At 42.1% G+C, this 142,302-nt stretch overlaps 9 protein-coding genes, 1 non-coding gene and 2 pseudogenes across 17 annotated transcripts; 9 read left to right on the forward strand and 3 right to left on the reverse strand.

Moving 5' to 3' along the window:
- The first annotated feature begins 2,461 nt into the window (after positions 1–2,461).
- tdrd6a (tudor domain containing 6a) lies at positions 2,462–35,323 on the forward strand. 3 transcript variants are annotated; one of them, XM_085381970.1, is made up of 16 exons: positions 2,462–2,779; positions 20,916–26,587; positions 26,830–26,909; positions 27,746–27,808; positions 27,887–27,941; positions 28,374–28,453; positions 28,639–28,693; positions 29,412–29,467; positions 30,025–30,088; positions 30,213–30,274; positions 30,886–30,940; positions 31,024–31,079; positions 31,165–31,228; positions 31,711–31,793; positions 33,215–33,269; positions 34,872–35,323. In XM_085381970.1, the coding sequence occupies exons 2-15, from the start codon at positions 20,992–20,994 to the stop codon at positions 33,257–33,259; spliced, it is 6,414 nt and encodes a 2,137-aa protein (XP_085238096.1). In that variant the 5' UTR covers positions 2,462–2,779; positions 20,916–20,991; the 3' UTR covers positions 33,260–33,269; positions 34,872–35,323. The 3 variants fall into 3 exon arrangements, 2 of the variants coding, with proteins under 2 accessions (XP_085238096.1, XP_085238097.1); XM_085381971.1 differs by having other exon boundaries at positions 31,711–31,784; XR_014907565.1 differs by lacking the exons at positions 31,165–31,228; positions 34,872–35,323 and having other exon boundaries at positions 31,711–31,784; positions 33,215–33,255.
- An 816-nt stretch (positions 35,324–36,139) lies between these two features.
- pla2g7 (phospholipase A2, group VII (platelet-activating factor acetylhydrolase, plasma)) lies at positions 36,140–44,136 on the reverse strand. Of its 3 annotated transcripts, none has more exons than XM_085381976.1 (11): positions 43,997–44,136; positions 42,430–42,557; positions 42,072–42,222; positions 41,773–41,866; positions 41,605–41,673; positions 40,346–40,517; positions 39,623–39,736; positions 37,687–37,778; positions 37,339–37,509; positions 37,097–37,245; positions 36,140–36,905 (listed from the first exon to the last, which is right to left on the reverse strand). In XM_085381976.1, the coding sequence occupies exons 2-11, from the start codon at positions 42,523–42,525 to the stop codon at positions 36,805–36,807; spliced, it is 1,209 nt and encodes a 402-aa protein (XP_085238102.1). In that variant the 5' UTR covers positions 42,526–42,557; positions 43,997–44,136; the 3' UTR covers positions 36,140–36,804. The 3 variants fall into 3 exon arrangements, with proteins under 3 accessions (XP_085238102.1, XP_085238101.1, XP_085238100.1); XM_085381975.1 differs by lacking the exon at positions 43,997–44,136 and adding an exon at positions 43,038–43,188; XM_085381974.1 differs by lacking the exon at positions 43,997–44,136 and adding an exon at positions 42,890–43,031.
- ints9 (integrator complex subunit 9) lies at positions 43,376–52,137 on the forward strand. The gene is made up of 17 exons (XM_085381973.1): positions 43,376–43,733; positions 44,030–44,157; positions 44,239–44,299; positions 44,423–44,485; positions 44,804–44,943; positions 45,088–45,174; positions 45,374–45,494; positions 45,594–45,728; positions 46,205–46,316; positions 46,443–46,623; positions 46,890–46,950; positions 50,186–50,357; positions 50,451–50,575; positions 51,005–51,172; positions 51,377–51,475; positions 51,556–51,693; positions 51,778–52,137. Exons 1-17 carry the CDS (start codon positions 43,725–43,727, stop codon positions 51,949–51,951), a joined length of 1,974 nt encoding a protein of 657 aa, XP_085238099.1. The 5' UTR covers positions 43,376–43,724; the 3' UTR covers positions 51,952–52,137.
- Positions 52,138–54,126: 1,989 nt separating this feature from the next.
- glrx5 (glutaredoxin 5 homolog (S. cerevisiae)) lies at positions 54,127–56,760 on the reverse strand. The gene is made up of 2 exons (XM_085381979.1): positions 56,331–56,760; positions 54,127–55,350 (listed from the first exon to the last, which is right to left on the reverse strand). Exons 1-2 carry the CDS (start codon positions 56,626–56,628, stop codon positions 55,178–55,180), a joined length of 471 nt encoding a protein of 156 aa, XP_085238105.1. The 5' UTR covers positions 56,629–56,760; the 3' UTR covers positions 54,127–55,177.
- A 235-nt stretch (positions 56,761–56,995) lies between these two features.
- Positions 56,996–58,052, forward strand: prkrip1 (PRKR interacting protein 1). Its single transcript, XM_085381978.1, has one exon. It carries the CDS (start codon positions 57,054–57,056, stop codon positions 57,633–57,635), a length of 582 nt encoding a protein of 193 aa, XP_085238104.1. The 5' UTR covers positions 56,996–57,053; the 3' UTR covers positions 57,636–58,052.
- An 86-nt stretch (positions 58,053–58,138) lies between these two features.
- On the forward strand, positions 58,139–58,413 carry LOC146651762 (small Cajal body-specific RNA 13). The gene has a single exon (XR_014907740.1).
- A 1,250-nt stretch (positions 58,414–59,663) lies between these two features.
- Positions 59,664–60,604, reverse strand: LOC146651763 (high choriolytic enzyme 1-like). The gene has a single exon (XM_085381977.1). It carries the CDS (start codon positions 60,532–60,534, stop codon positions 59,737–59,739), a length of 798 nt encoding a protein of 265 aa, XP_085238103.1. The 5' UTR covers positions 60,535–60,604; the 3' UTR covers positions 59,664–59,736.
- A 12,981-nt stretch (positions 60,605–73,585) lies between these two features.
- On the forward strand, positions 73,586–83,288 carry clmnb (calmin b). 2 transcript variants are annotated; one of them, XM_085382805.1, is made up of 10 exons: positions 73,586–73,841; positions 74,676–74,737; positions 74,815–74,910; positions 75,305–75,388; positions 75,498–75,590; positions 75,691–75,917; positions 76,173–76,366; positions 79,828–79,910; positions 80,787–82,078; positions 82,813–83,288. In XM_085382805.1, the coding sequence occupies exons 1-10, from the start codon at positions 73,775–73,777 to the stop codon at positions 82,937–82,939; spliced, it is 2,325 nt and encodes a 774-aa protein (XP_085238931.1). In that variant the 5' UTR covers positions 73,586–73,774; the 3' UTR covers positions 82,940–83,288. The 2 variants fall into 2 exon arrangements, with proteins under 2 accessions (XP_085238931.1, XP_085238930.1); XM_085382804.1 differs by having other exon boundaries at positions 73,634–73,841; positions 82,810–83,288.
- A 448-nt stretch (positions 83,289–83,736) lies between these two features.
- Positions 83,737–98,899, forward strand: LOC146651765 (uncharacterized; annotated as a pseudogene). The gene is made up of 4 exons (XR_014907638.1): positions 83,737–84,794; positions 85,001–85,083; positions 98,269–98,416; positions 98,578–98,899. The product of XR_014907638.1 is annotated as an uncharacterized LOC146651765 (transcript).
- Positions 98,900–107,751: 8,852 nt separating this feature from the next.
- On the forward strand, positions 107,752–109,925 carry LOC146651766 (alpha-1-antitrypsin homolog). 2 transcript variants are annotated; one of them, XM_085382943.1, is made up of 5 exons: positions 107,752–107,799; positions 107,971–108,599; positions 108,766–109,036; positions 109,127–109,274; positions 109,363–109,925. In XM_085382943.1, the coding sequence occupies exons 2-5, from the start codon at positions 107,981–107,983 to the stop codon at positions 109,549–109,551; spliced, it is 1,227 nt and encodes a 408-aa protein (XP_085239069.1). In that variant the 5' UTR covers positions 107,752–107,799; positions 107,971–107,980; the 3' UTR covers positions 109,552–109,925. The 2 variants fall into 2 exon arrangements, with proteins under 2 accessions (XP_085239069.1, XP_085239068.1); XM_085382942.1 differs by lacking the exon at positions 107,752–107,799 and having other exon boundaries at positions 107,945–108,599.
- A 2,701-nt stretch (positions 109,926–112,626) lies between these two features.
- Positions 112,627–115,584, forward strand: LOC146651767 (alpha-1-antitrypsin homolog; annotated as a pseudogene).
- A 5,992-nt stretch (positions 115,585–121,576) lies between these two features.
- On the forward strand, positions 121,577–131,019 carry LOC146651768 (alpha-1-antitrypsin homolog). Its single transcript, XM_085383063.1, has 5 exons — positions 121,577–121,644; positions 125,136–125,748; positions 125,931–126,201; positions 129,990–130,137; positions 130,261–131,019. The coding sequence occupies exons 1-5, from the start codon at positions 121,636–121,638 to the stop codon at positions 130,450–130,452; spliced, it is 1,233 nt and encodes a 410-aa protein (XP_085239189.1). The 5' UTR covers positions 121,577–121,635; the 3' UTR covers positions 130,453–131,019.
- The last annotated feature ends 11,283 nt before the right edge of the window (positions 131,020–142,302 follow it).

Below are 142,302 nucleotides of genomic sequence, written 5' to 3' on the forward strand. Positions count from 1 at the left end.
TAGAACCACATGGGCCTATAACTGTGCTTACAGACTAACTCATTCATGCATGAGCACAGCCGCACACACTTATTTGGTTGTTGGATTAAATGTTCAAATGAAAATTACTTTCGTGTTTGCTAAAAAAAAAAAAAAGAGCTTTGGGACGAAGCCAGAGTTTTGACACTTTGCTTACAGCTTTGAGCATCCATGCATCCATGTGGCCATTACGCACTGGTTCTGATGACATCTCGCCCTTCTAAAGACAACACTGCTTGTAGCAACTATCACAGCCACAACAGGCGCAAGATATGATTTTTTTAGATATTAGATTTCGTGCCACAGACTTTCTTCGTCACATTTGCGTGACTTATTTAAATATTCTGCCCCTTGCAGGATGACTACTCAAATCACAAGAAAATGTACCTTTTGAATACAGCACTAAAAAAAAACAAATACTATGGCTGTGAGCAATAAAGCATAATTATCATATATCCTTATCTTTTATATAATTATAATAAAAACTTTGGTTAGGGAGGGGGTGTTCACTCTGATTTCCCAGATATCATAAGCACTTTTACTCTTTTGAGATGACAGTCTCTGCTACATGAAAAATGCAACATTAGCATCCTTGCTCTTCTTATTACATGACACAACTGTGTGGCAGGTTGCACACACATTATTAAAGGTCTGTGGTACCTTTATTACTGTTCTTACACTGGTTTTGTAAGATAAGAGAGCAGCTGTGTGATGTTAAATAAAAACACATGCTCACATTTAATGATGCTGAAGTTCTGTAATCATACCAGTGCTTAGCTCTGCAAATGTCTATGTCCGAATATGAGTACTCATACTGCTAGTAGCTTTTGAACTTTATCTGCATAGAGTGGCACATTTCCTTTTGTCCTGTTTGTGTGGAGGAAGGATTCTGGTGAAATAACTCCTGAGGCAACCTTTCCTCTTTCCTCCACCCACTTCTGCAAAAACAGGAGCTCTTAAACATAATTAAGCTTTCTTTCTTTTGGCATTTATTTACTTCAAGACAAATATGAGTCACAGCTAATTCATAGAAAATGCATTTCTCACCACCCTATTTTTGTCTTATTTTCTCATTGTGAGTTCTTGAAAATATTTTTTTCTTATGGAAAGTTCCAGCTCATATCAATTCTGAGGAAATAGCAGGATTTTGTTTTTACACATTATAGTTTCCTGAGCATGTGCAGTTTTCAAAAAGTACAAGGTATTTTGCGGTCTGCGCATTTCTTACTGTAAGGTCAGGTCAGCTGGCAAGATGATTCAAATGGTCTTTTTAATTGATAAACAGACAATAACTGCATACGTTAATATTTTTATATATAAAAGTTGCTAAAGCAAATATTTTACTTTCAAAATAAATATTTATTGCCATTAAAATTAAACTAAAGCTAAGTGGGTGTATTTCTGCTCTGTGTGTTTTGGCCAGTTTTACCCCTAACAAATACCTCATGTCTGTTCCTTATATATATATATATATATATATATATATATATATATATATATATATACACACCTCATATATATCTAACCTCACCCAAACTATTTATACTGTCAGAGTGCTTGGTTACAGCATTGGTACAACCTGTTTTATTTTTGCACCTGTTAACAACAACAATTGGCAAGTGAACAATATTAAGTAAGTAAAATTTTATTTGTATAGCACCTTTCAAGATAAAAATCACAAAGTGCTTCACAGAAAAGCTAAAACATAAAAACATAAATCAACCAAAGGCAAGTTTAAAAAGATGAGTTTTTAGCTGTTTTTTAAATATTGTATGGCAAAACCTTACAATAGCCTACAAAGAGAACCCTGTGATATGTTGATGCACTATGAACAAAAACTTGGTGACAGTAGCAAGGAAGAACAGCCTTTACAGGAAAGGAACCAAAACCAGTTCTATGGACGGAAACCAGCAGCATAACTAATAAATAGTTTAGGCTCTTTCTCTGATTCTACTTTTGGTAACTTAAAAAAAACCAAAACAACCCCCCCCCCCCCCCCCCAAACAAACAGGTAAACAGTAATCTGAGAGTAAAGTGCTCTTCTAACTCTTCTAAGAGAATATAATAGTTTGAATTCTTTAAGACAGGTTCAAGACAAATATGAGTCACAACTAATTCATAGAAAATTCATTTCTTGGTACGTTTTATAGTTTAGAAAGTATACATTAAAGTTGTATTTTAAATATTGTTATTTTTATTTATGGGAGAAGTGTGACCTCTCTAGTGAGTGTTCCTACTTTAACTGAATGCTTTTCAGATAACTTTTAAAAAAACGTGACAGATGGGTCATTAACAAATTAATTTTAAAAAATCTAATAAATCTAATTGTGGAATTTTATTTCATTTTATATTGCACCATATACTAATATGAGCACGGGACAAAAAAGGAAAAAGAAAAAAAAGCGCGAATAACAGTTCCGGGTGGGAGGTGGGGAGGAGGGAAACGACTTTGGGCACGCGCGTGGTTGGGAGTTGGACGTGTTAACGGTAATCGGTCGTCGAGTTCGATTATTTTGTTACCACGAAAATCAGTCTTTAAAAGTGGTAGACAAATTACACGAAACGATAAAAACACCGAGCCTGGACTAACATTTAGCTCACTGGGTTAAATCTGCAAAGTTTAGGTGAGGAGAAGTTTAGCGCCGCTGGGGCTACGGGCGGTTTTTTTTCTTTTTGGCTAGGCTAACGGTGGCAGGTCTTCAAGGAGCTAACGTCGACGGTACTTCCAGAACACTCGGCAGGATTTCAAGGTGTAAAAACGGTAAGTTATGTACTAAATCCTGCATGGTTCGCTACTATAATTCTGTGTGCTTTTAAACTGAGGGACAATCATCATAATGAGCCCTCGCCTATTAACTTAGTACCTGATATGATGCTAGCTTTTGCGTTATTGAAGTAACGTGTGATAATAGGTAATTAGTTAGCATTAAAATAAGTTCTTAACATGAAAGGTTTGGAATAATGTTGTTTTCTGACACTAGACTGGACTGTCAGAAAAGACAATAACTAAACGATAGGGTTGTGCTAATAGTGCTAATTTTCAAGATGATGTCAAACATTTCTGTGATAACATGTGTCCCGTTTTTCGCCTCGTTTAAAATATTTAAAATAATTGAAAAGTATATTTAAAATTTCGAAGTTAAATCTTGTCGTGGAAAAAAAAGAAGAAAAAGTTCCTGCTATTTAGACGGTTGAGGCTTTACTTGACCCCACTGTTAGACACATTTACTTATCATCACTGCAACCCAGTAATTTAATGTATGCCTGTGAAGTTCTCTGCAGAGCGGGTCTACGGGCTCAAAATGTAGTCATAAATATTTTGTACTTGTAAATCAGTTTCGTATGTGTAAAAAGAATTTGTGCGTGCGTAAAAAAGATTTGTGTGTGGACTTGTGTGTCCAAAAAAACCCTGCAAGTTACAAGTACGAATTTTGACCCTATTTTTCTTCCTTTCATCTGATTGGCCAATGTCATGTCAATCACAAATGTAACAATCCAATCAGAGAGCAGAGATGGGTTTGGCTGTCGGAGGGGCGCTTTTTTTTGAACTGCAGGTCCTTGAAGGGTAATACAGTTTGAAGCTGGAGGATCTCTATATAAATATCCAATAGCAGCTAGGTCCCCTAACTTTCAGTAGCTGTTGAAAGGAAAAAGTTGTGGTATATCAGTGGTTAGAAATACCGTTATTACTTTAGGATTAGTTTAACACAAAGTCAGGGCTGACCTGGGACCATTGCTGTGAGTCACAGTGCGCAGCATAAAAGTCCTTTCACATCAGAGCAGGATGTGCTGCTAATGCTAACTGCTAACTAAAAGCAAAGGATCCAGAATTTGTTGCGCTGGCTGCTGGGCTCTGTGGGTTTTTGCAGCAGCTCTACCTGTACTAGATGCACCTGCTCCTTGTCGTTTCTATCTCTGACTTTGTCCTCTACAAGAGTTTTTTTTTTTTGCTAGTTCTTCAAATGTAAAAACATGTATGCTAATTCATAACGAAGAAAGCTTTGTAATGAAGACTGTCATTTACAAAACACTGCCCGCCCCCACCCTGCGTTCCGCAGCACTGTTGAAAAGGCTGTGGTAGTCCCTATATTAAACACGTAGACCTGTGACACAAAAATCACCAAACTCGGACAACCACAGACTGTTTTCCTTTGTGGTGATGAAGGAAAACGCTGGGTTGGCATGTAAAAGGGCATTTATTTCCTTCAAAGACCTGCAGTTCAAAAAAAGCGGCCTTCCGACGGCCAAACCCATCTGTTCTCTTTCATTTCATTTAATTTCATTCATTTATTTATTCATTTTCAGGCACAACAAATACCTATATTGAACATAAAATACACAAAACAAAAAACAAAACTTGCCTGAAAAAGGAGTGGGACGAAGAAAACTTATTAAATCCCACCCCTATACTCACTCATCAACAAAAAAAAACAATAAACTTCCCGCAGCTACGCCCATCATTGCATACAGACCCATCAACAGCCCCGGGCAGATACAAGCATCTAAGCGGCAGCTCGCAACCAACAATTAGAGCCTTCATAACTGAATACAGAATATATAAATTATAAATTGCATTACCACAGGTAACAGGCAGTAATAACTACAAGTAACAAACACACATACATATACATACATATATATCTACACACACAAGTACATATATGTACATACATATGCACACTTTATTTTTTATTTTGGAATCCATACCAGCAATGGTAAGAGGACAGACATTACAGAGCACACTAAAACCCATCATTGAGTATACTGTGACCAGACCAACTGTTTGTAGAGAAATTTAAATCTATGAATATTTTTGCATTGTTTCAATTGTAAACTCAGACTGTTCCAGATTTTCACACCACATGCAGACACACAAAAGCCTTTACGGGTTGTTCGAGTTCTGGGTAATTTGAATTCTCCAAAGCCTCTCACATTATAAACCTTTTCTCGAATTTCAAATCTAGTTTGTAAATTTGCCGGTAAAAGTTTAGTAAAAGCTTTATACAAAATTATGGATGTATTGTAATTAACCAGATCCTGGAATTTAAGTAACTTTGCCTGAAGAAAGAATTTGTGAGTATGATCTAGATAACCAGCCTTGTGAATAATACGCAGTGCTCGTTTCTGTACTGTGACTAATGGATTAGTTGTATTTTTATATGTATTTCCCCACACTTCCACACAATATGTAAGATATGGAAGAACCAGGGTACAGTACAGAGTACGAAGTGCATCTTTATCAAGGAATTGTTTCACTTTGTTCAAAACTGCGAGGCTTCTAGAAATTTTGGTTTTTATGTGTCTGACGTGGGGTTTCCATGAAATTTTGTTATCAATTATAACTCCCAAAAATTTGTTTTCACTCACATTATCAATTGGTACACCTTCAATGATAATTGGTAATTCTATATTATATTTTAAATTACCAAAAAACATTGCTTTAGTTTTATTTATATTTAATGATAATTTATTTATGTCCATCCATTTTTTTATTAATTTTAGCTCCCTGTTTACAGTCATTACAAGATCAGTATAATCATCGCTACTGAAAAATATGTTGGTGTCATCTGCGAACAGTATGAGTTTAAGTACTTGAGAAACATCAAAAATATCATTTATGTATACATTGAAAAGTTTTGGTCCCAACACTGACCCTTGGGGAACACCACATGTAATACCAAGTTTCTCTGAATGGTAATGCCCTATGCTAACATATTGTTCCCGACCTGTTAGGTAACTTTTTAACCAGTTACCAGCTTTCCCTCGAATACCATATCTTTCCAATTTATCCAGTAAAATTGAGTGATTGATTGTGTCAAAGGCCTTTTTGAGGTCAACAAAAATACCAACTGCATATTTATTTTTATCCAGTGTATCAGTAATTTTTTCTACTGCCTCAATTATCGCCATTGAAGTGGTTCTTTGCGTTCTGAAACCATACTGACCAACATTTATTATTTGATGTTTTTCAAGGAATTTTTCTAATCTTGAATTAAAAAGTTTTTCTAGAATTTTTGAGAATTGAGGCAGTAGAGAAATAGGCCTATAATTGGTAAAACTGTGTTTGTCATTACTTTTATATAGTGGTATTACTTTCGCAATTTTCATTTTTTTTGGAAAACAACCGGACTGAAATGATAAATTACAGATATATGTTAAGGGACTAGCAATATTCAGAATAACCTGTTTAACTACAGACATATTTATGTCATGATAATCCATTGAAGACTTACTTTTACATTTTAATGTGATATTTATTACTTCTTGCTCATTTGTAGCTGAGAGGAACAGTGAAAAGGGATTTGATTTTATATTACTGATATTTTCATTTTTATGACACGGGATGTCCGCTGCTAGTTCAGGGCCAACATTTATGAAGAATTTATTGAACCCATCGACAATATTACTCATGTTGTGATTTTCACCATTTGCATCAGTAAAATATTCAGGATATGATGTTCCAGAAGATCCTTGTTTAATTAAGTTGTTTAACACATCCCAAGTTCCTTTTATATTGTTTTTATTTTCATATAATCTTCTTCTATAATAAAGTTGTTTGCTCGTTCTTATAATATCAGTCAATTTATTTCTATATGCTTTATATCTTTGTTCCACTTCTTTTGTTTTTACTTTGATAAACTGTTTATACAGATTGTTTTTCTTTTTGCAAGCATTAATAATTCCTTTTGTGAGCCAAGGACTTTTTATCTTTTTTTTCTTTGTCATGTGTTCGTTTACAGGACAATGTTTATTGTACCACATAGTAAAAATATCTAGAAAATTATCATAAGCCTTGTCCACATCTGACTCTTCATACACCGAACTCCAATCTTGTTGTGCTAAATCGAAATTGAAGGCATGAATTGCTTCTTCATTTATTGTTCGCTTTGCTATCATGATCTTGGTATCTATTTTTTTTAAATCACAGTCACACAAAGTAAAAACTGGTAAGTGGTCAGTTATATCACAGACAAGCAGACCACTATTAATTTGGAAATCCATGACATTAGTAAAAATGTTGTCAATAATAGTGGCGCTATGTGATGTTATTCTGCTTGGCTTTGTTATTGTTGGATATAGTGATAAGCTGTACATTGTGTCAGTAAAGTCATCAATGGCTTTTAACCTTGTTGGATTTAGCAAATCAATGTTAAAATCACCACAGATAAATAGTAATTTTTGGTTCACCGAAGCAACGTTTTTTCTATCCATTCATTAAAAGTGTCAATACTTGAACTGGGTGTCCGATATATACAACTTATTATAACATTTCTTTTTTTTTCATTCATAATCTCAATAGTCAAACATTCCAAAATTCCATCAATAGCCATAGACATAGTTGTTACAACATTATATTTTATAGAGTTATGAACATATATAGCAACCCCGCCGCCCGCCTTATTTAATCTATTCATGTATTTTAAATCATATCCATTCAAACAAAAATCTATTCCTTTATCGACATTGAACCAAGTTTCAGTGATGGCTATAACACTAAAGGGGCGAGAAAATTGTTGCAAATAGTCCTTAATGAAATCAAAATTAGAGTACATACTTCTGCTGTTAAAGTGAATTAATGAGAGCTTCCCGTCTAGGTTAATTTCTTTTTCATATTGTTCCTGAGTGAAATAATTACAATTTTTAACAAAAGAAGAGAGAAAGTTACTTTCAGAATCTATTTCTGGATCTATTATATTATGCTCCTTATATTCACAATCTAGATCAATTACTTTCTGTTGAAGAACTAATTTCAACGTGTCCATGTCATTTCCTGGTGTAATTGATACATTGGTGTCAGTTATACTTGTCCAGATCCTCCATGTTCCTCACTATCAGTACTTTTGCCTCTTCTGGTGTCCCGTTTAGCTTAATGAAAATCTTACAGTTTGTTACCCATGTATGTTGTATTTTACCGTTCTTCTTCAGTTGCCTTGCCTTCCTCGCGATGTCTGCGTTTTTTCGTGTCAGATGCTCATTAATGAAAACGTCCGTGCCTTTCAGTTTGCGTCCTTGTTTCAGCAGTGCGACCTTGTTCTTCCGATTGACAAATCTCATAATGATGGCCGGCAGTCTGTCACTCCTCCTGGGCAGTGAGTGACATGCTTCTATGTGCTCCAGGTCCATCTCTATCCCCTTGCTTTGGAGGAAGGACGCCACCTGTTGCTCTACCGAGCGGGTCTCCTCGTCGCTGGGCTCCCCGACGTTCCCGGCCACCACGCGCGCGTACGAGCGCGGCTTGATTTTAATACCGCTGATGACCACGATGGTGGAGCCTGGCTGTGGCCTGCTGGCTGATGGTGGAGCCTGGCTGGGTCTGCTGGATGTGGCCTGCTGGCTGATGGTGGAGCCTGGCTGTGGCCTACTGGCTGATGGTGGAGCCTGGCTGTGGCCTACTGGCTGATGGTGGAGCCTGGCTGTGGCCTGCTGGCTGATGGTGGAGCCTGGCTGTGGCCTGCTGGCTGATGGTGGAGCCTGGCTGTGGCCTGCTGGCTGATGGTGGAGCCTGGCTGTGGCCTGCTGGCTGATGGTGGAGCCTGGCTGTGGCCTGCTGGCTGATGGTGGAGCCTGGCTGTGGCCTGCTGGCTGATGGTGGAGCCTGGCTGTGGCCTGCTGGCTGATGGTGGAGCCTGGCTGTGGCCTGCTGGCTGATGGTGGAGCCTGGCTGTGGCCTGCTGGCTGATGGTGGAGCCTGGCTGTGGCCTGCTGGCTGATGGTGGAGCCTGGCTGTGGCCTGCTGGCTGTGGCCTGCTGGCTGTGCGCTATCCTCAACTAGAGATCTAGGGCCCCCTGGATTTTTTTCATAGGGGTGGCCATGGGAGCCACTAAAAATATTGGGGTGGCATACCAAAGCCGAACCGTGCAGGGGCTCAGCGAATGGGAAGAGGTGATGGAAATTGTGAGTGACATACAAAGTGACACAATACGAATGAGAAAAATTGTATATGCAAGAATAAATAACAAATTATTGTTTCAACTCACTGTAAGATGTCTTTCTCTGATTGGATTGTTACATTTGTGATTGACATGACATTGACCAATCAGATGAAAGGAAGAAAAATAGGGTCAAAATTCGTACTTGTAACTTGCAGGGGTTTTTTTTAGCCAAAAGAACCCCTGCAAATCTTTTATACTCACGCACAAATCTTTTTTACACATACAAATCTTTTTTACGCACACACAATTTTTTTTTTTTTACACATACAAATCTTTTTTACGCACGCACAAATTTTTTTACACATACAAATCCTGATTTACAAGTACAAAACCGATTTACAAGTACAAAATATTTATGACCACATTTTGAGCCCATACGGGTCTTTGCGGGTCACACAAACGAATGTAATTACAGTAGCTACCAAGATAAATGTGCTTATAATACGACCGCAGTTTTTTTTCTACTGCATCATTGAGAGTTTTTACAGGTATTACTAACGGTTTTCTTTGAGATTGGCGCTCATACGTTCCTTGGTGGTTGGTAAGGAGCAGTCGTGTCCAAATTCATGGGCTGCATCCTCCTGAGGCCGCATTTGTAGACCGATTACGTCACAGCGACGTGCCGAAGGCTGTCCAAATTCGTAGACTCCTCCGAATGCAGCCGGCAAATGCGCCCTTTTCCTCGAATTTGAAGGATGGGTTGGGTGTGTCCTTCGTGGCCCACCATATCCCAGAATTCATAGCGCGGCCCAGCCAAACTCCAGTTTCCGGCAATGGCGGCCGCTACTAAGTTTTAAAATTACTCTTTTTAATCTTTCTGGGTCACAAAATAAACTTTTAACATATTTTCAGGCGAGAATGTGGGTGTGTAAACTTCAAATATCTGCTCAGGTTATCAAGACATCGCATATTTGCAAAAGTGCGCCGACGTTTTCGGAGACGTCTGTTACCCACCAGCTCGATAGCTAGCCGAGAGCTTGAGGGTCACTAGAGCCGCTGAGAACGACACAACTCCCGGCACATCATTTTCAGATCACCGACTTTCGCTACTCAGGTTAAACGTAATATATAAGTCACTTAGACAACCTAAAAATGTTATTGTCTGGCTTTTTTCAGTGTTTTATTTGTTCGCGAGTAAATCGGTTTGGCTGAGATTAAAGTTATTAGATTAGATAAGATAAATTAAACTTTATTAATCCCCCTGGTGGGTTCCTCCTTGGTTTTCACACAGCTGAATAAACGTCAAACAGAAAACTGATTAAACAGAAGTGTGAGATGGTCGAGAATTTACGCCAGTGTCCTGTTATATTTTAGATAGCAAGGAGCAGACAGCCGAGTTTATTAAACTCCACCGAGACAGCGGTGACGCTACTCAGAAGGCTAGACCGTCCAATTTCACAGCTGTTTACTTCCGGCCTACCCGACCTTCTGAGGACCTGGCCCACGTAGACTGCGAAGGCCGGGTCCTCGGGAGGATGCAGCCCATGAATTTGGACACGACTACTGTATTTTTACATAAACGCTACTCAAATGGGGCTTGAAACTCTACACGTAAAGCTTAATTTACATCATTAAGCTTTGCTTTCAAAAACTAACATAAGTACAAGTACAAGTGCTTAAAGTCTTATGTTTTGCGCCATCTTCCGTCAGTATGGAATGTGACCTCATGTGGTTGGTTGAGGCTAATAGAATTACATTAGTTTATGTTAGCTAACTAGTGACTGAATCGCTAAGGAAAACAACGACACTAAAAGTCAGTTTAAGTGTTCACTTTTGTGCTGTCACTGGCTGCAAAATGGTTTTAAGAAACTGAGAATATTCTTTGGCTGTTTGACCAGCTGCACTCAAACTGGAAAATCCATCGGTTACCTAATGTTAGAGTTTGTAAAAAATACTTTATAAATAATTATAATAGGGCTGTGCGATATGACCAAATCTCATATCCCGATATAAGGTCAAGGTCAAATTTATTTATATAGCACATTTCAAACAGCCGATGCTGCACAAAGTGCTTAACAATATGAAAATGGTATTAAAAAGCAACAATGTAATACAATAATAACAATAAAAAAACAAAAGGACAGTAAAAGAATTAAAACAATAACTAAACTAATTCAAATAAGACCAAAATGCTTGGGTCATAGTGTGTTAAAAGCCAGGGCATAGAAATGTGTCTTTAGTAAAGATTTAAATTGCTCAAGCAGGGCTCTAGAGTGCGACCAAATTTTTCAGTGGTGCGACTAAAAAAAAAAAAAAAAAAAAAAAAAAAAAAATTGGTTGCACCTGTGCGACCAACTGTTCGCTGTGATTACGTCTTTTTGCGCTGATTCTGAGCTGCAGGTTTTTCTCTCTCCAGCCAAAATTCACAGAGCCAGCAGCAAAAGAAGCAGCAAACTGCGCTTCACATTTGATCAATGTCGTCATGAATTTTGCTGTTTTGCTTCCACGACTATTAAAATCACACTTCATGCACAGCTAGCTCTCTCTCTCTGTACTTCAAGAACAGTTTCCCGTCTCCAATCTCTGTTTTCTGTATTATTCATTCGCTTATTACCCACCAGTCTACCGTTGTTTACAGCGCTGTCGGCTGCTGTCTTTTTCTTTTCTTTTTTTCACTTAAATGACCTCGGACAAGAAAGCCTATTTTTTTTCTGTTGTTCAATACTGAAGAAATTTAAGCTTTATATGCAGAACATTGTAGAATATTTTTAAGGTTATCTGCTATAAAAAGCCAGACCAGGAAAATCTCCTTCATGTTTTTCTGTGTTGTATTCTCAGTTACTTTCACACAAAGGCATCTGCTGTGATGTTCACAATTCTGATGAAGTCAGTACTGATAAACAGTGGCGTGTCTAGAAAATTTTTGTTGGGGGGGGCCAGGTAGGGGCACAGATTTGGAGAAGGGTGGCAGATGTAATTGGCAGATAATGTTTAAAAAAAATTCTACCAACCGTTAACCATAATTCAATAATCCTATAAACCTAATAACCGAATGCACTTTTAACTCTTATTAGAATAAGATTTTAACCACTACGGTGCAAAGTTTTTAGATACTGCGTTGATAAAGTACAAGAGATACAGTGGGGCAAAAAAGTATTTAGTCAGCCACCGATTGTGCAAGTTCCCCCGCTTAAAATGATGACAGAGGTCAGTAATTTGCACCAGAGGTACACTTCAACTGTGAGAGACAGAATGTGAAAAAAAAAATCCATGAATTCACATGGTAGGATTTGTAAAGAATTTATTCCTAAATTAGGGTGGAAAATAAGTATTTGGTCACCTCAAACAAGGAAAATCTCTGGCTCTCACAGACCTGTAACGTCTTCTGTAAGAAGCTTTTCTGTCCCCCACTCGTTACCTGTATGAATGGCACCTGTTTGAACTCATCATCTGTATAAAAGACACCTGTCCACAGCCTCAAACAGTCAGACTCCAAACTCCGCCATGGCCAAGACCAAAGAGCTTTCGAAGGACACCAGGAAAAGTATTGTAGACCTGCACCAGACTGGGAAGAGTGAATCTACAATAGGCAAGCAGCTTGGTGTGAAAAAATCAACTGTGGGAGCAATCACCAGAAAATGGAAGACATACAAGACCACTGATAATCTCCCTCGATCTGGGGCTCCACGCAAGATCTCATCCCGTGGGGTCAAAATGATCATGAGAACGGTGAGCAAAGATCCCAGAACCACACGGGGGGACCTGGTGAATGACCTGCAGAGAGCTGGGACCAAAGTAACAAAGGTCACCATCAGTAACACACTACAACGGCAGGGAATCAAATCCCGCAGTGCCAGACGTGTTCCGCTGCTGAAGCCAGTGCATGTCCAGGCCCGTCTGAAGTTTGCCAGAGAGCACATGGATGATACAGCAGAGGATTGGGAGAATGTCATGTGGTCAGATGAAACCAAAGTAGAACTTTTTGGTATAAACTCAACTCGTCGTGTTTGGAGGAAGAAGAATACTGAGTTGCATCCCAAGAACACCATACCTACTGTGAAGCATGGGGGTGGAAACATCATGCTATGGGGCTGTTTTTCTGCCAAGGGGACAGGACGACTGATCCGTGTTAAGGACAGAATGAATGGGGCCACGTATCGTGAGATTTTGAGCCAAAACCTCCTTCCATCAGTGAGAACTTTGAAGATGAAACGAGGCTGGGTCTTCCAACATGACAATGATCCAAAACACACCGCCCGGGCAACAAAGGAGTGGCTCCGTAAGAAGCATTTGAAAGTCCTGGAGTGGCCTAGCCAGTCTCCAGACCTCAACCCCATAGAAAATCTGTGGCGGGAGTTGAAAGTCCGTGTTGCTCGGCGACAGCCCCAAAACATCACTGCTCTCGAGAAGATCTGCATGGAGGAATGGGCCAAAATACCAGCTACTGTGTGCGCAAACCTGGTAAAGACCTATAGTAAACGTTTGACCTCTGTTATTGCCAACAAAGGTTATGTTACAAAGTATTGAGTTGTATTTTTGTTATTGACCAAATACTTATTTTCCACCCTAATTTACGAATAAATTCTTTACAGATCCTACCATGTGGATTCATGGATTTTTTTTTCACATTCTGTCTCTCACAGTTGACGTGTACCTCTGGTGCAAATTACTGACCTCTGTCATCATTTTAGGTGGGGGAACTTGCACAATCGGTGGCTGACTAAATACTTTTTTGCCCCACTGTACAATCAGTGTTTTGTCAGTGTTTACTCAGCATTCAAGGACAGCAATATTTGCATAGTATTTTTACTGCCATGTAGTGCACATATGTTTTGGGCAAAAACATTTTTTAATATTAAAATACGAACATTTGTAACAAACAATTGACAAATTCCAATGTAAAACTTTATCTGCCTATTAAAAAAAGAAGATAATCTTCTCACAAACTGGTGTTTGATTTTGAAACAGGAAAAAAGTGGGGAAACAACTGAAAAGACTAACATTTGAATAAAACCTGAAAGCAAGTAAATACTTTCTATGCTGCCTTATGGTAAACTGTGGTAATATTGATAAAGAACAACACTGGCTGATGATGAAATCCAGTCAGCTGGCATGGTGACACTGCCAGTATTAACCTGCAGGGCTGGACTGGGACAGAAAATTGGGCATTTTGACTACAGACCGGCCCACCAGGTATTAAAGCCATAAAGACTTTGAATGAAAACAAATGCTGTTGTGACAGTGATGTACAGTCTTGTTGGTATATGTATGATTTCTATACATTTTACGTCAGATAAAAACTTTGGTTGTAAGATTTAGATAATTATTTAATAAAAGCTAGATATTTTAAATGAAAATAAGAAAGAAAAGTATTTCTTTGTGCCCCACCTTTCCCTGTTAATGCCCTACCTGGCCCCCTGGCAACACTTTGCTAGATCCACCCCTGCACAGTTACCAGCTGTCAGCTACCTAAAAAAGGATCCTGGTGTTATTTGTCTCTCAGAAACAGTTCATAACTTCAACTCATTCATGTCACCTAAAAGGTAAACCTGTTTCTCCATCACAGCTCTGATGATTCAGTAAGGACATCTCCTGGTTTCATCTTCATGTTTCCCTCTCACCACATATCCAAACCGACATAATGACCAGCAGCTTTACAGCTGTGGCTCCAGCAAACATCAGCTGATACTAGAAATTAATATTAAATAAATTCTAACAACAGCTGATCAAGCTTAAACGTGCTGCTGTTGTTTAGCGCGACATCCGCTGGTTTCCTCTTTCTGGCGCAAAGTGGGCGATAAACAAACAAGAGAGAAAAGCCGATCAGCTGATCATTGATCAGTTTCATGATTGAAGTAGAAACAGGAGAGGCAGGGGGAGAGAATGAGAGAAGAAGAGGCAGCTGTGCAGCGTTACGACAGAATAACTCCAGCTTTGTGTCTTTTTTTCATTATAGCGAAAGTCCGGGACAAACTGCGTCTCTTCTCAGCTCAATACGAAACGTGTAATATTTTCTCTGAATGACGGACCATTCCATTTTTTTAAGGAGCCGTTGGCAACTCTACTAACTAACCTTATGAATAAAATAAAGTTCACTATCAGTAACATCATAGCACCCACCCAGCTGTATAAAAACTCCGTCAAACTGGCTAGAACGCAGTATGAGTTATTGCAACTGAGGGTAAAAAGTCAGCACAACGAAAATAAACTCCACCTAAACGTGGTTTATATCTGACCCAGAGAGACTGCAGCTCATAACTTCTTACCTGAAGTTCAGTTCACCTGACACTCGGACTGGTGGCTGCCTCGGGGCTCTCCTACTGCCTCCCCTTCCCTCATCCACCTGCTGGCCTCTGTGGAAGCTCTGCGATAGCCACCAACCAACAACTGAGTTATTTTTACACATCGACCTGCATCTGGCCAATCCACCACCTCTCATTGTTCATGCCATTACAAAAAAAATAAAAAATAAGTCACCGGGCAGATGCCCGGTATGCCCGATGGCCAGTCCAGCGATGTTAACCTGCAACCAAATCTGCAGCTCCATACAGCAATGTTACGACTTAGATTATATCTTATAACTCATAACTCTTATGTTAGCTGCCCTCAGTAGCATACTGTCTGAAATATTCGACGGCTGCAATAATTCTTTAAGTGTTATTTTTTTCCTTGGTATTCTAATTTCACCGAAGTTTACTAAACTCAAACTTAATATTACTTACCGGGATATTTATTCTGTCCTCATTTTCTTTCACCGAAAAATTGTTTCCTGCAGTGCCGTCTTTCGCGCTTGGCTCTCCTACCTTTGCTAACGTGATGCACATAGCGCAGAAGCCGATGCTGCATTCACTTACAATCGGATATCTGAGCTTCACCGTGAAAACATAATCGTACATTTGATATTTGATTGAATTTTATTGTTTTGCCTTTGGGGTGGCACCTGGGGTGGCCAGTCTGGTTGGGGGGGTGGCTTGTGCCCCCCCAGGCCACCCCGCTGGGCACGCCACTGCTGATAAATGATCAGAATTATAATATTTCTAACTGTTTGAGGCTAAGTTGAATCGAATTGGGACTTTGAAAACCGGAATCGAATGGATTATAGAAATCGGTGATGATACCCAGCCCTAGTGAGCAGCCTAGGCACGACAGAAGTGGATGTAGCTGTAATAGGAAAGGAACTATTGCTAACTTTTCTGTTAAGTTAAGGCCTGATCCTTCTGAAATTCATAGCCAGTGCTCTGACACGGTGTCATCAATCTTTGAATGCTGAAAATGCACAGTGTATCCAGAAAAACACATTATAATATATAAATTATTAGAAAATTTGTGTGCGCCTAACTTTTGTGCCGGTACGCCTAACTTTTTAAAGTTAGGCGTACCGGTACGCCCATGGCAAAAAGTTAGTCTAGAGCCCTGTCAAGTATTTGTGCAGATCTAATATTTAAGGGGAGACTATTCCAAAGTCTGGGACCTGCCACAGAGAAGGATCTATCACCACAGGATTTGAGGTTAGTCCGTGGGATGGACAACATTAGTTTTGAGCTAGACCTTGTGGTTTTTCCTGGAGCATAGGCAGAGAGGAGCTCAGACAGGTAAGGAGGGACTCGGGCATTAAGTGACTTAAAAACAAAAAGTAGAAGTTTAAATTGGATCCTGTAGGAGACAGGAAGCCAGTGTAAAGAAGCTAAAACTGAGGTTATATGCTCTCTCCGTTTGGTACCAGTTAGCAGGCGAGCAGCAGCATTTTGAACCATCTGAAGACGATGGATGGTGGCCTGATCCAGACCATAATACAATGAATTGCAGTAGTCCAATCTGCAAGTAAGAAAAAGGTGAATAACACGCTCAAAGATGTTAGCTGGAAGGTATGGCTTTACCTTGGCTAGCTGTCTTAACTGAAAAAAACAGGACTGAACTACTGCACTCACCTGCTTATTCAATTTAAAAGAACCATCAATGTAGACACCGAGGTTTCTTACATGTTTTACAATACGAGGAAAGGGTGCCCAGAGTGCTGTCGATACGATTAAAGTTGCCAAAAATGACAACCTCAGTTTTATTTTCATTTAGCTTTAAAAAATTTAATGACAACCACTGTTTGACATCATCAAGGCAGCGTAATAAGAGCTGCGGATGGTCTGACCCTGCTTTTAAAGGTAGATAAATCTGCAAATCATCAGCAAAACAATGAAATGAAATGCTGTACCGTGAGAAGATGGAGCCCAATGGCAACAAATAGAGTGCGAACAGGGCAGGACCCAAAATAGAGCCTTGAGGTACACCGTATTTAAGAGGGGCTATTTTGGAGTTGTGGGGGCCCATATTGACATAAAAAAAACCTTTCTGACAAATAGGAACGAAACCACTGTAGGGCAGATCCTTTTAGGCCAGCATGAAATTCTAGCCGTGATAACAGGATGTCACGGTCGACCGTGTCAAAAGCTGCTGGCAAGTCCAACAATAAAAGGGCAGCAGGGCTGCCAGAGTCCAGAGTTAAAAGAATATCGTTAAAAATCCTTAAAAGTGCCGTCTCAGTGCTATGTAGTGATTTAAAACCAGATTGAAATTTTTCAGAGATCATATTAAAATCAAGGTGTGCCTGCAACTGTAGGTAGACCACTTTCTCCAAGACTTTAGATAGAAAAGGAAGCTTTGAGATAGGCCTGTAGTTGGACAGAACAGTTGGGTCCAGGTTTTGTTTTTTTAAGAAGAGGCTGAACTACAGCTTGTTTAAACAACTTCAGACCTATCCACTGATATAAAGTTTTTCATAATTTTCTTAATATTTTTTATGTTTTTATAGCTTTATTGTCATAAAGACCCCTGTTTATTTTTTATTATTTTTTTTTTTTTTTTGGGGGGGGGGGACCCATAATATATATTATAAATATATTCTCAATCACATTCACACCACTCTCTTATATCAGCTCCACTACATCGAGACTATTTTATGGTGGTCAGCTGTTTTATTGTCATGTATTTTGCATAATAAGATAACCATGTCCTGCATTCAAAACCACTGAAAATGTCTATGGTGGTGCTGTACCTAATATTGTGCTCATTGGATCCAAAACATATTTTTCCTTTATTTTGAAGGCTGAGGCTTAGATCCATTAGATATTCACGAGAAAAAAATTATCACATGTCAGGATTACAGTATATCGAAAATATGTGATTATAATGGGAGTCAATGGGACTCCCATGCGTGGGGCTGGACGGCGTCAACGTGTTAACGAGCTAACCATGCTAACCGCGCTAACGAGCTAACCGCGCTAACCCTAAAATCCTTTCATTCTCTCAAAAGTTGATAGCGCGCCTTATGTATGAATTCTGGTTGTGCTTGATGGCCGCGAACCGATTTTATGTGGTACACGGCGCTCAGCAGTCTGTCAAAAATGTTTTAGTTCGACTTTGGTAAGTTACGGAGCTGCACTGCTTGATAGATTGTCGGCGCATTACGGCTACTGAGGAGCTTCGCGGAGTGATACGTACTGTGCTTCAACGTAGTATTACCGTATTGTGTGTGTGTATAAGGACCATAAATAGCACCTGTAAGAGACGTGGTTATGAAGCGGATTTCAAACTCCAGGCTGTCAGTCATGCAGTAGAACTTGGGAACAGAGCAGCTGTGAAATCTGTCTGTCTTTGTTATTACGCTCAGCGTCTTTTAGTTTACATTTTGACTGCACAATTGTGAGCTCTTTGTTTAGCACAAAAACAACATTGTTTTCTTTTATTTATGGAGCATTATTATTTAATGAATGCTCATAATTTAATTTTGAGTAATTTTTCATGTACATCTGCGCTGTATGTTAATAAAAGTGCCTGTGTGACATCTGGGACACAGCTTTGACTAAGAACTCTTTTTGTTCTTACTTTATGGCTTAAAAAAAATATCGAGATATATATCTTATATCGCCATCCAGCTAAAAAATATCGAGATATGAATTTTGGGTCATATCGCCCAGCCCTACGTGGGACCAGTAACCCACTGGGTCAAGTTAAGAGTCAATAATATTTAAAAAGTCCTTGACCAAAAGTTTAGTCACAGCAGACATAGATGTTACAATCACCAAGGATTAAAAAACTGTCAAATTTAAGAACGATTCCAGCCATAAAACCTGAAAACTCTTTGATAAAATCCTTGTTAAACTTGGGAGGGCGATATATGAGGGCACACAGTAAAGGCGCAGCAGAATTCAGGTGTAACTCAAACAGCTGGAGTTCAAAACTAGAAAATGAGTCGTGCTGTAATGTTTGATGGCAATGAAATCGAGCGTTGAACACAGTGGCTAAGCCTCCCCCCCTACCAGAGGACCGAGGGAGGCTGAAGAATGAGAAATTAGGAGGGACCAGCCCCGAAAAAGCTACAGACTCAGAAAGTCCAACTGTTGTGACTTTAGGAAGTCATTTAATTCAAACGTCTTGTTTGCTAATGATCTTACATTTAGTAAAGCCATTTGGAGTGTGTAGATCCTAACATCAGATGTTCCAGCTCGGTTAAGTGTGCGAAGATTTCCGTGGTCCACGCCGCATCCACGGGTCCCAGGCCACTCAGGGAAATAAAAAGCTGAGAGCGGGGGATCAAGTGTCGTGGGAGCTCCAGGGACAACAGGCAGGATCCATCTAAAGACGCACTCTGCTGGTCCAGTAGTTCCACGAGAAGCACGGAGAAGAGCTCGGACTTTGATGAGTGTACCAGCCCACTTTCCCCGTTTCCTCGGGCGCTTCTTCCAGGAAGTGGTGTATGTGTGTTGGCACAGATAAACCGGGATACAGGGCTCAAAAAGTGGTGGAGGCCCATAATCATCTCCAATTTCGTTGTACTCTGTACAATGACAATAAAGGCTATTCTATTCTATCTCCTGTCTCAGTTTGCTTAAGAGCCAGGGTATACGATGCTTTGATTTCTAAGAGTAACTGGCGATTGTACACACGCAGAGCGAGGGCATTTTGGGATAAAATAGAGAAGGATAAGGCTAGCGAAAGCCAAAGCAAAGCTAGCAGAGTTGACGGACGTGTCGCCGTGCATACTGCTGGTGCCATCTAGATATAAGACATCTATCGTCCCGATAACGATATAAATCACAAAAATTTAACATTTTCTGTAAATTCTGTGAATCTCGGGGAGCTCGACTTGCGTGAAGTGTTTCCAGCTGGGCGTCATGTAGCTGGAGTAGAGTGTTTTAACTGATGTATGAAACTATACATTTTTAGACATAAGTTGTAACGGCCGCCGTTTTCTTGGTAAGTATTTATTTCACAGCGTGCTGCGGGGAAAAGCCTGTTCCAGGGCTCGCAAAATTTCAAAATCCCTGGTAGCCCTTCGGGCAGGGGCTCTTCAGTTTTTGGTAGCCCAAAATAAATTTAAGTAGCCCGAATAAAAAAGAGCAATTTTTTGATTGATGTTTTGTTTCTTGTTTTGTTTCCTTTGATTGAGGGAAAACCTATTAACCTATTACTATAGTGACCAGAGAGCATTAAGGGGCAGAGAGGAGGATGTTACTCCTAATGTTGTTGGCGCCTTTTAGGAGGACGCTGCTAATGAAATTACACAGTGAATTTGCGTTTATTATTATATTTACAAAATACCAGAGTTTTTGTCTTGGTTGTATAATTTTATTTTGTTTTATTTATCCGCCACACCTTAAAGGCCCGTCCGTGAAAATATTATCGGACATTAAACCGTTCATGGGGCAAAAAAGGTTGGGAACTGCTGCTCTACTACATAAATTAGGGGTAGGTGATATAACCACGCCGTGGACACAAGTTTGTGAATGCAGTAACTCAAGAATGGGGCTTCTGAATTCAGTTTCAGGATTCTGAAACTCATACCATGTATGTATCTGCTAAAAATCTTGGAGAAGTTCAAATCTCAGTGGCAAATCTCAAGGTCAGAGGTCAAGTTTTCTAAGAATCTTGTGAATGTGATAACTCAAATGAGGCAACGTCAAATTTATACCACTGGTTGTTACATTTAGTGTGTGTGTGTGTGTGTGTGTGCGCGCTCTTGTGTTTTCCAGATAAGATCCAGATCCTCATGCAGCGGTGTTGAGAGGTGACAAATCATGGGTAGCTAGATTTGATAAAACTGCCAAAATGTCGTCAATCTTAGGACTCCCTACACGAGGATCAGATGTAACTGTTCTCATATCCAGGGTCCATGTGCATCCCTATTGTGTACTTGTGGAATTCTGGGGAAAATTTAGCCTGGAGAAGACTGCAGAGTATGAACGTCTAGCCAAAGACATCCAGTCCCCTGGGGACTCTTTGCAAGAACTGGAAGGAAAACCTGGTGACCAGTGCTTGGTTCAGATTGAGAGTATTTGGTATAGGGCTCGCATAGTCTCAAGTAATGGCTCGAAATACACAGTGTTCCTCATTGACAAAGGAACAACATGCCGTGCCAACACAAGTAGGCTTGCATGGAGTAAAAAGGAGCATTTCCAACTGCCTCCTGAAGTGGAGTTTTGTGTGCTAGCTAATGTGCTACCACTGTCACTTGAGAACAAATGGTCCCCAATGGCGCTTGAATTTCTGAAATCTCTAACTGGGAAGTGTGTTTCAGCACATGTGCAGCAAGTACTAGTCCTGAACAGAACATTCCTCCTACACATACCTTGCATATCCAAACAAATGTATGAGATGGGATTTGCTAAGAAACTATCCCCAAACATCTTCCAGGACTTTGTCCTGAAGTCAGTGCAGCCCCATAGTGGAGCTGAGGTTTTTCCAGAGATCAAACGGCTGTCCGTGGGACCTGTTGAACAACTGCGCAAGCAAGAGGTGTTCATGTACCCAGAGCTACAGGGAGGAACTGTAGAGACAGTCGTTGTAACAGAAGTGACAAACCCACAGAGGATTTTTTGCCAGTTAAAGGTCTTCTCTCAAGAACTGAAGAAACTGTCAGATCAGCTTACACAGAGCTGCGAAGGGAGAATGCCCAATTGCATTATAGGCCCAGATATGATTGGGTCTCCATGTTCTGCAAGAGGAAGTGATGGCAAATGGTACCGCTCTATTCTACAGCAGGTATTTCCAACCAGTAACATGGTGGAAGTATTGAATGTTGACAGTGGAACCAAAGAGTTTGTTAAAGTGGAGAATGTAAGGTCACTGGCTGCAGAGTTCTTTAGGATGCCAGTTGTCACCTACATCTGCTCTCTCCATGGAGCTATTGACAAAGGGGTAGGATGGACAACCACCCAAATTGACTACCTCAAGTCTCTCCTGCTGTACAAGACGATGATTGCCAAATTTGAGTACCAAAGCATCTCAGAGGGTGTTCACTATGTCACTCTTTATGGAGATGACAATACAAACATGAACATCTTGTTTGGTTCCAAAGAGGGCTGTTTGCTGGACTGTGAAAAAACACTGGAAGATTATGCTATTCGCAACACAGCACACAGGCAACCGCATCCAGCCCAGCAAGAAAGAACGATGCTAACTCCTGGAGAAGTTGTGGAAGAAAAAGAAGGGAAAGCAGTTGCAGAGAGGGTGCCTGCTGAAGTTCTCCTGCTAAACTCCTCACATGTGGCAGTTGTTCAGCATGTAACAAACCCATCAGAGTTTTACATCCAAACGCAAAACTATACAAAGCAGTTGAATGAATTAATGGATACTATCTACCATCTCTACAAAGATTCTCTGAATAAAGGATCTGTTAGAATTCCAACTGTTGGACTCTACTGTGCAGTCAAAGCAGCAGATGGTGATTTCTACAGAGCAACTGTGACTGAAGTTGGTGAGACACAGGTCGAGGTATTCTTTGTTGATTATGGAAATACAGAAGTGGTCAATAGGAGAAACCTCAGGATACTTCCTGCTGAGTTCAAAAAGCTGCCACGATTGGCACTAAAATGTACTCTGGCTGGTGTCAGACCTAAAGATGGGAGATGGAGTCAGAGTGCCTCTGCCTTTTTCAGAAAAGCAGTAACTGATAAAGAACTAAAAGTACATGTACTGGCCAAATATGATAGTGGCTATGTTGTCCATCTGACAGATCCCAAAGCAGAGGGAGAACAACAAGTCAGTACACTGTTGTGTAGTTCTGGTCTTGCTGAAAAGGCTGACAAACCAGGGCAGTGCAAAGACACAATGCATCCTGCTATTACGCCTCCCACACAATATCCAGTTGCCAGCCCACTATGTGGGAATAAGAACACTGGATTGGCTCTCCAAGTCCAAAACATAGTTGGCCTTAGCCAGAAAAAAGGAAGAATGGCTACCTTTAAGGAACACATGTTTCCTATCGGAAGTGTCCTTGATGTCAATGTGTCCTTCATTGAGAGCCCAAGCGACTTTTGGTGCCAGCTAGTTTATAATGCAGGACTCTTGAAATTGCTCATGGATGACATACAGGCACACTATGCAGGCAGTGAGTTTCAGCCAAATGTTGAAACGGCTTGTGTTGCTCGTCACCCTGGTAACGGATTGTGGTACAGGGCCCTTGCGATTCATAAACATGAAACTGCTCATGTGGATGTGTTGTTTGTTGACTATGGCCAGACAGAGACAGTCTCCTTCCAAGACCTGAGGAGAATCAGCCCAGAATTTCTTACTCTGCATGGTCAGGCTTTTCGATGCAGTTTGTGGAATCCCAATGACCCTACATCTGCTGTAACTGAGTGGAGCGAAGAGGCAGTAGAAAGGTTTAAAAACTTTGTGGACTCGGCTGCTTCCAACTTTGTGATTCTGAAATGCACCATATATGCTGTCATGTGCAGTGAGCAGAAGATTGTTTTCAACATTGTGGATCTAGAAACTCCATTTGAGAGTATTTGCACTAGTATGGTAAATGTCATGAAAGGTACACCTCCCAAAAAAGCTATGGGACCATCTTTTCATCTGGATACATACTACTACTCAACACACAGTGTCAAAACTGGGATGGAGGAAGAGGTCACAGTGACATGTGTGAACAATGTCAATCAGTTCTACTGCCAGCTTGAAAAGAATGCTGATGTGATTAATGACCTCAAGATGAAAGTGAGCAGTTTTTGTCGTCAGCTTGAGAATGTGAAGCTTCCAGTAGTCTTTGGAACTCTGTGCTTTGCAAGGTATACTGATGGGCAGTGGTACAGAGGGCAGATCAAGGCCACAAAGCCAGCACTCCTGGTTCACTTTGTGGATTACGGGGACACTATTGAAGTAGATAAATCTGACTTGCTCCCAGTTCCCAGAGAGGCAAACGACATCATGTCTGTACCTGTGCAAGCAGTGGTGTGTGGTCTTTCTGATGTCCCTGCGAATGTTTCCAGTGAGGTGAACAGCTGGTTTGAGACAACTGCAACAGAATGCAAATTCCGAGCGCTAGTAGTGGCCAGAGAACCTGATGGGAAAGTGCTAGTTGAGCTCTATCTTGGAAACACTCAGATCAATTCAAAGCTCAAGAAAAAGTTTCAGATTGAGATGCACACAGAAAGCCAGGTTGTTTGCCATGGTCGGAGAGCTTTTGAGGCTTCACCGAGTTATTTGCAAAAGACGACAAAATGGACCACAAAAATGGAAGATGACACACAATTCCTGAAGAAAAACAGTTTCTCTGCTTCAAAACCTCCTTTTACTTTAAGGGATGACAGGAAATCTAATGAAATGAAACTTTGGAACAAAACAAAGTCAGTTCATGAAAATGGTCAAAGGATCAAGAGTCCACAACTAGAGTTGTACACACCTCCACAGCAAAGGCAGTCATCTGCTGGTGGCAATGTCAGATCTTCAGATCTTCCAACAGATACCAAGAAACTCAAGTCAACAGTAAATGGCACAGAATCCCAAAAGGAAAGTAATGCTGAAAAGCTTCCTAAACTTTCAGACTTGCCCTCAAATTCTGTCACACCTGGTATGGTAGCAGATGTCTACATGTCACATTGCAACAGCCCATTAAGTTTCTATGTGCACTGTGTAAGGGATGAGGATCATATATTTTCCCTGGTAGAAAAGCTCAATGACCCCAATTCAACTCCAGAAACCAACAGGCTCAAAGAATTGCTACCAGGTGACCTTGTTCAAGCACAGTTCGCAGATGATTCCTCATGGTACCGAGCAGTTGTAAGAGAACTCCATAGTGATGCAATGGCTCTCATTGAGTTTGTTGATTTTGGCAATACAGTCATGACTCCACTTTCCAAGATGGGCAGACTCCACGAGAAATTCTTGCAGCTGCCAATGTACAGCACACACTGTATGCTGAGTGATGCTGCTGGTCTTGGGGAAGAGGTTGTAGTTGATCCAGATGTGGTGTCTGCTTTCAAAGAAAAGATTTCTAGCAGTGGAGAAAAAGTGTTCAAGTGCCAGTTTGTCAGGAAAATTGGGTCTGTGTGGGAAGTTAACCTTGAAGACAATGGTGTGAAGGTTACGTATAAAGTGCCTACTGTAGATCCTGAAATCACTTCAGAGAAACTTGAGCAAGTAAAGGAAAGGAAGGAGCCATCCCAGGTATCTGATATCAGAGAAGTGCCAGAGAGATCAGTGCTGAGCCACTGCTCCCCACATAACTTTCTGGAAGACCTTTTTGAGGGGCAGAAATTGGAAGCCTATGTCACAGTCATAAATGATGATCAGACTTTCTGGTGTCAGTCTGCTAGTTCAGAAGAACATGATGAGATCTTATTAGGTCTCTCAGAAGTTGAGAATTCAGCAGGTCAGAACCATATTGATCCAGATGCTCTTGTTCCTGGAAGTCTATGTATTGCTCGCTTTTTAGACGATGAGTTTTGGTATCGTGCAGAGGTCATTGACAAAAATGAGGGTGAGCTCTCTGTTTTCTTTTTGGACTATGGAAACAAGACTAGAGTCAGCATAACAGATGTGAGAGAAATGCCACCTTGCTTGTTGAAGATTCCACCACAGGCATTTTTGTGCGAGCTTGAAGGCTTTGATGTTTTGTGTGGATATTGGGAAAGTGTAGCAAAGGTTGAATTGTCTGCACTCATAGATGTTAAACTGTTGCAGTTGACTGTCACAAAACTAGCAAGAGCTACAGGAACAATCTTTGTGCAGGTGGAATGCGAAGGTCAGGTGATAAACGAGTTGATGAAAACCTGGTGGAAGAGCTTCATAACCGAAAATAAAGCCAAAGCAGATGAACTGCCTGATTCAGATGAAGCTTCAGTGCAGACTGACTCATCTGTAAATGAGTCTGTGGTACCTGACGATCAAGTAGAGAATCCCAAAACCCAAGAAGTAGACAAATCTCATATCCACTTTGAGAAAGACAACAGTGACGAGCTCAGCACTGATCAGTTTGAGCCTTGCACAGAAGATGAGGTACAAAAATTAAGTACTCCAAAGTCCTCTAAAGATTCAGTTCATCTTGAGTTTTTTGGGATCCAAGAAGAAAGTGTTTCCACAGAGAAGATCGAAGTCCAAGCCTCTGCAATATTGATCAAGGACAGATTTCCTGGTGATAGTGGTATAGATGAAAGTATATTGTCGCCACTTGATAACCAAGATGACAAAGACCAAAATGTTTTGACTATGAACTTTAACATGGAGGACACTAACAAAGAACCTGAAGAGGAGCAAGCCTTGGTAATGGACGCTTTTGGGCCCAACGTCTCAAGTTCTCCAGTGGATGAGAACCTTTTAGAGACAACAGATGACCTAGAGGGAACTGCAAGAACTGACAAGGTATCTCTACTTGAAGAGATGAACGCAGTTTCCTACAGCTTTGACATCATGAATGTTTCTGGTAAGAAAGAGCTTAATTTCTCTTTTTAAAAATGTTTTTCTCCTTGTTAGCACACAATATGGTTGAGTTCAAATCTGCTCAAATCATAATGAATGCCATGTCATTCTGGAAAAATACCTGTGTAATAATATTACATTTGCTTGCTGGAGTCTGATGGACTCAGAGTTGAGTCTCACATGTTGTCAGTTATTATGCAAGTTAATGATTTCATATGTGTTGCATTTTCCTTTTTCTATTTCCAGATCTAGCCCAAAACCAAGATGGAATAACAGCTTCTGTAGGAAGTGGTACTTCCCTGAACCGTAGGACAACTGTGAAATTGGTAGATTTAAACTTCATTATGTCGAAATAAACTGATGATCTTTTTAAAAGCCTTAAAAGTAGGACTGTGCGATATGATGAAATATATCGGATGATAAAATTAAAACATCTATAATTTCATATTATACACTATCATTTGTTTCATGGTGTCGCAAAATAAACCGTTTACGGCAATATTTTTTCATCGTTTGGATGGCCACCATGCAGGCACAGAGAATACCAGCATGGCCGTTGATGAGGCAGAACCAGTTAGCTCCAAACAGAAGGACCAGTCAAAACAAATCGAGGACCTTATTTCTAAACGAGGGGCATAGACATGTAGCATAGACATGGTTTGGTTAGGAAAAGTCTGACGCGGACCAGAAAACTGTACGATGCAAATTATGCTGCAAACTGGTCCCCAGTTCAGACTCAAACACGACAAACCTCTTCTACCACCTACGCACGAATCACGTGAAAGAGTACGGTGAGAGTTTATGGACGAGAACCAAAAAGAACCGCCAGGTGCTCAAAATACACCTCAAACGTTAGAACAGGCTTTTCCCCGCACTACGCCATGTAATAAATACTCACAAAGAAAATGGCGTCCGTTACAACTTGTAACTAAAAATATATATTTTCATGCATGAAAACACTTCACACAAGTCGAGTTGCCCAAGATTCACGGAATTTACAGAAAATGTACTATATTGTGATATATATCATTATCGGGATGAGAAATGTCATATCAGGATATGAGATTTTAGTCATATCGCACAGCCCTACTTTAAAGCGTCATTCTGTAATTTAAAATTGTTGATCACATACGTACATATTGGTATCTTCCATTTTCTCAAGGTTCCGCGGAACGCTGTTAGTCTCATGGAAAGTACTGATCTAGGAACTGAAGTCTCAAAACGGGTACAAGAAATTTGATTGGATTCAACTATTAGAACATTGACAAGGACATCATTTTGTTTACTTTGTTCTTTTCTTCAGATTCCGACTGAATTAGTGCTGCCCTCCCTTGTGCCTCCTGAGGAGCAGTTGTGCAGTGAGTGCTTCTTATTTTGTCATCCAACTCTTGATACGGTGGTTTTTCATTTTGAAAGGCTTAAAGTGAAAGGGAATGAAAAAACAACAGGGTTACTTTCTGTAGTTTGGCCAGCTGACGGCCACAGTTACAGCGTTGATTTAGTTTAAGTCATAGTCTTTTGAAACATTAAGTTTTAGACATAATTTAAGGATCTAAATGCTTTTAGTTTTAGTCTAGTTTTAGTTGACTACATTTCATAAGACTATAGAAGACTAAATCTGAAATTGATTCAGTTTAGTATAAGGTGTGAAAGTTTGTCATGGTTTTTACTGATGAGAGAAAACACAACTGATGATGTTTCAAAAGAACACAAGTACTCACAAGTACTCGTATTGAGAAATGTCTCAGGCTGATGATATGGGGTATAAATGGGTGCAATTGTCCACAAAGGTGCTCCCAAAGAACCGGAAAGTGAGGCCGGAGATGGGATGAGTCAGCAAGAGGTTCCATGTGCTACCACACAAGCTGAGGTATGCTGGGGACGAGGATATACCGTAATATTGGTATAGATGTTAAGCAGTTCTGCTTTTGTCATGATTAGTAAATATCAGATTGATTATTTACTGTTGTGACTAAGGGTAAAATGCTCTTACTACACTGATATAGTCCCACCTGGAACTCTCAGGTGAGTAAAGATTAATCTGCTCTATTTCAGAGTGACTCTGTGAGCGATGAGGAGTCCTTGGTTCATCTCAACATTCCAAATTCAGGTTTGATAAGATTTTGCCAGGTTTGATATTTACATGTTAAGTTCAAATGCAAGGCTGCAAGCATGAACCTCGCATGAAAATAACAGTACACCATATTGCCAAAAGTATTCACTCACCCATCCAAATCGGTGAATTTCAGTGTTCCAATCACTTCCATGGTCACATGCAAATAGAATTAAGTATCTAGGCTGGCAGACTGCTACTGCAAATATTTGTAAAGGAATGGGTCGCTCTCAGGAGCTCAGTGAATTCCAGTGTGTTACTGTGTTAGCATGCCACCTGTGGAACAAGTTCAGTTGTGAAATGTCCTCGCTACTAAGTATTAATACGAAGTAGTGATTGGAAATGACAGCAGCTCAGCTTGCAGCTCAGTGGAAGGTCATGTAAAATCGCATAGCAGGGCCAGCAGATGCTGAGGTGCAGAGGTCCTTGGATGCAGTGGTGTAAAGCATGCTGCCACTAGACTCTAGACCTTGTGGTGGAAGAGATGGAAGAGCTGTTTTAGCTGCAAGCAAAGGGTAGCCGGACATTATATTAAATCCTTTGGATTAAGATTGGAATGCAACTTAAGTTCATATGTTGGTGAAGGCAGATGAGTGAATACTTTTTGGCAATATAGTATAGATATGCCAATGATGTGGTTATTTTTTTTTAAGCAAGTAAGCTATCATTCCCCATTTAAAACTCTTTCCGGCTTGTCTGTGTTTGGATCTCGCAGACGCTGACGAAGCTGCCAGTGAGCCCCTCACGTACACGGTGTCCTCGCTGGAGAAGGTAACTAGATAGTGGAGTGTGTCTGTATGTGCGCTGTCTTCTGACTGCCAATAACTGCCTTTTAAGTGGTGATGCATTGTCCCACCAGGGACATGTAACTGCTCATGTATTTAAAAAAATAAATAAAAAATGATATTGTGGTGACAGTGCACAGAACACATTGACCAACAAGGCTAAAAACCAAACAAAATCTGCAATCAGTTCATGGGATGCATGGCTTGGGATATATTGCTCAGTAAATATTGAAAAACACATTGAAGTGATGTCCTCAGATCGGCTTTTTAAAATGTATTTATTTTTTTGCCGTGTGCAGTTCTTATATTGATTGTGTAGTCTCTAATTTGAAGTGTAAAACATAATTTCAACATTGTTCTGAATTTCTATTTTAAAAATATGTTAAAGCACAGATTTTGATTTGGGATTTGCTACGGAAAACAAGCAGAGGTTACAAAATATACTCGCATGCAGAAATGGATTTGAAGCTACAGAATTGTAAAATTACACTACAAATACTTTAATCACCAAGATTTATTTTTGTTATTTATTTATTTTTTTAGGGTGATGAGATTGAAGAAGTGACCTGTTGTGCTGAAGAGGCTTGCGTAACAGATGTCTGCACAGGTATCAGACTTCAGATCAGGGAGTGTACAGTTCACTGCTTCTGAGTAATATTCAGTTTCTCTGTGAAGTCCTCTTTTTAGATATGCATGCAGTTTTGTTTTTTTTTTTTTTGTTTTTACTGCAGAGCAAAAAAAGCCGAGTGGTGATGGTGAAGACTGTTTGAGCTGTGTGACAGCAGAGGAAACGGTAATTTGTTTGTTGATTTTTCAGAGTAACTAAACAATGTCTTGCAGCTGTATAGCTCATACGTGATCAGGCTTTTCACAGGTAAATTTATCTGACACATACTGACCCTGTAGAACACTTTATTTCTCTTGTCTCTCTATTTCCTGACAGTAAAGTAGTACAACTTCTTCAGCGGGAGACCCCTTAATGAGATTATCCTGGTGAACAAAGAGCAGAACTATCACAATTTGCATAAATTTAGTTGCACACACATCAAAATCGTAGACCAGTTTAGTAGAGGCAATATAAATGAAAATAAAACAGAAACCAATACAATTTTAAACTTTGGTGTCAATTAAAAAAAAAAAAGAAAAACAGTAAAAGTGCTTGTCTGCTATCAGGAAGCAACTGGATCCAGATCATTTAAAATTGCCCTAAATTCATTAAATAAGACCAGGCCCTTAAGGCTTAACGACTTGCACATATAAAATGTACTTGGCCAGGAAACTTCTTATCACTTGAAACGAAACTAAAAGAATCAGTGAAAATGTAGCAGATGTTAATCTGAACACGAGCTGCTTATGTTTGTTGGAGCGGGCTTTAAAGTGATGAGTGTGATCTTTTTGTTTCAGGACGACTCGATAACCGAAGATGAGACGTCGTGTCTTCGTGAGGATACACTTTCTGGTGTGTCATCTTGGCTTTTTAAATATCAGATCTGATTACATAACACGCATAGGGCTACATTTCCTGTATATTTTCTGTTGCAGCTTTACAATCTGATGCTGAGCCACAGACCTCCACAGCTATTAAATCTCCAGATTTGGTAATGCATATTTTTCCAATTTGAGGTTTAAATGTAACATTGTATCTCTGCAGAGACTATACACACTGTTTGTATCCCTGTGCAGAATAGCCTTGTTGAAGAGGTGACCTGTCTTGTTGGAGAGATCTGTTTGACAGACGTCTGTAGAGGTACTGTTTAAATTAAAGAGCTCATTTACAGCTTTGTATTTTAATTCTGGGCTACTACAGTAGCTTGGTGTGATTCACAGTTCAGCTAAAGGTTGTGTAACCTGCACTGAGCCAAGCCACTGTAGCTACTACAGCTGCTCATTTCAAACAGGTTTCATCAGCAGGTGGGTGGACCCTCTGTACCCACAGCAAGGGCTGTGTGTCTGAGGTGACCACAGCATGGATGCCCCCTCTCAATAACATTGTATGGAGCCAAGAAGAGAAAGTACAGTCTGACACAGAGCATTGAGAGGAGTCTGAAGCTTTAGCTGTACATACACTGACCTTATTCATTTAAACTAGGACCATGCTTGTTGTAAGCCTTCATTTGCAGTGTGTATGCATTTTTGTCATTTAGAAATGAAAAGCATTTTTATTTCACAAACATAAATGTGCATCAAGAAACACGTTTCATTATATACTCATGTATTCTTGTTTTTCAGATCTAAAAGAGGAAGCTGAAATGTTGACGGAGGAGTGTGAGCTGCAGGAGCGTCCACCTTCCCAACAAAATGAGGTAAGAAAGGTAAAAATGAATGAATTCAGTTTAAAGTCTAAATCTAAATATGGAGACTTGATATTTTATGTTTTAGGACTGTCCCTAAAAGACATCTGTCATAAATATCACATGGTTGATGATTCACTGACCTTAGGCTATGCGGGGCGATCGTGGCTCAAGAGTTGGGAGTTCGCCTTGTAATCGGAAGGTTGCTGGTTCGAGCCCCAGCTCAGACAGTCCCGGTCGTTGTGTCCTTGGGCAAGACACTTCACCCGTTGCCTACTGGTGGTGGTCAGAGGGCCCGGTGGCGCCAGTGTCGGGCAGCCTCGCCTCTGTCAGTGCGCCCCAGGGTGGCTGTGGCTACAATGTAGCTGCCATCACCAGTGTGTGAATGTGTGTGTATAGTGTAAAGCGCTTTGGGGTCCTTAGGGACTAGTAAATCTATACAAATACAGGCCATTTACCATTTTTAGGCTATGAATGTTCCTGGAAAGTTGTTTTTTTTGGTTTGGGTTTTTTTTTTAAGTTTATGATGCTTTTAACATAGCAGTGTAATATCTTAAACACAAAATGTATTTTTTGGCACTGAAAAGTACTAATATGGCCAGCTAACAGGGGGAGCAACATTCAAGCATCTAACTTGTCGTGTATTTCTACACTCCTGCAGTCATGTGGAAGAGTTTTCACAGGACTACACATTTCTAAGAACACTATTACTGCTTCCTTATTAATTAAGTAGCAGCCAGGTGCTAATGTGCAAATGCATTTCATTAACTCATTCACTGCCATTGACGTCTATAGCCGTCAATTGCAGTGAATGAATCAATGGGTTTAACTCATTCACTGCCAATGGCTGGCAGTGAATGAGTTAACTGATTATCTTCAGGTGTGAGCACCTCTGTAAAAGCAGGAGTTTTGGCACTTCTCTGTATATAAAAATATTCTAAAGCCAAATGTGAGGCCGTCTGTCCACCAGCTGAAGCTTGGTTTAATTAGATCATGCAACAGAACAATGATCCCTACGCACAGCAGCAGATCTGCAAAAGAAATAGAACAGCCAGAGTCCAGACTCAGCCCAGTTACAATGCTGTGCTGAGAGAAAAACCTCAGTGAACTGAAGCAAAGACGAGTGGATCCTTCTCCGATACTGAGACTGACACTCATACAGAAAATTATTTGCTGCTCATGATAACTGTTGTTCTACAAGATGTCCAATCATGAGGTGTGCTTCATTTTTCTGCACGAGTGCTGTGAATGTTTTGTTTTTTTTTCCACATGACTGCAAGTGCTTACATTTTCTGTTGGGTATTTAACAGTATGTTCAGTGCACACTGCTTATGCACGTGCTCTTCATTGTACCACCGACGTATCTAGAAGGCACTCACGTTAGCCTAAAAAATACCAAACACACATTACTGTTTTTTCATTCAACCTTTTAACATTTCCAGAGTTTTGATGACAGTGTGCTGACAGATGAACTGCCTTCTCCTTAGGACAGTTTTGGTAAGTTTTGTTCTCCAGAATAATCCGGTCATTCATACAATGTTACCATTGGAGTAGGAAGTAGTAATAGAAATGAAGAGCCTGCCATTGGGTGCTTCTTATTCTGCAAACATGTCTAATCACTTTCTTGTGCCTCAACTTCTTTGATGCTCATATTAAAATATAATAAATAACCACGAGTGTGGAGCTGAGTGATGTTTCAGAAAGCAGGTGTAACAAACTCTGAGTCTAACTGAACTCTGATGGTGCAGTCAACTCAGTGCAGCTCGATACCAGAATTTCCAACAGACAAAAAACCAGGAGAGCTAAAATATCAATATATGATCGATGAATAGAAAAGAGGTTTTATTCAGCCTCGTCAGTCAACTTACACTTGGCTTTTGTGTGTGTTGGTAGATGAGGTGTTCAGCAGTAACCCGATGGGAGTGTACATGACAGCAAGCTTATGTGGCCCAAACTGGAGGGTGTTTTTCTTTTCCTTTAAAGAATGATTGTTCTGTGATATCAGACATTAATCTCGGTGATCTGCAGCGGCAAAGTTGTTGAGATTCAAACTTTCAAATAAGGCAGCATTAAAACTGCAGAACTCAGCCAGAGCAGCTTGTTGAAGCAGTGGTCAGCAGCAGTTACTTGAAGCAATCATTTTGTCTGTGACACACTGTGGCAGAAATGTTGGATCAGTCTTCTTCACAACAAAGCTTCAGTTCATTGAGGTTTGCAGCTGTGTTGAGGTCTGGCCATTGCAACACTGATTCTTTTCTTTTTCTGCCGTTCTGTTGGAGGTTTGCTGCTGTGCTTGAATTCTAGTCGAGCTTAAGTTTGGTTGACTCAGTGAGTACAAAGTGTGCAAGTCACGTGGCTGCAAAACAAATCTGTCCTCAGCCTTCCACCTCTGTGACAGTTTGTACGGGGTGTTTGTGATGTAACATCCCAAAGTCAGATGTAACTTTGCAAACCTAAGTTGTGCTGCCAGAGGCTTTCCCCCGGCAGCCGTTCCAAGTAATTCCTACTTATTCAGTGTTTCTGTAGTTTTACTGTCATGAACTCCAACTGAGGCTGAGATGTAGCTCAAACCTTTGCTTTTATAGACATGTGACAGTGGATTTAGGGTTTCTCAGGTTTGTAAGAGTCCTGTGACGACTTTGTTTTTCACACAGCTGTAGATTCTAGATTTTGTTTCTGTGATAGTGGGTCTGCAGTGTTGAGTGATTGCTCTCAGTCCCTGAGCCATGTTAAAAGAAACCTTGAGTCTTTCAAAAGATATCAAATCTTTATCAACTGTATGAATGAAGAATTAAAACTGTCAGCTGCTTCAGGCACAGAAACTCGGAGCGTGTTGAAGAAAACCTGTCACGGTGCAGGTTAGCATCACGCGCTGCTGCTCTTGTAACTGACTCGGAGCTGAAGTTGGCGTTCTGTCAGAGCTTCTTCATCTCAGAGTTTCCACTAAACCTGCTTTCTGGAACATGGGCAGATACAGATACCGGTCTGTTTGTTCTGAATGAGTTATGATGTTGATGTATGACGTTACCATTGAAAGTAGGAGGAGACAAAAAGCCGTTTTTGCTGACTGTTGCTGTGTTGCTGCTAACTTCCTTTTAGGAATCCAGCTGTCAAAGCTGTTCTGCTGAGCAGCAGCCGGCAGAGTGACTGCCTCTTCTTTTCGTTTTGGACATTAAATAGAAGATTAGTGTAACTGCATATTGTTTTGTGTTGTTTCAGATAGGTGCAGTTCATTTTCTGTGTTCATTTTAAGTGCCCAATGCCAGTGTTGTCATTGTTTTGGCTTCTTTGTGTGTTATCGTCCTATCGCTCATAGCCTTTGATCTGCTTATTTCATTGTTCCTCTAAAAACAAACAGCCACGATGCTAAAAGTCTTTATATGGTAATAGTTGATAAAACATGAGGAGTTTGTTTTGATAAACTGCCAAACAATTCTTTAGATGTTTGAGTCTTGAGTTTATTTGCTCTGGTTTCAGTGGCTGTTGTGAAATGCATGAAAAAAAAAAAAATCTGTATTTGGTGTTAATCCACGAGTTGAAGCAAATTTGTGTTGGCACAATAAATATTAACATTCAGTGCACACGAGTCATGGTTTTGCTTCCCCGTTTCATTAGTTCCATTTTGGTGTTTCTGTAACATTTTATTAAAAAGGAACACGTCTTGGAAATGTTTCATGTTTGTCCCTGTAAAACATTTAGATCATCGTCCTCATGGTGTTGGAAACAGTTGCTTTATGAACATACCCAGTGTTTAAAAACCACTTTTACAAGCTACAGATGGATATCTTTACTTTTTATAGAGATATCTAGATATAGAATGGGACACTGATTAATATCAGTAAGGTGATGTGCAACGAGATGACTGTGGCTTCATATAAACAAACATAACAGTTCTGTTGTCACACATTAGTGGACACCCAGCTGTGCAGGGATATCAAACTAATTTGACATCGTAGCCACATACAGCGGGTGGGACAGGTGAAACTACATGATACACCTGTAAAGTTACAGAAAAGGTTTCATTGCTCACACTGTCCTGTAATTATACATTTAGAATGTAAAGTTTCCATGAGTTCACAGAAAATGTCCTTATGCTCTCCAGTGGGTTGAATTGGAGTCTTTGCTAGGGCAGTTTTGGCCCTCGGGCCTTATATTTGACACCTTGTTGCTTGTCAGTTTTCTCCTTTCTCCCATTCACAGAGCGCCCGGAGCAAGCTTCATAACCGAGACAGGTTTAATTCACTGCCTGTTTCTGTCGTCTTGTTGCCTTAGTATTTTCATTTGTGGACTCCCTTTAAAGATTGAATTTTACAGCCTTACTGCCACAAACTGATCAGTGAAGTGTCTTTAAAAATGAGTGCTAAACATTTGTAAAGAAACCAGATTTATTGGATTTCTGTTGTGTATAAATGAAGTGTATAAAAGTTACATAGCACTGACCAAGGAAAGAACTGTACGGTGGCTTATGGCCAATGGGATATTTAAAGCAGCTTTTTAGTGTTTACAATATTCATTGAAAGATGTTCTTGAAGTTACTGGATGCCTTTTACATGCTAGCTTGTCTAATAATCTTTATCACAATTCTATAATCATCTTTTTCTATTCTATAACTTAAGATTGTCATCATAGGCCGCATTACATAATCACACAGCAATCAGAGTACCTTGTCTTTGCTCAAAGGTCCAAAGAGGTACAGAAACCTTTGGATTTATTTACACTAAAAGATAAAAACTGATTACAAAGATTTGTTCAAGAAATTGCAGCTAATAGTAAAGATGTCACCAACAGTGAGAAGAAAGTTTCAAGCTGCTCGTATGCAACATTCAGGCCTCCTGAAACAAACACTACGCTGAGTGCTTGGTCCATCCAGAAAAAATAAATCCATCCTTTGATGAGGTAGAGATTAGATTTCCATCTGATTACTGCTTAAAAAATGCCAAGTAGGCCTGACTTGACATTTTAAACCCTTTGCACTGACTCCTGCGCCCAAGGCGAATGTGAGAGGCCACAGTATAAGAGGCACAGAGCCGGTTCAGATGGCGGACTGAAGCAAGTTGACATTAGTTCCTGGGATGAGGTTTTCATCTTCTCCGTTGATCAGAGGGTCCCACTGGTTAAAGTTCTTCTCCAGGCCTGCAAGAGTTTTGCACAGAGGAAAGGGGAGTAAGCAGAGAGTTCAGTCGATCTCTCAGCCAACTCCTCACAGCTCAGCTGATACTGTACACATCTTACTATTAATCCTGTAAAAACGGCTTTAATGTGCCCACAGCTGTGTTCCTGCATTACATGATTAAATCTGACGAACGACTAGCAGGAGCTCTTACCGAGATGGCGTTGCAGAAACGCTAGTGTTGCTTTATTGCACAGGTCTATGGCGAGCTCTGGGTCGGTCTCTCCTTTGAGTTTCATCAGCTTCCCAATCCAGTTGCCTGTGAGAAAGGTGAAGTCTGGGAAACTCTGGTGGACTGTACCTCTGAAAGAATGCAGGTGAAGAAGAGACATCATCACAAAATCAGCCCAAATTACCCCCAAAGTCTCTGAAAGTGCAGCAGACCAGTACTGGTACCTGATGGTGATCATTTTCCTCTGTATGACGGCCGAGTCGAGCTTCTTCATGCGGCTGATGTTTCCCGCCCACTGGAACTTCTCTGAGTTGATGAAAAAGATTGGCTGCTTCACCCGAGGAAAGATCTCATCGTCTAAAGGAGTCATCCAGGAGTCTAGCGCTACTCCACACCTGTTTATACGATAGCAGGCCAGGGTATTACTTTTAATAATCTGGGTCTGTTACTGCTGCCTGTAACACGTTTCTAATTTATGCTAAGCAAAGTGAAATGCCCTCATGCACACAGCTCTAGCCCTGCAGACATTATGGACAATAAGTGATAAAAGACTGGAAACCATAAAAACGTACTTGAATTTAACCTCTTTACACAGAGCCTCTATGACTGTTGCTCCTCCAAACGAATGGCCCATCACTGCTATCCTGCACAGGTCCATGGAGTTCTGTTACCAAGAACATGAGAGAGAATTAAGAAATCAGCACAAATTAAATTGTACTCCACTGCGTTTCACATTTTTCCTGATCACAGATTAAAGTCTGCTGATGTTCTTTATGCAAAACAGCATTTCATGAACTTTGGACTCTGCAGCTGATAAGCTGAGGCTAACACAGGTTTTTTCCTCAGTGCACTTTCAAAAGTCATCTGAACCTAGTTGATGTCATTTTATTGTTTATACACACACGGCAGCACAAAAAGTAAGAACTTTGTGTTTGATGCTTCTTGCCAATAATCTTCTACAGCTGCAAAGTATATTTGGTGCCACGTTTGTAAGGAAACACATTTGTGCGTTGAGCAGCAGAGTTGAGTATGCGGGCCAATGCCAAACAGCTTATTCTGTGTCGACTCTTGTGTGGCGTTGAATGGGATGAGCAAAGTATGAAGAAACAAGACATATCGGCAGTTTAACAGTGTTTTTCACAAGTCAGCCAACAAAACCAAAAGTAGTGGTTGAAGAATGGGAAGCTATACCACAGCACTGCGTGACCAGCACGAGGAGCAGGTGCCATGCTGTTGTGGCCGTGTATGGTTCTTCCACATGCTGTTGTTATGACTCTTATGTCTTCAGAGTTCAATAAATGACACCAAATAGAAGATTTGGCAACTTTTTCAAACTTGTGGCAAAATGTGGCACCATTAAAAGGGGAAATAAATAAGCCTGGTCTAAGACTTATTGCCAATCAAGTCAACTAAATGAAGACTTTCGGTGCCAAGCTCATATATAAAAACAAAAAGTGCTGGTAAATGAACTTTGGAAGCTCGAGACTTTAGGGAAAGTTGCAATAACCACAAAGATACAACACTGCTAGAAACACTCGTTGGTCTTCTAAGCATCACACAGCAGGATGCAACAAACCCTGAAACAGATGTTCCAAATGTACAAGTTGACTTTTTGTGAACTAAGAAATGATTAAGAAATTGAACAAGTGCGGGAATTGTGAAGTGGGCTTGTCCTACGTTAAGGATGTGCACACAGGAAGCAGTTCACTCATCAACCATTCATCGCTTTGGAGCTGATGTTTGTTGCAGACACTTCGTGCTGTACATACTTGGCACCTGCCCCATATGTCAATCAGCATCATCTTTGCAATACTTCACCTCAAAGCTTAGAAGAGTTGAGTGCTGGGGTTAGCCTACATCGCTTTGTCGGTGGTTTCTTCGCCCAGCTTGAAGTTGCACCACTCTGTGGTCTCTGGTCAAAAACTTGCCGTTGCTTCCTGATCTACTCTTTAAACTTTTCTCAGTTTCAAGTTGAGCAATCGAAGCAGTGAAGAATACCCCTGACTGACACACGACAGGAGTATAAATGGATTGGAAGTTGCCTAGGTAACCAGAGGCTGGAATGTCTGCTTCCTACGACGGGGGTCCACACAGGATCGCTCAGAGCACCGCTTTGTTGCCGACGGCTGGTTGCTAGGTTAACCCTTTAATGTATGTACCACTCTGTCATGTGTCAGTAACCAGCACACTTTGCTCTCCCAGGTATCAGCATCAGCTGTTCACCTCGAAGGTGAGAAGAGTTCAGCTTTAGCTTTAAACACTGTAAAGCTAAGAGGCTACAACTGTTGCCTTTTAGCTTTGATCAAACTTTGATCAAACTTCAAAGAGACTTCTGCGTTTCCTGGAGCCTTGTGACACTTGCCAACTTGCCCCATGCTCGTGTTACAACGACTTTCTGCGTCTTGTGACACATTTCCATTATTGTGTTTGCTACCACACACTGCATGACATGCATGCATGACAGCTGTCCTGCATGCATGTCACAGCCAGAGGTAACCAAAAGCTTACCTTCAGCGTTGACCAGTCAAAGTGCGTCTCCAGAACATTCTGCACTGAGATTCCTGAATTGATTTCAGTGAGTTTATCCAGAGCCAGAATGCATTCATCTGCTCTTTGTTTCACCTGAAAGATGAAACAAATGAATTCATTCTGTTTCTTTAAGGTGCCATTAATATTTACCTTTACATTCATGACATCTGTACAGATACGACAAACAAAACCATCTTTTTCCCCTACTATGGGATTTATATACTCCCGGTCTCCCTAAACTTTTGTTTATGGTGGGCAGCCAATCAGAGGGAGCTTCTCTTAAAGGGAGGGGACAGGAAGTTATAGTGGAGCTGAGCTGCTGCACTTGGACCCAGTACAAGATAAACCAGGATTGTGTTGAACTGTGAGTTTTGCGAAGCTACTCTGATGAACAGAAAAAAAAGAAAAAGAAATATCCCTCGCCTTAATCGTAGATTTAAAAAGCCAACTGCTATCTGCAGTCCCTCATTCCTTTCAGCTTTAAGATAAACGGGATGTGACCACACGCTTGCCGTTTAACGTGACGTGCCCAGATGAAAATAGAAGAATGTCAGCTAGAACAAACGAGGATGTGGTTTGATTTTAACATCAGTGCCAAGCTGCCTGTGAGTAAGCGGGTATGAAGTTCACATCTTATGCAATCAAGAGACTGAATTTTAAACCCACAGAGGGAGTCTGTGGGTAATCTCTGCGACAACATACTTGTTTGTTTCTGAGGGGGAATTCGCTCTCTCCGTGCTGCAGAGCTCTGTAGTACATCCACTCCTTTACCAAGTTCTGTTGGGTGGCACCGGATGATTTTGTCAAACTTGCATTTGACCTTTCTGACTCTGGCTTCTCACAAAAATAATACGTAGCTGACGCCGACTGGTCTCTGTGGGAGAAAAATAAAACCATAACCTGTAGTTCCAGCCCTGGGAACAGATATTACTTCCTTCATGTTACTTGGAACAATTAGGGTTTAGACACATGCAGAGGACACATCCTGTTTGAGGCAGCGTGTGGCCCTCTCTCTGTAAGAAGCAAAGTCACTCTCATGTTGTTGCTCTCACACTGCAGCCGTGTGCTCTGTCTGCGGCTTTGTCAGCATGTCGCCGGCTGCTAAAATTCAGCAAAATAACACTTCCATCACCGTAAGTGACAGGCCAGCTGTGGCCATTATGTTCATCTCCATATGGTCCCCCTTGTCTGCATACTGAAAAGAATTGTGATGAGCTGGTTCATACCATTGTCTGCACACCCTTTCCACTCTTACTCCACACATAAACAGACAGCCAAGCAAACAATAGCAGAGGACAAACGTTCAGCTACGATTTCCTCCAAATGAAGATGACAAAGAACACCGATTTCAAACTCATTTTACATCGTGGGCCACATACGACCCACCTTAAGTGTGGGGACCACTTAAGGTCAGAAACTCCAATTTCTGCCAGTGTAAAGATGTTGAAACAATTAATCAATGAGATATCTTCATATGAGGAAAAGAAGTGCAACTGCAACAGTTTGTCTTATTTTACACATGTAACATAAAACTAAGAGAAACACTGTTGCTAGCTCATTGTGCACACTGTCATGCATTTAGAATAATGTACTTTTCTATAGTAAAAACATCTATAGTAGATGCTCGAAAAATGGGAACTTTTCTGTCATTTAATTTTTTGTATCTATCAGTAACTTTCTGGTGTAGCATGGACACAATGGTCTGCAAAACTTTAAATACAGTTAAAAGTTCCAAATCCATAGAGATGAGAGAACAGAGCCTTTATTTGTCAGTTGCCCACAACCGAGATGACAGACCTTGCCAACCACACATACACAACATCACACGCTTTCCAGCGGGCCCGATTGGAGTCTCTGCCTGGCCGATTCTGGCCCCTGGGCCCTATGTTTGACAACCCTGCTATAGAACAGTTGGCGCTTAATGGCATGAAAATGACATATGAACTAAATTGGAAAATTACCTGTGTTCCACTGATGCCACGATGAAGCCCTGAGAGGCCATTTCTGCACATATCGCTGAATACAAGGTCCTGAGAAACAATCACAGCAGCCACAGTGTGAGCAGAACTTGTAACGGGTTATTGCTGCAGGAGTGATGAAATAAAAAAACAAATGCATTGTGTGTTTACCTAAAGGCTCCCAAGCCGTGGGAGAAGATGATCACGGGACATTTTTCATTCGATTTAAATGGAGCATCCAAATAGGCTGGGATCTTGAAGGAACCTGAAATAGATGAAAATGAGGAACATTCACTTTGCCTATTTTTTTAAACCACATTAGAAAATGAAAGAAACCAGCTTTCTATTTTTTTAGTGACTAAAGTCATATAATATTGCTGTCCTGACCAAATACATTTGACTTTTACACCACAGAGAAATGGACTGTCAGGTTGGAGGTGGAAGCACAAGCACACAAGACTTTTATTCACCAAAGAGGTAGTTGAAGATCCTTTCACTGAGGGCCCTGTTCATTTTCATGAAGTCAGCCAAACCATTAAAGTACTCCTTGTATGGGACCCAGTCAGGCTTCCCTGCACTTTCCATCTCCTGACAGGGATAGTACAGCCGGAAGAAGGTGCCCTGTTGGAGAGACAGACAGTTCAAGCAACTCAGCAGAAGGCCATTTGCTCCCGTGATGTCAGCAGCCTGTTTGGCCCAATACCTGCTTTCCATAATACCCGTGGGTACCCAGCCCAGCATCTGCAGCACACTCAAGAATGTCAAATACAGATATGTGACCTCAGCTGTTACATGTCAGCACGAACAAAGGTTTTCTTTTGCTTGTACCTCTGCAGTGTGGTCCATCATGAAGTCAGTGCAGCCCACAGCGTTTGGGCCGTTGCCTGGAGGGATCCCGAGGTGGTTACTGCAGCTGCTGCCCATGGTGAAGAAACTGAGCGCGGACCTCCTGTGGTCTGGCAAATAGAAACACACACACGTGTACATCAATACTGCTGCTCTATAAACGGGAAAGATAACAGCACTAAAAGTCGGACTATTTCTGCACGGAAGCTACTGACTGCAATGAACATGTGTATACGCAGACTGTATCATTATATCGTTTATTAGTATCAAATGAAAGGCAAAAACTTCTTCACTGTGGTAACTGTAACCAGCCGTATATGTCGCGAAGTTTACCCTTGATCTAACCGCAGAGCCCCACACAATCGCACATTTAACTAAACGGGTCGAAGTGTTTGTGCTGTCAGTTAAAACAAAACCCAAAACGTGGCGTGTTAACTCCTACCTGTCCTCGCCCACGCGTTAAATCTCTTGACTCCTAACTGAACAAACCCTCCATAAGAAAACATCGACTAGCGCACTTTCGACAGCGACCTAACCAAACGTCCACTCTAGCCGCCGGTAACACTCGTTAAATAAAACAAAAAGCCTACCGGAGATACAGAAGTGCGAGCGCTGCCCGCTGTTTCTGCATCGGTTTCGCAATAACACCGTGGACTGACAGAGCAGTCACCGGATAAATGTACAACTTTGGGAGTGGTTAATGTTTTTGTCAGCTAGCCGCTGCTAGCATAGGAGGGGGCTAAACCAGAGTAGTGGATGAACGGTGTTGAGTCACTGTGGCAGTCCTGCCTTTGCCGGCCTAATGGCGTCCCCCCAACTGAAACCTTAATGACCTACATGTCATATTATTTAACAGTTGGCAATCATGCTGCTATCGTTACTGTAATTACGACATTGGCGGCTCTAAATATAAACTCAACCAGGCGTATGAAATTGTGTTAACTGCTCTGTATACGGCTCTGGTTTATCGCAGCGACTCTCAGCTCTGGGATCACTTGTTTACAACAATCATCGACCCTTTAATTCATATTTTCATTAATATCGTGTGAGCCAAGGTGCTGTTGCCAAAGCAGCTGCATATAAGCGCTGGCTTCTCAGTGAAAATGGCATTTTAAAGTGTCTGTACTTTCGATGTGACTCCGCGTCTGTTGGGGGCAGCAGAGGGCAGCCGAGCGGGAAACAAAGCGAGGAGGGAGCAGAAGAGCGGTGGAGAACGATGCTGCGTTAGCAAAGCTAACTGTTTTCAACTCATTTATCAGCAACTCCTTGTGTTAAAGATGAAACTGGTGAGTAAAAAGCAGATCAGTGAAGAGAACAATGAATGTAGGAATCGTCGAAAATGATTAACTTATACGCACCCAAAAGTGACTGTTAGCTGGAAGCTAATAGCGTTTTTTGGTACAGTTGAATAAAGTTTAATAAAGGCGAGCAGCGAACAGCAAGTCAGTACAGCGTGAAGTGTTTAACTATGCATACGAAAAAACGGAAACACAATCCCCTGGTGTCGTGTTTATCCTGTTTTACTGTATCTTTGTACTCCTACACACACCTGTGGTTTTAACGGTGCATTCCCTCCTTGCAGTACTGTCTGTCGGGTCATCCTACATTGCCCTGCAATGTCCTCAAGTTCAAGTCCACCACTATCATGTTGGACTGTGGATTGGACACCACCTCTGTCCTCAACTTCCTGCCCCTGCCTTTGGTGCACAGGTGAGTCACTGACAGGAATTCATTCACTCGTGGATAACAGATATGTTTTGCTTGATGATGATGATGATCCTTTTTTTTCAGTCCAAGACTTTCCAAGCTCCCTGGTTGGGTCTCTAAGGATGGAACAATAAATTTGGAAAAGGCACGAGAAGCTGTTTGTAATGTGCTTAGGTTACTTGGCGTGTATTTCAACTTACTGCAGTTTTTTATGAAGATGTGCCGATTTATCTGTGGGGGAAAAAACTGTTTCGCCTTATGCTTGCAGGAGCTGAAGGAGTGCGCAGGGAGGGTGTTTGTTGACGCACAGCCAGAGTTCTGTCTCCCTGAGGTAGACATCCCTGATACTTCGTTTCTGCATCAGTGTTATAGCTTGTGCTAGAATGTCTTTCTGCAAAACAGGGGCCACTGTGAAGCATAAGAGTTGCAGCAAATCAACCTATTTTAAACAAATAATAAGAAAGAAAAAGAAACCTGATAGGCCTGCCACAATTGACAAGAATAGGGGAATCCTCTCCGAGAAATCAGTTACTATGATCAGAGCAGTGTGATTACCACGTCTTTTACCTTCACAGTAGACCTAAAACATAAATCTTAATAAATACCTGAAGTACCACAATGATATTTATTTAATCTGAATAACCCACAGAGAGAACTGTTGGACCTGTCCACCATCGATGTCATCCTAATCTCAAACTACCACTGCATGATGGCCCTGCCTTACATCACAGAGCACACCGGCTTCACCGGGACAGTGTACGCCACGGAGCCCACGCTGCAGATTGGCAGGTGACAGATGCAGGGGATGAATACCACATCTTACTATTTCTGTATTATTTTTGTGATATCATTATTATTTTATTTGGTAAAATGAGATACAGGTCACACGTCTTCGGTTGCGTTTACGCTCGTTCTTCCTCCTTCCTTCCTTAGGCTGCTGATGGAGGAGCTGGTGAACTTCATGGAGAGAGTTCCTAAAGCCCAGTCTGCCACGTCCTGGAAGAACAAGGAGATACAAAGGTAGTCTAGTTTTGTAAAAATATTCTGTGTGTGTGCGTTTTGTCCGAGTTGACACATGAAATGCAGTTACTGACTTTGTTTTAGTCATTTTTGAAGTTTCATTTTCCATTCACCTAATTTGTCTGGTGTTTTGTTACACCTCCACTAACAGGGTGGTGTAACTCCACCGTTCAAATGAATACTTGTGTTATTGCATTAGGATGCTCCCGGGGCCGCTGAAGGATGCAGTTGATGTGTGGATGTGGAAGCGATGCTACAGCATGCAGGAGGTTAACTCTGCACTCAGCAAAGTGCAGCTTGTGGGTTATTCACAGAAAGTGGTGAGAATTGATTCTGTCCAGGAGATATTTAAGATTTCACATTTCTGCTTTCGTGCAGTGGTGACTTCTCGTCTTTTTTCTCGTTTGTTTTTCTTGCAGGAGTTGTTTGGAGCTGTACAAGTCTCCCCTTTAAGCTCCGGCTACTCGCTGGGAAGCTCCAACTGGATCATCCAGTCTCACCATGAGAAGGTGTCCTATGTGTCTGGCTCATCTCTACTCACCACACATCCTCAGGTAGGCCAGCAGGCGTAATGCTTCACCATTTCAAAGTCTCCTGGGCGCAACCCTTGAAGCTTTTTTCCTGAGCTGAGTGATTTCTGTCATATTTCGGGGCTGTTTACAGAACAAACTGCGTGTGCAGCAGTCAGGGAGGGGGGTCTCTGCTCGTGCAGCTAAACCACGTCGTTATTGATTTTTACTAAGGTGTCAAAACTTGTCATTGAGGGTCCAGCGGAGGTCATCACATGTCGTCTTTATGGGGGAGAAAGTTAAAGTTTGAAGGGATCGAGGACAAAACCGTCACGATCTAGAGTGGAAAGAGTGCAGTCCGTTATTTGTTTAGTCACAGATTTCCTTTTTCCTGTGCTCAGTTTCTTTTGGAAGCTAAATCTTTAGGCGAGTGTTTGTCAGTGCACGCTGTCATTGTTTGAATCCAGCCTGTTCTGTCCTATCACAACTACTCTGCAGTTTCTCTTCTTCTCTGCTCCCAGCCCATGGACCAGAGTTCCCTAAAGAATAGTGACGTCCTCATTCTGACAGGCCTCACTCAGATGCCTACTGCCAACCCAGACGGCATGCTGGGAGAGTTCTGCAGTAACTTGGGTGGGTTTTAATGTAGCGCTCAGATTTCTGTGGCGTGTGAAAAGAACCAAACGTTGAAGTCATTCTTGTATCATTTAAGTGGAACTTGAATGATGTTGTCTGTGCTTGTTCTTCTGCGTTCTGCAGCCATGACCATCCGGGCAGGAGGAAATGTGCTGGTGCCGTGCTACTCCTCGGGAGTGATCTACGACCTGCTCGAGTGTTTGTACCAGTTCATAGAGAGCGCCAACCTGGGGACCACGCCCTTCTACTTCATCTCACCCATAGCCAACAGCTCGCTGGAGTTCTCTCAGATCTTCGCCGAGTGGTGAGCGGCCGTTTATCGAAAGCTTCTCGATTCTGTGGTGAAAGTTTGTGATTTTAGGTTTTACTGTTTTTCTTCAGCATGTGCTCGGTTAGCTTGTCCTCATTTTTCCACGTCTTCCACAACAAGTCATGATGCAGTCACTCTGATAAGTAGGAACACAGTATCGATGTTTTGTTACTTGATAGGAGTGCAACAAACAGCAGAGAGACGGTAACGTGTGACTGTGGAATATTCCACGTGCTTTTTCTTTTTCTCCAATATTTCAGGCTTTGTCACAACAAGCAAACAAAGGTTTATCTCCCAGAGCCGCCTTTCCCACACGCAGAGGTGAGTCAAGAACACTGGCTGTTAGGCCTGGGCCATATCATACCGCTCACGGTAACACCAGTCAGGCAACGATAAGAAAATGAAACATGGCGATAGAATATGGGTAAAACGTGCATGCGCAGTACCTTTGTTTTCATACGCACATGGCGGCGACGCAGAACGAGAAGAGGGAAAGCGGATCGTTGAATGAAACAGATGAACCTGAACTGGTTTGTAAAAATGCTGCAGCTTCACTGGTGTGGAACTGGTTTAGCTTTCGTCCGTCAGATACACAACAAAGCACTGTTTGTGGTAGCGCATGCTAGCGGGCCGTCGTTATTACTGAACCGATTTTAGTGCACGGCGCTCGAAATTCTGTCAAAAAAGGTTTCAGTACGACTTTGCTGAGCTACGAAGCCGCACCTCTTGATGGATTGTTGGAGCATTATGGCTATTGTAGGCGGAGCCTAGCGGAGCGATACGTGCTGTGCTTCAACATAATGTTACCGTATTGTGTGTGTTTAACCTCTTTAAGTTGTGTGGATGTTATACATGGTTATGCTGAGGATATGTCGGCCAGTTTCCACTGGAAACGCCTTTTGGTTAAACTGTCAGCAAGGAATTTGCACTGTTACATTTTATATAACTTTAATGCAAAAAACAGCTGCTTGTTTAAGTGAAAATACTTTGGTGGGTGTTTTGCATTAATAAAGTATTTTGTCTCGCGTTAATTATATCGTCAGTTATATCGTTAGCACACATTTTCAAATATATATGGTGATAAATATTTTTGGCCATGTTGCCCTGCCCTACTGGCAGTGCACTTCTCCTTTATACTGAAAATAATCATTATCTTATAGGGAACCCACTTTTTTTTAGGTTTTTAACTTGAGGTCCCAGTGGAGGTCATCAAATGTCATCTTTATGGGGGAGAAAGTTAAAGTTAGAGATGGACCGATCTGATATTACGTATCTGTTAGGGGTGCAACGATACACAAAATTCACGGTTCGGTTCGATACTTTGGTGTCACGGTTCGATATTTTTTCGATACAAAAAAAATGTTCATGCATTTTTAATTTGTCATTTATTAAAATTATAAATATATATTTTAACTCAAAAGTACAGTTTTTAAATTTAACCCTAACCCTTGTGCGTGTTTTTTATTTTGACAGCGAATGCGCACCTGCGGACCACTTATGTGCAGCCCTGGTTATTTAGCTCGTCATATTGCAGCCACAGAAATTCTTTTGTCCATGAAACCATAAAGCTGCACTTTCTTTTTGCCTTATAGTCTGATTTGTCATAACTTCTCCGTTTTGTGGTAAGCTTTTCTTTGGCTGTCACTTCTTCACCCTGACCTGTCTTATTTGGCTCAGCAGAACTAAAATATATATCTGTCTGTGAAGGTTCTCAGTCATCCAGGTCATCGTAGTCAAATATATATCCTGCTGCTTTTACACACGCACTCACATAAGCTCAGCGATTCTCTGCGCGATCAACCTCTCACATGTTTAAGCTGCGGGAGATTTCACTTGTCATGTTTGCATAGTAAGCTAACGATTAATAAGACGATGTCAGAGGAATTGGTGCACAAATTATCATCACTCACAGATCAGTGCTGTCGCTCTCTATACACAGTTCGCACGATTGCAAAGTGAAAGCAAAAAACAAGCGCAAATTCAAACGCGATTTCAATATGTCACATATTGACAGTGGCTCACCGATGCCAATGACATAATTACCCAGCTACATTTCTGAAAGAATGCAAAAGCATTGACATATATTTTTCCTTCCTACAATAGCCCGACGGGCAGGGCAGAGATAGATTTTGGTAGCCCGACTGAAAAAAATCGCTAGCTCCAGGACGTCGGGCTAGCGATATTGCAAGCCCTGTATCTGATTGAGGAATCACTCATCTTTGGAAAAGAGAGTTTATTACAGAGAAATGCCTCTTTCCAAAATAAAAGCTATACTGTACGCTTCTTCTGGGCTATATTCTCAGCAGCATATTAAACAGCTGTCTAAATGACTCGGCTAAAGTTAGTAGCATGCTTGTTGTTTTTGTCTTTGCACTAGGATGATGTCGGCGTAAATGTGCAGTCATATTCGTTGTGTTCCCACTAGTGCTTTCAGGTTAATCTCGTTGAAATGACCTTAACGCCACAACACGGCAAATCTCCGTTAACGAGCTACCGCCGATCGCTCCGTGCATGGGGCTAGACGGCCAACACGTTAACGAGCTAACTGCGCTAACACACTAGTTCCCACCCATGTAATTGAGCATTGCGTGGCACATCCAACATACTGTTTTACTTTAGTCCATGACTCGCTTACCTTCAGGGTCATACGTCACATGAAAACCAAAATAATTCCAAACGCCAGATCTGAATGAGAGTGGGGGAGGTTCATGTTGTAAGGAGAGCTTAACTTCTGTCTCGCTAGCTTGCCCTGCGCTCTTCCTTCTGACGATGCTGTCTGTGTTGAGCGCTCAGTGGATCTGCGCTCGACAGTGCAGCCTAGGCGGAGTAGTCGAACGCAGATTCACTGAGCGCTCAACACAGACAGCATCGTCAGAAGGAAAGTTGATAAAATAAATTACAAATGTTGTATTGTTCGATACATATGCGTACCGAACCGAAAGCACTGTATCAAACGGTTCAATATCGATACGAATATCGTTGCACCCCTAGTATCTGTATCGGTCCCATACTGACCTAAATTACTGGATCGGATATCGGAGAGAAATAAAAAATGTAATCCGATCCGTTAAATATCACAAAAGCACCTCACAAAACTTGCGACACGGCGTAACTCGGCTCATAACCTCAGCACGTCGGAGCCGTGTGCGTCACGCGATAGAGCGGCTGTGGCGTGCGAGACCTGTTGGCGGTCTGGTTGAGCGTTTGGAGCCTCGCTACCAAACCAGCATTTCATCTCTGAGGAAGTGTTTATGTTTTATGCAAATTCATGTTTGGTTGGAGAAAACTTTGAATTGGAAAGCATTAGGCAAATAGTATGTTCGACCAGGCCAGTGCTGTCACAAGTCATTAATAACAGATGACATGTAGCCATGAGTTGCATCAAATGTGAGTGAGATGTGCTTTTGCCTGGAGCGCATCATACCTCTAACACACGTTTTAAAAAGCAGAGTCGACTGATACAAAGATACCAGGATGAAAACACAAGTACACCTGTGGAGCTGGTGACGAGGTCACGTTGATAAACTGGTGCTTGAATGTGCTGCTGATGTTTCAGCTCATCCAAACCAACAAGCTGAAGCACTACCCCAGCATTCACGGAGACTTCAGCAGCGAGTTCCGTCAGCCCTGCGTGGTTTTCACCGGTCACCCCTCTCTGCGCTTCGGGGACGTCGTTCACTTCATGGAGCTCTGGGGCAAATCCAGCCTTAACACCATCATCTTTACTGGTAATTACAGCTATCGCTACATCTCTCACACGTGACTAAAACAAGGAAAGCCTGAGCTGGTAATGTCCTGAGTGCCTGATCTTTCTCACTCAGAGCCGGACTTCTCCTACCTGGATGCCCTGGCTCCGTACCAGCCGTTAGCCATGAAGTGCGTTTACTGTCCCATTGACACACGGCTCAACTTCCACCAAGTATCAAAGCTGCTCAAGGAAGTCCAGGTATGCTGTTAGCACCTGATCTGATTATGAGAGAAATACACAGAAATAGAGCCGAGACTAAGGAACGATGATTCTACGATGAGGAGGGAAAGGCTGCATCATGATGCTAGAACTGTGCTGTGCCATAGTGACTGAGTCTGTGAGAGCGCTGTGGGTGAAACGGGAGAATGGAAAGCAGATTTCCAAGTTAACAGACAATATACAAATAAAATGGCAGAACAATGTGAGCGTTCAGGGCAGAGCTCAGGGAAGCAGCGGGTCTTGCTTAAGATTTGAGGGATTTGATCGAAGCATCCCTGTAGTTCCAGGATGGCCCATTCGCAGCACTAGTTCTCGTTTAGCTGTAGCCTTAATTTAAATGTCAACAAAGCCAGCTTCAGCCGCTCACATTTGTACTCTGTGTGTAAAAGCCGTGTCTTCTTCCTGCAGCCTCTCCACGTGGTGTGTCCCGAGCAGTACACCCAGCCTCCTCTGACCCAGTCCCACCGCTCCGACCTGATGTTGGAGCTGCAGCCTCCTCCTATGCCCTACAGACGCTGCTCTGTTCTCAACCTGCCCTTCAGACGCCGCTACGAACGCATCTACATCCTGCCTGAGGTGAGGCCCCGAAGAGAAGGAAGTCAAAACTCCTCAGAGATGGATCTGAGTTTCTGGCCACAGAGTATCTGTTGTATCTGGTGAATTCTCTGATCACTATGACAACATGGCGTTTGATCAGCTGTTTTTATTGAGAAATCCTCTCGCTGTCAGAAAGCAGGCGGACGGTTTTAATTGCTGAGAGTCGTATTCTTCTCTTCCTAGCTGGCCAACTCCCTGGTGCCCTCTGAGATCAAACCCGGCGTCTCTGTGGCGACCGTGTCTGCGTTGCTGCACTCAAAGGACAACAAGCACACGTTACAGGTGAGCCCAGAATGCTTGCACTTCCATTAGAGAATCAGCTGATCAGAGCTCAGCTGCATTTGTCTTTCATTTGTTCCCAGTCGGTGCCCAAACCCCCTCCCATGCCCCCCAGCAAGAAGAGGAAGCGGGTGATTGAGGAGCCCCCCGTAGCGTTGGCCCCTAAACCCATGCTGAGTGGAGCTGTGGCCCTGGAGGCTTTTCTGGCCACTTTGCAGAAGGTGGGAAATGTGAGCGAGAGGGCTATCAGTGTGCTGTGATAGTAGCACTAACTTAATGCTAACTTGTTATGTGCTCATTTGCAGCACGGGATCACAGAAGTTAAAGTGGAGGAAACTGCAGACGGGCACATCCTGCACCTGCAGGCGGAGGACACGCTCATTCAGCTGGAGGAGGACGGGACGCATATCGTCTGTGACAGTGAGCCACTGAGGACCACGCTCAGGGACCTGGTGCTGCGCTTCCTGCAGAAACTCTGAGCTGAATCCTGGCTGTTAGTTTCTAACAGTGTTTCTGCGTCACTGGATTATGGAGAGAAGCGGAGGGGAAGGTGTGGATGCTCAACGGCCATATTTACAGTCGTTTCACTGTACAGCATTGTTTGGTTTTATTTTATAAAACTCGCACATGTATTATTTTGTATTTAAAAGTTTTCCAGAATCGTACAGTGACTGTCGTTCATCACTTAGTCTTAGGAAAGCTTTAATAGTGGAAGCTGAGACGTTGCTCACGAGCCCGGGCTTTGTGTAGCCGGTGTGTTCCTGCGTTGTCTGACAATGAAGGGTAAAAGAAACCAAGACCTCGCTCCAGCTCCTACAACCAAATGCAAACAGTAGGGAAGAGGGTCAGCTCCACCCACCACAACTCCCAAGCTAGGAAGAATGACCTGTTCATGCTAGCACTGACTGTGCCTATAACACATGTGACACACACGTACTGCACATTTACATTTACAGCATCTAGCAAAGACAGACACAATGACTGAACTAAAGACACACAATCAGAAATATCAGGGTGGCTAAATATACATTATGTGTTGCAGTGTTGGGGACGACACCGACCTCCCCCACAGGGGAATTGTAGAAAAGGGGAGAGGCCAAAGGGGAGCACTGTTTATAGGGGTGCACCAAAGAAGAAGAACAGTGAGGAGGGGCTCCAACTGATAATGAACAAAACTACAGGCTTGAAGGTCCTAACAGTCGGGTATAACAGGAAGGGTTTGGGGTCTAGAACACATTTTGTGTAATTATAACAATATGTCATTTATGACCCGGTTACATTTGCACAGGATAGAATGAGGAAAGCGCTTTACTCACATTCCACAGAAGTGTTCCTTCCTGAAGCTGAGTAACAGCAGGTGTGTTTTCCCAGCACACGCCGACATGACACAAGAGGAAATGCACAGTAAACATGTTCAACAGGAATGATGGCTGCATATTTAAGCTGGGCTCCCTGAACACACCAGGGCCTCTGTCAGTGTTCACAGTGGTTTGCTGTTTCCCCACACACACACACACACACACACACACACACACACACACACTCTCTCTCTCTTCTGGAAATGCTCCGTTTCTCTGGTGAGGAAACAAACAACCATTTCCTCCCGTTCTTAAACACAGTTGCACATTTTCCAGCGGGAGGAGTCGCCCCCTGCTGACCACTATGGAGAATACCAGTTTAAGGCACTTTGAATGCAGCTTCGTGTCTCAGAACCAGGTTCTGTGATATTCTTCCAACTACATAGACTCCAGATGTTTTACACTGAGTGTGTTTGGCATTTGAATTTGGCCTGGACTCAGACACAGTTTTTCAGCTTGATGTGCACTTACCGAGACACCGTGTGAAAGTTTTGCCTTTTAACATTTGCGTGTAACTTTTCCCAATCTCACAGTGATGAAGAGTCCTGTCAGAAATCCCTGAAGCCAGATTCAGATACTGAAAACGTTCATGTGTAGCACCTTTTTGTTTAGTTCACTTTTCCTTCACATGTGGAGCCAAAATGTCATATTTGATTTACGTCAGCATGTTGTGCAACGAATTCTTAAAAAATGAGTCCAAGTTAGACAAAAGAAGAAGTTTCTGACCTATAAATGCATTTATAGCAGATGAACGGTATCTGAGTCATGTTCACAAGAATTAGAAAAAACAAACTGTATTAAGCTGACACAGGAGCCGGGAAACACCTGCACAGAAAAAAACACAGTGGGACACCAGCAGTCACGGACTGGCCTCCCCAGAGCCCCGACCTCAACATCATTGAAGCAATGTGGGATGATCCTGACAGAGAAAGCCAAGATCCAAAAAGATCTTTGAATGTTCTTCAAGAAGCCTGCAGAACTATTTTTGGAGGATACTTAGAGAAATGAGAAGAAAGCTGAAAAGTAAAGACGGTCACAACAAATATTCCAGCAGGTTCAAACTTGTACAAAGTCAGTTTGTCTTATAAACTGTTTTCTAGTGCATTTAAAAATGTTTAAAAAAATAATCAAAAAACTAAAAACACCCATTTCTCAAATTCTTAGTAAAACCCAAGGAAGTGATGTGGCTCATGACGTCTGCACATTACTGCAAGTCTGGCCCAGCTCACAGTAAAAACTACTGTGAGTAACCCCGCTGACAAAAGACCGACATGCATGAGGCACGACACCGACAACTCATTTGTGTCACAAAATATTTAATCAGTGCAGAATTGATTACACGCGTCAGAAGTACATCTAATAATAAGCTGTACAATATCTTACAGTGTACTACGTGTTGCTTTGATAATACAACTGTCTGCAGCAGGAGGATCACCTACGACTGATAAATGTGAGGTGTCTGGAAAAAACAACTAAAACAACACTTCACCTTCAGAGTGAAATACAGACAGATGCAACATTAACTGCTTCGGCTGGTACACGTGTGCAGTAATCTCATCTTCAGGGTGGTTTTAAAAAAAAGAAAAAAGGACATAAGGTATCAGGTACGTTACGTTTCAGCGGATCCTGACATTGACGGTTTCCACGTGGTTCCAGGCAGGAAGAACAAACAGGGGACTGTCCAGTGATCGATTCTGCAGCTACGGCCACTAAAAAACTGCTAGATTATCAGTGGCTTCATTAAAGAGAAGATATTCATACCAGCACGAAGCCACGTTGTCCCCTCTTTGTTCTGTTTCCTGAAACTACAGGCAGTGCATTTAAGAGCGTGATGACATCATTAGCCGATGAGGCCCAGGCAGCATGAATAATGACCTTAACTTAGGCGTGGTACAGTTAGGCAAGTCTAAAGCTCATCTGGTCTTACACTGAGCGTGGAGGACAGCGGCGAGGGGAAGATCGCAGAGGACTGATGTAACCAGGTGAGAGCGCAGCGAGCGCTCAGGTGGCAGCTTGAACACGGTGATCACAGCCGGCTCTGTCGCGGTCAGCTGGCAGTTTGAAGTGGGAGTGAGGGGGTGATGTCACCGTTCTTCTTGGAGGTGCAGAAGTATTAAAGCTTTTTATTACAACAGGATGGAAAGACTCATTGTAACGATGTTATCGTTCAGCTCTATGGAGCTTTCATTTGGCCCGCAGCTTTTGCTTTGGGGTTCGCTCTCATCATGGGAGCCATGGTGCCCTCAGCTGTGCTGGAAAAAAGGTGGTGGCGGCGGCAGTGGGGAGGGGTTCAACCTGATAAATGCGCCTTTGGATGAGTCAGCCGCGTCACGCTTATACCCGTCCATTACTTGGACTCTTTCTCTGCGTCCAGCACTGCAGAGCGGATGCCCAGCTTCTTCAGCTCCTCCACCAGGTCTCCGTTCTGGTGCATCTGCAGAAAGATGTCGCAGCCTCCCACAAACTCGCCATTGAAGTACACCTGAGGGATCGTGGGCCAGTTGGAGAAGTCTTTGACTCCTGTGGAAGGCAGACAGCGTTAATACTACCAGTCCTGTTTCTCTGAACACCTCGTGGGTTTTAAAATTAGGCGTAGCAGTTTGGTTACATGCCTCATTAGCATTTTTAAGGAAAATCTGAGGGGTGGGGTTTTTTTTTCTACCCACTGAAACTGTAGCAAAAGCACAAACCTCCACACTCACAGCAAAGGGTCTCCAACCCAATTCAGATTTATTCATTTAGTGCAACAACAGTGGCCTCCAGGCACTTTATACTGTAAAGTAAATAATGGAGAGAAAAATCCCAACAATCAGACGACCCTTATGAGCAAACCATAGATGGAAGAGGGAAAGATGAACTGCCTTTTAGCAGGAAGGCAGAACCAGGTTCAGTGAGGGGCCATCTGTGAGTGGTTGGGGGTGAGGGGAGGAAGCCAGGAGAAAACACGCTGGAAGAGCCTCTTCTCTTAACCCCCCCCCCCCTTTAACATCAGTATTATGTTTGTTAGTGTCCAGATGCGGCTGTAAAATACAACATTCAGACTATATAACAATATGTAAATTGATCCAATCGGCCATTATCAGGTATTTCACTCTAAACGTGGTTAAAGACACTTAGACAGGACAACGGGAGCACATATTGCTGATGTCATCTGTGAGGACGCTTCCCTGCTCTCCGACATGTCTCGTGTCATTATCGGAACAATGGGGATCGAGTCCTGACAGAGGCCGGGACTTTGATACCGATGCTAACGTTACCCCACCCTTTGGTGCTGCTGCACAACACTGATAAAAACTGGCCATGGAGTGCCGTTGACAGCTATCCTAACCGAATGCTGCTTTGAATGAGGTAACGATCAGGACCCGACACTTCAAGGATGTTTAAATGAGCTGCACCCAGCATGTGACGCTTTTTCTGCCGGTTACAAAGTAACCAAAACGGTACACGTTCACCTGAGAGGTGACAACCTGTTGCTGTCAGGCAGACTCCGAGTTACTGACCTTGTCTGAGGTCCTGGTCCTCCAACACGTTGTACGCTGCGTAGTTGTCCACGCCGTGCATCCGGAGGATCTGAACCACAGCGTTACTGAAGCCGCACATGGGCTGCGCCGGCGTGCCTTTCATAAACACCACCACTTTGTCCTTCTTCACCATCTCACCGAGGTCTTTCTGGAGATCCGCCGCCGAGCACAGGAGCCGGACTGAGGCCCACTGCGAGCGGCCGTCGGTTTGTCTGGGCAGGTAGACAGCCGGACCCGAGCGGAGACACCGAGCAGCGGATCGGAATAAACTGTTCATGGTTTGTGTTCAATTATCTCGTTACAAGAGGAGAAGAAACGTCCTACAGACGGGCCAGAGTCGGAGTAAAAACAGCCAGTCAAACTACTGTCGCCTCACTGTTACGATGAGGGGCGTTTACGTGAATGGTGATTGGACAGCTTCGCCCAGTCTTCGCCGAGTCTGATTTGCTAATGGTGGCGTCACACGTCATTCAACGCTGGCGAATTAAAGTTATTGTGTTAGAAAATATAATAGTAACAATGTTACAATAAAAATAAGAATAATGTGGCATTCACATGTCATGTATATGAATATGGCATGTTTTCTTTGATAAAATAAAACATTACATATAAAAAAATAAAATAAATTTCAGGTCACAGAAGCAGAAAAGGACTTCCGGAGCATTTTACATTCACAGGAAGAAGAGGGTAACTGTTTGAAAGATGGCGGCGCCCACGCAGAAGAATAACAAACCGGGGAAACCTGGAGGGAAAGAGGCTCAGCCTCTCATTATCGCCAAAACACCGGCGGAGGAACAGCGTCTGAAACTGGAGAAGTTGATGCGAAACCCAGATAAGCTCGCTCCGATCCCGGACCGACCCAAAGAATGGAACCCGCGAGCCCCGCCGGAGTTCGTCCGGGACGTGATGGGCTCCAGCGCGGGTGCAGGCAGCGGAGAGTTCCACGTTTATCGCCACCTCCGCCGCAGAGAGTACCAGAGACAGGACTTTCTGGACAAGATATCAGAGAAGCAAACTAAGGACGAGGAGTACCTGGAAAAACTGGAGCGGAACAAAGAGGCCGCCGAAGAGAGGACAGCGAAGCGGCGGAAGAAGCGAGAGAAGATGAAGCAGAAGAAGCTCCTGGCGAAGAAAGCTAAACGTGAAACTAAAAGCAAGAAGGAGGGAGACGACAAGAGCTCCGAGAGCGAGGAGGAGGACGAAAGCAAGGATGAAGATGAGGAAGACGAAAGAGAAGCTGAGGATGACGCAGAAGCGCCCAGCTTCATCATGGGGAAGAAATGAACCCGTGAAACGTGGAAACTCCTCGCAGTTGGACACACCAGCGACACTTCAAGCCTTTGAAAATAGAGGAGATGATTTGGATCCTGTGGTGAGCCTGCAAACAGGAAGGTGGACCTGACCTGCTGCAAGGATTAAAAACATTGTCGCTCATCAGCAGAGACACTTGGACTGCCTCGTTTAGCAGGCAGGAGAATCCACCGAGGGACCGATGTTTGAAAGAGGAATTGTTCAGTGTAGTTATTCATTATGGCTTCCAGGATCACACCTGGAAGCCTTTGTCGTTGTTATATTTCAGTATGATTCAGGCTTATCTGCAGGGAAATCCAGCTTCGGTTTTAAGTTAGGAATGTTAACAGTATTTGGAAATAATCTATTTCAATGTGCTAAATGTTTTGAAATAAAACTGAATAATAAAAACACCCGGGTGTTGTGCAAGTTGCTCACAATGAAACCCAACAGCCAAGATGATACTTAGACATGTGATTGATGCTTCGATGTTCTCCTGTGCAGCCTTGTGAAGCTGCCCCTGGCCCAGCCTGTTGCCTGTGGGTACAACAAGCTGCAGAAAGCAACTCAAAGAATGAAAAGGCGTGGCTCCTGGAGGCTCGGGAGTGTCACGTGCGATGTTCTTTGAACAAACCCCTGCCTTCCACGGTGGTGACGACCTCCCCCGGTAGCCGTCACCTTTCTTGAGGCAGGTAGAGTAAAATCTGGCAGCCAGATATTGTCTGAAACAGGGGAAGCTCTTCCTGTCAGACACTGTTCAGCTGTCACACTGAAGCCTTTGGGAGGCTTTGCTGTTTAGTTTCAACTATTAAAAACACTCAGAACGTTTGTTTGCTTCAGTGTAATAGTTTGCCTGTGCCTACTTGTTAGTTTGCTCCTTTAATACAAATAAGAATATAGCTGGAAGCGAGTCACTGCTTTCCATCAGGTTTTGGGTTTCTTCATTTATACTTATTTAGTTAGAAAATGTTGTCATTCCTTCAACCTGAATCCTTGACCGATGCTGCAGATTAATGTTAGAAATGTATGTCATACTTTTACTTGTGCTCAGTATCACATGTTCCCCGTTGGATTAAAAAAATGCACATTTCTCCTAATCATATTAAATTCAAATGATTTCCTTTAAATGTGATACCTGAACATGTTTTAAAACAACATTTGCTCTCTTCCTTCTTTGGTTTAAACTTTTTCTTTTATTTAACAAAATGGGCCAACGGGACTTAAATAAAATGTGTTTTTGGTCTTTTTATGGTCTGAAAGTCATTAAAAAATGTTTACCTAGATTCACAAAATATAAAAAGTGTTTCATTGAAAGAGCTGTTAATGTGCACGTGCTTTATGATTTTAAGTATCTCTTCAAAAATTCATCCTGTCAGCAAGAACAGAAAAAGGATGTTTGATGTACACGTGGCTTTCTGTTAGCTGTAGTGAAACACATTTAGGTCTTAGGAGTGTATCTTTAATATATTACTGGATATTTTTATTTATGATTTATTTTAATACCCGATGAAGATCAGTTACAATTTTTGACATTTGTTTTTTTTCCTGCACAGCTGTTGTTCATTCAGGTGAGTTTTCAAACTAGCTGCTTATTATTTAACAAAAGATTCAACTTGAGAAAATGTATTTATTAGCTTTCAGCCCTCCTGCATGTGTATATGTTTGCTGAGTTGCACAGCTAAAGAAGACTCGCAACCTTTGATTTGACCTTCACAAAAGTAAAGGAGTATTAAAATGAATTATTTTCATGTATAATTAACACGAGAGCTCTCTGTGCATATTATCACACTGTATTTGCATCATATAGTTTTTTGAATAGCGATGCATTGAGGAGGACATTTCCACAAGCCTGACTGTAGATACGGATTGGTGGAAGAAAAAGTAGAAAGGATGAGGTAAGAAAAGACAAATCATAAAGAATGAAACAAGTATTGGCGAGGAAATGAATCACTAATATCCAGCGTACCATTTTAATGCACTTTATGTGTTTGACCTTACAGCTCATTATCTCCCTATAAAACACTTGTGAACACATAAGTGGAAGAACCTTTGGGAACAAATGAAAACTTCTAATCAGACAAGCTAACGTGTGTTTTCAGCAGCCGTACAGCAGGTTGATCCTCCTGATGTCCCAGTAGGACATGCCCTGCCTCTGGCCAATCTGGACGTTGGGGTTGGGGATGGGGGAGATGGTTTCCCTGCCATTGATGGAGAAGGCTGTTCTTTCATAGTGCATTATGGAGGAGTAGTCGTAGGGAGTGTTGAGGTTGTTGGTGTCCTGCTTGTCGAAGTTGTAGGCCATCTGTGGGTCGATGTTCTCCCAGTTGATCCTGACGTAGTAGTCGCGGTCGCTCCTGGTCTGCTCGTGCTGGAAGCCCAGAGCGTGGTTGACCTCGTGCTGGATGACGCCAAAGTAGACGCAGCCCTGCCTGTTGAGAGACAGGACCTGCTTCCCTCCCTGTCTGCCCAGAGGAGAGAAGCATCCGTTCTGGCTCTCGATGCTGATGTAGTCGTTCTGGTCCTTACGGTCGACAAAGCGGACACAGGTCTGGCTGTGGAAGGACTGCAAGGCATTTCTGATCAGCTGCCTTTCCCCGCTGCTGTACTCACTGCTGATGGTGAAGGGAACTGTCACCAGGCCGTTGTTGTCTTTCTGCCACAGGCAGCTCTGGTAACTCTGGCATTTAATGGCATTTCTGCTTTTTGGAAGCAGGATGTCTCCTTCCAGCAGGATCTCGTTGCTGCCATTGTTTGCGGTCAGAATCCTGGTGGTGATATCGATGGTGTGGTCTTCCTCCACCTGGCCCTCTCCTCCTCCTCTTTCCTCCATGAGAGGATGAGCCTGAGAGAGGCCGAGCAGGAGCAGGAGCAGCAGGCTGACAGAGGGACTCATCTTCAGAGTGGGTCTGGTAGCTGTGGAGCTTCTTTGCAGAGCTGCTGTGGAGAGACTCCTCGGAGCTTCGTGTCTGACACAGTTGAGTCGCAGGTCTTTATACTCTCCTCTACAGGTGTGTCTGCAGGAGTGTTATGGGCTGAGGTCAGTAGTAATAAGGGGGCATTAGTCCAAGATGGCAGCCAACCAAACCGGTTTGACAACCGGTTTGATGGTTTCATGCGTGTGCCCGTTCAGGTGTGCTCGGGGCATGCTAGTTCATGTGTGGAAACACACAGGGCGTCAGAGGGGTTATATGAGTTTATGTGTTTTTAACTGGGTTTTAATTTAATCAAACCATAGGGTTTTTTAATTAAACTATTTTTATCACTTAGGTGTGTCTCAACATTCAGTTATGCAGACATATGTCTTCTTAAAAGCAATTCTTTGTTTTGCGGGCGGAGTGGAAGCTGTTTTGGTTCCAGTGTTGGGAAGGTTACTTTTAAAATGTATTCCATTACAGATTACAGATTACATGCCCCAAAATGTATTCTGTAACGTATTCCGTAACGTTACTCAATGACAGTAACGTATTCTGAATACTTTGGATTACTTAATATATTATCATGCATTTTTACAACTACGTGAATGTACTATTGCTGTGATTTATTACTATTACTGAAGGTCCGCGGCTCTGAACCGTAGTTAAGGGACCTCTGACTAATACGTCGGGTTCGTGTCGGGCTCGTAGCCGAAAAATAGCTTTACTTTGTTGTCTGGGTCAACTTTGCTAGCAGAGACAGAGAGAGGCGTTGAAAGGCTGCTTATTGTTTCGGAGGAAAACAGGAACACAGCGTACAGTCGAGTCTAAATAGCTTACTTACAGCTGGGCTCGTCAGGCTCTCTGTTTGGCTGCAGTGGTTATTATTATATTTACATGCTTCCAGCTCCCGTTTCTGCTCGATGACAGCTCGTACTTTTCCTTTTTCTCCCTCCTCGCTCACAGACACATAACGTGTATGGCAGTCCATTCTCCCTGCAGCACGGACTACACTGCCTATGATGCTACATTCTTTAGAGCTATGCTTGTAGCATTCTGCCTGTTAGCTTAGCACAACAACAACAACAACAAAAAGGCGCTCTCTCACCCAGGAAACACACCGAGAGAGCGTCACCCTGTAACCATGGCAACCATAACGCTGCCGGCTGGAACAACAGAACGTAGCTGTCAAACAAAACCCAAACAGTCCTGACCCGCCACAACATGAAACAGGAAAGTACCGCAGTGTAATCCATTTATTTCAACAAAGTAACTGTATTCTAAATACCACCTTTTTAAACGGTAACTGTAACGGAATACAGTTACTCATATTTTGTATTTTAAATACGTAACGGCGGTACATGTATTCCGTTACTCCCCAACACTGCTTGGTTCACAGTGCACCTTAACAAAGAGGAGCTGCTTTTCATTTACATCTAGTCAAAAGTGTTGGTGTTTTAGTCACACTAATTTTGTGATTCTGACAATATCTCAGCTTGCAGTGATGCCATTTCATTTCATCAAACCACTAGTTTTAATTTAACTAGTTTTTATGCATCTACTGGGGTTTCTTTCCAGGGTTGATGCGATCGTTTTATTTAAAAATCGGGATTTCAGAATGTTGAACTAAGAGTGAGACAAAGCCAGCTAGTTTTTAACACAGTAAATGGTCACAAATAACATTCAGTCCTTTAGAAAATAAATGCTATTGGGCTACTTCTAAAACACGTTGCACACCATGTCACCTTTCCCCCCAAAGCAACCAGTATCGCTCTTATCAAGCTAATCGTGTTTTAATCACACTCATTTTGTGATTCGGATGTCACACCTTGCAGCGATGCAAGCATTTTATTTATTTAAAAACGGATCAAACGGGCATTTCTCCTGTAAGGGGTTTCATGGTTTCAGAGTAGTTTTTAACACAACAGATGGTCGCAAATAACATTCAGCTCTTTAGAAAATAAACGCTGCAGTGATACTTCTAAAACCAGTCGCCCAGACCCGCTCCGTCTTTTCAGCAGCTGGCTAATTGTTTGAATGTGTTCAGGATTACAAAAGCCCACTGCGGGTATCATTTAATTGTTGGGATTCCTTAGGAAAAGGTAAAAGCCGGCAGGTGTACCAGTCGAGCAAGGTCTCGCCTACTTTCTGAAGTAAGGTTCAAGGTTCAAGGTTCTTTATTTGTCACATGCATAGTTATACAAGTATAACACACAGTGAAATGTAGCCTGACACGCTCCTCGACATGTGCAAAAAAATTGAGGGGGGGGTGTAGAGGAAGAACATTATATATATGTAGTATATACATTGGGTGAATGTGCAGTAGTAGCAGCAAGCAGGTGAATTCTGTACATTAATATGAATAGACATCTGACTATTTTACAGGATAGACAATATAAACATATTTAAAATTAAAGGAATTGAAATGTACATTGTGCCTTGGTTTAGTGTCTGGAAGAGTCCTGTCTCAGTCAGTTATAGATGATGTGAGAGGGCGGGTGTGTGTGTTTAGGGCACGGATGGCTTGGGGATAGAAGCTCCTCTTGAGTCTCTCTGTCCTTGCCCGGAAGATGCGGAACCTTCTACCAGTAGCCAGCAACAGCGGTCCCTTAGGCCTGTCTTGGCCAGTTACACCGGATCTGAGCAACTGCGTGCCCCACCCTCATTGTTTTAAACTTGCACAGCAAGGTGATGCCCTGCAGGTGTATAACCCCCCCTCCCCAGACTTATAGGCAGGAAACAGGAAAGGTATCGTAGATTTAAAGACACATCTTCATTGAAGCAAAGGGAACTCACTAATTATGAGTAGCCACAGTTTAGGGACACTTTCTCAAATAAAGAGGATTTCATCATCTGCAGTTGGTGAAAAAAGTGCCACATTAAAAACAAATCAGCAGATCCACAAAGTGTGGATACAGACTCTTTTCAACTATAGTGGTAGACGTACGCTTCATTACTTATCAACATACGTTTCAAAGGCTTGCATTAGAGTGCATTGGTGCACACTTGGGCATCTTTTATTTAACATGGTTATACCACTGTGAATTTTGCTATATAATATACTTAAGAGTCTATCATATGTTTGACATCCAGCAAAAAATTCAAAAAAATATATTTTTAAATCAGTAACTTAGCAAATGAAATGTTTTTTGGACAACAAATGAGTCACGTTTTAAAAACAGTTTGAATAATCTGCGCTGCCAGACAGACATTTATGAAGCGCTGGCTATAACACACATGCTTACCGTGTGAAAGGACCGCGGACGTCTTGGAGCAGAGAACCTCATTGTATTGTCGCTTTTCTCTTATGCATAAGCAGCGCTGGCTGGTCATGAACGCTCTGTGTGGGTAGAAAATGGTCTGCACCGGCGCTGGTCCTGACACGAAATGGCAAGGGTCTCACGCTCTCAGGAGCGCTTCATATAGGACCGGGTGCTTCCAAAAACAATAGATGGGGTGCCTATAAGTCTGGGTGGGGGCGATACACCTGCAGGGCATCACCTTGCTGTGCAAGTTTAAAACAATGAGGGTGGGGCACGCAGTTGCTGAGATCCGGTGTAACTGGCCAAGATAGGCCTAAGGGACCGCTGTTGCTGGCTACTTCAGAAAGTAGGCGAGACCTTGCTCGACTGGTACACCTGCCGGCTTTTACCTTTTCCTAAGGAATCCCAACAATTAAATGATACCCGCAGTGGGCTTTTGTAATCCTGAACACATTCAAACAATTAGCCCCGCTAGCTGTTCCCCGGCAGACCCCAAGCAGCTGGGGAAAGAGGGTGGCTGGGTCACGGTGAGGAGGAAGCATAGTCCTAAACAGAAGCCCCAGGTACACCACCAACCCGTTCATGTGTCTAACCGTTTTTCCCCACTCGGCGACACACCCGCCGGGGGTCAAACTCTGGTAATTGGTGATTCTGTTCTCAGACATGTGAAGCTAGAGACACCGGCAACCATAGTCAATTGTCTTCCAGGGGCCAGAGCAGGCGACATTGAAGGAAATTTAAAACTGCTGGCTAAGGGTAAACGTAAATTCAGTAAAATCATAATTCACGTCGGCAGTAATGACACCCGGTTACGCCAATCGGAGGTCACTAAAATCAATATTGAATCGGTGTGCAACTTTGCCAAAACAATGTCGGACTCTGTAGTTTTCTCTGGTCCCCTCCCCAATCAGACCAGGAGTGACATGTTTAGCCGCATGTTCTCCTTAAATTGCTGGCTGTCTGAGTGGTGTCCCAGAAACGATGTGGGCTTCATAGATAATTGGCAAACCTTCTGGAGGAAACCTGGTCTTGTTAGGAGAGACGGCATCCATCCCACTTTGGATGGAGCAGCTCTCATTTCTAGAAATATGGACAAATTTATTAAACCCCCCAAAATATGACTATCCAGAGTTGGGACCAGGAAGCAGACTTGCAGTCTTACACGCCTCTCTGCAGCTTCTCTCCTCCTGCTACCCCCCCAAAAACCCATCTCCATAGAGACTGTGTCAGCTCCCACACAGACAAAAAACAAACTAAAAACCAGCAACAAACAACTTAAACATAAACAATTACAAAGAAAGAACAATACAGTATCCACATCTGAACCAAAGAGTAAAACAGTGAAATGTGGATTATTAAATATTAGGTCTCTCTCCTCCAAGTCTCTGTTAGTACATGACTTAATAATTGATCAACAAATTGATTTACTCTGCCTTACAGAAACCTGGTTGCAGCAGGATGATTATGTTAGTTTAAATGAATCAACACCCCCGAGTCATTCTAACTACCAGAAATCTCGAAGCACAGGCCGAGGGGGCGGTGTGGCAGCAATTTTTCACACCAGCCTATTAATTAATGAAAGACCCAGACAGACTTTTAATTCATTTGAAAGCCTGATGCTTAGCCTCGTCCACCCCAGCTGTAAAACTCAGAAACCAGTCTTACTTGTTATCATCTATTATCCACCTGGGCCTTACACAGAGTTTCTGTCTGATTTCTCAGACTTTATATCTGATTTAGTTCTGAGCTCAGATAAAATAATTATTGTGGGTGATTTTAACATCCATGTAGATGCTAAAAGTGACAGCCTCAACATGGCATTTAATCTGTTATTAGACTCAATTGGTTTCTCTCAAAATGTAAAAGAACCCACCCACCACTTTAATCACACTCTAGATCTTGTTTTAACATATGGCATAGAAACTGAACATTTAACAGTGTTTCCTGAAAACCCTCTCCTGTCTGATCATTTCCTGATAACATTTACATTTACAATAATTGATTACACAGCGGTGGAGAGTAGACTTTATCAAAGTAGATGTCTTTCTGAAAGCGCTGTAACTAAGTTTAAGAATATAATCCACCCACTGTTATCATCTTCAATGCCCTGTACCAACATAGAGCAGAGCAGCTATCTGAACGCTGCTCCAACAGAGGTCGATTATCTTGTTAATAATTTCACCTCCTCACTACGTACGACTCTGGATACTGTAGCTCCTGTGAAAACTAAGGTCTCTAATCAGAAGTACCTGACTCCGTGGTATAATTCTCAAACACGTAGCCTAAAGCAGATGACTCGTAATCTGGAGAGGAAATGGCGTGTCACAAATTTAGAGGATCATCATTTAGCCTGGAGAAATAGTTTGCTGCTTTATAAGAAAGCCCTCCACAAAGCCAGAACATCTTACTATTCATCACCGATTGAAGAAAATAAGAACAACCCCAGGTTTCTCTTCAGCTCTGTAGCCAGGCTGACAAACAGTCAGAGCTCTGTTGAGCCAACCATCCCTTTAATGTTAACTAGTAATGACTTCATGAACTTCTTCACAAATAAAATTTTTATCATTAGAGAAAAAATGACCAGTAATCATCCCACAGATGTAATATTATCTACAGCTACTCTTAGTACCATCGATGTTAAGTTAGACTCTTTTTCTCCAACTGATCTTTCTGAGTTAACTTCAATAATTACTTCCTCCAAACCATCAACGTGTCTTTTAGACCCCATTCCTACAAAACTGCTCAAAGAAGTCCTGCCATTAATTAATGCTTCGATCTTAAATATGATCAACCTATCTCTAATAATCAGCTATGTACCACAGGCCTTCAAGCTGGCTGTAGTTAAACCTTTACTCAAAAAGCATCTCTAGACCCAGCAGTCTTAGCTAATTATAGGCCAATCTCCAACCTTCCTTTATATCAAACATCCTTGAAAGAGTAGTTGTCAAACAGCTAACAGATCATCTGCAGAGGCTTATTTGAAGAGTTTCAGTCAGGTTTCAGAGCTCATCACAGCACAGAAACAGCTTTAGTGAAGGTTACAAATGATCTTCTTATGGCCTCTGACAGTGGACTCATCTCTGTGCTTCTCCTGCTAGACCTCAGTGCAGCGTTCGATACTGTTGACCATAATATCCTATTAGAGCGATTAGAACATGCTGTAGGTATTACAGGTACTGCGCTGCAGTGGTTTGTATCATATCTATCTAATAGACTCCAGTTTGTGCATGTAAATGGAGAGTCCTCTTCACACACTGAGGTTAATTATGGAGTTCCACAGGGTTCAGTGCTAGGACCAATTCTGTTTACATTATACATGCTTCCCTTAGGCAGTATCATTAGAAGACATAGCATACATTTACACTGCTATGCAGATGACACCCAGCTCTATCTGTCCATGAAGCCAGATAACACACACCAATGAGTTAAACTGCAGGAATGTCTTAAAGACATAAAGACCTGGATGGCTGCTAACTTTCTGCTTCTTAATTCAGATCAAACTGAGGTTATTGTACTCGGCCCTGAAAAGCTTAGAAATATGGTATCTAAGCAGATTCTTACTCTGGATGGCATTACCTTGGCCTCCAGTAACGCTGTGAGGAACCTTGGAGTCATTTTTGACCAGGACATGTCCTTCAACGCACATATTAAACACATATGTAAGACTGCGTTCTTCCATTTGTGCAACATCTCTAAAGTTAGAAATATCCTGTCTCAGAGTGACGCTGAAAAACTAGTTCATGCATTTATTACTTCCAGGCTGGACGACTGTAATTCATTATTATCAGGAAGTCCTAAAAACTCACTGAAAAGCCTTCAGCTAATCCAAAATGCTGCAGCAAGAGTCCTGACAGGGACTAGAAAGAGAGAGCAGATTTCTCCTGTTTTGGCTTCCTGTTAAATCCAGAATTGAATTCAAAATCCTGCTCCTCACATACAAGGTCTTAAATAATCAGGCCCCATCTTATCTTAATGACCTTGTAGTACCATATCACCCTATTAGAGCACTTCGCTCTCGCTCTGCAGGCCTACTTGTTGTTCCTAGAGTATTTAAAAGTAGAATGGGAGGCAGAGCCTTCAGTTTTCAGGCCCCTCTTCTGTGGAACCAGCTTCCAGTTTGGATTCAGGAGACAGACACTATCTCTACTTTCAAGATTAGGCTTCAAACTTTCCTTTTTGCTAAAGCATATAGTTAGGGCTGGACCAGGTGACCCTGAGTCCTCCCTTAGTTATGCTGCAATAGACGTAGGCTGCCGGGGATTCCCATGATGCATTGAGTTTTTCCTTTCCAGTCACCTTTCTCACTCACTATGTGTTAACAGACCTCTCTGCATTGAATCATATCTGTTATTAACCTCTGTCTCTCTTCCACAGCATGTCTTTATCCTGTCTTCCTTCTCTCACCCCAACCAATCACAGCAGATGGCCCCGCCCCTCCCTGAGCCTGGTTCTGCCGGAGGTTTCTTCCTGTTAAAAGGGAGTTTTTCCTTCCCACTGTTGCCAAAGTGCTTGCTCATAGGGGGTCATATGATTGTTGGGTTTTTCTCTGTATCTATGAAGCGCCTTGAGGCGACTTATGTTGTGATTTGGCGCTATATAAATAAAATTGAATTGAATTGAATTGAATTGAAAAGACGGAGCGGGTCTGGGCGACTGGTTTTAGAAGTATCACTGCAGCGTTTATCTTCTAAAGAGCTGAATGTTATTTGTGACCATTTACTGTGTTAAAAACTAGCTGGCTTTGTCTCACTCTTAGTTCAACATTCCGAAATCCCGATTTTTTCTTTCTTTCTTTCTGTTCCGTTTGGCTCTTTTGCATCAGAATTGTTGTCTAAAGGCAAAGGAAGATGCCCAACGGATTTACTTTACCACATTGACCATCCCAGCCTTGCCGTAATGGTCCATTTGATTCACCTTTTATTGTTCATTTTATTTTCACTAACTGAATACGGGACAGACTTGACTGGGGGAAAGAGAAACAGCTGAGAAGAGGGATGGGGGAGAAGGGCAAAAGACAAAAACCAACAGAACGGGCAGAGAAAAAAAAATGCATATATCGATCACCTGGATCACCTGCTGAGAAAGAAAAAAGAAAGCAAGCAGAAGAGAACAAGAGTAATAGAATAAACAACATCACAATGATATATGGGAATATGACAGTAAATACTAAATGTTAAACATTATTGTGCAGCACATAAGATCAACAGAACACAGTGTGCTTTGAGGTAGGAGCCAAAAAGGGTGTAGTTTGTGGGTGTGATCACCCGTGTGTACACCTGTGAGCATGGACGCGCTTGTTTTTTTAAAAGGTTCCTTCATGTAATGATCTGCTAGAGGGTGTGGGGGGGCCACAGCCCCGTCCTCCAGGGCATGAAGCAGGTATGGAGGAGATCAAAACTCCAGACATCCAGAGGCCCCCAGAACACAAGAGACCAAGGAAGACCAACAGAGGGGCAGCCGCGCCACTGTCCCAGAAAGAGCTGAGGAGAGTCCCAGATGAGGGCTCACTCAGCAGCCGCGGAGCAGAAGCCAGGGGGAGTTGCAGTGACGCGCCCGTGAGCTCCGCCGGCAGCCAGCCGCGCCTGAGTGACCGAGCCCCAGGCCGAGAGGCCGGGGGCACCCCACCTCCGAAGTGGCCCGAGCGAGCCCCAGGCTCCAGGCCCCGATAAGCGGCCGCCAAGGAGTGAGCCAGTGTGTACCTGGACGCCCATCCCCAGACACAAAGAACCACCACCGGCAGGGGAAGTGGTGGTGGGCGGAGATAGGCCTCCAAACCTTGGAGGGCCTGAGATGTCCCCAGAGAGGTGGCGCCTGATACCCGACCTGACATATAGACACAGACATACAGGCACACACAGACACAAACATCCATTCCCACCCTCATGCTCTCATATATACTCACTCCACACTCACCCAACGTGGAGACAGACATAAAGAGACGCTGTACACACGATCACACTCCCCAAGCGTACTCTACAAACCGGGTCTAGGTACCCTTGCCCCTGGAGGGGGGAACTGCACCCAGACCCAGGTGGTGTTACCCTTTTCCCTGCGGTGGGGGGAGGCAGGCCGCCCCGACTCCGCAGCAGCAGGGAGGCCCCACACTCCAGACCGCAGTCGGACGGCCAACTCCTCCTCCTAGCCCCCCCGCTCCAGCAGGTCGCAGAGAACGGGGGTGACAGAAGACTCCAAACCTCCCTCCACCCGCTCATTGTAGTGTTGATGCATGTGTGTTCTAAGGTGCAATTAAAACCCAGGAGGGCATGGAGCTACAGTGGGGCAAAAAAGTATTTAGTCAGCCACCGATTGTGCAAGTTCCCCCACTTAAAATGATGACAGAGGTCAGTAATTTGCACCAGAGGTACACTTCAACTGTGAGAGACAGAATGTGAAAAAAAAATATCCATGAATCCACATGGTAGGATTTGTAAATAATTTATTGGTAAATCAGGGTGGAAAATAAGTATTTGGTCACCTCAAACAAGGAAAATCTCTGGCTCTCACAGACCTGTAACGTCTTCTGTAAGAAGCTTTTCTGTCCCCCACTCGTTACCTGTATGAATGGCACCTGTTTGAACTCATCATCTGTATAAAAGACACCTGTCCACAGCCTCAAACAGTCAGACTCCAAACTCCGCCATGGCCAAGACCAAAGAGCTTTCGAAGGACACCAGGAAAAGTATTGTAGACCTGCACCAGACTGGGAAGAGTGAATCTACAATAGGCAAGCAGCTTGGTGTGAAAAAATCAACTGTGGGAGCAATCATCAGAAAATGGAAGACATACAAGACCACTGATAATCTCCCTCGATCTGGGGCTCCACGCAAGATCTCATCCCGTGGGGTCAAAATGATCATGAGAATGGTGAGCAAAGATCCCAGAACCACACGGGGGGACCTGGTGAATGACCTGCAGAGAGCTGGGACCAAAGTAACAAAGGTCACCATCAGTAACACACTACAACGGCAGGGAATCAAATCCCGCAGTGCCAGACGTGTTCCGCTGCTGAAGCCAGTGCATGTCCAGGCCCGTCTGAAGTTTGCCAGAGAGCACATGGATGATACAGCAGAGGATTGGGAGAATGTCATGTGGTCAGATGAAACCAAAGTAGAACTTTTTGGTATAAACTCAACTCGTCGTGTTTGGAGGAAGAAGAATACTGAGTTGCATCCCAAGAACACCATACCTACTGTGAAGCATGGGGGTGGAAACATCATGCTATGGGGCTGTTTTTCTGCCAAGGGGACAGGACGACTGATCCGTGTTAAGGACAGAATGAATGGGGCCATGTATCGTGAGATTTTGAGCCAAAACCTCCTTCCATCAGTGAGAACTTTGAAGATGAAACGAGGCTGGGTCTTCCAACATGACAATGATCCAAAACACACCGCCCGGGCAACAAAGGAGTGGCTCCGTAAGAAGCATTTGAAAGTCCTGGAGTGGCCTAGCCAGTCTCCAGACCTCAACCCCATAGAAAATCTGTGGCGGGAGTTGAAAGTCCGTGTTGCTCGGCGACAGCCCCAAAACATCACTGCTCTCGAGAAGATCTGCATGGAGGAATGGGCCAGAATACCAGCTACTGTGTGTGCAAACCTGGTAAAGACCTATAGTAAACGTTTGACCTCTGTTATTGCCAACAAAGGTTATGTTACAAAGTATTGAGTTGTATTTTTGTTATTGACCAAATACTTATTTTCCACCCTGATTTACGAATAAATTCTTTACAAATCCTACCATGTGGATTCATGGATTTTTTTTTTTCACATTCTGTCTCTCACAGTTGAAGTGTACCTCTGGTGCAAATTACTGACCTCTGTCATCATTTTAGGTGGGGGAACTTGCACAATCGGTGGCTGACTAAATACTTTTTTGCCCCACTGTATGTGTAATGAGAGTGTGAGTAATGTGAATGTCTAAGTTGTGGGATAAAATTGAGGCAGAGGCAGCCAGAAGGGGACAGAGGGGGGGGGTAGCCTCCTCTGCCACCCTGGTGACATACCCCTACTCCAAGGCCCTGCATGTGTGGGTGGTTGTGGTGGAGCAGGAAGAGGGGGGCAGCTGGAGATGGGGAGGGAAGGAAGGGAGGGGCAAGTGACCCCTCCCTGGGGCCAGCTCCCCCGCTGACCCCAGTAGGCACCCCCATACTCCGCGACCTGCCAGGGAAAGGGGGCCCAGGCCCATCCGGACCAGGGCCCAGTGCAGCAGCGCCGCCCGGCCCCACAGAGCCCGGGACAGTCCACCCGACCCCACCGCAGAGAAAACTGCACCCACCCCACCATCCACTCATCTTCCAGACTACATGAGACAATAGACGCCCAGGCTGAGATCCCGATTTTTAAATAAAACGATCGCATCAACCCTGGAAAGAAACCCCAGTAGATGCATAAAAACTAGTTAAATTAAAACTAGTGGTTTGATGAAATGAAATGCTTGTGAACATGCTGACATTACCCATTCAGAAGAAACTCCCATTTGTGGCGTTTTTAAAATAAAATGCTGGCATCACTGCAAGCTGAGATATTGTCAGAATCACAAAATTAGTGTGACTAAAACACCAACACTTTTGACTAGATGTAAATGAAAAGCAGCCCCTCTTTGTTAAGGTGCACTGTGAACCAAAACAGCTTCCACTCCGCCTGCAAAACAAAGAATTGCTTTTAAGAAGACATATGTCTGCATAACTGAATGTTGAGACACACCTAAGTGATAAAAATAGTTTAATTAAAAAACCCTATGGTTTGATTAAATTAAAACCCAGTTAAAAACACATAAACTCATATAACCCCTCTGACGCCCTGTGTGTTTCCACACCTGAACGCGCACACGCACGAAACCGGTTTGGTTGGCCGCCATCTTGGACTAATGCCCCCTTATTACTACTGACCTCAGCCCATAACCCTCCTGCAGACACACCTGTAGAGGAGAGTATAAAGACCTGCGACTCAACTGTGTCAGACATGCTGTGTGATGTCAGGTCTGTGGACGGATCAACACAGTTACTTTACTGGGTGGGACGTGTTTAACCACAAAGCTTAAACAAACCAAAACTAAACTATTTCTATGATTAAAAAGTGGAATCAGTGGAGGGCACAAAGAACACGTCATGTTGTACCCACGAGGAAACAGCTACAATATTTAGATGAAATGCAAATAACAACATTCACAATATTTACATCATCTTCACTGTGAAAGACAACACCAGGGTGTCCCAGAAAACGGATCAATTTTTTGATTATAAAGAATTAAACGCTTGTTGAACAAAGTTATTATAGTTTTGTATTTCTGTGATAAATATTTTTTAGCTTAATTTTTAATTGTTTCTGTCTTAGTTTTGGATTTTTGGAAATGAATGTTTCCTGTGAGACTCGACCTGTTTCTGGAATGTAGTAATTTTGCAAGATAAAAGACATTGCTGCAGGAAATATTAGAGGTAAATTCCAGTGCTATCAAACTTGACAAACACTTTGTCAAATCTCTCTAAAAAGATTTGTAATTTTCTGTTTTTCTTTCTTTGACTGATTAATACATCACAGGAACCTTGGCTTCCTCTGCTCGTACCTTTACCCTGAGCCAGGTGAGCTATGAAGAAATATGTGTGTTTACTTTAATGAATCATTCACCCATGAGATCTTCTGAACGACATCCTTATACGTGAAAACAGAAACCACAGCGAGTTCTTACATGCAAACAGACCCCTGGACATGGAGTGACCACCACTACATACAGGATTTCATAAACCACAGACTTGCAGTCGGGTTCACGCTGTGCTTGTGGGAGTGGTGGGAGAACGCGTCAGAGGGAGGTTTCAGCGTGTTGGGGCAAGATACACCGCCTCTCTTTTGCCTTTACTTCAACATGAGTGTTTAAGGAAACCGTGGAGTGCCTCTGATTGCTGACATTTTGACTTATTCTCACTTTTATCTTCATAATGGATCATGTGCCAAGAGTCTAAACGAGAATGCAGGACAGCTGGGATTCACAGACAAACTCAGCGAGCGAGCTCAATGATAAATACACATCTCAAGGTACAGTCTCATCCTGGTGGGTTTTACTTAAATAACTGTGTATACAGGCCACCTTTGAAAAGAATACAAAAAGGACCATCATTGCTCTCCTGCTTCCTTGACTGCATTCTTAGGGAATTTTCCAGGTAGGTATTCTTGGCTTCGTGTCATTCGATTGCCCAATCATTTAGTGTTTTAGTATCAAATTTTTAATTATTATAAAAATGTTCCTTCTCCAGCACTGTTCAGTTGGGTTTCATGTAAACTGTCTATCTATAAAATAGAGTATGGACATTTAATTACTAAATACCTCAATATTCTGCATTCTTCTTAGATTAACACTGACACAACTTTAAAAACCAGCTGCGTCATATCCTACCAATCTCTATCCCGCTCTGATGTGCCGTGACATAGACACAGGTCACTTGTTGTTAAAAGCACCAGGGCATTGGACGTGGATCTTTTGCGTCCTTGTGCTTGCAGGGTGGGGCCTCGTGGATCAGAATAATTCTGGTGCCTCCTGTGGATACTGATTGGGATCATGTTTGGGAGGCTAGGTCAGTGCCTGGGGCTATTATTCTTTCTTCTGTGGCCAGTGGGGCACAGTGTCTCGCTCCTGCCAGAGTGCTGTGGGTGTGCACAGGTTACTTAGTCCACTGCAATGTTTAGGGTGGCTAGTGAGCGCTAAAAGCTAATCGATTTACTAATATTTGTCACAATAACAACCATACGAATAAAACACCAACGATTTCCCATTACACTGCGTTCCATTAACGTTATGCTGATCACTGCTGATGCCATTTTCATGTTTTATTTAAATATTGGTGTACCAAGGCCCTGTTTTCTCTTCCTCAGATGAACGAAAAGCAGTGCAGAAGAGAACCTTCACCAGGTGGATGAATGTGTTTCTGCAGAGAGTAAGGCACAAATCAGTTCATCAGATCACTCTCAAAAAAATGTGCTTATCAATGAGGGTCATGCTTTTCCCCCCCAGCGGGACCCTCCTATTGAAGTGCACGACCTGTTCACAGACATTCAGGATGGCAAAATACTCATGGGCCTGCTGGAGGAGCTGTCTGGGTGCAGACTAGTAAGAATCATGCTGTTCAAGAAAGATTTAGCCAAAGCCTGTTTAAATTTGGCCACTGCAAGCGTAGCAGGAGTCCTGGAAGCAGAGACTCACCAGGAGACGCTGGAGCACAGTTCCTGTGAAAAAGAGTTTGCTGTCATGGCCAGAGACAGGAAATGTTTTAATTACTGCTGATGTCATTTCCTTTGTTTGTTTAATTAGTCTCAAGCCTAACGCTTAGTCGAAGCCAAGCCAGCAGTGTCTCCCAGTTTACTGTCTTCATGCTGAGCTGTTGGTTGTAACGTCATTGTTCAGGGTTGCTATATAAATGGGACCAGTCTTCTTAACAGCAATAAAATCAACCAGCTCATTTCCCTGAACAGTGATGATGTTTTTTCTCGTCTAACTTTGTTAGCTTTATAGGTTTAGGTCTTCCTCTCATCGCATCTTCAGACTGAACAACATTTCCAAGGCCTTGGTCTTTCTGGATGACAGACATGTGAGTGTTTCCTTGTAGATTCCGTGACATTGCTCTGACATGTATGAATGACATGATTTCAAATCAGGAATAACAAGATTGTGATCGATGTTTCCTTGTTATCTGCCAGGTAAAGCTGCTTGGCATTGATGCTTCTGGAATTGCTGATGGTAAACCATCTGTTGTTCTTCACCTTGTTTGGAGCATCATCTTGCACTTTCAGGTTGGATTTATCATCTATGAGTCAAATGTCTTAATGTATTATCTTACTTCTTGCCCAGCCATTTATCACCGACTCACACCTCTGTGTTACTCCTACACAGGTAAAGGAGGTGATGGGAGGCCTCCAGAAGCATTTGTCTTCCAGCCTTTCCGCCTTGTCAATGAGCAGTTATCCATCCTCTAATGACCTCTCACCCCAGCCAAGTGACCCTGGCACATACTCTTGCAGCACTCTGCCAAGTAAAGGCAGGAAGGCTGGCAGGGAAGCAAAGTATCATGGGAAAGCAATCAAGGTGCTCCTGCAATGGGTCCAAAGATGCACATCAAAGTGAGCATAAAAAGATCAAAACACTTACAAAGTCATGTAATTAACACTGAGCCCAAACATATTCCCACTCAAACAATGAAACAAAATGTCAGCAGGTTACTTTATCCTCTGAGCTCTAATAGGTGGTAAACGTATCCTAACCCTACATCAGCCCAAAATTAGCTTTCTTGTTAGAAATCAGAATAGTTTTAGATTGAGCTGGAATGATGGCTCACACTTGTCATTTAATTAAATGGCATTTTAAACTTTTTGCAGGTACGGGGTGGACGTGAAGGACTTTGGGAAGAGCTGGAGGAGCGGCTTGGCATTTCTTGCTTTGGTTAAGTCCATAAACCCAGTCATGGTTGACCTGAGGGAAAGCTTTCATCGAGATCCAGTGGAAAACATCCGGCAGGCTTTCATGATAGCCCATCACAGCTTGGATGTACCGCCACTGCTGGAGCCTGAAGGTAAAAGATTTCTCATATTAGGTGAAAAAATCACCACGTTGATTATGTGCCCAGAGTGATGAGAGATTTCCTTTCAGTTTACAGCAAACTGTAAACATGAGAACAAGTCTTCTATAAATGCATATATGAAATTCAAGCCCAGGGGGCTGACAAGACAAATGGAAATGATTGAATGTTTCTCTGAGGTGAGCGTATAGTGGACGGAGAAAAGGCACAAGCTGGTGCGCAAAAATCAACAGGATACAGGAAGCTGTCAGACAGCACAGGACAGCCCCCACAGATCCCACAGCCCCCACAGCTCCCACTGTCACGCCCCCATTCTTGCAGCAAGAAGATGACGTACACAGTGTTACGCTTATGAATGAAGGGCCCTGCTTATACAACAGCATGGCCCTGAGTCAGGACTGTTATTGAACCAGTTTACTTACAGAACCAACCACGGACCTATTTATTTATTTGAAGAGTTCAGAAAAACGTCCTGACTCAGGAACATGAAAAATGTATAAAATGAGAGTCATGTGGACTCACATTGTCTCTAGAGAAAGCCACAAATATCACATTTTACAGTTTTTGCCCGTTGCTTGAACACATTTGGCAAAACGTCGCTCATTGTGCCAAAACTCTAAACACAAGTAAACACGACACAACACTGGGAAATATACCATACACATCTGTGCCAAAATGAAACTCTACTCCCAAAACCTAAACTCTGCTGTCAAAACCTGACATTCCTTTGTCAAAATGTAACTCTGTTGACAAAATGACACATACTTGCATCATATGCAAACACTGACAGATCAGGGGGAACACACTAGTCTTCTTTACATAAAACACTGCAGTCCTTGATTTCCATTGTTTATTCAGAAGGCACATTTACAGGAGACACATTTCCAAACAACCAAAAACGCAAATAGACCTACCCAATGTTGTACATTGCAGTACCATGAATTCAGATGAAGCAAAAAAAAAAAAAAACCACAACACAATAATACTGCAATAGAAAAAACACTATACTGTAAACAAAAAATCATGACAATTGTGCATAAGTGGGCTCATGGATCCCGCCGTCTGTTGGGGTCTGGCCACAGGACCTCATCAACATCGCAAGCAATGTCCTCTCCCGCTGGGCACCGGGGAAAATATCCTCCTGCATGTCGAAACCATCCATGGATTGCTGTCACCTGAATGTCGCCGCAGGCCTGTTCCATTGCCTGCAGAAGAGGCATGCGGGCATGTGGTTGGCGGTCATATACTCGCCATCTCCAAGCCGAAAAAAATTCCTCTATAGGGTTTAAAAATGGTGAGTAAGGGGGCAAGTATACCACTTCAAATTGATTGTGGTTGGAGAACCAGGCCTGGAGCAGAGCAGCCGATGGAAACTGACATGATCCCATATCACCACAAACCTGGGCTGATCTGCTCTGTTCTGTACAACTATATCATGGAGAGCATCTAGAAATGTGAGTATGTGTTGGCTATTGTATGGACCTAGTATTGCATGATGGTGCAGAAGCCCTGGAAGGCATATGGCGGCACATAATGTGATGTTTCCCCCGCGCTGCCCTGGGACGTGCACAATTGCCCTTTGGCCAATTACATTACGACCCCGTCGTCTTGTTTTGCTCAGGTCGAATCCAGCTTCATCAATGAAAATGTATTCATGAGGCTGTGCAGCTCCATCCATGGCCAAGATTCTCTGGAAAAAAGGGGAACATATCACTGTACTACAGTGCTACACATACAGCACCCTCACCCCATCACACAGGTACCTGTGTAGCTCTCAGAATAGATCCATGTGGTACTGATATGGTACATATTCAGCTGCTACTGGACTTCACCAATACTCTATTGTAAATGTAAGGGACAGTTACACGTACCCGTACATATTCAGCTCGAAGTCCTTTGACCCTGTCACTGTTCCTCTCGAATGGGACTCTGTAGAGCTGCTTCATGGTGATGCTGTGTTTACCCAAGATGCGTCTGATGGTGGTGATGCTCACATGGTCTATGTTGCTGAACACTCGCCTGTCTGCAAGTATTTTCCGTCGTAGCTGGTGGAGACGGATGGCATTGTCTGCCCTCACTAGGTCCACAACGGCGAGTTCCTGCTGTTGTGTGAACAGGCGTTGCCGTCCTCCCCCAGAAGGTCTTCGAGTCATTCTAGAGAAATACAACCACATACTGTCATGGCTTTGCTTATTTTTCTTACAGTACTTTACTGTATGTACTGTGTCATCCACTGTACAACACTGTACTTCAATATAAGGAATCAGCCACTTTGGCTGCAAAAGGAGCATTAGCACCCCGTACACTTGATATGGTAATGTGATATACTGTAGAACAGTGCTATGAAACCATCTGAGTAGAGCAGAAGGTATGGAGGTGAAGACAGACCTGTTTTCTAGTCGGAATGTTCGTATTACAGATGCCACTGTGAAGCGGCTTAGATGTGGGTGGGCTCTCTGCCCAGCTTCCCTCATAGTCAGGCCATGGTTGATGACATGGTCCACCAAAGTTGCTCTTATTTCATCAGAAATATGGGTCCGTGCATGGCCTCTTCGGCCTTCTCCTCCTCTTCCTCCTCCTCCTCTACCTCTTCCTCTTGCTCTCCCTCCATCCATGCTTGCAAAGTTCTTGAAATGGCTACGCTGAGGGCTTTTTGTAGTTGGCTAATTGGTGTTCGGTTTTGCAAGTAAGTGCCTTCAGGTGTGTATTTGAGTGGTTGCAATTATCCGATGTGTTTTGTATTTTGGATACATGTGTTTTCCGAATGGCACCCGGAAATTTCATTTTGTGAGCGAAGTGTCTTATGTATGAAATAGAGTGTAGCATGCAGGACCATGTGTGTTGCATAATTGGTACTGGGGTGCAAAGCAGCGCTTTTGTTTAAGGTATGGGTACATGTGTTTGAGGTATGGTAACAAAAGCTTCAAGTTGTGTTACTTTAGTCTGAGCATGGGTTTATAGTGTTCAAGCAACGGGCAAAAACTGTAAACCTCTTGCAATATTTAGTTAACATAAATTTCAAATAAACCCAGACCTGACTCAACCAACCATCCCCCAAACCAGGAACCTTCACCTCCACAGGGCCACACGATATGCAAGTTATTATTTTGAGGGCCCACGTGGTACATATACAGCATGTTTCCAAGCAGTAAAGGGTATATGTGGTTCAGTCCCTGGCTGCCACTGTCTGCATGCCAAGCATCCTTGGGCAACATACTCACCGCTGGCTGCTCTCTGATGCATCCATCACAGTGTGAATGTTAGTGAGCACTTAAAAGCATAGAAGGCAGTGCTTGTGTGATTGTGTGAATGTGGCTACAGGAGAGTAGAAACGCACCAATCAGCCCATTTATATGTTCTTACAAGCCCCTAGCTTTGTTTTACACACACACACACGCACACACACACGCTTATGTTTTTAAGTGTTTTATGATTTTTTTAATCGTTCCCTGCAGATGTGACGTGCACTTCACCAGACGAGCAGTCCATCATCACCTACGTCTCCATGTTCCCAAAGTGTCACTCAGGCATAGATGAGGTTAGTGCAGCACAAGTTCACCTTCACTACAGTCTCACTACAGCGAGGTAGATATAAAAAAATAAATAAATAAATGCATTTATATCACTCAGTTATTCTTGAAACTGCCACCGGCCGCCCGTCATCTTAGCTCAGAGACTCAGAACAGGTGAAGCAGAGCGTCGCTGTTTCATAAGATAAGATAAGATAAGATAACCTTTATTAGTCCCACACGTGGGAAATTTGTTTTGTCACAGCAGGAAGTGGACAGTGCAAAAGTTATGAGGCAAAAATTAGAATACAATAAGAATAAATACAGTACACAGCTGTACAGAATAGAATAGAATAAAATACTATATACAGTAGAATAAAATAAAATAAATATACAATAAGATAAAAATAGAATACAAATACCAATACTATATACAACTGAGTAAAAATACAACGATGACAGAAGGATTATTGCACTTAGTATTATTGCATATGTGTGGATGTGTGTGCTTGATCAGTTAAAGTCTTTATTATGGAGTCTGACGTAGCAAAGTCCTACTGTGCTCCTGAAAGTCTGAATCTAAAGGTGTCTTTGTTTAGAAAATGTAGTTTAGTAATAGTTTTTTAAAAAAAATAAGTGACATCATTGTACAAATGAGTAAAATAGTTTTTGAGGGGATTTTTACGTAAAAACATTGATTTTCAGAACAATTACAGACTTCTGTGTAACGTCTGTTGTTACAGTAACAGATGGATAAACATATCTGTTCATAAATGACGTACTGAGAAGGATTAACGAGATATAAATGACAAAATAAGCACTTACTAATACCTTCATAGTGTGACATTATTACATGCTAGCAGTATTTCTTTGGTTCTGCTATCACTGACATGCTTATATTACAGGCTCCCACACCAGATATTGACGTTCCCGAGATTCCCAGTTTTGGATCACTTGAGTCAGTCAGCTTTGAAGAGACTGACGCTGATGTTCCAGAAGTCCAGGTGTTGCTGAAAGGCTTGGAGAAGAGCAGCGAGCAGCTTCTGTGGAAGCGTTGGTCTCGGAGATCTTCAGGAAGTCCCCGCTCTCCGTCCTTTCACACAAATGGAACAGCTACCTCCGACCAGCCTGCTGGGACTGCTTCAGACTCACATTACAAAAAAAGGAAAGGCAGTGCACGAAGCACTTTACAGCCACCCAGTCCTCTGGATGCTGGCATAGTCAGCCAGGAGGTCCAGCTGTGGTTGGACAGTGGACTGGATCAAGGCTACGACAAGCGACGAGCACAAAGCTGCTATTCTTTAAGCTCCGAGGAAGGAATCTACAGCTTACCATCGCTGGATTCAGATGAGGAGGATGCATATAGCTACATCCTAGAGCTGAATAAAGATGTGTTTCAACCATATAATCAGCTGAAAAGACAAGTACCAAAGGTCAAAGAGGAAACAGCAGAGGAAATGAAAGAAGAATCCAAATATCAGGAAGGCTCCTTTTTACAAAAGGCTGATTTTGAGCTTGAATCAGCCCAGTCAGCGGTGCACAGGAAGTTTGATTTTGACAAAAATGAAAGAAATCTCAGCAAAATGACACACGGTGGAGCAGCGCTTGACTTTAAGCCAGAGGGTGAAAGTAGAAGCACAGAGGAGCATGAAGAGCAGCGGGCTAATAGAGGACAGAGCAATGATGATGGTGATTATTGTGAGGAAGAAAGGGGGAAAAAGATGGAAAATGCAAAAATGTTCAAGAATGGGGTCGACAAAACAGAGGACAATGCAGCGGAAGCAACTGTTGAAGTGGCCCGTTGGCAGGAAGACACCGAGGACGGAAGAGATGCAGAGCTTTCCAAAAAACGTGGACAGGTGGGAGGGCAGGATGTAGGGAATGCAAGCCAAGATGCTGCTGTGATGAAAGAAGATGGGAAGAGCCAGAAAAGCACAAATTCAGAAAGTTTTAAGGGTGAAGTAAATGGAAAAATAATAACTGATGAGGCTGCCTGTGAAGTCAGAAGTGACACAGAAGAAGAAAGTGGCAGGAAGTGTAAAGAAGAAAAAGTGAGAGACACTGATGAAGTTAAATCAGCAGCTGGAGAGGAGATGACGACAACAACGACAGAGCACGATGGGGAGGAGAGTCCCAGAACACGCCCACTCGGAGGTGTCTGGCCTCCTGCCTGCAGGTCAACCCCTCGGTCACCCAGGTAACCATTTATCAGCAGAAACATAATTCACCACATTTGCCAAGACTTCCAGTTTACTGTGACTCAGTAATAACACTGGTAACGGAGACAAGTTCGTTAAATGTCTGGAACAACGCGACTTCCACACAGATGATGAGCATCGTTTCCTTTTACAGCTGCTGTTCACTTGCTGTGTCTCTTGTATTGCAGCATAAAGCGAGTAAATACTGTCGCATTACTGTCAAAGGGTCTTTGTGCAAACAGCAGCCTGGTTTGGAAAGCGCTCAGTCACAGTGTGATCATGGCCCAGAGGAGTATTTCTATAGAGGCTGTTTTTCAGTTCAATAGTGCCACCTACTGATGAAGGGGGGGGCTCCCTCTTCATGTCTAAAGCACTTACCTGGCTAAACAGTATCGTCACACTGAGAAGTTTGAGTTATTAGTGTTTTTATATATGAAATATGAAACATGCTTCACTTTCGAGCGTGTTTTAGGATTTCTATTAAGTCACAGGGCTGCTTAAAGTTAACTTAAAGTCTGATGAGCCAGTCCCAGGATGCTATTTATTGTAATCTAGCCGTAGAAAACAAGGTAAAGAGTTAACATGGATATGATATCGTTAAAGCTTCTGTTTGGATAAACACTATAAAAAGATATCTGCATTTGAATGTAGTTTTTGCTACTCCCGATTTCGATGTGCTTGCTTCAGTGTGTGCAGAACCTTCACCTCACACTCCTTCGTTTGTCTCCAGCAGTGACGAAGGATCCCTTCTTCAGCCTTCAGCAGCCTCTTGTGGAGTGACCCTGTCAGAGCTGGAAATGCTCTTGGTCTGGTGGGTCCTGCTGTACTGCTGCCTCATCCTCAGTCAGATGAACCTCTGAGTCACTGCAGCACAAGCTTCTTATTCCGACATGCTCATGAGCCCAGTTGCCACTAATGAGGCAAACAGGGACACATAAGGCTGGACCAACTCTTCATCTGTGACACAGTTTCCTAAAGACGCCATTTAAGCAGATCCACAGAATAATCTGATAAGACTCAGGGCCGTAGTTTCAGATAAAGCTAAATCCTGTAATCCCCGTTGTTACACAGGCTTTCAGCTGCTCGGTCTTGCACCGCACTTATTATCAGAAATGGTTTGGGGGCTTTTTTTTTTTTTTTTGCTGAACACATGTCCAAAAATTGATTTTCCTAGTAAAAAGACTCCTTTTTGAAATTCACTTGACAAAATCAACCACACGGTGGCACTGCAGCATCGCAGCGACCTTCTTATTTGTCTATACAGCATTCTGTTGCCTGCTGAAGATCCCGTGTGACCTGCTGTTTAATTAGAAGCTGTATTGACAAGTGAAGATTAAGCTGATAATACTTAATGAGCACTTTGGCATTTCACAGACTCTCACTGTGTCACTTATGGCTTAGACTGTGGACCGCTTTATTGTCTTCATCTCGGATGCTGCCTGAGTTCAAGCTTATTTTTACCACAGGCTTTCTCCGGGATAATTTTTGTGACCATCTGATACAAACAATAAACCAGCTGCTTGATGTGTGTGCATGTGATCCACTCATCAACATAGAATAGATGTTGTCATTTTAAGCAGTTTGGACTTTTAGGTAATGCTTGTTGGAATACCACAGTGACAACAGAGCGACACAGAAGTATGCATTAGTTACATAAGTCATCAAAATCCACGTTGAAGAGAAAGTGTAAACTTAAACCTTAAACACTTAAACACTTAAAGTTGGGGGTCGAGTGAGTATTCTCTGTCCTCTCTGCCCCCAAATACTCAAACATTCACTGCTGGTCAAATTCTAAGAATTTAAAAACACACTGCCGTTGTTTGCTTAGAGCATTACCCCTGAGTCGAAAGCTCAGCCCTGGAGATCGATATACTTTCAACACCACCACCCCCACACCGAGCCACGAGAACAACACTCCCCCAAAGCAAGGGGTTTGTTGGTCTTATGTACGGTCAAGCCAGGATAGCGAGAGAAGCAGCAACGATGCCTGCTGTGTGTAGTTTTATATAAATAACAGTGCTAGTGTTGCTAACGTGTCCCTCGGCGTATAGATCAGCTGTACCGAGGCCTGAAACTCTTGAGCGAAGGGAGAGAGAGGCCGATCAGCTGCAGCAGCTCGGTACATCAGCCCTAAACACGGCCTCGACCTTTGAACCGTATCGTGACCCTGCCAGCAGAACTGCTACTGAGCCTGACGTCCAGCAGCAGCATCAGCACAGCATCTTGTTCTCACCCTCGGGCCTGGGTCAGCTCTGGCTCAGCTTGCCCAGCTTCTGGGTCTGATAGCCAGAGCCGGCCCCGGAGGCCCCAGGGATGGTGGCAGACTAGACAGAATACAGCCTGCAGGCCACCATATCTGCTCTCACAGATTTGCAATACAGCCTCATCTCCAGGAGGGAGGGAGTGGAGGTGGGCTTCAGAAGGCGACTGGGGCTGGAGCCAGGACAGATGCTGGGATTGGTGGTGCCACAGCAGGAGTGGCAAATTGGAGCTCAGGCAGATGATGGCGCAAAAAAAAGAACTGGGGGTCAGTTAAGATTGCGGAGCAGCCTACATGTTGATGGACGAGCTACACTACACCATAAAAATTTATTTTCCAGGTCTCATGAATCTGAGTCCTCTGTCTGCACCGTCAGCTCTGAGACTTGGAGGAAAGACCAGCAGCCCTCTGACAAACTTATACTTAACAATCATGTGTATTTCAACGGTAGCTTATAAGTATTTACGCTTCAAAGATTATATTTGCTTGTTTTTATCCATGAATATGTGGTTAGAGTATAAACCAAGTGTTTCTTTATAGGAATGAAGCTTTGTTATTATGTGTTGATCATGTCAATAACAAACACATCAGGTATTCAACCATTTGAAAAGCCCCACACAGACCTTCAGGCTGAATGCTGCAACCACCTCACTGCTCCTGGTTTCCCAAAGCAGACCTGCGGCCCTTGGAGGACCGCCTCTCTGACAGCTGTAAGAGCTTCTGGATCAAGAACGTGAAGCCTGGGCCAGCTGGGAATGCAGCTGGTTAAACAAGAATAAAATTCAAACCACAGCACGTCAATCTACCAGCGATACATCGGGCTGTGATTGAGTCATTTTGCATCCCCGTTGGAACATCTCCCAACAGTGCTGAAATATTTTACTTAAAGGGGATGCAGCATGGTGTATTTAAGTGATGACGTGAATACAGAATCTAAAATATGCAAGTAGTATTTTAGGCACAGATTTATGATATCCTACTGCAGCACATCAAGATGTTTGACTGCATCTGTGTCATTTTGCATCCTTTCTTCATACAGAGATTCAAAGTATTCAAAGTTAACACAGCGTAGGAGGACTGTTTGTTACCCAAAGATACTTTTACTTCATGGCTCCATCTTTCTGAATATGAAAACATGCTTATTTTGTTTTATGCAAGTTTATGTTTCCAGTTTAGTTTTGTGTATAAAACATAAACATAAATCCATCTATTGGATATTGGGGATTTTCTTATTTTATTTTATTTTATTCTTATTAATAATTAATAAAAACACCCAGCACGCCCCTGCGGGCGGTTCATCCTTCAAGCTCGGGTCCTCTACCAGAGGCCTGGGAGCTTGAGGGTCCTGCGCAGTATCTTAGCTGTTCCCAGGACTGCGCTCTTCTGGACAGAGATCTCCGATGTTGTTCCCGGGATCTGCTGGAGCCACTCGCCTAGCTTGGGAGTCACCGCACCTAGTGCTCCGATTACCACGGGGACCACCGTTACCTTCACCCTCCACATCCTCTCGAGCTCTTCTCTGAGCCCTTGGTATTTCTCCAGCTTCTCGTGTTCCTTCTTCCTGATATTGCTGTCATTGGGAACCGCTACATCGATCACTACGGCCGTCTTCTTCTGTTTGTCTACCACCACTATGTCCGGTTGGTTAGCCACCACCATTTTGTCCGTCTGTATCTGGAAGTCCCACAGGATCTTAGCTCGGTCATTCTCCACCACCCTATACAGGCCAGAACATCCAGACTGGCCAACAGCCTGTATCCACAGGCTGTGAGGCTCCTGAACTCTCTGCCCCCCTCTCACGGACAATAACCATATCCAACTTCTTAATAGCAATGAACTGGTCTGCATTGGTGCATCATATCTTTATTCTCTTCCCCCTCCTGCCCCCCCCCCCCCCCCCCTCTTTCTTAAATAGATAACTATCATATCTGATATCATATCTCACAGTACAATAATATTGAATGGGTTGCATTGTTGTATTTTGTCATGTTTCTCAGGTCTTTGTCTGAATTTCTACGAACATTATTGCTAAGGATTGTCTTATTGCATTGGAGTCACACTGGGTTAAATATGTACACTTGGGTTTTAAGGGGTATTTATTATTTTCTTCTTTTTTTTGGGTTGTATGGAAGCCCCAAACGCAATTTCATTGTTCTTGACAATGACAATAAATAAATAAATACTAAATACTAAATACTTGGGGGCGTCTCCCATTTTGACCTCGGGACTTCCAGGTTATACTCGGCACAGATGTTCCTGTACACTATGCCGGCCACTTGGTTATGGCGTTCCATGTATGCCTTGTCTGCTAGCATCTTGCACCCTGCTGTTATGTGCTGGATTGTCTCTGGGGCATCTTTACACAGCCTGCACCTGGGGTCTTGTATTGTATCTTTATTTGTTTCAGACATATAAAACAAAAAACAATATATACACACTACATATATTTTCATTTACAGATACGAATATATATGTAGATATACACACACACACGTATGTGTTCAGATAAACAAAAAATATATAATGAAATAAAACAAAATCGTCTGACATGATGTAACAATGTTTGGTCTGAAAAGGAGTAGGAAGAAGTATGAACATACTTATTAATTCCTACCCCTGCTCAACATCTTATTGATCCCACATAATTCACCTAATTCCCATCATCACATACTCCACACGATACACGAGGAGAACCTATATAAACTTGGCTACCGTGATTGATATAATTTGGATATAATTTGATATTTTTATACATACAATGGGTGATCATCTTTATCGGTATCATATTCTTCCAAAATCAGTTTTCGAAGTATTTTCATGAACTTACTAATTCCTGAGCATTGCTGTAGATCTATAGTAAAACTATTCCACAGTTTTACCCCATAAATAGTGACACAAAAGGTTTTAACCTTTGACCGTGCTTTAAGAATCCTTAGATTCAATTTCCCCCTCAATTCATAGTCTCCTTCTCTGTCATAGAACATCCTCTGTATATTTCCTGGTAACATATTGTATCTGGCCTTGTACATAATTTTTGCAGTTTTATATTTTATAAGATCCATAAACTTCAGTATTTTTAATTTCAAAAACATGATGTTAGTATGGTCTCTAAATCCTGCTTTATTAATCATCCTGATTGCTTTTTTTTTAATTTTACATATTGGTTGAAGTGCAGTTTTATATGTGTTTCCCCAAATTTCCACACAGTATTCCAAATATGGCAATATAAGTGAACAATAAAGTACCCGGAGTGATTTGGAAGGCAAAAAATATTTAACTTTACTTAGTACGGAGATGCTTCTTGACAGTTTGGCTTGTATATGCTTTATGTGAGGTTTCCAGCAGATTTTGTTATCTATTATCACACCCAGAAATTTTGTATCCGAAACTTGCTCTATTTCAACATTGTTTACTAATAATTTTGCTCCTGCATCTTTTTTACAATTTCCGAATAACATAAATGTAGTTTTTTCCAAATTTAATGATAACTTATTTCTATCAAACCATGTTTTCAGTTTAATCATTTCTTGTGTGACAATTTCCAAAAGCTGCTGTAAGTTCTCTCCAGCACAAAAAATATTTGTATCATCTGCAAATAGAATAAACTGTAGTATATCTGATGTTCTGCATATATCATTGATATAGAGGATAAACAGCTTTGGTCCCAATACTGACCCCTGCGGAACTCCACAAACAATGTCCATACACTCTGATTGATATTCCCCAATTTTCACAAATTGCTGCCTGTCTCTCAAATAACTCTTTACCCATTCTAACACCACTCCTCTAATGCCGTAGTACTCCAGTTTATCAAGTAATATGTCATGATTAATTGTGTCAAAAGCTTTTTTTAGGTCAATGAATACACTAACTATACATTGTCTTTTATCTATATTGTTGGTGATATTTTCGATCAGTTCCATTAATGCCAATGATGTTGATCTATTTGATCTGAAACCATACTGACTATCCATTATTATTTTGTGTTTATCTATAAATTTGTCAAGTCTATTACTAAAGACTTTTTCCAGTATTTTTGAAAATTGAGAAAGTAGAGAGACAGGCCTATAATTTGTGAATTGGTGTCTGTCACCATTTTTAAACAGTGGTGTTACTTTAGCTGTTTTCATTTGTTTTGGGAATGTACCAGTTTGTAAGGACAAATTGCAAATGTGTGTTAAGGGTTTGGAAATGCCCTCTATCACTCTCTTAACGATTTCCATATCAATGTCGTCAGAGTCTGTAGAGTTTTTTGTTTGTGATTTCCCAACAATATCAATGATTTCCATTTCTTCCACCACCTTTAAGAACATTGAATGAGGATTGCGGTCAATGAGTCTAGTTTCTTTCTCTACAGAATCTGTCATATCAGGAATTGTTTCAGCCAAGTCTGGCCCAACACTTACAAAGAATTTATTGAACTCATTTACCACATCTCTCATATTAGTAATATTTCTATCATTATTTGCGAAATACGAAGGATAGTCTGCCTGCCCCGAGCCCTTTTTGATGATGGTATTTAATGTTTTCCAGATCCCTTTAATATTATTTTTATTCATAATCAGTAATTTTTCATAGTATTCCTTTTTACATGACCTTAAAATACTCGTTAATTTATTTTTATATTTCTTGTATTTATTTTCAGCTTCTGTGCTTCTGTTCATTATAAATTCTCTGTATAAGGTATTTTTCTTCTTACATGCATTTTGCAATCCTTTTGTAATCCATGGGCACTCTGCATATTTTTGTTTTTTACTATATTTCTTTACTGGGCAATGACTATTATATAACAGTTTAAATTTTCCTAAAAAAATCTCATAAGCTTTATCAATATTTTTTTCCTTATACAGCATCTCCCATTCTTGCTTGAGTAAATCACTTTTGAATGCGTTTATTGACTCTTCTGTTCTCACTCGTTTGTATTTTATTGTGTTTTGCTGTTTAACCTTCCTGTAATTGCTGTTATACACTATAAAAACAGGTAGATGATCACTGATGTCATTAATTAGGAGACCACTTATGGTTCTATTTTCTATTTCATTAGTAAATATATTGTCTATTAGGGTTGCCGACTGTGCTGTAATCCTGCTGGGCTTAGTGATCACTGGAAAAAGCCCCAAGCTATACATTGTATTAATAAATTCCTCTGTCGCTCTCTGCTTGTTTGGATTTAGTAGATCTATGTTAAAATCCCCACAAATGAACATGACTTTTTGATTTGTCCTAATGAATGTTTTATCTACCCACTCCTTAAAAATTTCAATATTAGAACCTGGTGTTCTATATATACAACTTACAATGACATTTTTCTCTTTTCCCATACTAATTTCTATTGTTACACACTCTAATATATTATCTACCGCCATCGTCATTTTTTCTACCATCTTGTATTTTAAATTTTTATCCACAAACAAGGCCACACCACCGCCATTCTTATTCTTTCTATTTGTAAGATTTAATTCATATCCATCTATTACAAAGTCCTCTCCTTTCTGTTTATTAATCCATTTTTCAGATACTGCAATCACACTGAATGGATGTGTAAATTTGCTTAAATATTCCCTTATTTAAGACTCGGGACTTCCAGGTTATACTCGGCACAGATGTTCCTGTACACTATGCCGGCCACTTGGTTATGGCGTTCCATGTATGCCTTGCCTGCTAGCATCTTGCACCCTGCTGTTATGTGCTGGATTGTCTCTGGGGCATCTTTACACAGCCTGCACCTGGGGTCTTGCCTGGTGTGATAGACCCCAGCCTCTATGGATCTTGTGCTCAGAGCTTGTTCTTGTGCTGCCATGATTAGTGCCTCTGTGCTGTCTTTCAGTCCAGCTTTGTCCAGCCACTGGTAGGATTTCTGGATATCAGCCACCTCCTCTATCTGCCGGTGGTACATACTGTGCAGGGGCCTGTCCTTCCATGATGGTTCCTCGTCTCCCTCCTCTTTCTTGGGTTTCTGCTGCCTGAGGTATTCACTGAGCACTCGGTCAGTTGGGGCCATCTTCCCAATGTATTCTTGGATGTTCGTTGTCTCATCCTGGACTGTGGTGCTGACACTCACCAGTCCCCGGCCCCCTTCCTTCCGCTTAGCGTACAGCCTCAGGGTGCTGGACTTGGGGTGAAACCCTCCATGCATGGTAAGGAGCTTTCTTGTCTTTATGTCAGTGGCTTCTATCTCCTCCTTTGGCCAGCCTATTACCCCAGCAGGGTACCTGATCACGGGCAGGGCGTACGTGTTGATGGCCCGGATCTTGTTCTTACCATTCAGCTGACTCCTCAGGACTTGCCTGACCCTCTGCAGGTACTTGGTGGTTGCAGCTTTTCTAGCGGCCTCTTCATGGTTCCCATTCGCCTGCTGGATCCCCAGGTACTTGTAACTGTCCTCTATGTCTGCAATGTTGCCTTCTGGTAGTTTAATCCCCTCAGTTCTGACTACCTTCCCTCTCTTTGTTACCATCCGACTACACTTCTCCAGTCCGAAAGACATTCCAATGTCATTGCTGTATAGCCTGGTAGTGTGGATCAGTGAATCGATGTCTCGTTCACTCTTGGCATACAGCTTGATGTCATCCATGTACAGGAGGTGGCTGACAACTGCTCCGTTCCGTAGTCGGTATCCGTAGCCAGTCTTGTTAATGATCTCACTGAGGGGGTTCAGGCCTATGCAGAACAGCAGTGGGGACAGAGCATCTCCTTGGTAGATCCCGCACTTGATGGTGACTTGTGCTATGGGCTTGGAGTTGGCCTCTAGTGTTGTGCGCCACATCCCCATTGAGTTCCTGATGAAGGCTCTTAGGGTCCCATTGATCTTGTACAATTCTAGGCATTCCAGGATCCAGCTGTGGGGCATTGAGTCATAGGCCTTCTTGTAATCAATCCAGGCAGTGCACAGGTTGGTCAGTCTGGTCCTGCAGTCTCGGCTGACTGTTCTGTCTACCAGTAGCTGGTGTTTTGCGCCTCTGGTATTCTTGCCAATTCCTTTCTGTGTTCCGCTCATGTATTGACCCATGTGCCTGTTCATCTTAGCCGATATGATGCCTGACAGGAGCTTCCATGTAGTACTGAGGCAGGTTATTGGTCGGTAGTTGGATGGGACCGGTCCCTTCTTGGGGTCCTTGGGGATCAGGACCGTCCGACCTTCGGTTAGTCATTCCGGGTGTCTCTCATTAACTAGCAGCTGGTTCATTTGTGCTGCCAGACGCTCGTGGAGTGCAGTCAGCTTCTTTAGCCAGTAGGTGTGAACCATGTCGGGCCCTGGTGCTGTCCAACTCTTCATACTGGAGACCCTTTCTTGGATATCTGCCACTGTGATGGTTACTGACCCTGTTCAGGGAGGTCGCTGTGGTCTGCCCTCAGATCCTCTAGCCACTGAGCATTGACGTTATGGGTTGCATCCTTCTCCCATATGCTCTTCCAGTATTGCTCCGTCTCCAGCCTTGGTGGTGCTGTTCTCTTATTGTTCCCTTGCCACTGAGAGTACACCTTTGCTGGTTCTGTGGAGAACAGCTGGTTTATTCTCCTGCCTTCTATCTCTCTGGTGTACCTCTTCAAGCGGCTGGCCAAGGCTGTGAGTCTTTGCTTGGCAGTTTCCAAGGCCTCAGGTATGGACAGCTTGCTGTATTTCTTATGCACCTTCTTTGCCGCACCTTTCTGCAACTCTGTTAGTTATATATATATATATTAGGGGTGCAACGATACACAAAATTCACGGTTCGGTTCGATACTTTGGTGTCACGGTTCGATATTTTTTCGATACAAAAAAATGTTCATGCCTTTTTAATTTGTCATTTATTAAAATTATAAATATATATTTTAACTCAAAAGTACAGTTTTTAAATTTAACCCTAACCCTTGTGCGTGTTTTTTATTTTGACAGCGTATGCACACCTGCGGACCACTTATGTGCAGCCCTGGTTATTTAGCTCGTCATATTGCAGCCACAGAAATTCTTTTGTCCATGAAACCATAAAGCTGCACTTTCTTTTTGCCTTATAGTCTGATTTGTCATAACTTCTCCGTTTTGTGGTAAGCTTTTCTTTGGCTGTCACTTCTTCACCCTGACCTGTCTTATTTGGCTCAGCAGAACTAAAATATATATCTGTCTGTGAAGGTTCTCAGTCATCCAGGTCATCGTAGTCAAATATATATCCTGCTGCTTTTACACACGCACTCACATAAGCTCAGCGATTCTCTGCGCGATCAACCTCTCACATGTTTAAGCTGCGGGAGATTTCACTTGTCATGTTTGCATAGTAAGCTAACGATTAATAAGACGATGTCAGAGGAATTGGTGCACAAATTATCATCACTCACAGATCAGTGCTGTCGCTCTCTATACACAGTTCGAGCGATTGCAAAGTGAAAGCAAAAAAACAAGCGCAAATTCAAACGCGATTTCAATATGTCACATATTGACAGTGGCTCACCGATGCCAATGACATAATTACCCAGCTACATTTCCGAAAGAATGCAAAAGCATTGACATATATTTTTCCTTCCTACAATAGCCCGACGGGCAGGGAAGAGATAGATTTTGGTAGCCCGACTGAAAAAAATCGCTAGCCCCAGGAGGTCGGGCTAGCGATATTGCAAGCCCTGTATCTGATTGAGGAATCACTCATCTTTGGAAAAGAGTTTATTACAGAGAAATGTCTCTTTCCAAAATAAAAGCTATACTATACGCTTCTTCTGGGCTATATTCTCAGCAGCATATTAAACATATAAGGAGAATCATGTGCTAACAGCTGTCTAAATTAGATGGCACGATACCACTTTTTTATGTCCGATACCGATACCGATATCATAAATTTGGATATCTGCCGATACCGATATGAATCCGATATAGTGTTTTTTAATCAACAAAACTGTTTTTTAAATATCTTGCTGCATTTTGTATAAGTTCATACTCAAGTTTAAAACAACAACTACACTAAAGCTATTCTGTTATACCTGTATGCAAAAAAAAATATTTCATAGTTCAGCAATACTGATCAATCTAATAAACTTGAACCTACACCATCCTCCCTATTCTGGTATTTTAAAGAGTACTTAGCATAAATATTAAGCAACCTAACTAATAGGGTTCCAACTCCCAGCAACAACAAAAATAAATAAATAAAAAATAGGGAACCACCCCTCACGCTCCACCTCATGATGCTTAATCGACGTAATCAACCTTAATTTGATGCAGTGTGAAAAAAAAAATGCACAGAAATCAATTATTTCTCAAGAAATATTAAATAGATTCAACATCTTTCTTCAACAAAATTGCAGACTGCACAGATGGTACCTTCCCAAAGGAAAAAGTACTATAGCTTACTAGGGTATATATATTAGACTTAATAGTCACTATATACAGTAAATGACTTCTATTCATTTTACATCAAATTAAAACTTTGGGTGTCAGATAATTATTTATTAAAAGCTCGACATTTTAAATGAGAATAAGAAAGAAAAGTATGTCTTTGTGCCCCCTTTTCCCTGTTCATGCCCTATCGGCCCCCCTGGCTAAACTTTGCTAGATCCGCCCCTGCACAGTTACGTCAGCTACGTAGAAAAAGATCCTCGAGTAGAAAGTAATATTAAATAAATTCTAACAGCAGCTGATCAAGCTTAAACGTGCTGCTGTTGTTCAGCCGCTGGTTTCCTCTTTCTGGTGCAAAGTGGGCCAAAAGCAAACAAGAGAGACGGACTCACGACAGAAAAGCCGATCAGCTGATCATTGATCAGTTTCATGATTGAAGTAGCAGCCGGAGAGCGAGAGGCAGTCGCTCCATATATCGCTTGTTAAACTTAACGTGGGAATGCTTTACAAACATTCAGAGATGGACTTACACACTTGCTTTACTTCTCTCGGGATAACTTTGTCGGAGATGAAATGCCGGGTTGCTAGCGAAGCTCCAAATGCTATCCAGACCACCGACAGGTCCCGCATGCCACAGCTGCTCTATCACGTGATGCATACTGCTCCGACGTGCTAACGTTCTGAGGTGAGTTACGGCGTGTTGCAAGTTTTGTGAGGTGCTTTCGTGATATTTAATGGATCGGATTACATTTTTTATTTTTTTCCGATATCCGATCCAGTAATTTAGGTCAGTATCGGACCGATACTGATACGTAATATCGGATCGGTCCATCTCTAGTCTAAATGACTCGGCTAAAGTTAGTAGCATGCTTGTTGTTTTTGTCTTTGCACTAGGATGATGTCGGCGTAAATGTGCAGTCATATTCGTTGTGTTCCCACTAGTGCTTTCAGGTTAATCTCGTTGAAATGACCTTAACGCCACAACACGGCAAATCTCCGTTAACGAGCTACCGCCGATCGCTCCGTGCATGGGGCTAGACGGCCAACACGTTAACGAGCTAACTGCGCCAACACACTAGTTCCCACCCATGTAATTGAGCATTGCATGGCACATCCGACATACTGTTTTACTTTAGTCCATGACTCGCTTACCTTCAGGGTCATACGTCAGAGGTGGGACCAAGTCATTGTTTTGCAAGTCTCAAGTAAGTCTCAAGTCTTTATCCTCAAGTCTCAAGTCAAGTCTCAAGTAATGTCAGGCAAGTCAGAGTCGAGTCTCAAGTCACTGGTGTAAAAGTCCGAGTCAAGTCACAAGTCTGAAACTTTGAATTTCAAGTCCTTTCGAGTCATTCAAAAAAACGAAAAAAAATAATGTTGCAGTTATGCTAAATGTAAATATTAGACCATGTAATTTTTAAATCTGTGTTTTTCTCAACACATGACAAAATAGTGAACTTAGAAAATATACACAAATTGTGAAATTGCACCTCTTTAAAATGCAGCTCAATTAAACCTAGCTCCAAGAATAATTTTCACCGACAGTTCTGAGATAAGCTGCATGTTATTCTTGGATGCGGTTGTAGGACCGGCTTTAAAATCGCATGACAAAAATATCATACACATTAAAAAAAACTGTATCACCAACGTAGCCTGGACAACATTTGCTAGTTAGATGAAGTCAGCTATCTCATCTTAGCATATTTATATGCATATTTATAATCATACGGTTCTTGGAGTGAGTGCATACACTCATGAAGTTTAGTAACTTCAGGTCACTGCAACAAGTCCAGGTACAGTTTACCGACGGATGGGTGCAGGACCTTGAAATGCACCGTGTAGAACGAAAGACCATCGTACGTATCATAAGTTTACCAGTCTCACAAATCGTCGTCATAAATACACATTCGTTAACCGTTTATTAATAGGACCTTTGAGCTCAACGATAATTAATTAGTAGTGGAAATAATTTCTGGTAGCATCACAGAAATGTAGCAGTGACAATAATACTGTATGCTGTAATCGTACTGGGCAATTAGTGATACAAAAACCTGTTTTATCCTGTGAATAAAAGTATGTTTTTGTCAATGTACCATAATAACAGAAGCGAAACGCAATATTGTGTCAGGACAATTCACTATTTATGCACAATAAATAAAGGAGCATAGCGCGACCATTTCTGTTCAGCGCCAGACTTGCTTGTAACCTATATCACCAATTATTTTATGAAAAATGACGTATTAACTACTAAAAAACACTGACCTTCGTGTAAATGCTTGGAGCAGACTAACCTGTGAGCTGGAGTGTTCTGGGACGTTATATTTGGTCTTTGAATGGCTGCAATCCAGGCCATCCGTCGCCTCTTTGTTACTTCGGAAACATGGCTCGAACAATTTCTCTTCAACGACGTAATCCGATAACAACCGATCTCTTTACCCGTCGGCTTCCCGTGGCTGTCATGCGACCGGCTATTGCAGTTAATAATACAACAGCTTCTTGACATTTTTGTGTTTCTTTTTATCGCTGTATAACTGATTTTAATTGAAAGCCTGCGTGCGCTAGTACCTCTTGCCACGAGTTCCCAGAATCCTTTGCGGTTTTACCCGTGAATGACGTCACATTTTCAATCTCTATATAATATGCATGTTAAGTTTTATATTTGGGGTGAAATATCAAGTCTTTTCAAGTAAACCGGTTCAAGTCCAATTCAAGTCCCAAGTCATTGGTGTAAAAGTCCAAGTCAAGTCACAAGTCTTAGAACATTTTTTCAAGTCAAGTCTAAAGTCATAAAATTAATGACTCGAGTCTGACTCGAGTCCAAGTCATGTGACTCGAGTCCACACCTCTGTCATACGTCACATGAAAACCAAAATAATTCCAAACGCCAGATCTGAATGAGGGTGGGGGAGGTCCATGTTGTAAGGAGAACTTAACTTCTGTCTCGCTAGCTTGCCCTGCGCTCTTCCTTCTGACTATGCTGTCTGTGTGGAGCGCTCAGTGGATCTGCGCTCGACAGTGCAGCCTAGGCGGAGTAGTCGAACGCAGATTCACTGAGCGCTCAACACAGACAGCATCGTCAGAAGGAAAGTTGATAAAATAAATTACAAATTTTGTATTGTTCGATACATATACATACCGAACCGAAAGCACTGTATGAACGGTTCAATATCGATACGAATATCGTTGCACCCCTAATATATATATATATATATATATATATATATATATATATATATATATATATATAAATATTTTATATATATTCTTTTTTTCTGTACCGGTACTAGTTTTTTTTTTTTTTTTTTACAAAATTTATAATCAGTAATGTCATAAATGAAAAACTATTTACAACAGTTCCAACCAGCAAAATACCGGAGCAAAGAGCCAAAGAATGATTCAGGAATATTGATGCAATAATGTAAGCACTTTTATGTGTCATAATTTAGGTATTTTTTTTAAATTAAAATAAAAGTAATTAGATTATTAGAGTATTTTCATACTCTGATATTAATATACTTTCAATTAAAGGATCAGAGTACTTCCTCCAACACAGTTTGCAAAATAAAGGCTTTAAATCTAAAAATGTAAAAATGTGGACTCGTTCATCCAAACACAGGAAACAGTACCTGTACACAGAATCCTACCTGATAACCCAAGTTTGAATGCTGTGTAAAATATAAATCAAGCAGAATGGAAAGATTTATGAATCTTATTAACTTATATTTTATACACAATAGAATTTAGAAAACATAAAATGTTAAGATGGAGAAAATGTAAAATTTTGAGAAAGAATAATATCTCATTGTTAACCTGATGGCAATAACTCATCTCATAAAAGTTGAGATCGGGACATTTTCACTGCTGTGCAACTGAGCAGCTGTTGTTATTTTCAGGTGGTGAGTGTCTGGATTAAAGTGTGGTGTCCATGTTTGCTGGAAAAGAATTTCAGATTTTGATTCGCCCGACCACAGAACAGTTTTCCATTTTGTCTCAGTCTGTTTTAAACAAGCTTTGGCACAGATAAGACATCATTGCTTCTTCATAATGTTCACACGTGGCTTCTTTGCATGACAGAGCCTTAACCTGCCACCGTGGACGCAGTGGGAAACTGTGTTCACACATGTGTTTCTTTTTTTTGCAGATTGGTGAACCTCTGCCTCAAAGATGCTCTTTTAACAACCAGTCGTCTTATTTTCCAGCCTTTTGTTAATCTCTCCCAACTTTTATCAGATTTGTTGGTGCCATCAAATTAAAAACAATCACTTTTCTTAAAGTGGTACACAAACTGGGATTGTGTGTTGTGTCGTTGTGGATAATCCTTAGAGCACCTCTGAAACAGTGAGGTGAAAACACTGTGAACACCACAACCACGTTACATGCATATTTATGCAGAGGTGAGTCCAGGTGTGACCCCGTTGTGATATATGTTCACTGATAAGAGTTTTCACTCCTGAATCCACAGTCTGTGGAGCTGTGTCAGTCCAACTGCTTCCTGTTGTCAGGTATCACGATGAACGACGTGGAGTAGTTTACTAGTCGGATATAATTACTGTCAGTGAGTGAAATGTCAGGTTGTAACAAGGCTTCTCAGAGCAAACGCATTAACAGACTGACTGTTGTTTCCACAGGTGGGCAGAAATCCGTTTCCCTAAGTTTCAACTCAGGAAATCCTTCAGTTTACAAAGTCTCCTGAGGAGCGCTGGGGTATCATCCACTTTCTCCCACTCAGCCAACTTCTCTGGATTATTGGAGGGAAAGATGCCGTCACTCCTCGAGGTTAAGAAAGAACCAAATAAATGAATACCATGAAGCTGCCAAACACACTGAAACACAACAAAGGATTTTTACTTTTCCCTTGTCTCCTTTACCTCATTTAGAGATCCACTTCTCTTCACTCTGTCCTCTAACTGCTCCTTTTTCCATGTCCTTACATTTAGACACCCCATGAGGTCACGCTGAAGGTGGACGAAACTAAAGCAAAGGAAGGGGGGAGACCTGACACCATGCTCGACTTCTCTGTCCCCCCATGAGTAACCTTTGGCAGCTCGTTCATGCTCATGATCTGTGACGTGGGGCTCATCCTGCTTGTTGGAAGACTCGTGGATCCCACCGATGTCATGAGTGAACATCACACTCTTCTCTTTTTCTTGTGTTCACTGTTTTCACACAGTGACAGTCGTATCATTTCCTGGCAGGAAAACAGGCGTTTACAGCAGTTTCACTGAAGTTGCAGAGGGAGTTTGGTTTTTCAAACATTACAGGGTGATTTATGGTTTATTTCTCCATTTTCATGAAATGATGAAAAGAGATTTAAATGGCAGCAATTTATCCCCGTGACTGAATCTCTGCTATTCTTGCAAAAGTAAAACATAAAAATGCTTTTCTCTCATTACAAAAGCATTTTCTCTTTTTGTCACTTCTTCACTCTGAAAGCTATTTCCTCCTGTAACATCTCTTCATCATCTTTGGCAATTACTGGAAATTGTTTTGCAAGAGCGTATAGCATCATTCTCCAACACCAGAAGAGAAATGCTCACGATGTTGTGTCACATTAGCACGCTAAGGTTTAGCAGCTCTGTGACAGCGGCTCGTACTTTTCACCTCACTCGGTCTTGTGTGATATTGTGATGATCTTAAGCTGACTGAGAAGATGATGAATGGATAATAGTTTGATTAACAGGACAACAGATTTATCACACGCAACACAGATGTCAGCCTATTAATCAGGAGCACTAACTGATGGAAACCCCAGACCAAAGTGTTCCAGAGGTGTAATCTGGATAAAAATATCCGGGTTTTCCTTCCATGGATCCTTTAATCCAGCTCACCTTTGTCCTGGTCCAGGAAGGAAGAGTTTCACCTAAAGCGGCTGCATTGATATGTTTGTTCTATTTCTGCTTTTTGCATGTGCTACTCGGCTCTGTCGTTGCTTTGCACAAATATGTGCACATATTTAACGGCACCATCTGCCGTTTTTTGAGCGATGGCGGGCCGTCTGAACCAAAAACACCAGGGCAGTCACGATGACAATGAAACGGTGATTCAAGTGATAACAAATGAACAGTGATATAAAAGGCTGCTTAATTTTAATGTTAATGGGGGCAGTGCCGTCATAGCAACTCTACTACTATTACCATCTCTGTATGTAGAATGACACTCTGGGCCAGACTGTTTATATATTTGACAACTAATAAAAAAACCATAAATACAGGAAAACTCTCCGAACCTTGTTAGTGTTGCCACTGAGCAGGATTTTTATCAGTTCTCTTCAACATTTGTTTGTTTGAGGATCTCAGATGCTTAAATTTCGATGGTGAACCCAGACCGTCAGACCAAAGCAAAGATGAGAAAATATGATAAAAAACATAAATAACGTGCAGCTGGAGTGGAGGTAATATGGCATGTAGTGCCGACAATTCAGCGTTAGCCCTGCGACAGACCCGTGACCCGTCCGGGGTCATTCCCCGCCTCTCGGCTGTAACATGTTCGAGCCCCCGGTGACCCTACTTTTACACGTTAATTAAATTTGAGCTGTTAATCATCATCATCATCATCAACTTTATTTATAAAGCACTTTAAAACAACCACAGCTGACACAAAGTGCTGTACATTGGAACTGTAAAATAAAATTACATGAGATATAAATAAAACACAAATAAATGAAGAGTGAAATCATTAATTAAATAACTACTTCAATTAAAAGAGAAACTGAGTCTCACTGAGGTTAAAAGCCAAGGAATAAAAGTGGGTTTTAAGACGTGATTTAAAAGTGGACAGTGAAGGGGCCTCTCTAACATGCATGGGCAAATTATTCCATAATTTAAGAGCCACGATAGACAAGGCCCCGCCCCCTCTGAGCTTCCTCCTGGATCTCGGTACCTCCAGGAGCAGCTGGTCAGCTGACCTGAGAGACCGACAGGGTGTGTGGGGATGAAGAAGCTCAGAGAGGTAAGGCGGGGCAAGACTGAAGGCAGTTAAAAACATACATAAGAGCACATTAATGATTCCTAATGTAAATAAGAGTGGAAATGAATGTTGCAGAAAAACAGTTATTGTTTGATTCAGTGCACAGAGCAATAATAATACATACTGATTAATTCTAATTCTAGTTAGCTCTGACACTTTTCCTTTCTTTGAACATTCAAGCATTAAGTCCCACAGCAGGACACGGTCTCGCTCGTCAGCAGGTCAAAGTGAAAAGACTCTTAGTGACTGAACAGGTTTTTGTGGTGTGTGTTAACATAGCCAGGCTTTCTTTGAGCCCAGCACATTATTATGTGTTTTGGCAGCGGCATTTCCGTCAATGTAAAATAAAATTAGCATCTGATTAGGACCAAGTATAAAAACATTTTCACATTTTCTGCATCACTAAATGATGCAGTGTAAATTATAGCACCAATGCGACACGCTGTTTGTGCTGCTGGTCTTCATTTGTGCTTCAGCCAGAGAGTTACTCAGAAAACTCTGACTTTAAGCTTCACATAGCTCGATAAGCTACAGTATTAATAATCATCATCATCATCATCATAATCATAATATGTTTTCATTCATTTTCATTTATTTATTCATTTTCAGGCACAACAAATACCTATATTGAACATAAAATACACAAAACAAAAAACAAAACTTGCCTGAAAAAGGAGTGGGACGAAGAAAACTTATTAAATCCCACCCCTATACTCACTCATCAACAAAAAAAAACAATAAACTTCCCGCAGCTACGCCCATCATTGCATACAGACCCATCAACAGCCCCGGGCAGATACAAGCATCTAAGCGGCAGCTCGCAACCAACAATTAGAGCCTTCATAACTGAATACAGAATATATAAATTATAAATTGCATTACCACAGGTAACAGGCAGTAATAACTACAAGTAACAAACACACATACATATACATACATATATATCTACACACACAAGTACATATATGTACATACATACGCACACTTTATTTATTTATTTTTTATTTTGGAATCCATACCAGCAATGGTAAGAGGACAGACATTACAGAGCACACTAAAACCCATCATTGAGTATACTGTGACCAGACCAACTGTTTGTAGAGAAATTTAAATCTATGAATATTTTTGCATTGTTTCAATTGTAAACTCAGACTGTTCCAGATTTTCACACCACATACAGACACACAAAAACCTTTACGGGTTGTTCGAGTTCTGGGTAATTTGAATTCTCCAAAGCTTCTCACATTATAAACCTTTTCTCGAATTTCAAATCTAGTTTGTAAATTTGCCGGTAAAAGTTTAGTAAAAGCTTTATACAAAATTATGGATGTATTGTAATTAACCAGATCCTGGAATTTAAGTAACTTTGCCTGAAGAAAGAGTTTGTGAGTATGATCTAGATAACCAGCCTTGTGAATAATACGCAGTGCTCGTTTCTGTACTGTGACTAATGGATTAGTTGTATTTTTATATGTATTTCCCCACACTTCCACACAATATGTAAGATATGGAAGAACCAGGGTACAGTACAGAGTACGAAGTGCATCTTTATCAAGGAATTGTTTCACTTTGTTCAAAACTGCGAGGCTTCTAGAAATTTTGGTTTTTATGTGTCTGACGTGGGGTTTCCATGAAATTTTGTTATCAATTATAACTCCCAAAAATTTGTTTTCACTCACATTATCAATTGGTACACCTTCAATGATAATTGGTAATTCTATATTATATTTTAAATTACCAAAAAACATTGCTTTAGTTTTATTTATATTTAATGATAATTTATTTATGTCCATCCATTTTTTTATTAATTTTAGCTCCCTGTTTACAGTCATTACAAGATCAGTATAATCATCGCTACTGAAAAATATGTTGGTGTCATCTGCGAACAGTATGAGTTTAAGTACTTGAGAAACATCAAAAATATCATTTATGTATACATTGAAAAGTTTTGGTCCCAACACTGACCCTTGGGGAACACCACATGTAATACCAAGTTTCTCTGAATGGTAATGCCCTATGCTAACATATTGTTCCCGACCCGTTAGGTAACTTTTTAACCAGTTACCAGCTTTCCCTCGAATACCATATCTTTCCAATTTATCCAGTAAAATTGAGTGATTGATTGTGTCAAAGGCCTTTTTGAGGTCAACAAAAATACCAACTGCATATTTATTTTTATCCAGTGTATCAGTAATTTTTTCTACTGCCTCAATTATCGCCATTGAAGTGGTTCTTTGCGTTCTGAAACCATACTGACCAACATTTATTATTTGATGTTTTTCAAGGAATTTTTCTAATCTTGAATTAAAAAGTTTTTCTAGAATTTTTGAGAATTGAGGCAGTAGAGAAATAGGCCTATAATTGGTAAAACTGTGTTTGTCATTACTTTTATATAGTGGTATTACTTTCGCAATTTTCATTTTTTTTGGAAAACAACCGGACTGAAATGATAAATTACAGATATATGTTAAGGGACTAGCAATATTCAGAATAACCTGTTTAACTACAGACATATTTATGTCATGATAATCCATTGAAGACTTACTTTTACATTTTAATGTGATATTTATTACTTCTTGCTCATTTGTAGCTGAGAGGAACAGTGAAAAGGGATTTGATTTTATATTACTGATATTTTCATTTTTATGACACGGGATGTCCGCTGCTAGTTCAGGGCCAACATTTATGAAGAATTTATTGAACCCATCGACAATATTACTCATGTTGTGATTTTCACCATTTGCATCAGTAAAATATTCAGGATATGATGTTCCAGAAGATCCTTGTTTAATTAAGTTGTTTAACACATCCCAAGTTCCTTTTATATTGTTTTTATTTTCATATAATCTTCTTCTATAATAAAGTTGTTTGCTCGTTCTTATAATATCAGTCAATTTATTTCTATATGCTTTATATCTTTGTTCCACTTCTTTTGTTTTTACTTTGATAAACTGTTTATACAGATTGTTTTTCTTTTTGCAAGCATTAATAATTCCTTTTGTGAGCCAAGGACTTTTTATCTTTTTTTTCTTTGTCATGTGTTCGTTTACAGGACAATGTTTATTGTACCACATAGTAAAAATATCTAGAAAATTATCATAAGCCTTGTCCACATCTGACTCTTCATACACCGAACTCCAATCTTGTTGTGCTAAATCGAAATTGAAGGCATGAATTGCTTCTTCATTTATTGTTCGCTTTGCTATCATGATCTTGGTATCTATTTTTTTTAAATCACAGTCACACAAAGTAAAAACTGGTAAGTGGTCAGTTATATCACAGACAAGCAGACCACTATTAATTTGGAAATCCATGACATTAGTAAAAATGTTGTCAATAATAGTGGCGCTATGTGATGTTATTCTGCTTGGCTTTGTTATTGTTGGATATAGTGATAAGCTGTACATTGTGTCAGTAAAGTCATCAATGGCTTTTAACCTTGTTGGATTTAGCAAATCAATGTTAAAATCACCACAGATAAATAGTAATTTTTGGTTCACCGAAGCAATGTTTTTTCTATCCATTCATTAAAAGTGTCAATACTTGAACTGGGTGTCCGATATATACAACTTATTATAACATTTCTTTTTTTTTCATTCATAATCTCAATAGTCAAACATTCCAAAATTCCATCAATAGCCATAGACATAGTTGTTACAACATTATATTTTATAGAGTTATGAACATATATAGCAACCCCGCCGCCCGCCTTATTTAATCTATTCATGTATTTTAAATCATATCCATTCAAACAAAAATCTATTCCTTTATCGACATTGAACCAAGTTTCAGTGATGGCTATAACACTAAAGGGGCGAGAAAATTGTTGCAAATAGTCCTTAATGAAATCAAAATTAGAGTACATACTTCTGCTGTTAAAGTGAATTAATGAGAGCTTCCCGTCTAGGTTAATTTCTTTTTCATATTGTTCCTGAGTGAAATAATTACAATTTTTAACAAAAGAAGAGAGAAAGTTACTTTCAGAATCTATTTCTGGATCTATTATATTATGCTCCTTATATTCACAATCTAGATCAATTACTTTCTGTTGAAGAACTAATTTCAATGTGTCCATGTCATTTCCTGGTGTAATTGATACATTGGTGTCAGTTATACTTGTCCAGATCCTCCATGTTCCTCACTATCAGTACTTTTGCCTCTTCTGGTGTCCCGTTTAGCTTAATGAAAATCTTACAGTTTGTTACCCATGTATGTTGTATTTTACCGTTCTTCTTCAGTTGCCTTGCCTTCCTCGCGATGTCTGCGTTTTTTCGTGTCAGATGCTCATTAATGAAAACGTCCGTGCCTTTCAGTTTGCGTCCTTGTTTCAGCAGTGCGACCTTGTTCTTCCGATTGACAAATCTCATAATGATGGCCGGCAGTCTGTCACTCCTCCTGGGCAGTGAGTGACATGCTTCTATGTGCTCCAGGTCCATCTCTATCCCCTTGCTTTGGAGGAAGGACGCCACCTGTTGCTCCACCGAGCGGGTCTCCTCGTCGCTGGGCTCCCCGACGTTCCCGGCCACCGCGCGCGCGTACGAGCGCGGCTTGATTTTAATACCGCTGATGACCACGTCGTTCGTACGGGTGTACTGCTCCAGCTCATCCACCCGCCGCTCGAGATCCATGATCCGTCTGTCCTTCTCGGCATTTTAGAGGCGTAGCTGTTTTACCTCCTCCAGAAGCCCCAGAAGCAGCTCCTGCTGCGCCCTGACTGCGGCCACGTCTCCGCACAGCGCTCCGAGGGAGGTTTTAATGTCCTCAACCTCCTCTGGTGTTGGGCCTTTCTTGGGTGGCATACTGAAGCGAGAGCACGAGGCGGCCACCACGAAGGACCCGGAAGCGGAATTTCTGATGATGGCGCCTGGCTAGGCCTGCTGGCTGATGGTGGAGCCTGGCTGTGGCCTGCTGGCTGATGGTGGAGCCTGGCTGTGGCCTGCTGGCTGATGGTGGAGCCTCTTGTATGTAATATAATAATTCAAAACACTCAAGGACACTTCACAGAACAAATAAGACAAGCATAAAAACAGGAAATAAACAGAATAATAATTTTTTTAAGAGCATGCAGTAGTTATACAGAGTCGGCTCTGGTTCTTGAACAGGTGGGTTTTGAGGGTGGACTTAAAACGGGGGAAAGAACTGATGCTTCTGAGGTCAGGGGGTAAGGAACTCCACAGTCGAGGGGCAGAGCGGCTAAAAGCCCCGCCCCCCACAGAAATGAGACGAGAGGAAGGAACAAAAAGAAGAAGAGAAGAGGAGGATCTGAGGCACCGGGATGGGATGGAGATCTGTACCAATCAGAGAGATATGGTGGGGAGAGAGAAGGAATCGCCTTAAATGTGTAGAGGAGTATTTTAAAATTAATGTGGAGTTGAACACCAGTGAAGCTGCTTCAGGATGGGTGATGTGGTGAGTAGAGGGAGTCCTAGTAATAATACGGGACACGTTGGACACGTTGGAGCTTGTTGATGGATTTTTGTTGGCAGGCCAGATAAGAGTGAGTTCCAGTAGTTGATCATAATAATAATGGATTGCATTTATATAGCGCTTTTCGGGACCCCTCAAAGCGCTTTACAATGCCACTATTCATTCACTCTCACACACTGGTGGAGGCAGCTACAGTTGTAGCCACAGCTGCCCTGGGGCAGACTGACAGAAGCCAGGCTGCCATATCGCGCCATCGGCCTCTCTGGCCAACACCAGTAGGCAAGTAGGGTAAAGTGTCTTGCCCAAGGACACAACGACCAGGACAGAGAGCCCAAGGATCGAACCGGCGACCTTCCGGTTACAGATGCGATTCCCAACCCCCTGAGCCACGGTCGCCCCAATATAATAAGATCAGAGAGGTAACGAGACTGTGGACGAGGATAGCAGTGGCATGTGGAGTGAGGAAGGGGCGGAGGCGATGGATGTTACGGAGGTGAAAATAAGCTGATCGAGTGACATTAGTGATGTGAGAGTTAAAGGATAACGTGCGCCCAAACCTTTCACAGAAGGAGAGGTAGAAACCGACGAGTTAATGGTGGTAACAGAAAAAGTGTCCCTGATACAAACAAACAAACAAACATGCAAAGCGCAGCAAGAAACAGGAAGCTGTTAACTCATGTAGAACTCTGGTAGCACAAAACCCTGAAAAGGTAAGTTTGAACTTGTTAAACTGGAAGTGAACAAAGATAAAATCAAAGCTCCATAACTACTGTGTTTGTCTCCACCAAAGGACGCGCTCTGTGAGATGGTCAGCAGGGCTCGAGCTACTTTTCCAGGCGACCTTATTGTCCTCCAGTTAAATCTGTCACTTTTTAAAAGCAGCTGAAGATTTGAACATCGTCTTCATGTTTAAATGATTATTGCATCACACGCTTCTTTAGCTGAATGCTTTTCACGCCACCTTTGTCTGTGAAAAAGCTTCAGTGGTTTTTTCCTTACTGTCCTTCATTATTTATTAACTTAATTTATCGATAGAAGAGACAAGAGTTCAAACTGATAAAACGAGCACCGGCTGCACGGCCACAAAACCAACAACCTCAAACTGTGTTACATGGAGACACATTTCAACACGGTACTGCAATCATGCAGAGCTGTGCATTTTCTTTTATTAAAAACAGTCATTTAGCCTGCATCACATTTTTATGGCAGATGTGAGATCATAGAATTTAAATGACAAGCTGACAGCAGCTGGTCGTCTGCTGTCTGTAACTAACCAGCTCGTTCTAGATTTTTGAATCAACTTTGCTCAGTTTATCATCAGTATTTACAGAGAAGTAGCTAAAGTTTGAGGACAACTGTGCCAGGGTGCCACCAACACGAACAAGATAAAACGGCTGCACGCTAAGAATACGTGTAAATGCAATTAATAGAACCTCCCTTTTTAAAAAATGTATTGCTTCCAAAATGCATTTTCACAGGAAAATTTGCACTAAGATAGAATTAACTCAACTTCCACATCTGATTTGTCAGATCTTCTCTGATGATTATTGCAGGCACGAAATGAAAAATAAAAAATAGATTAGACGCATTTACACTCGTTTTTATCAGCTGTGTTGCATCACTGAAGCTGGCTCAGCCTCTCAGCATGGGACAGAGCAGAGAGATCACTCTTGGTTAATTTTTAACTGGACTGTAAACTGACTCTCGCTCTTGTATATAAAGAGGACGTTTCAGAGCAGCTGCCTGCAGCAGAGAGGACTTTAAAGGTAAGAACATTGCTTTATTAGCCAACCACTGAATGGATTTCAGGAAACTTAAACATTATGTTTGGAAATGAAGTGCAGACAGTCCAGATCCTGCTCTGATTGTGTCCTAATTCATTTCCCACTGTTATCCCTGGAAGTGTTAACTTTAAATGCTTGTATTTCTCTTGACAGTGCTCTAAAGATGCGTGGTCTCGTTGCTAGTTGTGCGCTCGCTGCACTGCTCCTGGCCGTAGCCTTGGCCGACCACCACCACCACCACCACAGCTCTGCGCAGAGCAACGAGGAGGACGATAGCTGCCACAGGCTCTCTGCTCCTAATGCTGACTTTGCTGTTGTCCTCTACAAAAGTCTGAATGCCAAGACTGCTGCTGGAAACAACATCTTCTTTTCGCCACTGGGCATCTCCACTGCCCTGTCCCTGCTATCTACTGGGGCCCGCGGTGAAACCCACAGCCAGCTGTTCTCCAGCCTGGGCTACAGCACCTTAAACCAGACTCAGGTCAACGAAGCCTACAAGCATCTTTTTCACATGCTTGGAGAAAGCCAGGAGAACCAAAAGCTGGATGTTGGCAATGCTGCTGCGGTGCGCTCCGGCTTCAGTCCTCTGGAGCAGTTCTTAAATGACATCAAGCAGTACTACTCTGGTGAAATCTTTCAAGTTGACTTTACCAAACCTGAAGAGGCTGCAGCTGAAATCAACAAGCACATTGCCAGCAAAACCAACGACAAGATCAAAGACATGGTGAAGGACTTGGACCCTGAAATGGCAATGGTCCTTATCAACTACGTCTACTTCAGAGGTAAGACGCATGCAGACAGAACAGACAGTGTCAGCCAGGTGTTCTCTGGTTCAAGGTTTTCACAGATAGAGATTAGCACAAATACACGAAACGAACAAGTCTGAAGGATGCAACGATTTCAAATAAGTACCCACTATCAATATCGACTTGATGTGACCCGTTACAGGACAGTGGGAGAAACCTTTCGACGGTAACAGAACACGCAAAGAGGAATTCCATGTGGATGGAAGCACCACAGTTGAGGTGGACATGATGAGGAGGACGGGACGCTACAACTTCTACAGAGACGACGGGAACCACGCCACGATTTTGCAGCTGCCGTACAAGGGCAACACCTCCATGATGATTGTTTTCCCCGATGAAGACAAAATGAATCAGGTGGAGGCTGTCATCAGCAAAGATCAGCTCAGGCGCTGGCACGATTCCTTCTTCAGGACGTAAGAGAGCACCTCGTAAGTGGCTGTTTGTGGTTGCGTATTTTTCTGGGACTCTTACACGGGTGTTTTTCTCTTGTATTTGTTTCTCAGTAACTTGTTTCTCAGCATGCCAAAGTTTTCCATCTCTGCCGAAGCCTCCCTGGATGACACGCTGAAAGAAAGTGGAATAACGGACGCTTTTGGAGACAAAGCTGATTTTTCTGGCATGTCTAATGAGGTCCCGCTCAAAGTCTCAAAGGTAGGATCACTGAATATGACTTCATTGTTTTGTCCACTTCATGGACTCAAATGTGACATTGGCTCTTGTGTCCTGGTTCCTCCAACAGGTGTCTCACCAGGCGGTGCTAAGCGTGGATGAAACAGGAACGGAGGCTGCTGCTGCCACCACTGTCGAGATCATGCCAATGAGTCTGCCCCTAGCCATAACACTCAACAGACCCTTCCTGCTCTTCATCCTTGAGCATTCAACAAAGAGCATCCTCTTCATGGGCAAGATCAACAACCCCACAGCCTAAGGATGCCCTTAGTGCGCCACATTTGTTCCATTTTCACGCTGCAGCAGTAGCTCCGGGGGTTATCTTTACCTCGGGATCTTAAAATGATGCGGAGGTGCCGCTGTAATAATAAGAACGCTGGGGAAATGATGTTTAGCCAATAGTGTGATGAATATGACAACACATCTGTCATTACATAACAGAAATGAATCTGTCTGTCAGCATCAAACATTTATTACTAAAAACCGAACTTGGCCAGAGGCAAAGATGTCTGAAAAAAAACAAACACAAGTCAAAGAAGCCTCTACTAACACAGCACATCAGCTTTTGTGTGGCCGGTTGTGTTTTGAATTTGGTTCAACATGAAGTGAAATAAAAACTTTCCATGAACACAGGCCATGTTATATTATTTCATTTGTTTCAGTCCAGTGATCTTTATTATTCTACAATGAAGTCAGTGTCACTGCTGTAAGGCTCTTATCTGTTATTTACAGTTAATCTTAGGCAGAATTAAAAATATGATCTCACTCTGACCTGCTGATGGAGCTCAAGACACTTCATTCAGATTTCATCAGTCCCCGAGTATCCATAGAAGCTGCCGTTTTAATTTCGGACTTAAGGTTGAGATTAATTGGGGGATTTTTTTGCCTGGTGAGTCATCATCAAAGATCAGTTTGCGATCAAATCCCAGCCACAGAGTCAGTCCTCATCCTCACCTGAACGTGTTCTGTAAGGCCCGGGAACTCGTTCACACCTGACACCAGCCTGTTCGCACACACCCACATGCCCACAGACTGCGTTTTCTAAATATTTATATATGAAAGAAAAAGAAGATATTACTTTATCATCATTATTATATGATTTTATCAAACAGATTTATATTATTTACAGTTAAATCTAAATCTAACTCTTCAAAATAAGAAACAGATTCCATGAAATATGGTGTGAACAGCAAGTGTTGAGGAAACAAACTTGTCATGTTGCCTGGCAACCACCTAGCAACAGGCTAAAAATACCCATTTGTAACCTTTACAAAGTTTATGACATCTGTATCATTTTAGGTTTGCAACAGTAACACACACACACACACACACACACACACACACACACACACACACACACACACACACACACACACACACACACACACACATTCCTTAAATTCCTTTAATTAATTATCATATATTATGAGGTCAACATGGACACATCTACAGAAACATGTATATAGTACAGCAGCACCTGAGCACAGCAGGAGACCCACAACAAGGGATCATTAGTATAGGTACAGAGTCATGCACAGATATTCTGGGGGGCGGGCGCCCAAGTCAAAAATTATGTACTTAAGTATATATAAAGTATAAGTAATTTTGCCTAGGACAACATCAGTTCATTGGTAAGTTTCAATCTTTTTTGAACAACTACAGCAGCATCGCTTGTCTTCTTTTCACCTTTGCATATGTTTACTTCTGTCAGGCCTTTAGATCTTTAGTCGGTCGGGGAGGTGATTAAGTTTGCTCAATGACACAAGCAACCAGTCAAATAACAAATAACATAAAGGTTAGTTTTAAATAAGCATGACAGGTTGACTATGAGCAGTCATCTGAACTCTTGCATTAATACTTGCCTAATACATTATTATCCACCAGACAAAACAGCTGATAGTGTTCGTGCTGTTTAACTCCTTTAGCTTTCAATGAATATTAATACCAAGGTCAGTCTTGCTGTCTGGTCTCAGTATGATTTCTCTTCCCAGTTGATCATGATCGTTAAAAGGAAGCCAGCTTGTCTATTTTCCAGAAATGATTTAAACTGGAAGTAATTTGAATTGACAGATTTCAATGTTTTCCCACATTTTTAAATGGCTCCAGATTTCTGCCATCTTGAGTATTTTGCCAGGACTTCTCCAGGCTTGTATGTTTGCGTGATTCTGATTTTTTGTTTTTACCAAAAACACCCTGACCCACCCAGAGTTATTTCCATGTCCTGTTGAGCAAGTTAGGTTGTTTAAACAAAGTCAGTAGAATCGATCCAGAAGAGAGAAGGCTGATCTTTGTTAATCTGTAAACTGTCAGCTGACTGCCTTTAAGCTTGCTTAAATATAGAGTTTCTGGAAACGTCACTGCAGAAGATGTTAGTGGTAAGCATCAGTCTCTATTAGTTCTACGTTTTAGGTACTTAAATGTAAGAAGTAAACGACAGTTAAGAGATTTAAAGATGATTTTTAGGATGTAATCACGTGGTTTTAGCAGACATGACATTACTCAGCATTCATTGTCTGCTTCCTTCGTTGGTATCATCAGTTATATTGTATACAATGTTACAACACAGCTGAACTACTGGTTACTACTTTACCAGTGTATCAAAAAATCACTGAAGGGTGAAGTGCCTTTACCTTTAAATATCTATTTCTATTCTGTCAATAACAGACATATGACTTTATTATTTTAGTGATGCTCATGATTCAACTCACAGTTGTACATCTGCTGTGGGAGAGACACTTTCAAATCCCTCAAATATCTTTTAGAGCTAAATCTCTATTATAATACCTGCTGTGTTGAGGAAGCTGAAATACATCCGTGGTGACCTACACTCACTGGGTGTTTTTGAGCAGTCATCTAATGGGCAGTAACTCAACTACTTACAGGTGCTGTATTACTGGCAATCAGACCGTTTAGTCGAGTTGTCTGCCTGACAGTCCAGGTAACTTCTTGGGTTTAAAATCCAGCCTTTGTTGTTTGCACAGAGTGACTTCTCAGCTGGTAGCTTTGGGATCTGTTACAAGCAGCTTTGCAGAAATATGCTGTTATAAGAGATGCTCATGAAAATTCTACTTTTTTCATCTGATGAACTTGTCAGTAGTGGTTTTCAGTACAGCTCAGTAATAATGTGGCAATAGTGCAGTAAGGTGGAAATAAGAAAGCAATGATATGGAAATATTAAATCATTACTATGAAATTACAATGTAAAATCCAGGAAACTACCAAATAATATATTGTATCAGCAGTGGTTTTATCCAGAAATGTGGAAACAAATATACGCCATATATATGAGTCAAAACTCTTATATGTACCAATATACTGATAACAATATAATAACATGTTAGGAATAACATAGTAATATTTGTGGATCACAAAAGATGACTTGATTGTGACCTCATAAAAATAAGTAAATAAATAATGTAATAAGTAATATCAGCATTCTTCTTATTTTTAATGCCATATCCTGAAACTACCTGATTCAATCTAATTCAATGGTTTTAACTCATAAAGTCATGAAATTATGACTCAAGGACTGATGATGGAAAAACCTTACTTGGAGCTCATTTTGTATCATTTTAACTTTGCTTTTTGATCCACAGACTCTAAAGATGCATTTCTGTAGCTGTGCACTCATTGCACTGTTGCTCGCTGTAGCCTCGGCAGACCACCATCTCCACCACAACCGTGGTTCTGAAGACCATATGAGCTGCCACAAGCTCTCTGCTCCTAATGCTGACTTTGCCTTTGCCCTGTACAAACGTCTGAATGCGAGGACTGCTGCTGGAAACAACATTTTCTTCTCACCACTGGGCATCTCCACTGCCCTGTCCGTACTGTCTACTGGGGCCCATAGTGAAACCCACAGCCAGCTGTTCTCCAGCCTGGGCTACAGCACCTTAAACCAGACTCAGGTCAATGAAGCCTACCAACATCTTTTCCACGTGCTTGGACAAAGCCAGGAGAACCAAAAGCTGGATGTTGGCAATACCATTGCAGTGCACTCAGGTTTCAGTCCCCTGGAGAAGTTTCTGAATGATGTCAAGCAGCATTACTCTGGTGAGGTCTTACAAATCAACTTTACTAACCCTGCTGAGGCTGCAGATAAAATCAACAGACACATTGCCAATAAAACACAGGACAAGATCAAAGATATGGTGAACGATGTTGACCCTGAAACCATGATGATGCTCATTAACTATGTCTATTTTAAAGGTAAGCAGCCTGATCAAGTCTATTGTTAGGCTACAACAGACAAACATGGCGTTAACGCCATAACCATATTAACACGACAAATCCCCGCTAGCGAGTTAGGGTTAGCTTGCCTTAACTTGCTAACAAGGATTTGCTGCGTTAATGCGGTTATGGCGTTAACGTCGTATCAGCGAGATTAATGCTGACAGCACTAAGGCTGACACATCCCAATAATGTCAACACGACTCTCCACTGTGTCATGCAGGATACTGGGAGAAACCGTTTATTAGAGAATGGACACATGAGGACGACTTCCACGTTGACGGCAGTACCAAAGCTCAGGTTGACATGATGATGAGGATGGATTACTACCACTTCTATGAGGATGCAGTTAACCACGCTAGCATCATCGTGCTGCCATACAACAGTAACTATGATGATTGTCCTTCCTGATAAATTCTGGATGAAGACTGTGGAGAGAAACAGCAACAAGGACGACATAAGAAAGTGGCAAAACTCAGCATCTATGATGTAAGATTTATTGCATTATGTCTGAATATTCCTGCTTGCTAGTAGATGGAGACTGTTGTCAAAATGACCTATTGCTGTTTTATATCACTCCTGTTATTAACTTTGAGTGTCCAAGTACATTTACATTGATGCGTACTGTAGATGAAATGCGTTACAAGCGTATGATGTATTCATATAGTCTTTAAATCATTTTTGACCAGAATCTGTTCTTCAATGTGCTCATTCAACAGATATGTAGGGATGTTTTTGTGCTTTCCACAATGTCCATAAAGATGAGAAGCGTTCTGTATCATAGTGATGCTGAAAAACGAGTTCATACATTTATTACTTCCAGGCTGGATCGTTGTAATTCATTATTATCCGGTTATCCTAAAAGCCTTTCATTTCGTCCAAAATGCTGTCACGAGAGTACTGACAGAGACTAGCAAGAAGGAGCAAATTTCTCCTCACATGTGGTTCCAGGGGTATTTAAAAGTAGAACCTTCAGCTTTCAGGTTCCTCTTCTGTGGAACCAGCTTCCAGTTTGGATTTGGATTTGAGATTAGGCTAAAAACTTACCTTTTTGATAAAGCTAACAATAATAAGAAGGTAAGAAGTATGTAATCAGTTCCATTTGTTTGCCTGTCTGTTTGTTGGCAGGTAGCATTCACAGTTTTCAGATTTTGTGTGATGGTAGATAATAGCAGCTCAAACACATTTCATTTACATTGAATTTTGGAGAAAATTGGGTCAAGGTCACATCAAATGTAAAAATCTTTAGAAGGATTTGAATTCTCTGATTACTCTTGTTAGGGCTTCACCCTGAGATCATGGACAGGACCTCAGGGTGAAGAGGGCATCTACTCTGGGAAGCTCAGAGTAATATTCCTAACTGTTGCAGATAATGTGGTGCTGTTGGCGTCATCAGAGCACGTCTTTCCAAATAAAAAGGAGTGGTTGGTGGCTTAGTGAGAACTAGATAAAACAAGAGTCAGAACCTCTCTTTGCAGGAAACGAGTGATGCGAAGTTGAAGTGGCAGATTTGTGTGGTGTCAGCAGTAATGTGGACATTGTAGTGATGAAGACTTATGATCCTGATCCAGTTAGTAAAAGAGGAACAACCTGTAATTTAACAGTCCGTTTTTCTATTTCTCAGGTATATAGATCTTACGATTCCAAAATCTTCTATAACCGCTGATGCCTCGTTGAAGAACATATTGCAGGAAATGGGCATAACCAGTGCCTTTGAGAACCATGCCGATTTCTCTGGTCTGTCCAATAACAGTCGGCTCAAAGTCTCGAAGGTGGGCAAACATTTCTCTTTTTGGTTCTGATTCTGAGACACTTAAAGACTCATTACAGAGTAAGAAATTAGCATCTGACCGTCTCCTTTCTTTTTCACCCACAGGCATCTCACAAGGCCACGCTTAGTGTCACTGAGATGGGAACAGAGGCAGCAGCCGTCAGCATCTTTGAAATGTTCGAAGCGCCACCAACAATCAAAATTGACAGGCCGTTCTTGGTTTTCATTTTGGAAAACTGCACTAAAAGCATCCTCTTCATGGGGAAGATCAACAATCCAACAGCTTCATAATTGCACATACTTGTGAGATGATATTAAGGTCACAGTTGCCATAATAAAGATCCTGTCATGATTAAAAACACTGACCTTTATTTATGAGGTTATCTGTCTGCACACGTTGATTTTCTGGTCAACAAAAACGACATTAGTGACATTTTCTTTCAGGTAAATAGCAAGTTTGGAAACATTATGTCAAATATTTGATTTATATTTGAAGGTTGCTCGTATAGAAAACTGTTCCGCGCGTATATAAAACAGGTCCGCGGCTCTGAACCGTAGTAAAGGGACCTCTGGCTGATACGTCGGGTTCGTGTCGGCTCGTAGCCGAAAAATAGCTTTACTTTGTTGTCTGGGTCAACTTTGCAGCGAGAGACAGAGAGAGGCGTTGAAAGGCTCCAACAGAACTTATTGTTTCAGAGGAAACACGAACACAGCGTACAGTCGAGTCTTAACAGCTTACTTACAGCTGGGCTCGTCAGGCTCTCTGTTTGGCTGCAGTGGTTATTATTATATTTACATGCTTCCAGCTCCCGTTTCTGCTCCGTGACAGCTCGTACTTTTCCTTTTTCTCCTCCATCGCTCACAGACACATCACGGGTCCATCCTCCCTGCAGCACGGACTACACTGCCCATCAGGCTGCATGCTTTAGGGCGATGCCTATAACACTCTATTGCCTTCATATTAAAACATTTTTTGAATAAAATAAATAAAAGTCTTTCTTCATGCAAATAGAGGTGACATGGGCCGTGAGGTTGAGACACAGACATGAGAGCCTCTCAATGTGTGTTTTGTTTGGGTTTGTTTGGCGTGGAATTACCAAAAATAGAGAGGGGACAGCCTAACATATGAAAACCTTTTATTTCAACAAAGTAACTGTATTCTGAATACCACCTTTTTAAACAGTAACTGTAATGGAATACAGTTGCTCATATTTTAACCGGTACATGTATTCCTTTACTCCCCAACACTTGTTGTGCCATCCTTGAGAGCACTACTGCAATCAAGTATCTGCAATAACTAACAATGACTCTTTTGATCCATTGGAGGAATTTTCACTCGTTTCTTTGTGACATTGTTTTAATTCAGCCACACTGGAGGATTTGAACCCATTTAAGTTCATGCCAAAGCATCTCAACTGGTTTTGAGTTACTTTTATTTTGTCCCATAGGACCAGGTAGGTTTGGCTATATTTTTCCCTTAATACAATTAATGATTAAAAAACAGCATTTTGTGTTTACTTTGAGAGTTTAGTAGTAAAATTAATCTGATGATCTGAGACGTGCAGGTGTGACAAATATGCAAAAATACTAAGAAATCAAAAAGGGGGAAAATAGACTCAAGGGACTTAATAACATGCCACTGCATTTCTTTGTAAATTCACTTTTTTGTTATATGCAAATGAAAACTCGTGTGTTGCTTTTCATTACCTTTTAAGGAATGAATCAGTAAATACCAAGAAACGTAAGCACAATACATTTTTGAAGTGAAATAACTGCAGGTAACAATAAAAGAATCAATCAGTAATTAGTGTCCCCCTTGATTTTGGCATTAATATACCTCCATATGGACAAGCATAATTTCGGGATGTCATCCTCTGGGGTGGCAACCCACACTTCAGTCAGTGCTGTCCGGAGTTGCTGCTTGTCTGAGGAATTAGATTCACTCTGTCACTCAAATGACTCCGCAGTTCTTCTGTGAGCATGAAATCAGGGCTCATTGTTGACCATTTCCCACCTGTCACATCAATGTCATCCAGCAACTGCATGGACACATGGGCAAGCACCGTCCTCCTTGTCATCCCTGTCCCTGATGCGAGCTGCCTAAATGACTGTCGCGCAGTAGCACTCACCTCCATTGTCATGAAGTGCTTTGAGCGTATAGTCAAAGCTCACATCACATCTTCACTCCCTGCCGTCATACTATCCAGACTAGTCATGAAACTTTGTGACCTGAACATCAGCTCCTCCCTGTTCACCCACGACTGTACAGCAACACACAGCTCCAACACCGTCATCAAATTGGCAGATGACACCACCATCATCGGCTGCATTTCTGATGGAGATGAGATGGCATACAGGGCAGAGGTGAGAGCCCTGACATCACGGTGCCGCGACAACAACCTGCTGCTCAACGTCAGCAAAACCAAGGAGCTCATCGTGGATTACAGGAGACTGCAGAGAGGAGGCCACACCCCCATCCACATCGAAGGAGCAAGGGTGGAGAGAGTCAGCTGCTTCAGATTCCTGGGCATCAACATCAGCGAGGATCTGAGCTGGTCACACCATGTTGGTGGCTGGACTGGAACAAAAAATCGGCCCGAGCATTTTGACTACAGACCGGCCGCCATTATAGGAAAAATCATAAAGCCTTTGAATGAAAACACTGTTGTGACAGTGATGTACACTGTTCTGATGGTATATATGTATCAATCTATCATTCGTTTGTTGTAAGATTCAGATAATTATTTAATAAAAGTGAGACATTTTAAATGAGAATAAGAAAGAAAAGTATTTCTTTGTGCCCTCCTCTCCCTGTTAATGCCCTACATGCCCCCCTGGCAACACTTTGCTAGACCCGCCCCTGCACAGTTACCAGCTGTCAGCTACTTAGAAAAGGATCCTGGTGTTATTTGTCTCTCAGAAACAGTTCATAACTTCAACTCATTCATGTCACCTAAAAGGTAAACCTGTTTCTCCATCACAGCTCTGATGATTCAGTAAGGACATCTCCTGGTTTCATCTTCATGTTTCCCTCTCACCACATATCCAAACCGACATCATGACCAGCAGCTTTACAGCTGTGGTTTCCTCTTTCTGGCGCAAAGTGTGCGATAAACAAATAAGAGAGAAAATCTTGATCATTGATCAGTTTCATGATTGAGTAGCAACAGGAGAGGGAGGGGGAGAGAATGAGAGAAGAAGAGGCCGCTGCAGCGTAAACACACAGAATAAATCCAGCTTTGTGTCTTTTTTTTCCATTCTAGCTGAAGTCCGGGACTTACAAGTCCGGACTACTTACGAATACAAGACGATTCCGTTTTTTTAAGGAGCCGTTGGCAACTCTACAAACTAACCTTATGAATAAAAATAAAGTTCACTATCAGTAACATCATAGCACCACCCAGCTGTATATAAACTCCCTCATGCTAGCTAGTAGCAGTACGAGTTATTGTAACTGACTGTAAGAAGTCAGCACAACAAAAATAAACTCCACCTAAACTTGGTTTATATCTGACCCAGATAGACTGCAGCTCATAACTTCTTACCTGAAGTTCAGTTCACCTGACACTCGGACCTGCCGGCACCTCGGGTCTCTCCTCCTCTTGCCTCCCCTTTCCCTCATCCACCTGATGGCCTCCCCCACTTGCTAATGGTTTTGTTTTTTTTTTGTGTCCCGTTTGGATCTTTAGCATCAGAATTGTTGTCTTAAGGCCAAGAAAGATGCCAAGCGGATTTATTTTACCAAGTGGATCATCATGGCCTTGCCATATTGGTCCATTTGATTGACCTTTATTATAATTATGAATTTATTTTATTTTCAGTTGCTACAAACGGGACAGACATGACTGGGGGATAGGACAGGGAGAAAGAATGAAAGAAAGAGAGGGAGAGAAAGAAAACCAGAGGGGAGAAGAGACGGTGAGAAGGGGGAGAAGAAAGAAAAACAAAACACCTGGGTCACCTGTATGGAGAAAAAAAACAGAAGAGAAAGCAAACAACAAAGAGCAACATAATAAAAAAAACGGCACCATCACAATAAACTAGCTAGCAGTAGATATCAGTAGATACTAAATAATAAACAATATTGTGCAACACGCAAGATAGACAGCGCACAATGTGCTTTGAGGCAGCAGCCAAGAAAGCTGTAGTCCGCGTCTGTGAATACCTGTGTGCACACCTGTGTGCATACCTGTGTGGATCAGCATGCTTGCATTCCAAAGGTTTCTCCATGTAATGATCTGCTAGAGGGTGTGGGGGGGCCACAGCCCCGTCCTCCAGGGCATGAAGCAGGTATGGAGGAGATCAAGACTCCAGACATCCAGAGGCCCCCAGAACACAAGAGACCAAGGAAGACCAACAGAGGGGCAGCCGCGCCACTGTCCCAGAAAGAGCTGAGGAGAGTCCCAGATGAGGGCTCACTCAGCAGCCGCGGAGCAGAAGCCAGGGGAAAAGGCCCACTTGCTAATGTTACTGAATCTGTGGAAGCTCCGCCATAGCCACCACCAAACAACTGAGTTATTTTTACACATCTGCCAGCATCTGGCCAATCCACCACCTTTCACTGTTTATACCGTTACAAACCCCCCCCCAGCACATCAAAACGAAATATCACCATCGGCCCACCGAGTCCAGCTATGGCTGCATATGTGTTTAGCAGTAATTTCTTTTTGTAGAGGGCCAGCAAAACAACCGTTTTCGAGGGCATTGCCATATTGGAATCCCGACTTCTCAGACGAGGTTAACCAGAACGCCGTTTACTCGAGTGTGACATTATTCCCAGGTCCGTGTTTCGATTTCACACAAAGTAACGAATAACGACCCTATCTAAATCCCAGTAACGAGTAACGCGTTCCTGGTTTTGGCATAATAACTAGTTACCGTGCTCGTTACCACAATAATAACGTAGTTACTGTAACACGTTACTTAATAACGCGTTAGTCCCTACACTGGTTACAAATGATCTTCTTATGGCCTCTGACAGTGGACTCATCTCTGTGCTTGTCCTGCTAGACCTCAGTGCAGCGTTCGATACTGTCGACCATAATATCCTATTAGAGCGATTAGAACATGCTGTAGGTATTACAGGTACTGTAATAGACGTAGGCTGCCGGGGATTCCCATGATGCATTGAGTTTTTCCTTTCCAGTCACCTTTCTCACTCACTATGTATTAACAGACCTCTCTGCACTGAATCATATCTGTTATTAACCTCTGTCTCTCTTCCACAGCATGTCTTTTATCCTGTCTTCCTTCTCTCACCCCAACCAATCACAGCAGATGGCCCCGCCCCTCCCTGAGCCTGGTTCTGCCGGAGGTTTCTTCCTGTTAAAAGGGAGTTTTTCCTTCCCACTGTTGCTCATAGGGGGTCATATGACTGTTGGGTTTTTCTCTGTATGTGTTATTGTACGATCTACTGTACAATATAAAGCACCTTGAGGTGACTGCTGCTTTGATTTGGCGCTGTGTAAATAAAATTGAATTGAAATGTCTTTGTGCGATGCAGAAAAGGTCAACGGATGGTCTCTACAGGAATGGTTCCCAGAACCTGAACCTGCATGGCCACCACAGCATCCTGCAGCAATATGCCATCCAGTCTGGTTTTCGTTTAGTTGCTCCATCATTTTCACCCCAAACACAACATGGTTAATAATACTGCATGTGTTGTGTATATATTCTAAATGTTGTTTAACATCTTCATCTTTAACCTCCTAAGACCCGGACTCTTCCACGACATGCATTTTTAATTTCTCTTTGATATTTGGGCTGATTGGGGCCCGATGAATGTAAAAACAAAGAATTACCAGATTTTTTTTTACCTTATTTTTGTTTTTAAGAAAAATGAGAGCCACATATGAGGATATTCATTTAAAATGTTGATAGAACAGTAGCAGCATAATGTCCTCGTAAGTGGATCTCAGGCCCTTGTAGAGCAAAATTGAGTATTTTGGTCTAAATAACCCAAAATGTGATGTCCACATATGTGGATGCCAGGTCCTAGGAGGTTAAATAAATATCAATATAAAGTTTTGCTGTCTGTTGCCTGTATGATTTGCAAGTTCAGTTAAACATGATTGTTGAAAAGAAGGTACCATGTATTTCATGAAAAGGCTCCAGATTTCTGCTGTCTTCTGTTTTTTCGAACAGTTGTTTTCATTTCTTCACTCAGTTATTTACCTGTGCTGTTGAGCAAGTCTTGTTGCATGAACAAAGTCAAATTAATCAATCCAAAAGTTCTGTAAAGAGAGTGCTGATCTGTGTTAATCTTTAACAGAAATGTCAGCGAACTGTCTTTAATCTTGCTGAAAACAAAAAACAGAGTTTCTGGAAACTGCACTAAATAAGATGTTAATGGTAAGCATAAGCCTCCATTAATTGACTGCTTCTTTCATTCTTTTCATTCGTTGTATTTTATTACGGTGTTATGAGTTCATTCTGCTCTTTGTTTTTATCCGTATGTACAAGTCAAACATCTACTGTGGCAGAGACACTGACACACTGAACATTTTGATAAAGGTTTCAGTAACAGGTGACAGTGCGGCAATACGGCACAAACGAGAAGGGGAAGATATGGAAACATCAAGTTCTGTGCATTCGAGTTTCCTAATATTAAAATGATTTAAACCTCAAAATAAATAATTAATCATTGTAGATGTTCCAACATTTTAAGGATCAGATTACAACAATATAATATCGGAACTGATTTTATGCTTTTATCTCCAGCATTTGTCTTTGTTCATTTTTGGTTTCCTGTTATGTGGAAGCAAGTTTGGTATTTTCTGTGCAGAGAATCCAGCCTGACAAATACAGCTTTAATTCTATGTTAATAACGCATTCAAGCAAAATCCATAAAGTCTGATGATTACTTAGAAAAAAGTGAATTAATTTCTGTGTAATCAAAAACAACCAGGACTGCAAAATGCTAAAACTGCTACGACTTTGAAGTAAGTATAGAAAAGTTTCCCTGATGTTTCTGTTCTGCTGGCAGCAGGTTTTAAAAGTTTTACCAAAACATTACTTTGCTATTATTTTGTGGTTTTGTGCTGTGGCCGCCTGCTACCTACTTGCGGCTGACACCACTGCTGGTGCAGGATGTTACTTGCTTATTACTTGAATATTACATTGTTAATAAAGTGATAGTAACTCGCTATTTCCATATGTTTACCTTGTTTCCACCCACTATTGCAACATTACTGCTGTAATAGAGCGCAACCAAGTTTTCTTAAGGTGTACTGCTATATTTTTCTGCCTCTTTGACTGTAGGTGCAGATATTTTGCGTATTTCGAGGGGAGTGTGGCCATCATAGTACAACTGTAAGCTACTGTAATGGCAAATAATGTTTGAGTGATTCATTGAGCCACAGTAATGTAAGCTGACAGTAGATTAACAGGAAATATCTGTGAAGGTTCTCAGTCATCCAGGTCATTGTAGTCAAAGGAGCTTCTTCAGTTCTAAGTCCTTAGAACTGAAGAAGCTTCTCGGATGAGAGGTGAAACGTCTTCAAGCAACTTAAAGAAGTCCAGACGCTTTTCTTTAAAAGCTCCTTTGACTACATTACCAGGAAATATTTGGGAAAATGAGTCTGCTAAAGTATGAAAGATAAAGGTAAACAATAATAACTCCCTTTAGACTTCAGATACTGTAACTGCATTATTTCATTAGAAAATATAATTGTTCCACTCTGGAGGTGCCCCAGCTGAGAGGCAGTGAGCAGGAGTAGGTTACTTGTATCCCCCTGGTTCTCTGCCTGTGGTTCTGTGCCTTCAGGTTCGAATACCTTCAGGACAAGTTATCATTCTGCCCATGTAACACTGGAGTAGGGATGGGTATCGATTAGGTTTTATCCGATACCAGTACCAAATCGGTACTTTTGAAACGGTGCCGGTGCTCAAACGGTGCTCACACCGGTGCTTAAAGAATGGAGAACACAAACTTTGTCCAAAAACCTCTCATGTTCAGCTGTTTTTTTGTGAAAAGATAACAATGTTAGCCTTTTCTGCAGCTATGGGGCATATATGGCATCACTCTTGGCTGGAAGCAGTGCTTAAACAATGGAAAACACAAACTTTGTCCAAAAACCTCTCATGTTTAACTGTTTTCCACTTTGGTCATTTTAGCCTTTTTGGCCAGGGTGAAGGGAGTATCTGCCATCAAACAAGAAGACAGCCGCATGTAGCTATGATGATGTTTGCTAGTTCACCTTACATGCATTAATGTAATAACGTGGTTAGCCTACTCAACGTAAATTACACACGAACAACATGAAGCTACTCACGCAGAGAAGAACGGCTGCTGCTGCATCATCATCCTCATCATTTCTGCTACACTGGCAGGGCTAGGGGCCAGAACTCTCCTCTTCGGGTTCTTGGGGGATGTTGCTAACTCCGGGTCTGATAACAGGCACCACACCCGCAGTAGATGTGCTTGGTATGAGGTCTCGCAGCAAGCTATCAAATACGGCGCATTTCTCGGCTTTTAAAAAAAACGCTATGCGTCGGCAGGTGTTTCATCAGATTCGAGGAGTTACCTCCTTTGACAGTATCACAGTATCAGCTTAAAGCACTTGTTGCTGCTGAGTTTGCATCTTTTGCTGTGAAGTACAGCCAGACTTTTGACCGCTTCGCCTTGGGCATTTTTAATCTGTAGCTCTGCTCTAAAAGAACGTTCGTACCTGGACCCGCCTACTATCCTCGGAAAGGTAAAATGATTGGCTAGAATCTAAAGAGTATCACAGCTCAGGAAAAAAAAGCACCGAAAAAAAGCACCGAAATGTGCGCTGCTTTTGGTCTGGTTACTACCGTTTATGTCAGAACCGGTGCCATGATGGCACCGGATACCGGTACTCATCCCTACACTGGAGTAGCTCTTTATTCTCTTGAGGACATTCAAGGGATGGGAGTTTGCCCAACCATCTGTTTTGTGGACTTAGAGCAGGGCGGTGCTTCGAGATTATGAGGTGTCTGGCTTGTTGTTGCAGGCCATGGCGAGTGCCTAGTTTGTATCTTCAGCAGTAAACCGGACTTGCTTCCATCTCTGCTACAGCTTGTCACAATTCTGGTCATAATTCTTATGGACAGAATATTTCGATGTTGCACGGTGGTGGAGGATGTACACAACAATGATGGAGTTTTGTTGGCTTGATCGGGGGCAGTTTGCGGTCAAGTGTGAAGAAACAGAAATGAGAATCAGCACCATGGTTCTCAGAAGGAAAAGGGTGGGGTAGCTTACTCAGGCCTGGGTCTCAAGGTGTTGTTTATGAGTGAGAGGAGCGTGGAGCATAAAAGCAAAGCTGTCAATTTACCAGTCAATCTATGGTCCTATTGTCACAAGGTCCCATGAAGCGACCGAATGAACGATGTTGCGGATACAAACAACAGCACTGAGTTTCCTTTAAAGGATGTCTGAGCTCTTACTTAAGGATAGGGTGGGAGCTTTGACATTCAAAGCAGCACCGTTGCTCCTCCAAATGGAAAACAGCCAGCTGAGGTGGTACAGGCATCTGACTAGGATGACTACTGGAAACCTAGGTGAGCTGTTTGAATCTCATACTGGGAGGAGGCTACAGGGCAGGCCCAGGAGTTGCTGGAGAGATTATAATTTTTGCCTTGTTTGGGAACAAGTCAGTCTATCTCGGATAAGCTGGAAGAGGTGGCTGGGGTAAGGGAAGTGTGTACTTCTCTGCCCAGACTGCTGCCCCTGTAAAGGTGGTAGATGAAAGATTTAATTAGATTACTTCTTTTTACCAAAGGTTGAGGAATTATGATTTACAGATAGATAACTGCCTGTAATGAAAAACTTTAACTGGAACTCATTTTGTATTACTTCTTTGATTTCCAATCCACAGACTCTAAAGATGCATTTCTGTAGCTGTGCACTCATTGCACTGTTGCTCGCTGTAGCCTCGGCAGACCACCATCTCCACCACAACCGTGGTTCTGAAGACCATATGAGCTGCCACAAGCTCTCTGCTCCTAATGCTGACTTTGCCTTTGCCCTGTACAAACGTCTGAATGCGAGGACTGCTGCTGGAAACAACATTTTCTTCTCACCACTGGGCATCTCCACTGCCCTGTCCGTACTGTCTACTGGGGCCCATAGTGAAACCCACAGCCAGCTGTTCTCCAGCCTGGGCTACAGCACCTTAAACCAGACTCAGGTCAATGAAGCCTACCAACATCTTTTCCACGTGCTTGGACAAAGCCAGGAGAACCAAAAGCTGGATGTTGGCAATACCATTGCAGTGCACTCAGGTTTCAGTCCCCTGGAGAAGTTTCTGAATGATGTCAAGCAGCATTACTCTGGTGAGGTCTTACAAATCAACTTTACTAACCCTGCTGAGGCTGCAGATAAAATCAACAGACACATTGCCAATAAAACACAGGACAAGATCAAAGATATGGTGAACGATGTTGACCCTGAAACCATGATGATGCTCATTAACTATGTCTATTTTAAAGGTAAGCAGCCTGATCAAGTCTATTGTTAGGCTACAACAGACAAACATGAATATTACATATATTTAAATAAAAAAGGTCAGCTTAGATGTCAGCTGATGATTGAAATATACTTTCAACAAGTAGTATGATTCATGCTGACACATCCCAATATTGTCATCACCACTCTCCACTGTGTCGGGCAGGATACTGGAAGAAACCATTTAATAGTGAAATGACACATAAGGCGGACTTCCATGTTGACAGCAGGACCAAAGTTCAGGTTGACATGATGGTAAGGACGGGATACTACCACATCTTTGAGGACAGAGCGAACCACACCAGCATCATCTTGCTGCCATACGAGAGTCAAACCTCCATGATGATTGTCCTTCCTGATGAAGGCTGGATGAGGAGTGTAGAGGAAAACATCAACAAGGACCATATAAGAAACTGGCAAAACTCAGCATCTATGATGTAAGACTTATTGCATTATGGCTGATTATTCTTTCTTGGTAGTAGCTGAAGTGTGTTACCCATTTCTGTGTCTCATAAAACTGCTCTTAGCTTTGCTATTACGAGACCCAAAGTTTATTTACACTGAGAATCAGATGGATGAGCAATGCACTAAAGGTATAGAGTTTATTTGTGACCATTGGAAGGTTGTACACTTCTCTCCCTTAACGGTCGTCATCTTGGCTATAATTTTCTAAATTTTACCATGCCCACCCATGTTTTAAATGCACTTTAGAACAACACGCAGCAACACTACACTGAGCGGAAGGAGGGAGGTATGGGGTCTTCACACACCCCCATTCTCTGATAGCCATTGGGGCGGAGGGGCTGGACGGAGGTGTTGGCCGTCCAGTTGGGGTCTGGGATGCTGGGCCTCCCTGCTGCTGCAGGGCAGGGTCTGCTTGTCTCCACCCCGGGGGAAGGGTAACATCTTCTGGGTCAAGGTGCAGTTTCCTCCTCTGCGGGCGAGGGTACCTGGACCTGGGGTATAGACTATGTTTGGGGAGTGTGATTGTGTGTACTGTGTCCATTTGTGTCTGTCTCCACATTGGTTGAGTGCCGAGTGTTTGTATATGTGTGCATGAGGGGGGAATGCAAGTTTGTGTCTGTGTGTGCCTGTTTGTCTGTCTATACGTCAGGTCGGGTCTCAGACTCCACCCCTCTGGGAACATCTCAGCCCCTCCAAAGAATGGAGGCCTATCTCCCCTCACCACACTCCCTGCCGGTGGCTGATGCCCTCAGGCGTAGGTGCGTTGGTGGATCTTGTTTCTTGGGGTGCTTGGGTATGTACCGGCTCACTCCCGGTGGCTGCATGGCAGGGCCTGCCACCCATGGCTCAGTCGGGCCCCTTCCGGGGGGTGGGGGTCTTCAGACCTCCAGCCTCTGGGCCTGGGGCTCAGTTCACTCTGGCACAGCTGGCTGCCGGCAGAGCAGCCCTCCTCTGGCTTCTGCTCTGTGGCTGCTGGGTGACCCCTCATCTGTGGCTCTCCTCAGCTCTTCCCAGGAGGGTGGCACGGATGTCCCTCCGGCGGTCCTCCTTGGGCTCTCGCACTCTGGGGGCATGTAGATGTCTGGGGCCTGGATCTCCTCCATGCCTGCCCTGGGGGACGGGGCTATAGCTCCCCACACCCTCTAGCAAACAGGTGTCGAACTCCAGGCCTCGAGGTGCCGGTGTCCTGCAGGTTTTAGATGTGTCCTTGATCCAGCACAGCTGATTTAAACGGCTAAATCACCTCCTCAACATGTCTTGAAGTTCTCCAGAGGCCTGGTAATGAACTAATCATGTGATTCAGGTGTGTTGACCCAGGGAGAGATCTCAAACCTGCAGGACACCGGCCCTCGAGGCCTGGAGTTCGACACCCCTGCTCTAGCAGATCGTTATGTGGAGAAACCTTTTGAATACAATATGCCTGTGAAGGTTCTCAGTCCTCCAGGTCATCGTAGTCTAAGAAGCTCCTTAGCTTTTTGAATACAAGCGTGCTGATCCACACAGGTGTGCACACGGGTGTTCACAGACACAAACTACACCTTTCTTGGCTGCTACCTCATAGCACATTGTGCGCCGCGCTGCACAACAAAATTCAATATTTAGTATTTACTGTTATTTACACTTAGCTAGATTAATGCGATGGTGTTGTGTTTATTATGTTGCTCTCTTGTTTTGCTTGTTTTCTCTTTTTTTCTCTCTCAGCAGGTGATCCGGGAGTTTCTTTTCTTTTTAAGTGTCCTTCCTCACTCTCCCTCTTCCCCCCTGCTTTTCTTTTCCTTCATCTTTCTTTCTCCCTTTTTCCCCCCAGTCATGTCTGTCCCGTCTGTAACAACAGAAAATAAAATAATAAAAATAGTAACCATAAAGGTCGATCAAATGGACCAACACGGCAAGGCTGTGATGATCCACTTGGTAAAGAAAAATCCGTCTTTGTTGGCTTTCAGACAACAACTGTGACGGCTAAAGAAGCAAACAGGCGCAATGGGCAGCTGTGTATCAGGTTTTGATGCTATGTGTTGTGCCATCGTTTATGTAGGTTAAAAAGTAATTCCCATTGTATGTAGAATAATCTAATGTTGTATATGATCAGATGCACAACAAGCTAGAAACATTTGCAGATGTGGCTACTTGTAGGATTGTGGAGTCAAAATGATCATTTTGCAATAGTAGAACAACTTTCTGTGTTTGATTAGTATAAATCTGCACACTGTGTAAGTTCAACACTGTATATTACGTGTACTAACAGAACCCAAACCGAGGAAAAGTGTGTTCTTTGTTTTGGTATGATGAGGTAACACTGAAATATCTCAATATTACATGAATAAATGTGAAAGCAGGGCTGGGCTCGGGTCATGTTTGGGCAGAAGAAATGCTGACCTGGACTGGGGATATTTTTGGGTTATGGAAAGAGCACTTTGAGGAACTTTGAGTCTGGTGACCCGAGCGTTTCCTATATCGCCTGTGCATTTAAAAAAACAAGTTATAGCTTTATTACACTGCTGGAAAGGAGGCTCTTGGCAATCATTGAACCTTCAACCAGATTGTTACCCTTTGCAGGACTTCTGGGGTATCATGGCAGGCTGACCCTCCAGTATACGTGTGTTTCGTTGACTTGGAGAAGTGACTGAGGAGACGTATTTGTATTTTTTTGTGGACGATGTGATACTGTTGGCTTCATCAGAGTGTCACCTTCATCATGCACTGGAGTGGTTTGCACCCAAATGAAATGCACCCTCTGGTTTGGGAGAATGAGGCTGCGTCTGTCACAATTTGCCAGTGTAGTTGACAGGATGTGCATCCAAATGCAGGACTCATGAGAAGGAATGGAAATGCAAAGGGGAGACTTAAAGAACTCTTTGAGTGGTGTTGAGTGGAGCAGCTCTGGGTGCTGGCCACGGAACCAGCAGAAGTGGGAAGCCAGGTCAGGGGCTGGCTGTGAAACAAATCAACCCTGGTGGCTGAGATGAATGTGGATGATAGGGATGGAGGGTCTGATAGGAGACCACTGAAAGCTTTGTCCTTTGGAGGCTGAGGGTCTCTGCAAAGACCCTCTGGCAGCACAGCCAGAGATCAACGAAGGTGTAGAAGACCTTCTGGTGGCTGTTACAGGCCGATGATCATGTAGAGAATTTAGGCGGCTTGGCTGCAGGCCGATGTAAGTGGTGAAGACCCTCAGTGTGGCTAATGGTAAGGGTGATGGGACACCTCTCAACTGAGAGCTGAACCAAAATGAGACAGGTCTTTGGCTGATTAACACCCCGCTATCGCCAAGAGAATCCGGAGCAAGGAAAACACACTACCAAGTAGTAAGGATGTGCACATACAGCAGGTGGGATCAGAGACTGGCAAAATAAAAAGGGAAGAAACCAACCTACAGTGAGGGAGACCTAACAGCTGCACACAGGAAACACAGGGAAGGCAGCAAAAGCTGATATAAGGATTATAATAAACACAATTACCAAGTACTGAAAACAAAACCTAGAAACAAAAACCATTTCTTACAAAAGCAGTAAAGAAAAGATCAAAACACTAAGTCAATGACCCAGAAACAATTCCAGCTTCAAGCAAGAGAGCTAAAGTATCGTGCAAGCTTCCTCATGAGTGATGTGAAGGTGGTGTGTAAGCTGCACTGGCGGATTGGCGTCAGCAGGAATGCGGGTGTTGTTCAAGACTGTTGCAGTGAAGATTGAGCTGAGCCAGTTAGAAAAAGATGGAACCACCAGCAGTGTAACTGTATAATTATGGTTTCTCTGTTTCTCAGGTATGTGGAACTTTATATGCCAAAATTTTCCATTGCCACTAATGCCTCCTTGAGGAATATATTGCAAGAAATGGGCATCACAAGTGCTTTTGAAAACACCGCGGATTTCTCTGCTGTGTCAAACAAGTTTCCACTTAAAGTATCAAAGGTGGGCGAAGTTTCCTTTTTACTTGTTTTTAGGGAACAGGACTAGAGCATGCCTACTCTTTTGGTTAAACTGAATTCTGAGAAATTAGCTTTGATCTGCCCGCTTTCTTATTTTTTCCCACAGGCATCCCACAAGGCCACGATCAGTGTCACCGAGATGGGAACAGAGGCAGCAGCCATCACCATTTCTGAATGGATCCTACTGACTACACCAACACCCGTCAGAATTGACAGGCCCTTCTTAGTTTTCATTGTAGAAAACTCGACTGGAAGCATCCTCTTCATGGGCAGGATCAACAAACCAACAGCTTCATAACGGCACACAGTTGTGAGATGACACGTTTGATCACAGTTGTCATCATAAGGATCTTTTCATGATATAAAAGACTGAGCGCTCACACTAAACACATATTTGTCAGTCTGCACACACTAATTTATGTGGTCTACAAAGTAATATTGAGGACATTTTGCTCAGGTAAAAAAGAAGAAATCTTAAGACTACCATAGTTTTAACTAAAAATATTGATACTAAATAAATGAGAAATTTGCTGTGGTTTGTTTCTGAGATATTCCACTAAGATGTGGCTCATAGGGCAAGAAAACTAGTTACTAAATCCCAGACTTACAAAGACACTCTGGGGTTTACAAAAGCCACTTGCTCAGTTTGGGGGTCACTGTCCCGACTGCTCCAGGAAAATCTCTGTTTAATTCTCCCTCCAATGGGAGAAGGTTATTATCTAACCCGCTCGCTGACATTAGATGCCGAGTAGCATTTCAACAGATTCTAATAAATATTCAGAATATTCTCATCTCTCGTCCACTTATGAATGAATCTGAATAAGTTGCACATTTTTAAGGAACAAATGTAGCAAAAATATGAAAAATCAAGATCCATATGTGAAAACTGATGTTTAATTGCACTCTCTTTCTAAAAAAAACTGTCAGAAGGTTCAATAAACATTTAAGTTTTAAAAAAATGTGAATATTCTTGTAGTTATTTCATGTTTCAGGCTGTTCAAGGTTAAAAAAGGAAGGGAAACTGCTCAGGTGGACATCAACCCCAAATCTACGATCAAATGAACTCAAATCCTTTTAGGCTTTGAGTTAACAGTTTGGCAGTTTTTAATGAAACCTGTTAAAACAAGTTAAAGACTCATTTGGGTGTCATTCTGACCTTCCATCTTTCCCTGATATTATTTTGAAATGTGAGAGAAATGGTAAAAGTAGTTTAAAAATAGAGAGATTAACTGTTGTATGTCCACATCGTGCAAGTGTTGACAACATAGGCGACAAACAAGAATCCCCATATTATCCAAACATGCGGTTATGATTTTGTGAGAGTGTCTCATGACACAATGACAAACAAGCATTTTTAAAAGAGAGTTTTTCATTTGATTATATTTTATATGAAGGATTTTGCAAAAAATAGGACTGGCAGGTTTATTGAAAGGTTATCTAATTACTTTTTTTTAACTTGATCATCACTGTATATACAGCATCTATTATTAACCCATCCATACACGCCCAACCTTCTATGCTTAAGAGCTTTCTATCTAACATTGACGATTCTGGATGCATCAGAGAGCAACTTTGGGTTAGTATCTTCCCCTACGGATATTTGCTGACTGGAGCAGCCGGGGATCAATCACCAAACCTCTGATTAGTATCCAATGATGACCCGCTCTAACTTCTGATCTACAGCTGCCCCAGAAACCCCATAAAAAGAGCATGCACCAGTCTCTGCTTCTCATGCTGACTTTCTTTTTTTAATTCTTATTAGGGAATAATGCTAGAACATTCCCACTCCTTTACTTTTGCTGGACTCTACAGCAGCGGTCTCCAACCTTTTTTGCACCACGGACCGGTTTATGCCCGACAATATTTTCACGGACCGGCCTTTAAGGTGTCGCAGATAAATGCAACAAAATAAAACTAGTACCGGTACCGGAAAAAAGACGATTTATTCATAACACACGTGAAAAGACCCAGGGAAACAGAGTTAACGATAAAAACGATAACAAAATAACGCTGAAAACGATAAAAACCCTGAAAACCACACATTTCACACCTGAGCCTCAACTCTCGCGACCCGGTACCAAACGACTCACGGACCGGTACCGGTCCGAGGCCCGGGGGTTGGGGACCGCTGCTCTAAGACACTAAAAGAGACTAACAGTGGAGTTAGAAAACAGCCCCAGACTGCCCCCTCAGTGTCACTGAGACAGGAAGAGATTCAGCAGCCATCACATCTCCAAAGCTTGGCTCAGCCTTCCACCATCAGTCAGAAATGACGGGCCCTCCTTGGCTTTCATTTTTGAAAACTCTGCTGGGAGCTACTGTTCATGGGCAATATCACCAACCTGACAGTTATATAACGGCAGCTGCTTGTGAGATGATGCCACTGTAATGATGTCATTTTGAGGATCACGATTGAAAACATTATTTACATTATAGAAATATTTGTAACGGCTACCAGTCTTCACAGAAGCATTTTAATATTTGACTAAATTACTGTTAAAAACACTTTGCTTAAGTTAGTAATAATAATAACTTTATTTATGAAGCGCTTTCAAACAAAGTGCTGTACAGCTATTTGAAAATAAAGAGATAAATAAATAAAACTGATGCATATCAATACAAGTTAAAAACACCAAAACACTTAAAAACAATAAAAAATGTAAAAAACAAGTTACATAATAAAGCTGTAGAACATGAAATAAAACATGTTGTTTATGGATTAAACTCATGGAAGCATCATTCCAGCATTTTTTAAATAAATCAACTAACAAATAAAGAAATGTCAGGTTAGCAGATTAGATGGATTCAAACTTTTGGGAATTAACTGGTGAATCCCAGAGGTTTCAAAGGGTTGTAACAGATTCAGATGGGACAGTACGTGCCCCCCACGGCCATCGGCCTCAAACAGCCCTTTGCTCTTTGACCCGTCAGTGGAAAAGTTGCAGCAGAGTGTTTACACATTGAGTACACATACACTTTGTCTCTCTTGTTGGCGCTGACATACAATCGCTGCTGTAAAGAAAGTTGGCAGGACGTTTCCCAATCAAAAAGCTGACTGGGCAGAAAGTCCCAGTACGAGCAGTCCACCAGTTTAAATTTGATCAGGACTTCACATAAATTCTTGAAATCTCTGTGGCCTATGCGAGTGTGCACACAGATAGTAAAACTACGACTAATTTCCAGGAGTGGAAATTCATAGAAGCTCCATCCCACTGGGACAGGCAAACACTGCACACTTAGCCGGACACGTTTGAGTGTGTGTAGCCTCTTTGGATGAGTTGATCAGAGTGTGACTGGAAACGCAATAATCCCGTCTGCTTGTCAAACAGGATTAATTAGTATGTTGAACTGTAAAGAAACCGGTGGAATACAAATGCTCGGGTAACCGGGTTGGTTGGGTAGAGACGGTTGTCCTCAGTTTAAAGGTTTATGTTTCATTTTGGTTACGTGCTCAGTGAGATCGAAGAAGCATAAAAGCCTGTTTACAGTCCAGATAAATGAGAAAACGATGTTGGTATTTTAGGTTGGGAAAAAAACTCAGGTGTGAGAAATGTCGAAGGATTATTGGAGGGTAACGTGAGGAGGCTGGACTAGACAAACTCAAGATAATTGTGATTGAAGACGACGCCACGCTCTGCTCTCTGACATAAATGGTTAAACAGGCGAATTGCTCTTAGTGTGTATGTGATTTGTGTTCTGGTCTTTCACTGTATGTTTTACTCTATTTTATTTTGACCAATATCTCTAAGAACTACATTCGGCTGTGCATTAATCGTTTGTCACAATGCACCCAGGTAGCATCCCAGACAGACCCATAGATTAGAGTAAATCCTCCTGGCAGGCTCCAAGAAAGCTCCTGTAGACAGAAGACTAAACCATGAATGAAATTATCTGCACTAATTGTACAAAGTACAACACAACAGTGTTGGCAAACGCTGAGAGGCTTACTACCACTCCCACAGCTTGTGCTTCGATGTGCTCTGGCTACAAGACTGCCAGCATTGCTACGGACTTAACAGATGGCTTTTGTGCATTTACAGAGGTGTAGGTGTCATCGCTGTTAAACACTGGCTTTTGCAGATATTTCATTTTAGGTTTGAAAAACAAAGTCAGGGAAGTAGCACACGCTCACTGCAAAGCATCCTTTGCTATTCATTTGAACAGGCGAAGTCTGCTCTGTAGCACAAACACATTCGCTGTGGAAAACATCACAAGCCCAACATCATTTCTGAACCTCAGCAGAAAGACGTCTTCATTAGTGCTGAGCTCCATGTCTCTCGCTCTTCTAGCGCTGAAAATCTCTCAGATCTCTCTGCTTTGGTTCTTATTCCTGCTTGAAGAAGATCAAATGTGTGATACACATGCAAATCAAGATATGATTTGACACATTGTGAAGTGGCCATCTATAATGCATTCGCCATCGGGGTTAGAGTGTGTGGGTCCTAATGGCAGTTATTTCAGTGTGCCGCTCTCACACAGCAGCGCATTTCTTGTAATGCAACAGGAGGAAGGAAAGCATGTCTCTTTGCAGTGACACTGACAGACAGGCGCATCGGAAACATGAACTGATGAGAGAACTGGGTGTTCTCAGGCTTTAGTCATCATGCTTAATAACACACCAACGCTCAGCACATGCATGCCACTCAGGAAAGACACTGCTGTGATCTAAAAAAGGGAACTCTTTAAAACAATTCTGTTTGCTCACGTCCTCCCAAACACAGACGAAAGACGTGGATGTGTAACCCGCGAGCCGCTTTGCACGAGGACAGTGGCACATCCAGTTTGGACCTGTGGGCTGCCGAGCGGCGTCTCTGCACGTCAGACGTCCTCTGCCAATGATGCTCGATCACACTGACATCCCTGGAGCTGCCTTGGTTTTTGTTGTATATATATTAGAGTGCATGCTGTTGATGAAAAAGGGAAAGGCCACTGCCACCAGGAGTGCTTTTGCCATGGAGACAGATTGGTTTGCAATAACATTTAGGTGAGTGGTACGTGTCTAACTATTCTTATCTGCAGTACATGCAATATCAGGACCCAGCGTGTCCCAGCAGCCCAGTGCACTGTATCAAGAATACCAATGTTGTTCTCTATATTAGGCAGGCAGCTATTTTCAACTATTTCAAAGAAACACTAAAGCAGAGCCGCCCAAGACACGCAGACAACAACTAGAGCCCAAATTCCCCTTTTCTTCCTGACCGGTGAACTACTGTAACGTGGATTTTCCCAGTGTGGGATTATTCTCTAATATCTAATATAATATGGGATTAAATGTCTGTGACTTAATAATAATAATATCAGAATGCAATGATTTGCAAATCTAATTAATTATCGTAGCTTTAAAAGGTTAATTGGCAGCAGGTCAGTAATACGAGGAGAGGAGGAGCGTTTCTCAGAGGTAAATCGCACTTTGGATATCACATCATATTCATATGACATCAACAAAAGATACTGGATGCCTGTGATCTGCTGGTCATTGCCTGTGGTTCAGATTAGATAGATTAGATGAAACTTTATCCTCCGGGAAATTCAGTAGGAGGTAGAGCTGGCCATCCTCTGACTGGAAGGTTGGTGGTTCACTTCCTGGCATGCCAAAGTATCGTTGGGCAAAATAAAGAACCCAGAGTTGCTCTCTGTTACATTAATCTAAGTGTGAACGAGGCATGTTGCACCAAAGGGTTTGAAGCTCAACCAGCATAGAAAAGTGCGACATAAGAACCCGTTTATTATTGTAGAGTCAGAGCAAGGCTAGCAGGAAATCAACCAACAGCTGATGGTGTAATTACTCTATACCTGAAACACTGTGTGATTAATGTTTATTTCCATGTCTATCACATCAAATAGACTTTATTTAATCTCACACTGGGGAAATTCCCTTGTTACAGGAGCACGAGGAGGAGGAAGAAGCAGTGAATGAGAGATATAAAGTACAAATAGTGCACAATGGCCACAATACTAAACTATGTACAGATGGTTTCTATAAAATGTAAAATAAAGTAAAACAATATGTACATACAGCACAGTGAGAGTGATGATAACACACATGCATTTTTTAAACACCTTTATCCTGTGTGGGTATTATACAGTCTGAGGAGATGAAGGACCTACGTCATGAAAGCTCTTCAGTACTGTCCTGCACATCTCAGAAGAGCTCAGCCTGTCCAGCAGAGGGAGCCAACTTTGGCCTTTCTTGAGCAGAGCACGAGTGTTATCTGTTATCACCTGGCAATTTGCACCAGTCCAACCTGTGGAGAAATTCTGTGGAGGAAGCCGAGACCGAGCGCACCGATGAGCTTGGCTTTCTCCAGAAATCAACCAACATCTTGTTTTGATACGCTGGTGCTGATGTGCAGGTGCTGATGTGCAGGCTGTCGAGTTACACCAGATGAGAGTGAGTGTGTGATAACCTTCCTATGCTCAAGATCGTTTCGCCTCAGGTCCACGTCCAACGAAGCCTGCATCCTCTGAGAAGCTCTGGAGGTGGCAGTTAGTGGTGACATAACTGAAGGTAAAGAGGAAGGAAGAGAGCACCTGATACCACCTCCTCACACAGTGCTGAAGCCTCATGTGGTCTGTTGGTGAGGAAAGCGATTTATGCATTAAGACAAAAACATTTGTATTGCCTCTTTGAATTAAGCACAGTGTGCAGTATTGATTTTGAGAGGGAAAAGATCAGCATGTGGAATAAATGACATTTCAGTGACTGTGTTTGGCTGACAAAAGTAGCACACATCTGAAGCACAGGGAGTGAAGCTTGGTGCCTGATAAGACATTTCCCTGATGGAGACAGCATCAAGGGATTTCATAGGTTTTCAATCATTACATAATAAGATTCAGGCTGTGAAGACTGTTGATTCGTGATGATTTAATCTCATTTACCAGGAATCTGGGGACCAGTGAAGAGAGATAAGAGGAAAACTGTATTCTGCTTGCTCCAGGCAATGATTTGCATGCGTTGCTCTTGTTACAGTAACATTGACGGATGAGGAAACAACAGGCCAATTTAGGCAGCCTAGCAACAGCACTGCAAGTGAAAATTACAGGAAGGCATTTGGCTGTCACTGGCTGCTCGACTACGAACACATCTCCCAGTACTCCTCGTGATTTCCTGCCTTCTTTGGACTTTCAGTTATGGGTTTATTTTTGAACTTGCAATCAGAAATTCACTGATGTTCAGAGGTTACAGTTAATAATAGTATCACTCCATTATATTTCAGGTGAAACGTGAACACCTACGAAGCTCAACTTCAGAGTTTCCTTATTTATGTCACGTGACTTTTCCTTAAAAGTCGCTCCCTCCTTTCCATGGTGTCCAGCTCTTGGAAATCTTGGTGAAAAGAAGAGATTGTGGATTTAAATCTGTCTATAGGGATGAAAGTGTTTTATTGAAAGCAATACTTCTGTTAAACCCCTGGAATTAGAGCTGGAAGTCTGCTCTTCGATCACATGTTGATCGTGTAATCGAGGCAAAACTACAACAAAAAAGAAGGAAAAAAGTCATCGTCCACCAAAGTCCAGTTATATTAGCTCGGCTTACAGATAGCAAAGTTAGAGAGGATAGAGGGAACAGCAGGGCGCTGATTAATTAAGCTTTTAAATGTGCAAACACACTAATGCTTCGACACAAACCCACGTGTGCCTCAGAATATGATGAAATCGAAGGTCTCATGAAAAGGCAGCGCCGTCTGTTTGCACAATTAAAGGCTGTCAATCAATCAGCGTGCTCCCATCCCCATCTGTGCATCCTATTTCTAATCAATCTATTAGAGTTCACTTGACCTTTGAACTCACGCTGTGCAGATACTGCATGTGCACATATTCACAGATTCTCGATTTCAATCAGGGGGAATTTTCTTTAAGCACTTCAGATTTTTTCAGGGTGAAAAACACAAAGAAAGCAGTGAGTGCTCACAACACAGAGCGTTACATGCTTTCAAAACTTTGTAAAGTGGAGTTTTAGCGCACAGACAGAAGCATTGAGACACTCATGAACAAACATTAGAGAAAAAACGTGAAAGGAAGAAAATCAAACGCTTCCTAGGACTCACAATTACACATAGTCACACGTAGACACCAGTAGGTGGCACTGTTGTGTCACGGGAAAATGAGTGGGCCCCTTGCACCTTGCTTTTGTTCACTTAACGCTTTACTCATTCGAGTTTGTAATTTAGACCAAAATTAAAGCGCAGCCGCTGCTCCATTCATTGGTCTACTTTACACATCAAAGTCAAATGAGTTGAATGCTTGGAAGGTCATGGAATGACTCACGCTCCTATCATCAGTTATCATCTGTGTGCTTTCTGTGCCACAGTCTCAGCCAGGGAAAACACATTAAAGGGGGGATCTGCACAAAACGCGAGAGGCTTTAAAAGAACTTGGACAGTGTAAACAGGCCCAGCAAGCAAACAAGAGCCAAAGCTTTAATCTGTCTCTGCAGAGGAAAAAAGGCAGCGCGTCGATCACAGATTAGCGCCTAATTTCAGTTTGCAACAACTAAAACTAGCTTGTTTATTTAGAGAAATATAAAGTCCAAGATCACAGCATGGATAGTTTAAAAAATTCTGTTTCAGGGTGAAGCTCTCACAAAAGAGGCACCCTGGACTCCTTCTTCACACAGATCTGTGGTATTGTTTGCCACTGCCAGGACAGAGACACATCAACAACAAAACCCAGCGGTCCCCCAGTACACAAGACTCACTCGCACAATCCACTGAGTATACAGCGCACAGTGGCATCCACTTAACATGCCGAACGACTGAGTACAACCTCGTTAAATGTGCATCAAAGCCAACAAAGACGAGGCAGAGAAGCCAGGTTGACAGAAGGAGGCTGCTGCTGCATCAAAGACAAACAATAAGGAAACTGATCATGTGTATTATTTATGCTGCCTTCACGCACAAAGGCAGAGATGTACAGTGAGCGATCGAGCCCCTTTTAATGTTGAGGCCTCTGTGGCAGAAAGGGGATAAACTCATGTTTGTATGTGCCGTGCACATGCTTGTGATGTCTTATTACAGTAAGCTACGCTGACAGTCCAAAGCACATCGCTCGTAAACTGTGCTGACCTATACGTCTGGGCTTACACGCGAAAACACGCGCATCTGGAAAGCCATCCCGAGTGGTGACGGCTGCCATTTAGACGCGTTTGAATTTGCTGTTGGGCGCCACGACCCTAAAATCGAAGCGCATCTTTGCAGTTGACAAATGGGATTAGAGGCAGCTTGTTTCAGCGGAGAACCAGCTGTGTTGGAGGATTGAGCTCGTCTGTGTCTCTCTTTGTACTGTATCAATCCAGGTCAGTGGCAAAACAGCAGCTGTGTTTCATTATTATTCCCTTGTCGTCTTGCATCAGCCCTGCAGAATCACGCTGCTCTCTGTGGCTCCTTGATACATGTGTTGACTGTTTTTTACACCTGCAGCTCTAAGGTGTGTGGCAGCGTGTGGCTGATCCATCACATCTAACGTGGGGTGAAATTGCTGCGGGGCTACTAGACACATTCATGCACACACACACATATATACACACAACATACATACACATGACCCAACCACCTACCTGAACGATAGCAGCAATCAGTGAAGATTTACAGGATTGTAAACAATGCTCTGCAAACGTGAACATCTCCAACAGACAGTCTTCATGTGCTGTGCTGCGACTCTAAACTTGCAGGGCAAAAACATGCAGTGAATGTCTTCAAGGAGAAACAGCAGCGCATTAAAAGCATCGTGGAACGCAATGAAAAAAAATGGCCGCCATCCAATTAAAAAGCAGTGAAAAGAACACAAACCAGCGGGACAAAGATCAGAGTGTTTAGGAGATGCAGACCCAGCTGGAAACGAATCAGGAGAAGCAATCAAATTAAACAAAAGAACAAAATCAAAAGCTACACAATCAAGTCCGTATGTGAGTTTATACACTGCTTATAGGTTTCCAGATAAGATAAATGCTGAATAATTAATTTCGCCCCCCGTTGCGTAATTAATACACGAGTAACACAAACAAAAAAGCAACACAAACACAACATTGTCAATGCAGAGCATGTTTACATTAATATTCACATCTGTATGCCAAACGAGCGGCTAACGCTAACTGGTGAACTGCTACATGCTCTGTTATCACATCTGTTACAGCTATTCTGATTTATGGTGGGTTCAGACAATTAAAAAAACCCAACACATTTTAATTAATAATGTTAATATGGCTGTAATTATGCCAATAGCTTTCTACGTTCATTTTAACATTATGGACGATACCTCAGAAGGTTTATGGATGTGAATATTAACTGAACTCTGGTAAATCAAATCATTTGTCTCCTTTCTGTTTGTCTTGAATTATGACCAAAAAAAAGAAAAGAAAGAAAGGTCTGCTAATCCATCGCTCTACTTTACTTGACGGGTAATTAATAGTAAGCCATATATCACAAAGTAATCAAGAATTTCTTGTAACAATCTAGAAATCTCAACTACTCGGCGTGTATTATTTTATGTCTCATTGCCGGTTAGGTGTCTTAGACTAAATGAGTTGTTAATATGCAGACAGATGTCAGATGTTAATGAGAGTTACTGCACTGTCATTAAACACACAGTCCTATCATAATTTAACATCGCTTACACTCAGTGACTTAGAAATCATTACTTATACATCACCATGAAAAATGTTTTCGCTCAGTTTGGATTGACCTGTTCTCTACAGCTGATTAAACAAAAGCTGGTTAGTCATTTGTTTTTGTTTGTTTTGTATTTTGTAATTTGATGTACATTTTTGCTACAAGGACGAAAACAAATCTGACAGTTTCACAATTTAAGAACTGAACCTGTATGACATTTTGAACATGTTGATGGTGTAACGGCCTGTTGTTTACACAAACGTTTTTTTATGTTATGTTAATATGTTTATATATTGTGTCTTATTTTTAAACAACACACCTTTCTCAGTCTAAAGCCAGTTAGCTGAGTATGACTAACTAAAGCAGGGAAACAGCTGGGCTGGGTCTGAAGTTAGTAATCATACACATTATATAAAAGATGGCCCCGCCCCTCCCTGAGCCCGGTTCTGCTGGAGGTTTCTTCCTGTTAAAAGGGAGTTTTTCCTTCCCACTGTCACCAAAGTGCTGCTCATAGGGGGTTGTGTTATTATTACTGGGCTTTCTCTGTATTATTGTTGGGTACCTACTTACAATATAAAGCACCCTGAGGGGAAATGTGTTGGGATATACACATATGGAAAACACTTATAAAAGACTTGCATCAGATGTGACCTACTTCATACAGTGAATCATAAGGCTGATATGATTACTCATGAAAGTGGCCACTTTCTCATTACTTTCATATATTGTTTTAGGAAGTATCCAAAACATACAAGTTTCATTTATAGAATTTTTCAAGGGATCTTATATCTGTTTTCACACAAGACAGATACAAACTTTATAAGATTTATATGTATCTTTTCCATATGGGTAGAGCTATATATATAAGTCACACAGTATGACTGTTATGCTATGTTATGTATGCTTGGAGCCAGAAATGTCCGTCACATGACTGGAGTGTGAAGTGCTAATTTATCAGCTGGTAATAGGCAGCTTGGTTTCAAGTTTATTCATGAACCGAAACCGTATGGGTGCATCACTCACTCAGGAACACCAGCCAATAAGATGCAAAATATGAAAAGATATAAGAATAACACAGCAATTTTAATTTCGTACACAGGCTGAGAGTACCTGGAGTAAACCAAGTTATTATAGTGAGCACAAACAATGCTCCAAAAGGCACCGACAGCACAAACAAGGCCACTGTAAGTCCCTTTCACTTAAAGTGGCCACATCTCAAATAATGCGTGACTTAAGTCTTAATGCATTTTAAATAGGTGAGTTGTGTTAAAGTGGTTATAAAGGGGTTAACTAGCTACAGAGACTGAAACTGCTTCATGTACCAGGCTGCAAACATCCCTTTTAATGCTGTTAAGTTGGACTTTTTAACATGGGAGCTTTTAGAACCAACTTCAAGTGGCCATTAGAGAGCGAGTGGAAACTTAATAAGATTGAATGATTTTCTATCCACATTATCCTTTTGCTGTACGCACTGGCAGCTATCACCGAACCACTCTGATGCAAAGAGAAGTCTTTGTACCTGCATAATGAGTTACGGTGCA

This window comes from Rhamphochromis longiceps, linkage group LG15, assembly GCF_057381845.1.
Source record: "Rhamphochromis longiceps isolate RC_006_pf linkage group LG15, R_longiceps_female_GT1.1, whole genome shotgun sequence".
In the NCBI taxonomy this organism is placed as follows: domain Eukaryota; kingdom Metazoa; phylum Chordata; class Actinopteri; order Cichliformes; family Cichlidae; genus Rhamphochromis; species Rhamphochromis longiceps.

Bases quoted from the DNA above. Each gene is read 5' to 3' on its own strand.
- LOC146651763 (XM_085381977.1), bottom strand. From the start codon at position 60,534: ATGAGTCCCTCTGTCAGCCTGCTGCTCCTGCTCCTGCTCGGCCTCTCT.
- ints9 (XM_085381973.1), top strand. The intron at 44,944-45,087 runs GTGACAGATGCA...TTCCTTCCTTAG, and splicing joins CCCACGCTGCAGATTGGCAG to GCTGCTGATGGAGGAGCTGG. The intron at 51,173-51,376 runs GTGAGGCCCCGA...TTCTCTTCCTAG, and splicing joins GCATCTACATCCTGCCTGAG to CTGGCCAACTCCCTGGTGCC.
- LOC146651768 (XM_085383063.1), top strand. The intron at 125,749-125,930 runs GTAAGCAGCCTG...TGTGTCGGGCAG, and splicing joins TAACTATGTCTATTTTAAAG to GATACTGGAAGAAACCATTT. The intron at 126,202-129,989 runs GTAAGACTTATT...TCTGTTTCTCAG, and splicing joins CAAAACTCAGCATCTATGAT to GTATGTGGAACTTTATATGC.
- prkrip1 (XM_085381978.1), top strand. From the start codon at position 57,054: ATGGCGGCGCCCACGCAGAAGAATAACAAACCGGGGAAACCTGGAGGG.
- LOC146651766 (XM_085382943.1), top strand. From the start codon at position 107,981: ATGCGTGGTCTCGTTGCTAGTTGTGCGCTCGCTGCACTGCTCCTGGCC. The intron at 109,037-109,126 runs GTAAGAGAGCAC...TTTGTTTCTCAG, and splicing joins CACGATTCCTTCTTCAGGAC to TAACTTGTTTCTCAGCATGC. The intron at 109,275-109,362 runs GTAGGATCACTG...TTCCTCCAACAG, and splicing joins TCCCGCTCAAAGTCTCAAAG to GTGTCTCACCAGGCGGTGCT.
- glrx5 (XM_085381979.1), bottom strand. From the start codon at position 56,628: ATGAACAGTTTATTCCGATCCGCTGCTCGGTGTCTCCGCTCGGGTCCG. The intron at 55,351-56,330 runs GTCAGTAACTCG...TGCCTTCCACAG, and splicing joins GGACCAGGACCTCAGACAAG to GAGTCAAAGACTTCTCCAAC.
- clmnb (XM_085382804.1), top strand. From the start codon at position 73,775: ATGCAGGACAGCTGGGATTCACAGACAAACTCAGCGAGCGAGCTCAAT. The intron at 73,842-74,675 runs GTACAGTCTCAT...TCTCTTCCTCAG, and splicing joins TGATAAATACACATCTCAAG to ATGAACGAAAAGCAGTGCAG. The intron at 75,389-75,497 runs GTGAGTGTTTCC...GTTATCTGCCAG, and splicing joins TCTTTCTGGATGACAGACAT to GTAAAGCTGCTTGGCATTGA.
- tdrd6a (XM_085381970.1), top strand. From the start codon at position 20,992: ATGTCGTCAATCTTAGGACTCCCTACACGAGGATCAGATGTAACTGTT. The intron at 27,809-27,886 runs GTACAAGAAATT...TCTTTTCTTCAG, and splicing joins GAACTGAAGTCTCAAAACGG to ATTCCGACTGAATTAGTGCT. The intron at 29,468-30,024 runs GTAACTAGATAG...TTATTTTTTTAG, and splicing joins CGGTGTCCTCGCTGGAGAAG to GGTGATGAGATTGAAGAAGT.
- pla2g7 (XM_085381974.1), bottom strand. From the start codon at position 42,953: ATGTTTTCTTATGGAGGGTTTGTTCAGTTAGGAGTCAAGAGATTTAAC. The intron at 40,518-41,604 runs GTAATTTTCCAA...TTTCTCCCACAG, and splicing joins GTGGCATCAGTGGAACACAG to AGACCAGTCGGCGTCAGCTA. The intron at 39,737-40,345 runs GTATGTTGTCGC...TTCATCTTTCAG, and splicing joins TCCCCCTCAGAAACAAACAA to GTGAAACAAAGAGCAGATGA.